The following is a 125,887-nucleotide window of genomic DNA, read 5'->3' on the forward strand; positions in this document are numbered from 1 at the left end:
CTTTTACAAGTAAGTGCCAAAATAGATTTTAAAAAAAGATCAGATACAAACAGCTCAACTCATTTCTGAAAAGATTGTTCTCAAATACAAAATATGCATCAGTTACCATGTTTTTATATGCATTTGGTTTGTTTTGAGATGTTTGACTGAACAGGTTTCTTTTTTGTTAACAGAAACCCAGAATCCAGTGAGGTAAAGCACCTCATAGAAACTCAGTAGCCTAAAATTTTGTCATAAAACATGACATTTTAATTCTTATAATTTTGCCCTATAATGTTCTGTGTTTTCATTTTAAGGGTTGACTTCCCAACATGGAGAAAACAACACATGTATCAGGGCTTCTCAAGACAGCAACCAGGCTCTGGTCTACAGCATTACAGGATTAACATCTTTGCTCATGTGTTCTCAGTTCCAGGATCAGCTGTCATGTGACTCTCACAAAGACATACTCAAGTCACAGCATACACACCACAGGGTGAATTCCCTTCAAAGAGGCGAGCATCTCTGCCTCACTCATTACTACTGTCTCAGAAGTGTCTGTATGGATCACCCGACATGAAGCTTTATTCTGAACTTTATTCTGAACTGGAATGTTATTTAAAAGCAGAATTCATACTGAAAATACAGCTGTTATACAGATGTAGCAGTCCTGTAGCACAAACAGGAGAGCATGGTGCTTGCAAGTTGCAACGCCACAGTCAGTGGATTGATTCCCAGGGAATACAAGAACTGACAAATGTGTAAATGTAAATACATTTATTTTTCAATACATTTGAACTATTCTTCAAATACAGCCTCTGTGTCTTTAATTCACGTTTGACATTTGGGTAAAAACTAACAAAAAAAAAGGGATATTTAAATTAGTTACATTTCCAGGTAACTTGTTGTCAAATAAATTCTAAAACTGCTTCCATGAAGTGACCATCACATTTACCTTTCAATAACGGTCTCATAAAAGGGTCATGAAGGAATTTGGTTGCAATGACCCACGTTCGGTATGAAATAACATCTATTGTTACAGGATGTATACTCCATCTAGTGTTCATGTTCAGCATTACATGTTTATATTGCCCCGGCTGGCGGGCGCCTGTTCTCCGGTGCTAACAACATGAATAGTCAAGTACACCAGCATTTCTGTGTCCTCGTTCTTGCTACATGGTGTCAGAAGTGGCTTAGCTATTAATTAAAGCGAGAAAATGACAGCCATTGGACAGTGCATCAGCACAATTACGGAGTGAGTGACTATTTCGTTTTTATTGTTTTCACTAGTTTAATACAGTATTACTGGCTAGCGCTACCAGCTAACTACCTAGCTTTAGCTCCGTGGCTCACTGACAACGATTGGTTTACGTTACAAGATGGCATTCAACCACACGATTCCCCCTCCCGGTCCAATGAAGCTCAGTGGAGACTGGAGCGCTAACTGGGACATTTTCAGGGCTGAATTTGAAGATTACAGTTTAGCGGTGGACCTGATAGCCGCATCCTCAGCAGTGCAAGCTGCCACTTTGAGGACGTTAATGGGGCCAGAATGTCGACATGTGTACAAGCACAACCTGAGATGTGACGAACATTCTGAATAAGTTAGAGGAGTACTTCAAACCGGCCAAGAATGTAATATATGAGCGATATGTTTTCGGCTGCTGCAAACAGGAGGATGGTGAGTCCATTGACAATTTTCTTACCCGCTTGAGGGAAAAGGCGGCGACCTGTGATTATGGGGTTCTCAGGGATGAGTTGATAAGAGACAAAGTAGTACTTGGCATTACTAATGAAGCCACACGTAGACGGCTGTTGAGAGAGAAAGGACTGACACTGACTACAGCCATAGAAATATGCAGAGCTGACGGACATGACACTGAGGTCCATGCATGGAGCATGAAAGGCCACATACGGACAGCGTTAATACAGCATTTAGACAGCCTTCAAAAAAATTTCCCCATGCTACAGGGAGGCAGCTGAAGAAAACCACCCCAGCCACAGACAGTGTCTCTGCATGCAGATACTGTGGTGTGCATCATGGGAGAGGGCGAGAGCAATGTCCTGCTTATGGAAAAGTGTGCAAAGCCTGTGGTATAGCTAACCATTTTGCTCGTGTTTGCATGAAAACCAGGGGATCAGAGGTATCTGCACACATTCACTCCATGGAAAATCCAGTGCTAGCCCAGGAAACAGATGGTAGTGGAGATGATCTCTTCTCAACTGAATGCATTGGGGCCGTAGGCGCCAGAGGAAAAAAGTGGTTTGCCGTTCTCCAACTGAATGGTGTTAAGCAAAAATGCCAGCAAGACTCAGGAGCCACGTGTGACGTTATGAGCCTGAAAGACAAGATACGGATCGCACCACGAGAGAAACTCATGCCAAGCAGCACCAAGCTCAAGCTCTACTCTGGTCAGCTAATGACCTCTATGGGTATGTTTGTTACAGAGTGTGTCGTGCGGGATCGCAGACACACCTTAGAGTTTGAGATAGTCGAAACCAGTCAGCAGCCCCTGCTTTCTGGGTCTACATGTGAGCGTCTTGGTCTTATGCAGTTCACCATCCCAGTAGACCTCAATGTGGTGGACAGTAGTATCCAGGCTGGGCCTTTGAAACGGGAGGCTCTCATCGAGAGGTATCAGGATGTCTTCACTGCGCCAGTAGAATCCGTTCCAGGGGTGGTGCACTTTCAGCTAAATGCAACGGTTCAGCCAGTCCAGAGTGCCCCCCGCAACGTACCGGTCGCCATGAGGGCAGCCGTGAAAGCTCAGCTTGAGAAATACGAAGCGGAGGGCCACATCACTTCGGTCGCGGAGCCGACGGACTGGATAAGCAATATGGTGATCATCAGGAAACCAGACAAGTTACGGATATGCATCGATCCAAAGCACCTCAACCAGGCTCTGCTGCGGTCACACTATATCATGCCAACTCTTGAAGACATACTATACAAGCTCCCCAAGGCTAGGGTCTTCACCCTGGTGGACGCAAGGGACGCCTTTCTCCAGTGCAGATTAGACGAAGCAAGCAGCTACATGACCACCTTTTGGACACCCTGGGGGCGCAAGCGCTGGTTAAAACTCCCCTTTGGCGTTTCAGTGGCCCCTGAAGTATACCAACAAAGCAGCACAAGCTCCTGCTGGGACTCAATGGAGTAGACCCCATTGCAGATGACATCCTCATCGTGGGCTGTGTGGATTCTGACGAAGAGGCTGGGCGTGACCATGATGCCAAGCTGCTGGCCCTCATGGACAGATGTAGGCAGATCAAACTAAGGCTCAGCATAAAGAAGCTCCAGTTTAAAGTGCCAGAGGTTCACTTTCACGGGCATATTTTATCGGCAAAGGGACTGAAAGCTGACCCGGAGAAAGTGAAGGCGGTCATAGACATGCCACTCCCGACGGATGTGAAGGCTGTGCAGCGGTTCGTTGGCTTTGTGACGTACCTGGCCAAGTTCCTACCACGCCTCTCAGAGGTCTGTGAGCCGCTGAGGAGGCTCATGGACAAGGATGCGGTGTGGCACTGGCTTCCAAAACATGATGCAGCAGTGAAGGAAGTGAAGCAGCTGGTGACTACAACACCTGTGCTGCGTTATTATGACGTGACAAAGGCAGTGACAATCCGGAGTGACTCTAGCCAGCATGGCCTGGGCTGCGTCCTGTTGCAGGAGGGACAACCTGTGGCATTTGCTTCGAGAGCTCTCACTCCAACAGAGCAAAATTATGCCCAGATTGAGAAGGAATGCCACAGCATTGTTTTCGCATGCCAACGCTTTCATCAGTATTTGTACGGGCGCAGCAATGTCACTGCAGAGACAGATCATAAGCCCCTCGTCGCCATTTTCAGTAAGCCACTGCTGAATGCCCCTAAGCGCCTACAGAGCATGTTGCTGTCCCTTCAGGGCTATAATCTCACAGTGGTCTACAAGCCCGGCCCAGAGATGTATGTGAGTGACACGCTTAGCAGAGCCACGGTGCCAGACACACACACAAACTCCGGCTTTGGTGGGCACACAGTCTGCAGTCTGGAAACAGAGCAGAGAGAGGTAGTGCACATCAACCAGTCTGACCATCTTAATGTCACAGACAAGAGACTCATACAAATCCGACAGCCCACGGACAAAGATGAGCAGCTCCGGGCGGTGAAGTCAGTGACACTGAGAGGCTGGCCGGACCTCAGAGAAGATGCTGAACTGGAGGTGAGAGAATATTGGGCCTACAAGGAGGAGCTCAGCGTTCAAAATGGAGTGCTGTTCAGAGGAGACAGGGTTGTTATTCCTAAAGCACTACGTACCGAGATGTTAGCAAGGGCACACTCAAGCCACATTGGGGGCGAGGCCTGTTACAGGCAAGCGCGCGACACGCTGTATTGGCCAGGGATGCGAGCTGACATCATTGACTTTGTCGGCAAATGCACAGTCTGCAATGAGTATGCCATTGAACAGCAGAAAGAGTCGATGATGTCCCACGAGCTGCCAACACGCCCATGGCAGATAGTTAGCATTGACTTGTTCCAACTGAATGGCAAAGACTTTCTCCTGATAGCTGATCATTACTCAGACTTCTGGGAGATTGACTTCCTCCCAGATCTCTCGGCAGACACCACAATCAAACGCTGCAAAGCACAGTTTGCTCGTCACGGACTGCCGGACCGGGTTATCTCTGACAACGGCCCTCAGTTTTCATCTTATCAGTTCAAGCAGTTTGCAGCAGAGTGGGAGTTTGAACACATTACCTCATCACCACATTATCCCAAGGCCAATGGCAAAGCTGAAGCCGCAATCAAGATAGCAAAGAACTTATGCAAAAAGGCACACCGTGAGGGCGAGGATGCCTGGAAAGCAATCAAATAATCAAATTAATTAAGTAATCAAATTACTTTAAAAAAAAAATTCTGTGAGCCACTGAGGAGGGTCATGGACAAGGATGCGGTGTGGCACTGGCTTCCAAAACATGATGCAGCAGTGAAGGAAGTGAAGCAGCTGGTAATTTGAAAAGTAATTTGTTGAACTGATTCGCTTCACTAAAAAGAACCGGTTCAAAAGAAAGATCGTTCGCGAACCGGACATCACTAATGTACCAGAGACAGAGCTCAGCGATTGCTAACAAAGTTATTTATAGTAACTACTGAGTTATGAGAGCGCTGCCAGCGTGAGTTTATTGTGTTTGTATCTGAGAGTTCTGAATAAACACGAGTCCCAGTCACACCGAGTCCGTCTTCATCATTATTACCATCTTTGTAACACATGCAATGAACCATTACAGCTGTCGAGATGAACAAGTTACGAGTAAGTGTTGATAATAGCATTATTTTTAGATTAGTTCCTATCATTATGAAAAGCGTCAGTGACGCGCATTGAGTACACAGCGCAAACAAAGACACAACAGCATTAATCGAATGTAATCCAGTTTATTGTGGGGATAGCTGCCTAGCCCGGATATGCTCACGCTTACCCCCCTTCTGCTTAATCTCGCGCCACGTTTGGTGCCTCCGCTGTCGGCCAGATGCAATACTGGGGGTCGGTGATGTTGAAGGCCGACCGGTCAGTGCAGCCCGAGCTTCGGCGTGTGTGAGGTTTATCTCTAAAGATGTGGCTCTGCTGATGTTGAGCAGAAACTCATGACTGTATGCACATTTTAGAACAGATAGACGCGACGAGGACGTACAAAAACACTGACTCACAAGAAAGAAAACACGAAAACACCGTTCTGTCTGGAGAGAGAGAAGCCGCAGCGTGTGCACGAATAATAAATAATTAGCTACACATCAGAAATCACTGATCACAGATCAGAAGGAACTGAAAAAAGACGTCTGTTTTCATTTGTACATCCAAACACTGAGAAACTGCCAGCGTTCACAAGCCATGATCTCTCTAGTGCTTGCATGGGCGTGCCAAATTCTCTGGGCGGAGGAAAGGGAGGAAACCGTTACTGCTTGGACGTCATAACAGGAGACTTCAGGATTGGCTCGTCTGGCCTGTCATTTTCTCAAAGGCAGAGAAAGACAGCCAGAACTCGGGTTTACACCGAGCAACATTTCTATCCACTTGGGGACAATATTCAGGCTAGGGGAACTCATATTAATGTTGAAAAACCTCATAAAATGAAAATTTCATGCCATGGGACCTTTAATACATAGACCCATATCCACATCCGGGATTCATTCTCGAAATTGTGATGACTGACAGTGATATTTATGTATCGAAATCAGGCTCATATAAATGTCAGGAAAACACGATTCCTGGCTGCATGTCAATATTCATGGATCACTGGATCTTTGCCAAGTTGTAAAGAACCCTATATCGAGTCCAACCTTTAGTTTAAACTGATAACTGTTTATTTTACTCGCAGTTTCCCCTATTAACTCCAGTCACGCAGCAGCTCTTCTGCCACTCAGTCCTGGCTGAGGGGGCGTTCCGGCGGGAAAGTGACATCGATGCACACCCTCTATATCAGGGGTCATCAACTATATTTGTCCAAGGGCCAGAATTTTTCTCTGCAGACACTGTAAAGGCCAGATACTCGTAATATAAAATAAAACTGAGGCCTTTTTATAGACAGGCCTCCAAATGACATTTTTCAACACGTTATAAAAAAATATCTGTGGGGTATTTTGTGCTGAAACTTCACAGACACATTTTGGGGACACCCAAGACCAATATGACATCTTGTAAAAAGGGGCATAATAGGTGCCCTTTAAGGTTGAACCACTGGAGTCACACAGACAATTTTAATGATGTCTTTATGATGTCAATTTTACAATTTTAATGATGTCTCCTTTCTGGACCCTTTTCTGGACAAATTTTCATTTGTGTTCTGAAGATGAACGGGTTTGGAAAAATATGAGCGGGAGTAATTAATGACATAACTTTCATTTTTGGGTGAACCATCCCTTTAAGAGACACCAAATTGAGTCCCCCCCCCCCCCCCTCCCCACACACACTTTTTATCATCTGAATGCCAAAAAAAATCATACTATAGTAAATTAAACTGTTGCTATTACATTTACATTACATTTATGCATTTAGCAGACGCTTTAATCCAAAGCAATTTACAACTGGGGAGTACAGGAAGCGATCTGTCATGAAGAGTCGAGTAAATGTAAAAACTGCCTGAAATACTAAGTCTGTGTATTGCTCAGTGCTAAAGTAGGGAGGGAAAAGGGGAAGAAAGAGGAAATTTTTTTTTTTTTTTTTTTTACAATTTTTATTTATTTATTTAATTTTTTTATACGTTTTTAGTTGTCTTTTGAATGTTGTCAATGATTCTGCGCTGGAACAATGTGAGCGGGAGTAATTGATGACAGAACTATAGGATTAATGTAAACATTAAAATCTTTTTTATGTATAAAATCATCAGCATAAGTTATTTTATGAGCAGTGTTAATTGCGTGTGACCTTTGGTTTGTTCTGTAATGTCACTAAAATGTTGCTGTAATAAATATAACACTGGTTCTGATAAACACGGCTCGTAAGCAGTGATAAGATATTGTTGGCAGTAGCATCATGGAAAAAGGGATATTGATTTTTTTTGTAACTGAGCAGTGCAGGGTGTGAATTCTTCATTGTTGTCATGTATCTTTACAGCCTGTTCAATTGCAGGACAAAGTCCAGCATAAAGGTCTTAAGATTTATGGCAATGGATGAGTGTTTATTATTAAGGAAGGAATAATGTTACTGTCATATTTGAAAAATAAACCCTGACAGGATGATCACTTCCCCAACATGATCTTGTATTATCCTATTTTGTTATTATGAGCTGTTTACTGTTCTGTTATTATTCTGTTATTATTAGGCCTACTCTGCCCACTTACTAATTAAAGCTGCTGTCCGTAACTTTTTTGTGTTCAAGATTTACCTAAATTATATAATGAGAATGTACAACATGAATCCATTTTCCAAAGCGTGTTTTTGTCTTACCCTGAATCATTGTGGTACACTTATAATAAGTGTTTATATCGGGACTATTTCAGACCGGTCTGGTAGGAAGCGCTGCGGAGGAGGACAGTTTCTGTGTGACTCGCCATAGACATAAACACAGAGAAGTAGCTCCGGCTGCAATGTTCTTCCGCACGACGCAAGCAGTTCTGTTTATTTACCGCTAGAGCGCCAAAAGTTACGGACTGCAGCTTTAATTAAATAAATTGATGCGAAATATTGATTTGAGTTTAAATTATTCCATTATGTGACAGGAATGAGTATGAGTTGATACAAGAGACAGTTCATAATGTTGTGATTGACCAATCAGAATCAAGTATTCCAGAGGGATCATAATAAACAAGAATAGCCCCGGGTGACTGAAACCTGTGCACGAGGAGGAATGGTAAAACAAGATCAAGTAAAAATCAATAAAGTCTACATATCTCAGATATCCTCGAAATTGTAACATGAAACTATTTCCGTAAAATCCCTCCCACCTCACTCCTCTTTATTGGCCTCTATGAAGCACCTTTGATACCATGTTTATGGCATACAATAAAGCACCGCTCAGACGGAGATATTACACGATGAATAATCATTCTCTTCACTGCCAGGCTTCATAACACAGGCGGCACCGACAGTGAATTATGGCAAAGCTGGATTTATTCTCGGTTTTATTTATTTTAGCTTGTCTGCATGTCCACAGTGTTAGGAGTGCTATTGGTAAGTCAAAATTCATAACCAGATGAAGTATCAATTTAAACCCAAACATTTGGATGTGAGGCCTAACTTTGATAAGTTAGCCTATAGTTAGTTCTAGCTATTGTCTATTGTTTAAAAGCATGTGCTTTACTGGACAAAAGTCTTCTAATGAAGTAAAATAATTTTCAGGATTTAATAGGGAACCGCTTTATTTAATAATATAAGTGACGTGATTTAAGTTTAAATGACAAGTAAATGACGATTTTTTCACTGTTTTCCAGTTGTATTCACACTGTTTTATCATTGGTTTTGTTGTTAGGTTTAGTAACTTGCCATTTTGTGACATTTGGTGTTAATTTTTACTCAAAATGACACATTCATACTCAAAATCGAATGCTCAGGTGCCACTTTTTGTTATTATTATGTAGGTATGGTGTCTACTTAGAAAAGTAAATAATAAAATAGATAATGTGTAAAGCAAACACTTTAAACATGTGGTTTAATTCGGTGTTATACACTGTAAATTCAGTTTACTTAAAAAAAAGTTTGGAAATTGCCTTATTTTTGCAAAGCAAACTTGAAGGCAAAACTGAAGCTAATTTAAAAATCAGCTAAAAGTAAAGAAAGCTAACAATAAATACATATCAAGTTAGTTTAATACCAATTCTAGTTAACATACTCTAGAATATTTACTAATCTATTTTACTTAAGATTTAATAGTACGATTTAGGGATGCAACAATACAGTTAGTCCACGGTTCAATGCATTCCTCGGTTTTTAACCACGGTTTTCGGTTCGGTTCGGTTCTGATGGCTTGTCACATCAATATTTTGTTATTCTATTCTGAAGCGACAGGAACAGCAAAAGGTTATGGAGAAAAAATACTATTTTTTAATTGCAAAACTCTTTCTTTATTTTACTTAAAAGAATTGAAAAAACTTACTTAAACTTAAAACTTTACTTAAAGAAAACCCTTGTACACATTCCTAGTGTATTGTATAATATAAAATATAAATATATATAAAGATTTACACTGGCAGCTCAGAGCTGTACAGCAGCATTTAAGTATGAAATTGAATGAATAAATGTAAAAATAAAACACTTCACAGACTTCACTATAAAATATACATTGATTCTTATTAAATCTACTGTATTAGTTTTTCAGTCAAGAGCAGTGAGTGATTTTCTCTTTGTCTTTTGTTGTTGTATTAACATTAAATGGATAGTTCACTCAAAAATGAGAAATGAATACAGGTTGGGAACAATATTAGAGTGAGTAAATAATGACATAATTTTAGAGGTGAATTGTCCCTTAAAAGAGTTAGTTCACCCAAAAATGAAAATTATGTAATTAATAACTCACCCTCATGTCGTTCGACACCTGTAAGACCTCCGTTCATATTCGGAACACAAATTAAGATATTTTTGTTGAAAGCTGATGGCTGAGAAAGGCTTCAGATAGGCCTCCATTGGCATTCAGTACATTTACACTCCCAAGACGCATAAAAGGCACTTAAAACGTCGTTACAAAGTTACAATCATTTTACGATGCGACGACAATAGTTTTTGTGAAAAAAAAAAATCAAAATAACACCTTTATCCAACTTGTTATTGTCTTCCGTGTGTGCCTCCACGACGCATGCGCGAGAATATGACGTAGATCCGGCGTTCGGACAGATGACCCAGAAGCGATTTGTTTACAATCAGAGGAAGGCGCGCGTGTCTAAGCTGTTGGATTCTACATTGATCGTGCTTTAGGTCTCAGCGTAGTTCTCAAAATGGGGTTAAAGTGTGCATTTCATGGATTCCCGAACGCTGGCACTACGTCATATTCTCGCGCATGCGTCGTGGAGGCACACACGGAAGACAATAACAAGTTGGATAAAGGTGTTATTTTGATTTTTTTTTTCGCACAAAAACTATTGTCGTCGCATCGTAAGATTATTGTAGAGCCACTGTGGTGAGATGGACTTTGTAACGACGTTTTAAGTGCCTTTTATGCGTCTTGGGAGTATAAATGAACTGAATGCCAATGGAGGCCTATCTGAAGCCTTTCTCAGCCATCAGATTTCAACTAAAATATCTTCATTTGTGTTCCGAATATGAACGGAGGTCTGACGGGTGTCGAACGACATGAGGGTGAGTAATTAATGACAGAATTTTCATATTTGGGTGAACTAACCCTTTAAGGGCCGCGTGTTCACTATAGGCTACGCTGCTTTCAATGTAAGACCTGCGTTCATCACAGACACGCGCCGATTTTACTTTCACTTTAGACATAACCGACTGTGTTTATGTAAACCTTGTGTGTATTTGACAGTATTAGCGAAGTAAGACGACTTAGTCCAGTAATCACGAGTTTGACAAGCGTTTAGTGCGCGCTAATGTTTAAACCGCGCACACGCCGGCAAGGCTTTAAAACGCATGCAAATAATGAACTTTGGTGATTGTGAATAACTATAGTGTTCCGTGAGTATAACTCTACCACTAACGTGTGATGTGAATGTATGTCGCGTTGTTCAGTATTTGGATGGAGGCAAATTATAGAATTTGTAGAAAAATACTTAATTAAATGCAAAACCGAAAAACCGCAATTCACATGCGCGTATTGAACCGTGAAGGCCGTACCGAACGGTTCAATATTATATTGAGAATTGTGGCATCCCTTGTAAGATTACTTGAGTAATTCCATTTAACTAACAGTGTTATATTATGTTCTGCAAACATCTTAAATACTGTTATTCTCAGCATAGTTTTAATCTGTCATTTTCAGTAATGGCAACTTAAAAAACTATGTGCAATTGGTTTCCACGTTTTCTTCAAGTAAAGTGAACGTATGTTTAGTAGTTCAACTAGCATTGAATGTACTTAACACTCAAGTAAGTAAGCTTAATTGCATCAAGTTTTTCTTACTTAAACCATTTAAGTTTTGTCAACTTAATTCTGTCTGTGATCTGACGAAGTGTACTCTCAGAATTCATTGCGGCATGAATAAACTAATTGCTTTGTTTTTACTATTTTTGGCTTTATTTTACTATTTTATTTGCGGTCTTTTGTCAGTATAACCCCAATAACGACAGCATTGTAAAATTGTATGGTCTTAAGTAAAAAAAAAAAAAAAAAAAACAACAACAAAAAAAACACGTTACCATTTTTGTGTTTTGATGCTGAATGTTGAAGTCTGTGTGTGACTCTAGCATGGTCAGTTGCAAGATATTGTCACAAATATAGAGTGATTATATCAACCCAATTAAAAATGTGTCATAAATGTTAGCATTAAAATGTTAAAAGAACATTATTTGACATGAAATATAGTTATGTTATATATCATACATTTATATGTGTGTGTGTGTGTGTATATATATATATATATATATATATATATATATATATATATATATATATATATATATATATATATATATATATATATATATATATATATATATATATATATATATATATATATATATATATATATATATATATATATATATATATATATATATATATATAAAATATTAATTACTTCTTTGAAATCAAATCACTGTGATTTCTTGTTGCATCGCTGCATAGGAAGAAAATTAAAATAATATAAATTAAGTTCCAAGTGGCCAACCAAATGGAACACTGATCACCATAATGGTGAGCAATTTTAGGAAATTAACATGAATTCATGAAGTCAACTTGTGACGTTCTCCCAAAATTTGCAGTTGTATTGTCAATAACATTCAAGATGAATAGAAAATGAGTGAATGCAAATAAGGAGAAAGATGACTGCAGAAGTGGAGGAAATTAGTGAAAAGTCTGTTAAGAATCGCCCCGCCTCAAAAACCTTTTATAGCGCCTATTTTTTATTTATTTATTTTGCTTTGGCAAAATGGTACTCAAACCAGTCAAGTATTGTTTATTGTTTTCTGGGTAACTAAGGCATAGCATGTAAATAAATTTAAAAAAATTCAGATTACTAAATACTAAAGTAAGTTCAACAAATTATTGGACATTAAGTAAAGTTAACTAAAAAGTCTTAATAAGAACAACGGTTGGTATTGCAAAGAAAACTTCAACTAAGTAGAAATTACTCAACCTTTTAATGGCCAAGTTAAAATTACTTATTTTCTTTGTTAATTTTGATTTATTTAGTTAAGTACAGTTTACTTAATTCCATATGCGATATTTACTTAAAAAAGCTGCGCGCAAAAATGTGAAAAGAGAAAATAACAGTTTTTCCAGTGCATGTCACCAGCTGTATGCTCATGTTTAAATTGTTATACATCTTGTTTTTACTGAATTGTATGATTTAGTGTATTTTGTGCTACCATGTTCAGGCTTTAAGCTGTTTGTTAAGTCCTAAAACCAATGACTTGTTGCTGTTTAAGGTAACTCACAGGTAAACTGTGCAACCGGCACCAATGAAAATGTAGGGAATATCCAGGAGGGATATGAAGGTGAGAAATGTCCACAATATTAATGTTTCTATATAATTTGTATTGAAACAGCTCATATAGGGTAAAATAATTGATATTTGATAAAAAAAAATATCTGTGGTCATTTTAAAATGCCATTGCTTGTGAATATTAAAGAGTAGCAATGCAAGAACTATACTGGCATTATCAAGCATTTATGTTTAGATAATGTGTCAGAATATGTATTTGATCTGGCCAACAGGAGATGTAGAGATTATCACTAATATCGGACCTGATGATCATCTGGTGTTGGAGTCACATCTCTTTCCCATCGGTGTGACATTCCTGGAGCTGGTTTACGCTAATGGAGACCCAAACGCTACTGTACGGACCATCAAACCACTGGACGCTGATGTGCTAAAGGAGGTTTGTCCACCCTCACAAAGAGAGAGAGAGAGAGAGAGAGAGAGAGAGAGAGAGAGAGAGAGAGAGAGAGAGAGAGAGAGAGAGAGAGAGAGAGAGAGAGAGAGAGAGAGAGAGAAGAAGTAGTATATATATCATTCCTTTTTCTCAATTTTTATACCAATACAATCAACAATATCAACTAGTTTAGGCTAAATCCGCAACCGCTACCCATTCTGATGTGGTTGGTAGTATTACTTTTTTTTTTTTTATCTCATAAAGAAATGAAGTGCCACATATGTCTCTTTTTGTGTTTTATTTCTTCTAGTCAGGAGGGAATTTGTTTTATTCACTCACTTGCTCAAACCCGTCGGTAAGTTTAAACAATAACATTATCAAATCATTCAATAAGACAAAGATTCAGCACATAAACCTTCACTATAAAGTCTTCATTGTGCTTTTCAGCTGAAAAACGTCAGGACATTAAACGTTCAGGATGTCAATGACAATCCTCCGATCTTCCAGAGTAAATCATACAGCACCACAGTGTCAGAGGTGTGTGTAATGTCTCGTCTTTATACAGCGGTCGTGTGTTTGGTCACTCAGAGACTCACATCTCTTTATAAACGTGTCTTTCATTCCAGACGCTGTCTGTGGGTTCAGATGTGCTCAGGGTGAAGGCTGAAGATGCAGATGTTTCTGCAGAAAACTACAAAATTACATATTCTATACTGGTAAGACATGAACAATTCTCATATATTTGATATAATATATAATGTATATCAGGCACTAGATGTAATTTAATTGTAAGTAAAATTTCCAATAGGGCTGTCAACCAATTAAAATAATCATACCCAATTTCATCTGTTTTTTTGTTTAAAGAGTTTTGATACATGCAGATCCTTTTAAAGGAAAGAAAACTAAAGAATACATATGATTATTCAGTAAGCACAACTTTCATTTGGATTACTCACTTCCACTCTATTAACAGCCTCCAGCACCAGATGATTTTGAAGTGAGAGATGACGGTAACATCAGGTTGAAACAACGTCTGAACTACAACGATGCTCCACAGTACATCTTCACCGTGCAAGCTAAAGTAAAGACAAACTCTCTGACATCCTACCAGTCCCACATGCATTTGACTTTGATCACTAAACATCAAACACAAAAATGAAATGTCATGCAACACAAAAGGAGATGTTTAGCAGAATGTCCAAGCTGCTTTTTTCCATACAATGAAAGTGGATGGGGACCAGGAACAAATTACACAATTTAAATTTTTAGATGAATTATAATTTGAAGGTAGATAGTGATGAAATATGTTTCTTTGCAGGATATAGGAGAATTCAATGACACCACAACAGTTACAATAATGGTTGAAGATTTTGACAATCTAAACCCTTATTTTGATCACAGCCTCTACCAGGCATCCATTGAGGAAAACCAGGTAAATGACATCATGATCAATGCTTTAAACGCATGTCTGATCAAACAAATGAAACCCTCCGTGTCTTTTCTGTCCATGCACAGGTAGGACAGTTTTCAAACATCACTCCCAAGGCCATAAAAGCTCAAGATGGCGACACGGGCATCAACGCGCCTGTAGTTTACAGCATAACAGCAGGTGCTGTTGACAAAAGATTTACAACACACTTACAGTACATGACATGCGTCCTAATCTAAATAACCTCCTCCAACTGTGTCCAAATATAGTTTCTCTGTAGATTTCTGAGAGCTAGAGGTGAAACGCATTTTTAAAATCCGATAATATGGAGGGAAATAAAAATTCCACCAAACAATAATCGAGCACTTTACACAGCGAATAAAACACTTCTATTTGAATAAATAAATGTACTCAAATTCTGCATTAAGTTTTTGATAATAACAAATCTTTTATCCACATTTCTGTTCCAGTCTTTCCAAACGAATATCAAAGCAACTTTGACATTGACCCAAACAGTGGAGTCATCTCTGTGAGAACGGCACTAGACAGAGAGTTAATCGACCAGATAAATGTTCACATACAGGTATCAGACCTTTCTTAAGACATTCATGAATCTGAAGGGTATTGTGTGTTTGCTTATATTCTCTGTTCATGATTTCTTTATAAATAGGCAACTCAGCAGGATGATGCCAGTAAGACGGCTAACGCTGTGGTGTCCGTCACCATTGAGGATGTGGACGACAACCCTCCGAAATTCGACCAGGATGAGTACAACGTATCTATTCTGGAAAATTCACCACAGGATCAGTTTGTCCTTCAGACAACAGTCACTGATCCAGACCTGGTACTGTTCCTCAAAACATCACTGTCTGTTTTTAAAGTAATGTAATTATTGTGAGATTCAGCCAAAAAAAGGGCATGAGAAAAGAACTTACTATGTGACTTTTTCTCTAGGGGGGATTTGTAGGCACATTCCGGATTATTCCAGAATCTGTACCTTTTTCCATTGGGCCTGATGGAGCAATTCTGGTGAAAAATTCTGCGGACCTAGACAGAGAAACCACAACCAGCTTCAGTTTTCAAGTAACAATAAGCCTCATTTTATCTTTAGATATCACTATGATTTTTCAGAAATGAAGAATTAGACTATGATCACATCTGCATAATAAGCACGACAATTTTCTCTCCAAAATCTAAAGGTTGAAGCACAAGAAAACCCTCCTTCCACCAACAAAGCAACAGTCGACGTCACCATCGTCCTGCTGGATGAGAATGATAACAGTCCACAGTTTACAACTACCAAGTATCAGGGCAAAGTTTTCGGCAATCAGACTATTGGAATGCAAGTTGTCAAGGTGATGAATCATTGTTTTGTTGAGTCATGTAATCGCTTTAAATTATGGAACCATTATGTCATTATAAGAGGACTACTATACCATAAACATTGGAATAAAGTTACTAACTAAACATACTGTACATATATATTTCATGTAAGGTTGAAGCAACAGATCTGGATGAAGGTCCAAATGCCGAAATCCGCTACTCCATTGAGTTTGGAAATGAGAACGGTTATTTCGGCATTAATGAGAATGATGGTGAGATCACGCTAGTTCAAACAATCCCACTGGAGGACAACAGAATCCTTGAGTTTTCACTCTATGTGACTGCAAAAGATGGTAAGTTATAATTTTATTGAGGCCCACCTATTTCACTCAGGAAACTCGTCTATAGATTTGGTCGGCGTCGTGTCATAGCTGGGGGTGTGGCGTGGGGGCGGAGTCGCCCTGGGGGAAAACAGCCCATTTCCCCACACTGGAAATGCATGGTGTTAACCCAATATAGCCTATATCACTTCTGCTGCTCGACAGAACAAGATATAGAAAAACTGAGCCGTATTGGGTCGGATTGTCCGTACAGGATCTGTGACTGGAAAAACGACCCAACGCAATGGCCAGAGGTGTCATTTTCTCGTCAAAATGCATGCTACACCCACAAATATTACTTGCCTACTTCATAAATCACCCAGTCTTTCAATTAATATGTTTATTCAGTGTTCCTGAATTTAATGTAGGCCTATGTATTACATACATTTAACGTTTTAAAATGATCATAAAACTTGTGCTATGAAATGTTTTTATGCCGTGTGCAATGCAAAGGGCGTTTGTTTATGTATTTGTTTGGGCTAGAATATAGACATGAAATGCTAATGTCAAGCGTTAATATACCGCAGTGCCACGTTTAACAAACATTAGTCAAAAGCCTAAAATCCAGTTATATGAGGAGCTGTTTGGCATCATTCACACTGGTTTAGATCAAGTTTAGACATCCATCAGTTTTCTGTTGTCTTGCATTCATGTAGCTTTATCTGTTTATTTACTCGTTTTTCTTGTTAGTACAGCCATGCACGAATGAATTAGTTTACAAAGAAAATTCGGAGTGGACATGTCAGTGTAATACTATCTCAAATGACTGGAAATAGCTACGTTTTTTGCTTTTTTGTAGCAACCGTCTTCATCAAAAGACAAAGTAGGCTATTATGACGTGTAATATTTGGGTGAGCATGCGTGAAAACTGCTTTAATGACAAGTTGACTGCTTTTTGACGCAGTTCGAGTCCCGTGACAAACTTATGACTATATTGGTGTTTTGTTAAACAAACCTTTGCCGTTGAAGTAATAAAATGTCTTATTTTTTCATTTGTACAATAATACATGATCTTCATGTAGTGCAAATGTTTAATTGTAATGGACGTATTGCACAGGCTTTCGGAATTGACGAACGGCTCCGTCTGTTATTCGGTGGTATAAAACTTCAGATTGTTTTTTTCACACAGCAACCTTTCAGCATTGCACCAAGCAAAAACCAAACGTAATCATTACAAAAAGTAAAGATAATGCATCTAACAAGGTCTAAACGTGTTCATTTGAATGGATTGTTTTCCCCCACGGCATACACGGATATGACGTTTTTGTTGGCCGACCAAGTCTACACATGGCTGATACATTACTGTTGGCTTAAAAACCTCTGCACTTCCTTTCATACAATTAGGGGGCGCTATAAGCAGATCAACTTCTGCAATGGTGGCTGTCCAGGCACCTGGAGATTCTCATCCTCAGTTCCTTCAGAAGACCTACCAGGGACAAGTAGAGGAGGATCAGTCAGGGGCAGACATTGTGAAGGTCCTTACAGCACAAATATTTTTCTTATATCTTCTATCCTGAGGGACGGTCCATGTAACTGATATACAATAATATGGTCTAAATAACAACCAGCTAACTAACAAATCTTTAGTTAAAGAAATAAAAAAACAATCTTGGTACACTTGGGTATCTGCTCAGTCTGAGGACACATGCAAAAATGGCAGATCCTGGCCACTTGGTGGCGCTAAAACAGGAAAAAACATGGAACAACGATTGTTCTGAAATTTTTTAGTTTTTGTCAAAGGGTATATGAGGACAGTCCCATATACAAAAATTTAAAAAAAGAAAATTCTGTCATTATTTACTCACCTTAATGCTGTTTCAAACCCATATTTGTTTTCTGTGGTATACAAAAGGAGAAATTTACAAGTGTTCAAGCTTTTTTGTTTTCCATACAACTGTCAATCTCCAAAAAGCACACCATAAAAAGACCCTCAAAGACGTGTTCGCTATATTCCAAGTCTTCTGAAGTTATTTGACAGCTTTGTGTAAGGAACACACTAAAATAATGAGTATGTACTAACAATCAGAAGGCTTGTTACACAGCATGCGTTCCTTTAAATGTTAATCATGTTTGAGTTCTCACATACAGTAACAATGACAGTGGAAATCTGGTAAACAGTCTAATCATGAACCAATGTGTACTCTCTCTCTCGTTCACAGGTGGACTTCCTGTCCATTAATCCCATTGTTCCTGTCATCTTAACAGTTGAGACCGAAGCTGACAAGTTCTCCATAAACCAGGATACAGGTGTTCTCTCGACCAAACTCAAACTAGACTTTGAGGAGAAGAGCAACTACACTGTGCAGCTGTCGATAACGGATGGAACTAACCGGGACGAGGCATCAGTCAAGGTTGAGGTGCTGGACATCAATGACAACAGTCCAGTGTTTGAAAATCCCCCTGCTAATTTCTCAGTACTAGAGGATCACACGGTGGGAGATGATATAACATCCGTTACAGCCACGGACGCGGATGCAGGGTTTAATGGAGAAGTGCGGTACACTCTCCTGGGAGGTGCTGGGAGGTTTAATGTTGACCAAGAAACTGGAGTGATAACTCTGGCAGCTCCCCTTGACAGGGAGACCCAAGATGAGTACCATTTAGTGATCACTGCCCAAGATCAGGGTCGCCCGTCACGTTCCACCACCACCAATCTGGACATCTCCGTGACTGACATTAACGACAATCCTCCCCTATTTTCCAAACAACAATATGAGAGCACAGTATCTGAGCATGCTGAAGTAGGGACAGCTGTGGTAGATGTCATGGCCACAGACAAAGATGATGGTGCAAATGCTGTCGTGACCTATCACATTGTCAAACAGGAGCCTTCTTCAACTCCATCCGTCTTTAACATTGATGCTGCGTCTGGTGCCATTATCCTTGCTGAAAAGCTGGATTATGGCAAAGTTAAGCGCTACACTTTAGAGGTGGAGGGACAAGATGGAGGAATCCCTGTTCTCACTGGCAGTGCTACTGTAACGGTGTGGGTGGAGGACGTTAACGATAAAGCTCCTGTCTTTAGTAAGGACCAGTACAACGTGTCTGTCTATGAAAACCTTGCCGGTGGAACTGCTCTGGTATCTTTGGAGGTTACAGATGCGGATGAGGTGAGAAGAAAAGCAGGCAAACTACACAAGACTTAAATGATCTTCACAATTAACCATGTAAGGCTTTGTCAAGCCAATATTCCACGTCTATTTTGATGTACTTACCTCTTCTAGTTTTCTGTCTGTTTAGGGAGGGTTCTCTAAAGGTCACTTTATCATGGATAGCGATACCTTCACTATCAACAGTCAAGGGGTAATATCACTCCGGAGCAACGCCAGCTTGGATAGAGAAACTCTAGACAATTACAATATAGAGGTACAAAGCAATCACGTTCATTTCTTTTACAAAATGTTCCGGATGACTATTCACTCTAAATGGGATGCTTCCTTTGTCTTTCTCAGGTAGTAGCTGTAGACCAGCCTGTCGATGGTTTAAACTCCACAGCTCAGGTCATCATCACCGTTCTGGACGTCAACGACAACAACCCACAATTCCTTCCTCTCCCAGAGACCATTGAGATTCAGGAAGGTGCGTACACACCCTCATCACCTGGAGAGGTGTGCCAAATCTTAGCCACAGACTCTGACATCGGAGAGAATGGACGTGTCACCATCACTACTTCCTCGCACAGCAATTTCTTCAGCTTCAGAGATGTGAGGACCTAGATCTAAAAACATGAAAATGTATTGTAAAATGTTAGATCTTTAAAAAAAAAAAAAATTATCCTTTCCTTTATTTTATCCCTATAGGATGGAACTCTACTAGCGATTGAGGAGCTGGATCGGGAGACACAGGATGTGTATGATGTGCTCATTGTTGCTATGGATCATGGGATGCCACAGGGAAATGTAATTTCCTTTTCTTTGTACAATTTGTGATGTGAATGTGTACTTCAATACAGTTTTGTGATTGTACTGATTGGTACATTCTTAATCACAACCTCAGATGGCATTGCCACAGTCCTTTCCCGGACTGCAGGTGCCTATTGCAAATATAGCAAAATGTTCTTAAAATGCAAGCTCCAATCTGATCATCAGGGTTTTCTTTGACGCACATACTAGCACGCAATCTAGAAAACATAGAACAGGGGTAGCCAACCCTGTCCCTCGAGAGCTACCTTCCTACAGACTTTAGCCAATCTTTGTCATGAAACATTTAGCTGTTGATTCCAAGTAATCATGAACATCTTAATTAGCTGGTCCAGGTATATTGGGGTTAGAGCTAAACTCTGCAGGATCTTAGCCCTTGACTTAGACAAACATTCGTTTGCTCTAAAGCAGGGGTAGCCAACCCTGAAGCGCTACTTTCCAGAGTTGAGCTCCAACCCTAAACCCACTTTACTAAACCAGCTTTCCAGGGTATTCAGGACTATTACAGATTACAGGCAGGTGTGTTAGAGCCGGGTTGGAATTGAACTCTAATGAAAGGTAGCTCTCCAGGATCAGGGTTTGGGCTGTCCAAGACGAAAGATGACCAATTGTGGTGATTTCTGTGGTTGAAGCTCCTAAATGGTGGTCCTACGTCGTACAGTGAGAGAGGTTCAAAGATGGCCACTGTTACGGTCTTGTGACCAAAGATAGCCTGTGATCATTTTCTGACAGCGTCAGAAGTTTAGCATTATCATCTCACAGTGTGTTTGATGCTACGACCTACGTCTACTGACTAGCCAATAAAAATGCATCATGAAATGACAACATGTATTGATCAACGCTAAAACTTAAAACTACTTACCTTAAAGCTCCATTTGCAAAATTGGCATCTCAAGCTGGGCTCTTTTCCCTAGTCATGACCATGTCTTTTTTCAGCTCACATTAACCACAGTTGTCAAAGTGCGATTCATCTTGCTCTATTTGTTTACCACTAGCGCATGCTAATGAGGTTTTATTCTTCTACGCTAACTTGCGTCATAGACTACTCTTCAATAGATGTCATCAGCATACAGTCTACATACATGTCAAGTTTATTAGATCCATATCAAAAACAGTCTGTAGCAGGCATAAGTAGGCTACTCTTAAAGATGTTGGACAGAGGATCCGACTTTCGATATTCAAAACTATAGATACACGATACTAGTACAATCCTTAAGTTAGATACTAGACATTGCAAATATGAAACTTTTGGTCTGTAAAACAAAAGGGGTCTTGGGTTCATTTTCTGCAGAACATCACCACGGTGAGGGTCAGTATCACAGATGTCAATGACAACGCTCCAGTTTTCAGCTCCGACACCTACAGCAAAAGCATTCTGGTTAAAGATGCTAAGGTTGGAGAAGTGCTGCTGACGCTTTCTGCCACAGATAGAGATGCCGGGAACAACTCGCTTATTAGCTACAGGTAAGCTTAAGACTGAGCTTCCATTTCTTCAGGATCAATAATATGAAGGTAAAACCATGAACACACTTGACTACATCACACCTTTAAGACAGATGCATGGATGTTGTGCTTCTGTAGTTTCTCTGAAGACTCCTCAATGGTTGCACTGGATGCGGAAACAGGAGACATCACTTTGACCTCTGACCTTAGCGAGGTCACAGAAGACACGCTGCTAAACCTTACTGCTACAGCGACAGATCACGGAACGCCACCAGAATCTGATGAAGGTTTGGGCTTGGTTTGCATAATGTGAGCAGTTAATTCCCCCTTCAGTATTAAAATCTGATTTGATGATTTCTTCTCTCTGTAGCCAAAGTCTTGATCCACTTCAAAATGGTCTCTCTCACTGAGAGTGTGGCTTTTGAAAGTTCCTCCTACAAATTCACAATAAAGGAGAATGAACCTGTGGCTTCAATAGTGGGCAAGGTCAAGGCATTAACAGGAAGTCCACTGGTTACGGTCAGCTATAGCATAAAGTCACATGAGGATGTCTTCTCTGTGGATGGTGAGGGAACCATAAAAGCTCTCAGACTGCTGGACAAGGAGGAAGAGGAGTGGTACATCCTCACAGTGGAGGCCATAGACTCCAGAGCTCCTCCAAACACTGCAGAGACAACGGTATTATTCTTGTTTTAATAAGGGAAGCTAGCTAAAATGAGTTGAGTAATTGACATTTTGAAGACAACACAAGACAATTGCCACCCTAGCACTTCTTGGAACTGAGAATGCACAAAAAGCTTTTGTAGTATTATGGGGGCAGTCGTGGCCTAATGGTTCGAGAGGTAACCCAAAGGTTGCGGGTTCAATTCTCAATACCGTCAGGAAATGGCTGGGGTGCCCTTTAAGGGCAAGGGACCTAACCCCCCAATCGCAAAAACGGCTGCCCACTGCGCAGGGGTGTGTGTTCACTACTCACTACTCCTAATGTGTGTGCACTAACTTGGATGAGTTAAATGCAGAGGACAAATTCAGAGTATGGGTTACCATATTTGGCCTTCACATGTCACTTTCACTTTTATTAATTGCATTCGAACACATTTCAGTGTAACTTTTGAAACTAAAAGTGTTTACATTCACATATTTGCATAGAATGTGTTTCTGGCCTAAGTCTTACTGTGCCAACACTTAAAGTCAATGTTTCTCTTCTTTAAAGAAAGCTGCCACAGGGCTCATTTATATTTTCATTTGACTTTCTTTCTCTCCCAATCTTCAGGTCAGCGTTCAGGTTGAGAACGTGAATGAGGCTCCTGTGTTTGACGCTGAAATGTATAAAGCGGAAATTTTCAGCATCTCTCCATACAAATTCCCTGTAGTGAAGGTCCAGGTAAGTGTGGCTGGGCAAAGACATCAGATATACATGCAATGGATGTAGTCAGATCTATTTATATATAGTGGTGTTTGCTAAGGTAAGCATCACCGTAGTTATTGCTGACAAATAGAGTTAGTCATTTTGAAAAACATTTGGGTTTAACCCTAGCATCATGGCAGTCTTCAGGTTGGTTTGACGTCTGAAATAGTATTAGCATCTAAGCTAATATCCATCTATTTTACCAAATGGAAATACACGACAAATCACAAAATTATGTATATTAGAAGTAATAGACTAGACAAATTGTTCATTGCAATTAATACAATTTATTTTTTGTAGTCGTGTAACTGAAATGTGGTTGTGTGTCCCTCAGGCGTCGGACCCTGATGTGGGCGAGAGCTCCGAACTGCAGTATTCCCTGCTGGAGTCCACAAATCTGCTGGATGTGGAGGCAAGCACTGGTCAGGTCTACGTACTGGATGCATCCCGATTCGGAGACAATCCGTCCACCTTTCGGGTTAAAGCCACTGATAAACATGGACTGTTCACGACTACAACAGTACAGGTGAGCAGAAACACAGAGAGAAGAAAGACTAAGACTGTTTCAGATTACCAATGGCATTACAATTGAGAACAGAGCACTAGAACAAAGCAGTCAATGCAAAGAAGAAAGATCAAAACAAGCTCTTGTGTTTGACGCCTACAGATTACCGTGAAAGAAAGTGCAAGTGACAATGTCGTGGTCATCTCCCTAAACCAGCCCGTGTTCACAGTGGAGAAGCAGATATCAGAGATTGAAGAGTGAGTAGGAGAATTGCCATTTCCCAGCCCACTTTGCATGGGGATAAAAGGGAAATTTAATCTCTATAGTTTGATTTAATGAGTTTTGAGAAAGGGGAGTAAGGGGAAATGTGTTTACCCAAATAGTTCATCCAAAAATGCACCTATTTTGTCCTTATTTACTCTAAACCTATTTTAAACCATGATGCTGATGATTTTCCACTCTAAGGCAAAAGGAACGTGTTTTTGTTTTGGTCAAAATTACCCTGCAGCTCCTTTCCATTGAACAGTTCACAGTGACCATGGGACTATCAAGCTCCAAAAAAAAGACCAAACCATTCGAAGTCTTTTAAAGCCAAAAGCCCTATTCGGACGGTAATTGTTCCTCACGTGGAAGTCTGTAAAAATACATTTGCATGCCACCTCAGTGATAAAACTTGTGCATTCGGATGGCGATTTGTTCACGATGGAGGAGCGAGTTTTGTGATCCTGCGCAACAGGATCACAAAACGCGCAGCATTTCAGTAATAAAGGTCCAGATCTTTAAAATGCATCCAAATTACAGCGAAGCGCAACCGTACTTAGGCCTGTCGCAATAATCAATATATCGCACAATATATATACATGACCTCAATAATTTTTGTGATGCAATATATCGGCCATTATGTTTACATGATAATGAATGTCACCAACATTTTACTCGATTGTGCCGTCATCTTGTATGTTTTGCGTGACGGAAGCGAAAGTGGTTCTCGGGCAGTTCCTTCAGACACAGAGCGGTTATCGACAGGTGAAAAAAGGCGCCATTTGAGGCGTTACAGTGTTTTCCTGACAACTACTGACAGTTTGGAAGAATAAGCCCAAATGGACTCGATTTCAAAGCCGCAATCCCCTGTTCCGTCAACGCAGAATGACGAGTGTTAAAGCCGTTTCACAAGGGAAAATGCTTAGTTACTATTTATTCAATTTATTTTATTTTTATTTAGGATAATATATTTTTTACCCTTAATTTTCATAATCTAAAGAATTAAAAAGTTGTCATTTGAAAGTGTGTAGGTCTACTTGCATTATTATGCTGTTATATTAGGATTATATATTCAGCGTCTTAAAATTACAATAATATCGTTTATCGCAATTATTTCTGGGACGATATATCGCGATACAAAAAGTAGTTATCGTGACAGGCCTAACCGTACGGTGCTCTGCAGTGGTCAAAAAGGATATAAACAGTGAATTCTGAAGTGATATATTCTTGAAAACTCAGAGATGTGGATTCGGACGGCAATTAAATTACCACACAACCTTGATGTTTGTCTCAAAACAGTAGTAAAGGGGCTATGGATTTTTACGCGGGTGATGGGAGAAAAACAGACATTCTGGATTCGGACGGCAATAAAATCACAGACTAGCCCGTAAATGATGAAAATACCATACGACCACACGAGATACAATTACTGTCCGAATAGGGCTTTAGATAGCAATAGAAAAAGACTTAAACTGTATTATTCACTCATAATCTCAAGAGCTGCTGCAACTGGGTCATTGAGTTGACCTTGAGAACCCATCATATTTGAATGAATCATTCTTTTGAGCTAAATTAATTTTAGCTTAACTTAGTATTCCATTGAAGGATATCTAGAGACCAGAACATTATAGAGACTTAGGGGTGGGATATTTTGACTTTGGTCAGTAAACAACCACTCAGAGTTCTTCTCAACAAACTTCTTGTGCCAGTTCCCAAATCAGACTGAACGATTCATTGGTACGTTTTTGTCTCAGTTCCATGAAGAAAGCTTTAGGCTGGACTGTGAAAATCCTCAGTGTGAGAGCTGAGAATGGGAATGAGATGCGCAGCGTTCTCAGAGACTCCACAGCCAAGACTTACGTCAGCTTCATCGCCATGGACTCCAGTGGCGCCATCATACAAGCCACGGAGGTCAAAGAGTAAGTTCAACTGATATCAGTTTATGGGTCAATGACAAATAAGGTTTTTAAGATAAAAAAAAATAATAATTTTAAGCAAAACAGTTTTAAAATGCCTTTTTATGTCCCAAAAATGTTGATTCATATTGGTTTTACAGCTTTTAAGACAGCATTCATTCATTATTAAACATTATTTCTGATTTTACCACCCAGAAAATGTCAGGTGGTGCGACCAAATGTTCATTTAAAATAATATAGATATACAATATACATATAAATCATTGTAGTGTCTAAAATGCATATCACATGGTAAATTCCCTTTCCATTTCTTTATGTATTGCGGGCATATTTTTGCCAATTTCCCATTCATTTCCTATGGGGGTCATTTTTGACCCGAAGATCCTGAGTGTGACTATTTTTTACGACCACTTAGACTTTTCAAATCCTGTCCCCAATTGTTTTGGGTGTTCATATATCAAGTACCAATAAAGTCACCAAGTTTCAGACCATTCCGATGAAGCTACGATTTTTACCATTTCTTATTTTTAAAAAATTCGGGTCAGAAATGACCGAAGAGCCCCAGAGGGTTAAGAATTTGACTAAGAAAATGAATCTTTTTATTGCAGTTTTGTTTTCTGCTTGTACGTTCGGATAGTCGCACCACCTGACATTTTTGGTCTTTCAAACACCACAAGTGCATTGAATTTCCAAAAAATGAAAAGGGTTTCTTATAAAGGAAATATTGTAGATCAATTTGATATATGGCATGTGTTTATTAAAATTCTTTTTAGGAAAATAAGGAATTCGGACACCAAAAATACATGTCATTGCCCCTTATAAGGAAATGTGCAATCTGCAATATATTCATAAAGAACTCGTGTTCTTCACATGAACATGATCTTCACACTTCTGCTTTTAAACCCTCTGGCCTGCATGCCGACTAGGTTTCCATTGTAGATCATTTACAGGACGTGATCATTGATAGATCATTGTGTCGACTCCCACAGGAAACTGCAGAGTAATCACAACGATTTAAAAGTGGAGCTGGAGAAGGTGTTTGGTCCCGGTTTGGATATCAAAGTGGAGGAAGGTTCAGGAATCTCTGGAGACTCTGGAGACTCCAGCACAGCAGTCGTCATCGCTCTCAGTGTTCTCCTGGCTCTGAGCATGGTGGGACTTATCGCTCTGTTGACTGTCCATCTCGTTAGGTGAGTTATTAGAAGGCATTTTGTCTTTGGATTTCAAACACACAATCTGGCTCACACTGAATAAACATAGTCCTGAAACAAAACAAAATCCACCCCATTTACGTAAACTCCTTCCCTGCCAATGACAAGATATTCCATTATTTATGATACAACGCTTCCACGAAAGTTTTTCCGGCAACCCATGTTTATGTTTTTACTGTTATATGGTAGGCAGATGCCGAGATGACCAAATGAAGATCTGCATAAACCAGAACAAGTTAATTACCCACAAGTTAGCTAACGTGATCATCAAACATTCAACAGCATATAAATCAAAACTGTCTAACGTTACAGAGAAAACCACAGACTGTGAAGCTTTGGTCGTGTTGATGGACTCGATCTACTCCATCTATGTTTTGATCATCGTTCCTAATCCGATCAGGACAAAGTCTTTGACAAAAACACATTATTATCCCTGCACGTTCCAATGTGGGCACACGTGCCATAGATTGCGATCCCTGAACTAGGTCTTATATACACCAATCAGGCATAACATTATGACCACTGACAGGTGAAGTGAATAACACTGATTATCACCTGTTGGTGGGTGGGATATATTAGGCAGCAAGTGAACATTTTGTACTCAAAGTTGATGTGTTAGAAGCAGGAAAAATGGGCAAGCGTAAGGATTTGAGCGAGTTTGACAAGAGCCAAATTGTGATGGCTAAACGACGGGTCAGAGCATCTCCAAAACTGCAGCTCTTGTGGGGTGTTCCCGGTCTGCAGTGGTCAGTCTCTATCAAAAGTGCTCCAAGGAAGGAACAGTGGAGAACCGGCGACAGGCTCATGGGCGGCCAAGGCTCATTGATGCACGTGTGGAGTGAAGGCTGGCCCGTGTGGTCTGATCAAACAGACGAGCTACTGGAGCTCAAATTGCTCAAGAAGTTAATGCTGGTTCTGATAGAAAGGTGTCAGAATACACAGAGCATCTCAGTTTGTTGTGTATGGGGCGGCACAGACCAGTCAGGCTGCCCATGCTGACCCCTGACCTCCGCCGAAAGAACTGCATCAGAACTGGAAGAAGGAAGAAGGTGGCCTGGTCTTATGAATCACGTTTTCTTTTACATCATGTGGATGTCCGGGTGTGTGTGTGTGGCTTACCTGGGGAACACATGGCACCAGGTGCACTATGGGAAGAAGGCAAGCCGGCGGAGGCAGTGATGCTCTGGGCAATGTTCTGCTGGGAAACCTTGGGTCCTGCCATCCATGTGGATGTTCCTTTGACACGTACCGCCTACCTTAGCATTGTTGCAGATAATGGAGCCAGATACCACAGCACACCTTCAGGGGTCTAGTGGAGTTCATGCCTCGACGGGTCAGGGCTGTTTTTGGCAGCAAAAGGGGGACAAACAAAATATTAGGTCATAATGTTATGCCTGATCGTTGTATATTAACCACTAATGAAACAGTTATTTAATCTTTGTTTTAGGCTGTTATAGGCAATGCAGCTTATATAAAATCTGTCCAATTCTTATTATTCCTTGGCTCAAGACAATTATACTGTGACGTCATTTTACGCCATGTCAATTTTCCCACCAAAAAAAAAACTTCGAACTCCTTCTAGACGATTTGTCATGAACATTTAACCAGATCAACTTCAGACCATGTTGGTAAAAAGTTATCAAAAGCTTTTTGATAAACCCAAACGTTCTCGAATAACGTACAAACAAATTTGATGAAGAGCGCGCCAAATTGGATGCGACGCTGTATCTCCGCAATGCTTGAGCATATTCAGACCAAACTTGGTACGTGTCATCACGAGTATGACCTGAGGCTGCATGCAGCGTTTTGGCACAGCGCCACCCACTTGTCCGAAGATATGAAAAATGGCTGTTTTTGCTTATAACTTCTGAATGGTTTGCCCAAAATTAAAACCGTCTCTTCTGATTCAGTGCGTCATGCCAAGTCGAATGATGCCCAGTTTTCCCATATTGACTTTTGTGGCCGTCGGCCATTCAAAATTTTGTCCTGAAATACTGTATTTTATGAACGCATTAATGTATCATTACGAAACTCTGCATGTGTCATTGGTACCATGCCCTGGACGTACTCAAAAAGTTTCAAGACAGCGGCACCTTGTGGTCAAAAGTGATAATGAAATTTCCAAAAATGCTAATTGTTCCTCTTTGTGCTTGGACCCGTAATTGCTGCTTGCAGCTTTATTTTGTCTAGTTGCTGTAACACTCAGAAATATCTCAAATTACAGAAGTAAAAATAAGTAATTGATTTTCAAAAGGACTAAATCTATTGAGAGTAAACTTTTTTAAAAGTGGAAAAATGGCTTAGTGATTATATATTATTTTTTGCTGCCTCAGGATGAAGAAAATAAAGGACACAGATTCTCAAAGAGAGAGCTTCGATATTGGCACACCCAAGAGGAGTATTGACAAAGGTTTTAACTTTTCCAGGTAAGTGCCAGTACATTGTTAAAGAGCAGATGCAGACAGTTGCTCTCATACTTGTTTAAAAAAATGTCCTCAAATACAAAGTGTGCTTTAGTTTTGTTCTGAGATGTTTGACTGAACGTGTTTCTTCTGTTGACAGCAGAACACAAGACGCCAGAGAGGTAAAGCACTCGATTCAGAATCAGATAAAGTTGAAATCGGACAATATTCAGTTTGTGGAATTGAAAAGCTTAAAAGTGTCAATTTGTCTGTTTTTCAGGTTAGGTTTAGTAACACAACAGATTCCGGCAAAGAGACAGATTTGAGAAACGGAAACAGCATCTCTGCCCTCTGAAAACACCTCGACGGATCAAAACCCCTCCATCCTTCTCAGGGTCAATTAAAATCCCATGATGCATTGTGACAAGACGGAGAGAAACGTCGATTATAAATATATTTATTTCAGTTAATGAAAAATATCGATTAAAATGTTCCATTGCCAACATTTTTGATATGTATTTTTGTTTGAGTACTCTAACATTAGCTTAGCATCGATGCTAACACCAGAGTCGAGTCTCCCGAGCACTTCTTGCGTTGCCGCCTGAGCAACGTTTCACTTCAGTCACTTTAAGTTTCCATTTGCGTTAGAGAACGCGAATGACTCACCTGGGTTTGGAAGAGCAAATAAACATCTTTTATATCGATTGTATTTCTTTTAAGTAATATGTACATTCAACTGCATTGTGTTTTGCCAAGTTTCAATGTTATCTTTCACAAGGACATCTTACAAATAACAGAAGGCGTTTGCACTTTAACCCTCCCAGCTATGATTGTGTATCAAAATTGTGTACTGCTTTTAATTTGTATCTTTTATTGTAAATATCCATCAAAATGATTAAACTTTTTAAAAATGTTTCTCAATCATTGTGTGTGTCCAATACACAACCCTCACACTTTAAACCTGCCCTGAAGATTTAGACTGTGTTCAGAATAGCATACTAGCACACAATTTTTGCAGTATGCAGTGCACAATATGATTTAGCAAGGCATACTCAATATCAAAATGTGCCCTATACAAACTTTTTAGATTAATCTGTTCTGAAAGACAAACACAAACATTTTCCCCCTGAATGCATACTATTATTTGAAATGTTTATACGCTACGGTTATAGGTTAATACAAAAAAATAATAGGAAGAATGCAGTGTAAACTATACAGTACGCTAATATTCTACTGTGAACACACCCATGTTAGTTACACACACGACAGAAAGAAAAAAATCATCCCACAACCTGCTTTTTGGACTCGGTTCATAATTAAATCATATTAAAATTTTATTAAGTTATATCCTATATTAAAATAAATGAAAACAGAAAGACTGAGAGAGAAATCAAATACAGAGAACGCAAGAATGACATCCAATAGATTATGGAATGTATTTCGGTAAATAAAATAGAGCTCCAACTGTTCCATCAAATGTGCAATATTCCGGCCACAAATGATCTGAGCCTGAAAAGAGCACCGTAAGTTTCTATATACACAACATAGGTATATATATATACAGTAGATTTATATATACAGTATACTGCGCTTGAATGGATATATACTGTATACATATACCTTACAGAAATATGTATATATATATATATATATATATATATATATATATATATATATATATATATATATATATATATATATATATATATATATATATATATATATATATATATATATATATATATATATATATATATATATATATATATATATATATATATATTTTAACCATCTCATTTACAAAGCCAGGCAACATCTAGAAGATTCTTTACAGAATCAAGGTTCTTGTGGTTCGTTCTTTCTTTTCAATATACAAAGTAAACATAGTTTTTGATATCCACCACAGAGAAAAAAAAAAACCACAGCAAGGCCTTTTCAGCCTCACGTCTGTAAGTACAAAACTGGCACAGAAGACAATCGTAATTATAATAATACACGTGAATAAAAACGCAAATTAAATTATGCACTGATGGGACTAAAACGTTGTAAACCTTTTCCCTGTTTCACTGCAGGCTCGAAAAACAAACCACTTCAAAACAAATATAAAAAAAACCAACAACTGCCCTTTGACGAAAATACGCTCCAGCTGATATCGTTCGTTTTCCGTTCTGTTCAATTAATGCGGAGCTCAGCTGATGAAGAGCCAGAGGGCGGGAAAAGAAAAAAAAAAGTTGACAAATCGGACTTCAATTACTCTTAAAAAGACAAAACTGAACAGCATGGGTGAACGAAAATGTTGAAATGTGAAAAAGGAGGGACGTGAAAGTAACGTCACAATGCCGAGGGGCGTGTCCCTCCTTTTCCGTTCGACAGTTTGGCAACCACAGCGATAGTGGCCTCGACTGTGCGTGACAGCATCTCCAGAGCATCCTGCGCGAGGGCGTGGCCACAGCCGCCTGACTCCGCCTCCTGGAGCGAGCAGCTCCGCCCCTCGCCAGCATCCGGCAGGCTGGACAGTAAAAGCACTGAGTCTGCGGAGGCGGAGGAAGTGGAGGGCACTTCCTCTCTTTCTGGCTCTGCCTCCTGCTCTTGCGGTTCCTTCCGCCCATCTTCCTCTTCCTCCTCCTCTCTTCCCGCTATCTGCGGTGGAGGTTCGTCCGCTCGGCCGAATGCTTCTGGAAGCGAGGAGGATGAAGATGAAGATGATGATGACGACGAAGACGAAGCGTCCATTTTCTTCTCCTCGAGGGATGCGCTGTCGGGAGAGGGCGGGTCGTTTTCCGTTCCCGGGTCGATGAGGGAGGAGTCTCGGGTTTCAGTGTCCGAAGTGCTGGTGGGCGTTAATGCTTCCCCGGGCTCCGCCTTTTGCTCCGAACAGGGAGCCAATGAGGAGGAGGAGGTAGAGGGAGGGCAAACGCTGCTGCTGCTGCCGCCACCGCCGCCGTCTCCCGGACGATCGTCAGCGCTGCTGCTCACCCTCCGCCGCTTCACTGGGGTCACGCCCTCCTCTTCCACTGAGAAATTCAATAAAGTCATGTCATCAACTGTACCCATTTAAAAATCACGCTTTTTTTATCATTCTATATATTCATATTTATTTATTTTTCACTTTTAGGAATGTTTTAATGTGCGATTAATGTTGTGACATCTTTGAGTACCTTGAAAAGAGCTTTATAAATAAAATCATATTAAATAAAATACTATTATTATGTACAAAAATACGGTTCTCGGTCATTTTAAATGACTGTTATTAATGTAAATTATTGTTTAAAATGTGCATGTGGTCATTGTTAAGATGTACAAGGAATGCTCCTTTTTTTTGTACCCCTAGCTGATGCTACCATTTTTATTAAAAATAAATCCATACATTTATTTATAGATAATATTATTTTTTAAATAAATAATACATTTTACATAAAATAATTCAAAGCCATGATAAACAATAAATGCATACTTCCTTTTGGTGCCCCTAGACGTTGCTACCATTTTATTCAATAATTAATAATAATAATAATAGTTGTTGTTATTATTGTGATTATTAGATTTCAAATAAAATAATTAAAAGCCATGATGTACAAGAAATACATACTTTTCAATGCATTTTTGTGCCATTTTATTCAAATTGTTTAAAAAAAAATTGAGTGGCTTTGAATAATTTGATTTAAAATATAATAATAATAATTTGTGCATGTTGAGACCTTTGGATTTGCGTTCCTTGGCCTCCATCTCTAATGTGGCGCGGTGCTGCAGACACAGTCTGCATTTGGACAGCAGCTCCTGTAGAGCCGGTCCTAGAGCCGGATCCAGCTGCTGAGGGGCGTAAACCGACAGCACCAGCAGCAGCGCACGCAGATCCTTCAACACACACACACACACACACAGAGAGAGAGAGGGATGAGTAAAGAGTCGTGGAGCGCTGGACCAGACGCGAGGAGGGAGCTGTACTGACTGCGTTCAGGAGGCTGCTGGTCTTGCTCATCTCTGCTCTCTGATTGGTCAGCTCCGGCTGCAGGCTGTGGTACTCGTTCAGTAGGTTGGTCACCAACACGTTGACGAGATTCGAGCAGCTCTGGCCTGATAACACCTGCACCTGCACCTAAACACACACAAATCAAGTTTCAAACTGCAGCAGGACAGGCTCAGGGTCAGAGAGCAAAGGAACAACTTTTGGAGGTTTAGTAAACAAGCGTAACTTTGGGTCCTTGTAATTATAAAAGGGCTTGAGCCTGTTCTTAACCCAGGGTTATGAAGCTCTGCAATGCTAACCCTGATGTTTATAAAAGCTAATTGAACTAAAGCCTAATCCTGGCTTAATCTAAACCCTGTCTGTGACACCAGGCCATAGTGTATCATCTCTATGTATGATAATGTAGTGATAATCGACAGCAATTATTTCATTTTGATACGAGAGACATGAAACTAGCACAGAACTGATCGATCAGAATCAAGTGTTCGAGAGAGGACCCATAACGAGAGTTGGTGTGTGTGCGGATTTACTTTATGTAAGAAGCAGGTGAGGAACGAGTAGGCGATGTTGTTGTTGAGGAAGTTTCTCTCGTCCATCAGGATGCATTTCATGTATTCTCCAAAGGCCGGATCCTCACACAGCAGCTTCACACACGACTGAGCCATCGTACACTGACAGAGAGAGAGACAGACAGAGACTTCAGGAAACACACACTTCTGAAGGGATGAGGCTGCTTTGTTCTAGTTGTGTCTGAAATATCTGCTGCTTGAAGACCCATCTCTAGTGTCCTCACATAAGGCATCTAGCTGAGGTGATATATAGATGCATATGAATAAAAACCAACATTTTTAATATTTAAAACTTGTGAGTTTTTAGGAATGCTTTCAATGTGTCATTAATGTTGTGTGTCTCATTTAAAGTGTGTTCGAGTATCTTGAAAAGAGCCTACATGTGCATATAAACATTATGTAGCAAAAATATTGTTTTCTGTAATTAGTGTAATGCACTTTTGGTAATTTGTAAGATGTATAATAAATGCATAATCCTTTTTTGTACTCCTAACTGAAAGGTGGATTCTGAAATCCACTACCGCTTCAATATATCCTTATTAAATTCATAATCAAAGCCTCAATCAATATTCATCCTCCTATATAATTATTATGATTTTAATGATTCTTTCCAGTTATGATTTTGCTTATATCAAGAGGACCAATGACTGTTTCTTCCTTTATAATTTCTAAAGTTTGTATTTGGTCTCAGTGTTGACTGAGGGTCTGTCCTGGTGGTGTGTGATGTTTCGCACGAACACTTTCAGTTTCCAGAGATTAAATATGGATTTGTCTTTCATTTTATTTTATATTGCCTTTTACTGAAACCCTAAAGAATTGTATGAATACAATTGTACTATTGTCGGGACCCCTGGCTGAGAGAAAGCACATGTTATCAGCATGTTTTGGTGAAGTGCTTTGTTGATATGTAGTTAAGACTCTAGGGAGCTTGTGTGTGTGTGCGTTGCATGACCTGTGCAGGCCCAATATTGAAGATGGACATTTTCTGCACACGACACCAGACCTGAAGACGCCTTTCTGCAACTTCCGAGGTCAACAATGATCTAATTCTAGTGATGGGGCGACAACTAGTCAACCTAGTTTAGTGATATGCTCTGCTATCTATCCTTGTGTGGAAATTTACTGCGACTGTGCATTTTCACTGTCCTTTTGTACGCCTAACAATAAATAAATAAATTAATTAATTAGAGATGAGATACCTGGGTGTGTGTCTGTATATACAGCTGTATATACTACTAGCCCTGTAAGAATTGCTAGAAATATTTGATGGTGTGCTTCAGACTTATCCCTTAATAAAACATGAACAAATACATACAGTGAACTACTGTATTTATTACAGTATTTTTATTATCTGACATGCATTTGACAGTAATATTATTCATTTTTCTTAAGCGAAAAATAACTTCAAATGCAGCCACAAATGAAAAAGGTTTTTACAATATAACTATAAAAAACAGTGCAACAAATAAATGTAGGAATATAAAAAAAATGATATATTAATCAGAAAATAATCTCTTTACAACCTTCTAGGCATAATTATTATTATTAGTAGAGACGTGTTATTATTACATAGAGACGTAGCTAAATCTACTCTAGGCTACAACAGTAGCTTAATATATTCTGTCCATTTCTTCACGTTAAAGCAAACTTTTATTTTGACAGGTATCCGTGAAGATCTTTGAGTGTCTGTGTTCATGATATGACAGTAAATTCTCATATGACAGTAAATTCTCATGAAGTGACGGTTTATGCGTTCTTGTCCTCATATAGTGACTGTAAAAACGCACGTAGAGGTAGAGAAACTGGGGGAGGACAAAGACAGCGAGCGAGTGTCATGATATCTAACTGTGTGTGCGTGGGCGCCCGCCATCCACACAGAAACGAAATACTGCTAAACAGCGGACATCCTGCTAACGCTTTTTCGCAGAAGAACTGTGCAGTGGTTAGGCAAAGCTAGCGGTCATAATAACTAGGTCTTGTTTAAGAAAATGGTATTGGATCGGTACATGGGTTCAATACTCGCCGATACTAATGCCAGAATTTGTTGTGGTATCGGTGATATTTCCGCAAATAAATAATTCAAAGCAATGACAGTGATTTTACCACATTTCAGGTTTCCCACATCCCATTATGCTTAACACCTCTTACCTGTGATAAAATCACTGTAACACACAACCTCTAGTGTCTAATTACATCAGCACTGTGTGTGTGTGTGTGTGAGAGAGCGATGAACGAGAAGGTTTTACCTGAAGAGATGCAAAAGGGTGAGGTGTAAAAAAGGTGAGAACATTGGGTGGATAGAGAAAACATTCTCAGAGGTCAGGATACTTTTTTTTATTGTATTTTTTATATAGATTTACTTTTCATGCTCATTTCTAGACACTATTATGTATCTTTGCATCTGCCTGAAAACTAATTCTAACCGGTAAGAGGTAAAAAAGTTTGTTTTATGTAGGGCAAAACCACCCTTTACACAAAACAAAAAAAGGATTCAATAGACGTGGGAGCTGAATACATAAACAAAACAAAAACAAGAAGACAACAACCAGATAAAATGTGACACTCAAATAACACCCAAAACTGAAAATCCCACTGGCTACAAATGCATCAATATGGGATACTTTGTACATCACCTCATAAGTTAAACCCTATTTCTTCTGACGTTTAGCCACCAGAATTTCAAGGGCACGCTTCCTTTGTTTTGCTGCATGTCTCAGCCTTGCCCGTTTTTTTCTGACGCATTTATTTTCATTTTTTATTTTCATTTATTTATTTATTTTATTACGCAAATCTCGTAAGTGACCTATTTTGATCTCAAAAAGGTGAGGAGTTTGCATCTATGTACCTGAGATTGAGCAAGTTCTGTCCAGAGTTTGGGAAAGAGAGCCAGGTGTAGAGGAAGTCCTTCATATGCGATCAACACACCTGCACACAGGAGAATAAACACCATCAGCACACACACACACACACACACACACACACAGTCACTCAGAGAGATTCAAGAGCCGAGAGAGAAGCGTTCTTACTCAGTTTCACCAGAGTCTCTGTGAACTTCTCACAGTTGATGGCGACTCGGCAGAGCAGGTGAATGAACTGATGATACGACAGGAAGTAGTCCAACAACATCCTGTCATACACCTCATCTTTACCCTACGGGAAACACAAAAACACACGCTATGAACAACTAAAGCTCGCCGTGTGCAGTGATCCAGCCGTTGGTCTCATACACACCTTACTGGTCTCCACCATGGAGGGCAGCAGGCACATGTTGAGCTCCGGTCTGGGGGGACGAATGTTGTTCTTTCCGCCCATCAGCTTGATATTCTCTCTACAGGGCAGATACGGCCCAAACGACACTATAAAACACACACAAACTGTGTTACACCACGTTTTTAATCATTTATTCATTGTTTTTAATGTCATGTCAGCAATACGGCTAAAGTCATACAATTAACAAAAAGCTATGGTATATAAGAAATGTAAGATTAATTTAAAAAGTAAGATTAATCAGCCGTAGTGGCTGCGGTTCTGCCCACTGAGTGGCAGCATTGGTTTCAGTGTGAATGCCGCAAAAGGCAATAATAAACAATGATTTGATCTGCTGTGAAGTGTAACAACACCAGGCTGTTGACGCCCTCTGCAGGCATCTGTTATAATACATGATGTACATAAGACGATTGTTTACATTATGGCGCTCTTCCACTGCATGGCTTGCTACAGCTCACTTAAACAGTACCACCTCGGTTAGGTTCCTAAAATGTCACGTGTAAACACTGCAGATCCCTGATAGGGCAGAGAGAATTGTCACTACTAGCGTCATTGGATTAGCGACAATAGACACTAAACCCGCTAGAAACAAACTTCTTTGTCTTGCAGTGAAAAACATCCACATGCCGAGAATCAAGAACACCATTCCGTCGATATGCTACTATACGATTATATGATTACTTGAAAATGAAAAATCATTGCCTCATTGTTATTTTATATATATATATATATACACATAGTGGTGGGCATAGATACATTTTTTTAATCTAGATTAATCTCACCGTAATCTTGGAATTAATCTAGATTAAAATGGCTCATTTGAATTCTGCCGAAGGCATTCAGAATATGTGTACTTGTAAGTGATCGTTTGTCTTTTTGTAGTTTGAATACTTCTGTCCCTTTAAGACCTGACGCGCACGCATGGATCCCAAACACTGTTCCTGTGAGCTGGTTACGACTGTGTTTACGTTAAAACTCACCAAGATGAGCATTGAGACATTTTTGAGTGTATTTGACCATTAATAAGCTGGAAAAAGGAGCTCATTTTTGCACTTGTATGTCAGAGGCGGCTTTATTACGGTATGTGTGTGTGCGCGCTTCAGATGCGAGCGCGAAATCTGCGGGAATTAGTAGAATTAACGTTATGTGCAATCCCGCGCGAAATTCAGACCAGTCACAGCAATACTAACAAAAATCCAGCAGAACACCCGTTCGCAATGTTCAGAGGATTAAACAGACTGAATGAGAGGAGGCGGGTGTGTTAACTCGCCGTCGGTCGGAGAGGAGAGGAGAGCGCAGCTGATATCAATACTGCAGAAAATGAGTATCGTATCGTTTCAGATATTTCAGTATCGATACATAGCGAAATATCTATATTTTTGACAACACTAGTAGACATACACACAGGTTCAAAGACTCGTTCTCTCGCCCCTACAGTGCAATTCGGCTAGGTGTACATATACATAAAATATCAAGGTGAAAGTGCTCCTAACCCAACTTTGAGAATAGATTAACGGCGATATTTTTTTATCACCCGATAAGAGTCTCACGTTAACGCAGCACGTTAACACCGATAACGGCCCACCACTAGTATATACATACACACATATATATATATATATATATATAAGTCATTTTAAAGGCTTAGGTCTTTGCTTAGGTCTATTTTTATTACCACAAAACAAAGAAACCGATTAATCGTCAAAATAATCAACGATTACTTGATTACCAAAATAATCATTAGTGACCGCCCTAAATTATACTACAAAACTGCATAGAGAATATTGCACAATTGGTAAGCAACGCATGTGAATCTGGAATTGCCTAAATGGAACCTAGTAAAAATAACTCGAACATACCTAGATCTGAAAGTACTGAAAAGCCTTTTTCTTATACTTGGATTTATTTAATGTAATGTATGCGCTCATGGCGAACGCCACATTCCATCTGCCACTTGTTATTAATATAAGAGTTTATAGCTATTCTAAGGTCAAAAGGTGGATTTGACATTCTGACATATTCAAGCTGCGAGCCTCCTTTGCAGCGATGTCTGTGTTCTCGTTTCCAGACAGACCCATATGAAGGTGGTGATGAGCTTTAGGCGGGACTCACTGGGGATGTTGCTGTGGTGGTAGGTGCAGTGGTTGTGCTGCAGGAAGGGCACGAGCGTGTGCAGGAAGTCATGAGGGCTCAAGAGCACCAGCTCCTTCAGCACATCTGAGGACGAACACACATGCTCAGATCACACTCGTCTGCTACTTGAGGTTAATCTCTAAAGCGGTGCGTTCATGTTGTGGATGTGGCGACTCACCCAGGCAGGCGTTACGCAGCTCTGGTGGGCTGTAAGAGTTCAGCAGCGTCAGCAGCTTATGAGCAAAATCAATCCTCTCCTGCCACTGGATCAAAGCCTGCTTCACATCTACACACAGACACAAACCGTCAGTTACTGACATCACATGTACAAGTGTGTTACGGGCAATCGAAACCTTTGAATTGCATGGTAAGGTGTATTATGGGTAATGAGTACTTCTGTATTGATGCTTCAGGTGCATTATAAGTAATGAGTACTTCACTATTGCTCGTTGAGGTGTATTATGGGTAATGAGTACATTTGTACTGTCCAGTTAGGTGTATTATGGGTAATTGAGTACTTTTGCTTTGCATGATAAAGTGCTTTATGATAACTGAGTACTTGCTGCGCATCTAGGTGTATTATGGGTAATTAAAGGGTTAGTTCACCCAAAAATGAAAATTCTGTCATTAATTACTTACCCTCATGTCGTTCGACACCCGTCAGACCTCCGTTCATCTTCAGAACACAAATGAAGATATTTTAGTTGAAATCTGATGGCTCTGAAAGGCCTCCATTGGCACAATGGCACGGTTCACTCTCAAGACCCTTAAAAGGTACTAAAGACGTCGTTACAAAGTCCATCTCACTACAGTGGTTCTAAAATAACTTTATGAATCGGCGACAATAGTTTTTGTGCGCAAAAAACCCTAAATAACGACTTATATAGTGATGACGATTTCAAAACAAGGCATCATGAAGCTTCAAAGCGTTATGAATCAGTGAGCCGAATCATGATTCGGATCGCGTGTCAAACCGCCAAACTGCTGAAATTTGGCGATTCAAACCGCTGAATCGACTCACTGATTCATAACGCTTCGAAGCTTCATGATGCCTTGTTTTGAAATCGTCATCACTGTGTAAGTCGTTATTTAGGGTTTTTTTGCGCACAAAAACTATTCTCGTCACTCCATAAAGTTATTGTAGAACCACTGTAGTGAGATGGACTTTGTAACGACGTCTTTAGTGCCTTTTAACGGTTTAGAGAGTGAACCGTGCCATTGTGCCAATGGAGGCCTTTCAGAGCCATCAGATTTCAACTAAAATATCTTCATTTCTGTTCCGAAGATGAACAGAGGTCTGACGGGTGTCGAACGACATGAGGGTAAGTAATTAATGACAGAATTTTCATTTTTGGATGAACTAACCCTTTAAGTACTTTTGTATTGCATAAGGTCAATTATGGTTAAAGGAATACTTTTCTAAATGCATGTTTAGCTGTATAATCAGTAAATGAGCACTTTTGTGTAGCTTAAGGTGCATTATGGGTAATTGCTTGTTTAGCTGCATTATGGGTAATGGGGTACTTTAGCGTTCAGGTGCATTATGGGTAATGATAGGTGTAAATGAGCACTTTTTGTATTGAATAAGATGCATTATGGGTAATCGAGTGCTTCTGTATTGCATGTTACAACGCATTTCGAGTAACAGAGTACTTTGGAGTTGTTTAAGGTGCATTAATTGTGGGTTATGTACTACCTTTACGTTGTAAGTAGGGTCGCGTTGCCTTTAAAACAGACAGGAAGATGGACAGCAGCTCCACCAGATCACCGGTCACGTGACACGCGGTGGCCTCATGGTACATCATGTGCAGGGTGTTGAAGGACTGCAGACAGAGAAATATTCAGTTGCACACGACAGTCCATTAAAATATGCAGATGAATGAAAAGAGTGACTGAAGAGAGCTTGAATACCTCAGTCATCAGGATGAGTCCTCTGTTGAAAACCACCAGCAGCCTGTCCTCATCGTTCTCCAGCAGGATACGGAAGGCACTGAGGGACACACAGAGTCTTAGTATGAACGGAAACACCTCGTCAAATATTCAGCGAGACTTTAAGGGGTGTGTGTGTACCTGATGAGAGTGGTCCAGCAGGAGCGTCCGTCCAGACAGCGCAGGTAACAGCTGATGGTGGTCTTCTTGAACTGCTTCACGTCCTCCAGCTCTTCCTCTCTCATATCAGGCCTCTGAGCCACAAACAACTGCATCAGGTTAAACAACTCCTCCACCGCCTGCAGAGAAACAACAAACATGGGGTTATTTGACAGAACCGAATTAACCTCAATAGCTGAAGACATCATATTCCTTCAGACAGACACATTTTCACCAAATTATGTAATTAAGTAATTACAATTATCATAATCATGAATGATTTCTGAAGGGTCATGTGACACTGAAGACTGGAGTAATGATGCTGAAAATACAGCTTTGATCACAGGAATCAATTACATTTTACAAGATATTCACATTTAAAATTGAAATATTATTTCAAAATATTACTGTATTTTTGGTTGAATAAATGCAGCCTTGGTGAGAAGAAGAGACGTTACCAATTGTTACTTTTGAACAATAGAGTAGGTACTGATAAACTTTCCCATAAATGAAAGAAAAATGCATGTTTGATCACATTTCTCATGTTATCTTTGGAAACCGCTGTACTCACCCCGGGGTACTGGCTGGCGTGGGGCGTGAGGTTTTTGAAGGCCCACTGTATGTTCTGGTGTGACGCCAGCTGGCGGGTGAAAGCGGGCGACTGCTCGCAGCACATGCGCAGGATGGCGTAGTATGCCGGCAGCATCCCGCGGTTGAACAGCACCACCTCCTGATCGTCGTGATCGGCCAGGATGTAGTTGAAGGCGATGTTTTTAGTGACCACAGGGTTTTGGACGATGAGGCGCACGTTCTCGCTGCAGTCCACGCAGACGTTATACCAGAAGGACAGAAGAGCCTGCTTGTTGTGATTAGTGGCGATGGCCGGCTCTGATAACTTGGGCTGTGAGATAGAGAGAAAGAGAGATATATAAGAGCTGGGCTGCACAACATATCGAAATGATTTTCAAATCGTACAGGATGTGATTTAAATTAAATATCCACATCATTATTTTTCTTTTTTTTAAATCATGTGCCTTTATAATCTTTAATCAAAATAACTTCCCGTCCCTCTCGCGTCATCTCTTCTCTGATGTTGTGTTTACTGGCGTGAGGGCGGGACAACCTGTCACTCACATGAGATCCACCAATAACAAACCACAACCATCCAATCAATTCCCCATGAACAAAATCAAGCCCCGCCCTACATTTGTTCTTGTTTGAGAAGCCGTTTCACTCAGATATCCGTCACAATAGGGAAGAAACTATCGCAACTTCCATTTCATCATATGAGCACCTAAAAAATTGCCTTCATCTGCATGTGAAGTACCTGGAAAAGGTTCCAGAGGTCCATGAAGTAGCTGGAGAACATGAGCTTCTCGGTTTTGGAGATGAGGCAGTAGGTCATGAAGCTGAAGTACTGCACCAGTTTGGTGGTCCCGTGCACGGGCACGTCCACGTAGAGTTTGGCCCGGCCCAGCAGGCCCAGTAGCAGGTTGTAGACCTGGTGCAGAACCACGGTGGTGTCGGGACTCAGCGGGAGGTCCCGCGTGGGGATGTGAAGGGAACGCGTGGAGCGGAACATCTGACGGAAGGAGTTGCTCGGGATGAGAGACACCAGCAGATACGCCGCCGCTGAGAGAGAAATGTATTGGACAAATCACAAAATAAATGTAAAAACTGACATTTTACCAGGAAAAATGAAGATGAGACTAGCTTTAAATGTGTACGTGCACACCTAAAATCTTTTTGTTTTTGTGCATTCATTTATATACGATTTTTTTATGTTTTTGAAAGAAGTCTCTTCTGCTCACAGAGGCTGCATATATTTGGTTAAAAACACAGTTAAAACAGCAATATCGTGAAATATTATTACAATATAAAATAACTGTTTAATGTACTGTAAAATGTAATGTATTCCTGTGATCAAAGCTGTATTTTCAGCATCATTACTCCAGTCTTCAGAGTCACATGATCCTTCAGAAATCATTCTGCTATGATGTTTTGATACTCAAGAAACAATTATAATTATTATCAATGTTGAAAACAGTTGTGCTGCTTCAGATTTGACTGGAGAAATGATGCTGAAAATTTCACAATATTACTGTTTTTGGTGAGCAGAAGAGACATTGGGCGTTTTTACACCTGAAAGTCCGCACCAAGGTCCGAACCGAAGTTCATGTTTTGATCAATTTTATACATTTATAAAATTAATAAAGAACTAAAGAACTTTACATGACACACTTGCGTCCACTCGTCATCATCTATGTGGGCGGCATCTGGACATTGATTGGTTTGTAAACGGACGTGCGTCTGACATCAGCGTCTTTGACAAGAATGAATGAACGGACGCATATCGTTGCCACTATTGAACAGTGCGCATTGCTTGACTATTCTCTTTTCGTTACGTTTAAAAGTGGACATTTCAAGCTTTATATATACACTTATTTCTCATGTTTGTGAGACGAGAAGCTGCTGAGCTTCGGTTTATTTGAGACGCTCAAGTTCATGTGCAAAGCATGTGATCGCTCCCGCGATTATTGTCTGCTATAGACTATTTGCTTCTTATTTATTAAATCCAGGCAATTATCTGTTTAAACGTCGATTAAAATTAAGATACAATTTATACAAAACAAAATTCACATTAAAGCAAAATCATTCAAAATTTCTTTCAAAATCATTTCTGACCTTCTGTCTTCTGACATATTGCGCATCTTTGCACTTTTCATAATCAATATAGCCGAGATGAAATTTAAAAATAACATTATAATATTTAAACATAAACAGGAACTTCCTTTAAATGGTCTGAAAGTACGAACCATACAGAAAATGCTAGAAACGAACCGAACCTTTGTTCAGTTTGATCCGGACAGAGACTACCTCTTTTTGTCGGACCAAATTTCGACTGCTTGGTCCGGACCGTGGTCCAGGGGAGGTTTCACACCTGCAATTTTGATTCGGACCAAAGTTCGAAAATCCGGACCAAACAAGGTAGGTGTGAAAGCGCCCTTAAACACTTAAAAGTGCAGTGTGTGCACCATTGTGTAGACTGTGTCTGTTCTTACACGTTCGGACACGAGGGTAGTTGTGCGCCAGCAGAAACCTCTCCACCCAGTTCTCCATGTTCTGCAGGACCCAGCTGTGAGCCAGCTTATTACGAGGAGTCTGGACGGCCAACCAGTCCAAACACTGAGACGGGTTATACTCGATCACCTGACGCAGACAAACAGGGATTAGACGCTCAGACGCAACATTGGAAGTTCTCCAAACACCCACAACTCATCACTGACACAAATATCTCATGGCTCATAGATAGCAGTGGAGAAGGGAAAGAAGGTATAGGAATGATGGGACTGTGTGGGCCGATGTACCTCCCAGATCCTCTGCAGGATGTAGGACGCAAACGAGGGCATTCCAGGGGGACCAGCAGCAAACTCCATCAGCATCGTCAGCAGCTTGAAGAACGGATTGGCTGCCTGTCAGACACACGAGACACAACGTTAGTTAGTGTGTGTAGCGATTAAATAATGAAACCATAACGGTTGTGAGATTAGATTTCACCTCTGGAGTCAGCTTAGCGATGGAGGTGAACAGCATTGACACGATCTACACCAACAGAAGAACACAGACCATCAGAACGTATGTTGCAGTTTGATATATTGTGTGCATGCTTGGCTACACTCGGAGGACAAAAACTGTCCCAGAAACTGTTCAAAAGTATGGGGTCATTCATTTCTTTCTTTTTGAAAGATCTTTTTATTCATCAAGGACCGATCATGAATGTTTCTTGAGCATCGGGACATCTTACATGTTCTGCCAGGCGGTTGTTGTATCTGCAGAGGCTGAATATGAGGTTGCAGGTCTGTCTGATGTTGATGCTGTCTCTGATGTGCTGGAACAGGAAGGGGAAACCTTTCCCTCCGGTCAGTGCGGCCATGTCACTCTGAGACAGAGTCAAGTGTCTGCAGACAGATGGAGACAAATGACTGGATATTAGACGATACGTTATTACTAAGACAAAGCCTCCTTTTTTCTACTGTATTACAGTAAAAACGACTGATGCAATGTTTTGCAACTCTGTTTAGTAGCGCTAATGGTACAGAAATTACACTTTTAACAGCTTCAATATAGGCTTAATTTTCTGTAAATGATTTCGGGGTGAAATACAACCCATTATGGGTGAAATGTGAGATGTTTTTGTGCACCTCTCAGATCTGGACTGCTCCACCAGCAGAGCTATGAGAGCGATCATCTTCTCCAGAGCGGCCGGCCGGTACTTCTCCTCCGCCAGCGAGAGGATGTCCTCCTCTTCATCCTCCTCCCCCTCCTCCTCCTCAGATAACACCTCCACCTGAGGCTGAGACGGAGAGATTGACGTTATTATTTGAGATCAGGAAACCTGTGAATCAGAGATGGACTACCCCTAATGAAACGGCACTCACATTTTCAGGTCCCTTAGTGCCCATGTAGAAATGCACCATAATAGAAATGGCTTGTAAAGACAAGAGGAACTGACTCTGTGAGGACAAAAAGAAGAAAGGAATTATGAAGAGAAGAAAATAAAGAATGCTTTAAAACTTGTAAAAATAAATACATAAAAATAAATAAAATAAGTAAAAATAAATTACAGCATTTAGTAAAATAAATACATTATAAAAGTAAAAAAGTAATATTAAATCAATTAAATAAGTAAAATAAAATAAAAAATGTAATTAAATAAAAAATATTTAATTGAAAAAGTTGAATACATAAAAATAAAACTTAAATTAAATAAGTAAAAACTGAATAAAAATAACAAAATATTATATATATATATATATATATATATATATATATATATATATATATATATATATATATATATATAGTAACATAAATAAATACAATATCATAAAATAAGTAAAAATATTAATAAAAATAAAATGTAAAAAGTGAAATAAAATAATAAAATAAGTAAAAATAAAGAAATTAAATAAAGAAATACTGTACATTATAATAACATTAAATAAGTAAAAACTGATTAAAAACAACATAGTAAATATTATAAATATATATAGTAAACATATAAATAAATACAATATTATAAAATAAGTAAAAATATTAATAAAAATAAAATTTAAAAAGTGAAATAAAATTTTAAAATAAGTAAAAATAAAGAAATGAAATAAAGAAATACTGTACATAAAAAAATAATTTTATAATTAAACATAAGTAAAATACATAAAATATAATAAAATAAGTAAAAATAAATAAATACAATTAAATAAGTAAAATAAAATAGTAAGTAAAAGTAAAAAATAACATTGTAGATATTATAAATAAATGATATATTATAAAATAAGTAAAAAATAAATTAAATTAAATGTAAAAACATGAATAACAATACAATTAAATAAGTGAAATAAAGAAATACATCAAAATAAAATAAGTAAAATAAATAAATAAATGAATGAAATAGAAATAATGTACATAAAAAAAATTTAAAAAATAAATAAAATGTAATAAAACTTTTTTTTTAAATTAAATAAAATAAGAAAAATACCTAAATAAATAAAAATAAGTGAAATAAAGAAATACATAAAAATATAAATAACTAAGTAAAATAAATACATAATAAAATAAGTAAAATAAAGAAATACATTGATGAACATTTATAAGTAAACATTTATAATGCATATAAATGAAGAATTAAAAAAATAAATACAGGAATGGCTACCTCCTCTTCTCCCATTTTGGCAAACTCGTACAGGAAGGCGAAGTACTCGGTCAGGTGTTTGCTGTGTGGCTTCACTCCGTGTTCCATGATTGACAGCAGTGTTTTGACGAAGCGCGTCACACAGGAGCGGCTGCCGATGTCCTCCACCGGCCCGTCCATGTCATCAGAGCTGTAGGCAGACCAAAACAACAACAAATGAGACAATATAACAGCCCATGTGGGTTTGAAACCATGAGGACGGGCTCCAGAGGAAGAGAGAGAGAGAGAGAGAGAGAGTGAGTTAAGGAGAAAGAGACACACCCGTCCTCCATGCCCGGCTGCAGGTACAGGTGAGCGTGGGCCGGTCTGAGGCGCTGGATCACATGGATGCACAACCTCTGGAACATCTGAAACATCACAGCAGTGTTCATTTCAATCAAACAAAACAAAGTCAAATTAAGTGTTTTTAACTGTAAACATGCTAAATGTTTTCTGTTAGGGGTAGTGTGTGTTTTTTTCTGTTAATATTATTATTAATAATAATAATAATTACATTTAAATAGCTAGGGAACGTGTGTAACGCCAAAGACTTTAGACTCCAGACATATTACTATGAAAAACAATATTCATGGAACAGTTCATGTCAGAATGTCATTTAAATGTGAGTACGGTTAGCAGTTTTTGAGATTTCAGGACTTCCCCATTCAAATAGATAGGACTCGGATGCCCAGAGGCGTTGCAAATATAGCCGCTGAGTGAACACACTTTCCTTTAAAGGGACTTTGGTAACGCTCACCTGTCGTACGATCTGATTGGGGCACTTGATGAGAATCTGCATGGGCCACCAGTTATCATCTGCCATCTGATCCAAAAACCACTGCACACACACACACACAGATGAGACACAAACACGCACAGCATGACACAAATCCATTGAACAGTGCTGGTTTCACCAATCCTCTCAAAAGTGAGTTTCCACAGCAGAAGATGCTGGGAAACAAGAAGATGGATGTTCTGTGTGTACAGGTTTGGCTATTCTAGTGAGGGCCACATTTCATCACTTAAATAGTGAAATATTATGACATTATGACAACTAGTGAGGACATTTTACTGGTTCTCACTAGTTAAAAAAAACGTATAAATTGGCCAATTACACTCTAGTGGTTTTGCCATGTGTATGTGATGGGTAGGTTTAGGGGTAGGGCTTGGGTTAGGCCACAAAAAATATAATTAACCTGATAAAAAAAGTCTATTAAGTGTGTGTGTGTGTGTGGAAAAAACATCACTCTTTGTAAACTTTGCTTGATGCGAGTGCTGCATTATGCTCGAACATGACCAGTCATTTTTGCCGTCATCACGTCATCGGAGTTGAAGCGACCAAGGACCATGTTGTCACTTAGGCTAGAGGTGTTGTAGGGTTATCTGACGCGTGAGATCCAAAACAAGACGCTTCCAGTCCAGTACTGCATTTATCCCCTTTATTTGTCAGTTCAAATGCTCAAACACATAGTAATCCTCATACCCACTCCTGACACGGTCAAAAATGGTTTGCTTCCCTAATTACACCTGCCCTCACTTCCTCTCTGGCTACCTATATACCCATTAAACCCACACTCCACCCGGTGTCTAACAGTGGAACTACAACAGACATTTGAATAGAGCATAATGGCTCTTACAGGAGCGCAGGTGAGACTCACTGAACAGCTCACTTGCCCTCTGTGTTTAAACTAAACTCATTTAAGCCTTGCCAATATAAACATTCAAAAGCCAGAAGACGCAAATGAGAACTCGCGCGCACTGAGAAGATGTGTGTGCACTTAGTACCGTACAGCGCGCAAATATTAGGTTCACTTTCAAGTCGTGCGCTTGAACGGACAAATTCACACAAAAATGATTGATCAACATGCCCGTCTTGATGAGTATCCTAGCAGACATAGTCTGTTATGCCTGTCATCATTTAGTCACGCTCGAGTTGTTCCAGACCTGTGTGAATTTCTTTCTTCTGCTGAACACAAAGGAAGATATTTGGAAGAATGTTTGTAACCAAGCAGATCTCGGCGCCCCATTTAATACCATAGTGGGGGAAAAATACTATGTTAGTCAATGGCTAACACTTCCTTTGTGTTCAGCCGAACACTGATAAAGGTGTGGAACAACTTGAGCGTGACTAAATGATCATTTTTGGGTGAACTATCCCTTTAAGTGAACTTGTACAGTCGAGAAAGACAATGTATGTGTAACAGTATCAGTATTTTGGATCTGTGCATTATGTCTTAAAGTGACTGCAGGCTAATATTCCTGCTGCTGTCTGTGTTTTAATGTTCATCAAACGACAAAAGACAAGGACATCAACTTTAATAAGGATTAATCTTTCATTTATACAGTCAAATAATCAACGTTATGTTATATTTGATTACTTTATTCAATTTCTGTGTCTGAAAACTGATACCTGAAAAACCTGGAAAGCACTGTTTATTGTATTAGTATCTTTGCTCTATTGTATGTGTTTGTGCTGTTGCCTGTAGTTTCATTATTTGTTCTTATTTTCTTTATTTTTATTTGACAGTTGCCCTAATTTTCCTGAACATAGCACATACCGAACCGTACCGAAACCACAACCCTAATACCATGATACAAACCAAACCGTGAGAATGTGTGTGTGTGTGCGCATATGTGTATAAATGTGTGTGTGTGTGCGAGTGTGTTACCTCGCAGGCAGCTTGATTGTTGTTAAACTGTTTGGTCAAGAGCTCGATCCACTGCAGCATTGTGGGCTGAGAGAAATGAGCACAAGATGAACTTACAACAAAAAACAACTTTCACACAGAAAACAGCATCGGGTCTGTCCTGTAAGCTACAACAGACATAGTAAACTACACTAAAGATGAGGGGAAAACAGAACAACGCCATCTCACCTTTTCTTTGGAGTGGATGAACGTCTCCAGAACAAACGATGTGCTGAGCTGTGAGAAGAGGAGAGGGGAAAATTACTCCAAACAGACGAGCCTCTCTATTGGACAATAACTCGAGAGGTTTTTCCTGAAAGTCTCGTATAGATGATCATGTTTCATCATCTGCTCTGATAAAGCTGTTCATGTGGACTCACCTTGGCCGTCATGAGCGACACGGATTTAGGATCCGGTAAAGTGCTGGGAATACTGCTGCACAGCTGCCACATGAAGCTACAGAGGGATAGCAAAAGAATTAGACAACAAAAGGAAACCAGAATGAGAGCACAGGTCGAGAAGAGAAGAGGTTTTGTTCTCTCACCCAAAGTATGTGTGTTCAAAGATGTTCTTGTCCTGGAGAAACTGCATGTTGTCGTGCCAGATCCACTGTGAGAGAGACAGAGAGATGAAGCGTCAGATAAATGCTCATCCTGACGGATGAGTGCAGTGAAGACTGAGGGTGATATACAGAAGTCTGTACCTCCAGAAGATCAGGAGAAATGTCAAAGTTAAAGTCCTTCCCATTCTCCTCCTCCACCTCCACTCTCTTATAGAACAGCATGTAGGCACTGTGGGTCTGACAGACAGACAAGCACACATTACTGTCTCCAAAGCATCACAAAATCTTGGGGGAAACTTATTATTTAAATAATAATAATTATTTATTTATGTATCAATAATTACAATAATAATAATTATTATTAAACAAACGTATTACAACAACAACAACAACCTATAATTATTACTTTAATAATTATAATTAATATAAACAATAATGCATAATTATATAAAATAATACAGAAACAATATATTTTAAATTATAATAGCTATAGTTAATATAAAATAAAATAAAAAAATTATAATAACAACAAACTTTAATATATAAAAATACTACTACTTTAATATATAAAACAATACAAAAATATATTTATTTTTTAATAATTATAATTAATATATATAACAATACAAATAATAATAATAATAATACTCTATTATTATTATTACTTTAATAGTTATAATTAAAATAAACAATAATTTATAAAGTAATAATAATATATAATGTATTATAATCACTAATTAATATATAAAATAATATATAAATAACATGTTATTATTTTAATAATTAGAATTAATATATAAAACAATAACAATATATTAAGATAATCAATAATTATATATATATATATTTAATACTATAAAACAGCAAAAACATTATTACTTTAATAATTAGAATATAAAAATAATGTATGATTAATTTATAAAACAATAATATAGATGTATTATTTAATGGTTTAATAATTAGAATTCATATATAAAATTATAATGCATTTAAATAATTACTAATTAATATATAAAATACTATATAAATAACAGCAAAAACATTTTATTACCGTACTTTAATAATTGGAATTTATATAAAAAATAAGGTATAATTAATATTTAAAACGATAATATATCGATGTATTATTTCATACTTTAATAATTAGAATTTATATAAAAAATAACAATAATGTATTATGATAATTACTAATTAATATGTAAAATACTATATAAATAACAGCAAAAACATTATTACTTTAATAATTAGAATTTATATAAAAAATAAGGTATAATTCATATTTAAAACAATAATATATAGATGTATTATTTCATACTTTAATAATTAGAATTAATATATAAAATAACAATAATGTATTATGAAAATTACTAATTAACATATATAATACTATATAAATAACAGCAAAAACATTTTATTACTTTAATAATTAGAATTTATATAAAAAATAAGGTATAATTAATATACAAAACAATAATATATAGAAGTATAATGTATTACTTTAATAATTATAACTAATATATAAAATAATAATAATGTAATATTATTGTTGTTATTATTATCATTATTAAACCAACCTTCTCAAAGGAGAAATCCATGAACTTGTCTGTGACAGAGTCGTATGTTTTTGTCTGAAATGAGGCAAGCATTTCTGAATTAAAACCACATTAACTCAATTTTATTATTTATATTACTTTATCCCAAAAGCATATGGGATGACTTGATCAGGAAGGAAAAATATCAAAATACATACGGTCATCTCTCCACCAAAACACTCTGAGGCCAGCTGGGCCGAATCAAACGGCTTCACCTCCGCGTCGTTAAACAGGTACCTACAGCAGGATATGACATCATCACTTCAAAATACATGACATCAAATGCCTCTAAAGATCAATTAGTGGTGTGTGAATAATCACCATTTGTTATTGCGATAAGCGTGTGGGTTGACAATGTCCCTGATGAAGCTGTAATAATGGCCGCCGTCTGCCGTGCCCGTGTGCACCGTCACACCGATGAGGTCGTACTCGTAACTCTCCGCCACTTTTGCATCACCATCATCACGGAAACCTGCAAACCAGATCATGATCAGCTGACGGAGAAGACAAACAGAACTTTAAATCTGTGTATTCCAGCAGAAACAATGGTACAACCTTCCTTCCGGTCTCCCTTGGCCATGAGGAAGTCCTCGGTGTACGGCGTCATGTCGAGCCGCAGCGGGAAAGAAAAGTGCGTGTTTACTTTTTCCTTCATCATGGTCACCATGTTGAACGTGTAGCGCATGGTGTTGAAGCTCAAGATCCGCGGGAGCTTCTTAAAACACGCCCTGAGGGGCAGAAAGAGATGAAACATTCAGGGACGGTCAAACAGAGAGATTTCAGCTCTCAGAGGAAGAACTGGGACAGGAAGGGGACTGTACCGTTTTTCGGCGCGCACTTTCTTCCCGCACTGAGAGCAGGTGTACATGTTATCCCCCTCCAGAGTGTCCTTAATGGTCACCTCATCCAGAGACTCCTGAAACACAGAGACACACATGATGGTGATGATGGTTGTTTCAGAAACTGACAATCGGGGGATTATAAAGGACCTGAAATTACTTTATCTGTGTGTCTCCCCTTGGCTTGTTACTGAAATAACCAACAGAATAATTACGTTCAATTTAAATTAATTAGTCACTTGACAGATGAAACTGGGTAAGACATTTTAAATAAATAAATAATTAAATAAATACTGTATATTATATTATATTTTTATTAGGGCTGGGCAAATTAACGCGTTAACGCTGGCGATTAATTTTTTCAGCTTAACGCATTAAAAATATTTAACGCAAATAACGCAGCGTCCGTTTTTATATTCATTTTTGCTTAGCGTTACATGATCACTGCACTCTTATTCATGTAAATGCTTCCAAGCGCGACAAGACACAAGAGAGCGCGCTGTATGCCAGTGTCCTGTCTGTGTGTGTGTGTGTGTGTGTGTGTGGATGCGTCTCATGTCAGCTAATCAAGGGACACTGACACACACACACACACACACACACACAGTCGACGCATAGATAGACTCGCGTCAGTTTCCTGCTCACATCGAGTTCTCTTTTGCTCTTGAACAAACAATAACACAGAGGATTTTGAGTATTCTCATATTAGAGTCTTAAATTAGTTAAATAACGTCTTAAATGAACTTAAAGAGTTGTGAGGAAATGAGATGCGCGGGACAGCGCGTGAGATCCGCGGCTGTTCTTAAAGTGACAGGAGCAGTGATGATGCCTGTCATTAATGTTCATCAAAGAACAATGGGAACAGAGAAAATTGTAGCTTTAAGGATGATTCATCTATATTTCATTTATTATTTATGCAGTTAAGGAAGGTTTGATAACTTTTACGTTTCTGTATACAGGGTTCCTACACAATTTTCATTTCAAAATTCCATACTTTTCCAGACTTCCCTACAGATTTTTTCCGACCATATTAAAATTCAACTGCTAACAAGTATGTTACATTCTAAAGATTTAGTATTGGCGTTTTTGCCTTTGATTAGGATAGGAAAGTAGCAAGACAGGAAGTAAGGAGGGAGAGAGAGGGGGGCGGGATTGGGAAAAGTCCATGAGGCAGGACTTGAACTCGGGTCTCCCAAAGCACAACAGCACTACATGGCGACACACTTACCCACAATGCTATCGGCGCCGACAAGTCTGTTACACTCTGAGTCAAAACCTCAGGCTATCATGTTAAATTTGTAAATTGTAGCTACTGTTGCTTGTACAAGTCAATTTAACACCAAACCCAGTCAAGTTCAAAGCTCTAAATCAGTGCAATGTTATTCATATTTGTAATTTTGTACATTTAAATTAGAGATGCAACGATTGATCGGAATTGGCAGATTTTCAGCATGATCGGCCGATCAGTCTCGGGTGTCTCCGATTTTGAGTCGATCCGTCTACATGCGGCTGTGAGCACGAGCGCGGCCGCGACGTTGATGTCATGAACAAACGAAATGACTTGAAAAAAGATTTGTTCATTTTGCTGAACGAGATTCAAAGATCCGAGTCAGTAAATTGATCCGAACTTCCCACTACTATTTTGGCCTAGCATATGGCTTACAATTGCCGCCTCCCCCATGTTGGAGATGTCAAATGATTTGACATAAAGTTTGCAAATAGCTTTCTTTGTAAATTTTAAATCTTTGGCTAACTAGGATCGGCAAGCCAGCCCTCGGAAAACGTGCATTTTCCCATTTTGTTTGCCATGAAGTCCACACTCAAATGTAAAAATCAAGCACAACGTTCCAGGTATTTTTAGTCAAGCAGTTTGAGGTGGGGGCGTTGTGATGGCAACTGCCGCCTAACAACCTAACAACCAATCACTGCAGACCTAAACTCCAGCAGATCAAGTGTAAAAATGATCGGCAGCGCTGGCAGACTGATCCAAACACCATGAAAAAAAAAACAATTGTATATATTATATACATTTAGAAATTCTTAATTTTATTTTTCGAAACCGAAATAGGGACAATAGTCTGGAAACATAAATATTTTTCCATACTCTGATTTATTTTTTCCATACTTTTCCAGACCTGGAAATTACTCAAATCAAATTCCATACTTTTCCAAACCCCGTAGGAACCCTGTGTATATATATAACAGGGAAGGCCATGGGTAAATATAACATTTATTATTTTGGGCTTATGTAAAGATTGTTTTAAGTTCACTTAAGTTAAAAGTTGTTTTTTAAAGCCTAATAAATGTTGAAATTGGGAGCTTTCAGTTATACTGTAATGTAACGTCATTAATGTTTCATAGAGACTTTAGTATCAGTGATACTGGCCTTCATTCATAAAAAATGACAACACAACACATATTTAAAATATGCTGTCTTTAAATTGTTTATACATTAATTTGGAGAGTAACTGAAATTATTACAATATCAAAATATTAAAAACTTAAAATATTAAAAACTTGCGATTAATTACAGAAAAAAATGCGATTAATTCGTAAAAAAAAATTTAATCGATGCCCAGCACTAATTTTTATATATATATATATATATATATATAAAATAAACGTATTTTACATTTTTTAAGCAATTTTTTGAGAAAATGCAGAATTTACCGTCATTCCCTGCACTTACATCGTTCAACCCAGCATATTTCATGCTATAAAAATAATGTTTTCATCTTTCTAACATGAAGTGGCAACTTTATTTTCTTGTTGACAACAATATTCAAATAGAAATACGTTTCTTTTATAGCCTTTTCCATGGTTTTTATTGTTATACACTTATTTTCTCATCAAGCTCAATAGTTCAACTCTGTTATGGGCGACAAAATCATAAGAATTAATTTTTATACATAAAATATTGTTCTTTGCACAGAGTACAAGACCTCTGACTGTAAATAAAGTAGTGCGGTTAAACGAAAATTGCTAGTTAAGGTTGTTATTAGCCTTTTCCCCACTGACCTTCAACCCTTTAATAACCAATACAGAAACTGAAAATATTTTTCTTTAAAATTACAATGTATGATTTATTATAGACACAACAAAACTGAGAAATGTCAGTAATCAAATATTAAATATATAAATATCAAGCTTGCTGTGGTGAGGTCGAGATGATGTAGTGCTTTAAGGTTAGTAACTACAAATAACTATTGGTCCTTAAGCAAACATCACATATTGATAATCGGAGGAAACATTTTAAACATCAGCCATTGAAAAATCCATATTTGTTCTTATCTGAAAAGTAGTGAAGCCTTTAAAGTCTGTTTTAATGACCTGTGTGTGTGTGTGTGTGTGTGTGTGTGTGTGTGTGTGTGTGTGTGTGTGTGTGTGTGTGTGTGTGTGTGTGTGTGTGTGTGTGTGTGTGTGTGTGTGTGTGTGTGTGTGTGTGTGTGTGTGTGTGTGTGTGTGTGTATGAGAAACACTCACATAGATGTTCTTCATATCGGCCACCTGGCATCTCACTGTGTAAAACTCCTCAGCCGTCTGACTCACATGATCACAGTCCTACACACACACACACATCAAGAGTTTAATTCAAATGTGCATATACAAACTCAGTCACACACACATATATCCAATGAAAGCGCTTATCCATGACCTCTCTTTTTCAGAAAAGACACATACATATAAGAGTTCAAACAGCTCAATCTTACCAGTGAAACCACATTGTTGGTGATGACGCCTCCAAACAGTGTTTTGACTGTATTTTTCTGAAACGACACACACACAGCTATTAGATCTCTGCGTTAATTAATTAAACATACTCAAAACGGTCCTTAAAGATGCCATGAAATCAAAATGGACAATCCTTGTTTTTTTAATCAAATATTGCAGCATTTATTATAAATAATTTATCCGTGCACATCATCTTTTTTTTAATTCATGTGCACTCATATTCTTTGATCAAAATGATGACGTTTACTGGCGTGAGGGCGGGGCAACCTGTCACTCACATGAGATCCACCAATAGCAAACCACAACCATCCAATCAATTCCCCATGAACAAAATCAAGCCCCGCCCTACATTTGTTCTTGTTCGAGAAGCCGTTTCACTCGGATATCCGTCACAATAGGGAACAAAAGTCTCTCTCAACTTCCGTTTCATGCCGACTTTAAACAAACACACACAAGATGACAAGACAGATGTCGTACCAGGTCCTGAGACATCTCCTCGATCTTGGTGATGAGGTCCGTGAAGAACTCGGTCATGTCTTTCTGCTCTCCTGTGTTCAGAGGCTGTTTGTCCATCGTGTAGGTCTTACAGAAGGGACGAGGGTTGTACGCTTTCCTCTCGCTCTCCTGCACGTGCAGAAACAGTGAAGTGACATCATATCTACAGGTCAGGAGATCAGACTAGATCATGTAATAATAAGAGTGTCACGTACCATGAGATAAGTGAACATCTTCTGCAGCTCCAGCAATGTGGTCTTATGCTTAATGTCCTCCGAATACTGTAAATAAACAGACACAAACACACAAGCATCACTACAAGGCACAAACATCTTAAGCTAAAATATGGGTTATTAATATGCGTGTTATTAAACAACAGCCCACCGGAGAACGTACATTTAAATAATTTGAATGGTGGTAGAATCATGACCTCATGCATTACCGCTTTTATATCACCGCAGCAATATGATAAGACACCAATGTTCAATAATCAAAGCTAATAATACATAACATATCAAAGGAACAGGTCATTTGCATAATTATGGTCAGTTTATGGATGCAATTGATGCAAGGTCACGTTTCATAATTCGATAGACTCACTTTAGCAGTGAAGACGGCCTGTCTGGCCTCTGGGATCATGTAGAGCTGTTGGATGGTGGAGGCCAGGTAACACGTGGCGCCCAGGTTAGTCAATCCCACAAAACGACACTCGGCTCTGACATCATCATGGGGCCAGTAATCCCACTTATAAGGAGCGTGAGACGCTAAAACAGCAAAAAAAACACACACATTCATTTTCATATCGTTCATAAATTAACTTGCTCAAAACAATGAGGCTTTCTATTAAATATCATTTCATTAATTGAAATAAAGCTGAAATACATCCAAGTCTCCATCAAAGTAGTTTAAAGCAGTATAAAGTACAATGTAAATTTCCTAGCGTTTCATGTCAACTTCCTGCATGTTTTGTATAAGTATAAGACCCTAAATAACTAGGGCTGTAATCTCCCAGTCGATTAGTCGATTATTGGTCGATACGTTCTGGCTCGACCAAAATTTTGATTGGTCGATTTTTTGCAGCGTTCATTTAATTAGTTTTTGCCGCGTTCATTTCATCAGGTGGAAAGCACTAATTGCTAATGGGGGTGTTTTGAGAGCACCCCTGTTTCACAGGTAACAGTCTGTCTTCAGAACACCCCCATTGTTTTCACTTCTTTTGGATTACCCCAACCAACTGGCGAAGAGAAGTCTCTCGCGGGTCCTTTGTTTTTCATTCCCCGCTGGCTCAAACGCACGCCCATAGCGGTCAACTTGAGGAACGCCCATCAACATACACATGAGGGGAAGCGTCACAACACCGCGCTAAGTGGATCTGTACTGTCAGTTTTGCCGCGTTCATTTCATCAGTTTTGCCGCGTTCATTTCATCAGTTTTGCCGCGCCGCGTTCATTTCATCAAGTGGAAAGCACTAATTGCTAATGGGGGTGTTTTCAGAGTAACAGTCTGTCTTCAGAACACCCCCATTGTTTTCACTTTTGGATTAGCCCAACCCACTGCAGAAGAGAGACAGATTGAAGAAGGCTAGTTTTCTGTAACTTATATTATTTATTTAATTGTGAGAGCGTTTTTTCTGCTTTTGATCTGGCTTGTTTAATAAATATTCATTTTTTATTAAAGTGGACGTGCCTTTTGTGTTTAAGAGTAAAAGCTTTATGTCTATTAAGAGTAAAGCTTTAGTCTATTCGTGTCTCAGCCGCGAAGCTGAGCTCAGCTGATCCTATGTTCGAGCTGCACAGAGCGGCTGAAATTATAGTGTATGTCAGTTATTATAATACATATGACAAAAACAATTGTCTAAATTATGTTGCATATTCCTCAAAAGTTCTTGTGATGATATCTAGTTGACAATAGTACTATATTTTCGGAAGTCATAGGCTATGATATTGCGCAGGTGCACGTGATGCAACGCTGTCAGAGCCGACAGACTCGTGTGTCAGACTCATTTCAGTGCAAAATAATCAGCTCAAAAACTATTTAATTTACTGCAAATAGCCTACTAGTTTTTTATGTTTATTTATTATTCATTTATGCAGACAACAAGGCTACCAAGTACTGCGCACAGTGCGCAGCTTATTCATTTAACTTTTTTTTTCCTAACGTCATTTTTAGTCGATTTTTAGTCGAAAATTTCAGGACTTCAGTCGACTAAGATTTTCTTTGGTTGATTACAGCCCTATAAATAACATAGTAAAACCTCTTAAAACAAGAAAAATATTGTATTAGTTGTCTCTAATGTTGTCTAATACATTGCTAGCTATCTGTGTGATTTGTATATGAACAATTCTGAAATGCAAAACTTGGACACAGTCACCTCTGATAACAAATCACTCTAAATTGTAATGTAGACGCATGCATTTTCTGTAAAGCTGCTTTGAAATGATCTGAATTGTGAAAAGCGCTATACAAATAAATGTGAATTGAATTAAATCGTCTAAATCTAAATAAGAGATCACTTCATTTAAAACAACACAGGTCAATGAGAGAAAGCTCACCCTGCATGTGCTGCGACATGACCCAGTTGTGCAGCAGCCTGTAGTTCTCCACCGAACCCTTGACCACCTCCACCAGCAGGTCGTAGGCGGCGGCGCGGGCCGCGGGACTCTTGCATTTGGGCTGCTGTCGGTCCTTCAGGCTGGGCAGCAGGAACAGCAGGTCATACGTGTCCCTGAGGAACTCCTGACCCTCCCGCGAGAACTTAAACGGAGGCTTGTGCTTCAGGACGCTGGTGGCCAGACGCAGGAGACCCGTCAGACCGTCGTCCTCGATCGCCCCGTCCTGCTGGTCCAAAATCTCACGACTGCAAGTGGAAAAACAACCACAAGATCGTTTTTGCTTAATTACTATTAATTCAGTTTGATTTTAAGGAGTCCTAGCCTAAAGCTAACAGTAAAATGTCACTCTTGTCTTACTAATAGCATTTGTTTGCTTGAGGTTGTGCTCTAGAGGGGTAAATTATGTGTTTAGACCGAAACTAATCCGGTAATGGAAGCAGAAGGAGCGTGTTTGACCTGCGGATGCAGTCGGCGAGGTGTCGGGCCAGGGCGTCCAGGTCCAGCAGGGTGGTCTGACTGGCGTCTTTCACGTGGATGTTGTCGATGAGTTTACAGAGCAGCCAGAAGTATTCCTTACAGCCGGTGCGAAACATGGCCTCCTCTTCAAAATCCTCCACCTGCACCGAAACACACACACACTCAATTAAAGGAATAGAGCACCCAAAAATTTGTCTCTAGAGTTGGTACCCGTGTTATCATTAACTAAATCTTAAACCCTATTCGCACGGGATTAGTATTATCTGGGGACCTCTGGTGATTTGTAATAATTGCAGAGAATGTCTGTGATCCTAATCCCGTGCGAATCGGCCATGTCTGTAATATGTAAAGTAAAATTCCCCCGCAAATTACCTACCATATTTCGCCAAACACAGAGGTCCTGTGATAATAGTCCTGTGCGAATCGGCATCTCTGTGATTTGGCCGGGATTAGGCGGATCATATATCATTTTTGCAAGGTTTTTGTTTCCTGTGCGCATTTCTATCTTTCACGAAGAATGGAGCTAGGCTGCATATAATGCGCACCGTTAGGAATTCCCATGCGGCAGCGCGGATTATACTTTCACTTTAGAATGAGCACCAATTTGGGAGTAAATTGCTTGAATGCGTTTAATATTATTCTTAATGAAAAACACAAAAACAGAACAGTACAATGACAACTCGCTTAAATGGGCACTTTTACATTTAGCTTTGAAACTGAATCTTCCGCCGTATATTGTTATTATTGCTCGGTTCAGTTTTTAATTGTAGCGTCTGTTCTCTTATTGAACTAAATTATTTTTATTACTATAAAACAATAAAAATGATATCGATACAACTGTTTATACATACAGCTATATCTATAACAAAAAAACATCCGATCATTGATCATATCCGGGAGATAAGTCAGTAAATTCGAGTAAAATCACAGGCTTGCTTATCCCGTGCGAATGCTACGCAAAATTCAGATGTGGGGGAATAATTTCTAAATCACACGAGGTCCCCAGATAATACTAATCCCGTGCGAATAGGGCTTTAGGGTACATTTACACAACAACAAAGTACTCAAAACGTTTATCCTTTGCATTTTTGAAAAATTTGAAAAACAGACAACAATGAATGTAGTCAAAACGATCCCTGTTCACATGGATCCACGAAAACGACTAAAAACACCGTCATCTTCTGGCCTGTTATGAATATTGCAATGTCACTTAATGCCACCGTTTTCAAAAATTCACGTTTTGGTAGTTTACACAGAGACGATTTTTCATTCCATGGCGGAAACAAACTTCCAAAGAAAACTTCAACTAAACAAAAATTAGCCACAAAAATGTGTTGCAAGTTGAAGTACTAATTTAAACAAAAAAACTAAAACTATTTAGAAATATATATTTAAAATAATAATAATAATTAAAGCTGCAAGCAGCGATGAAAGGGCCCTTGCACCCGGGACCACCACCACCACCTGGTGGCATCAGGAAAACAGCGAATAGTGGGCGACATGCATTTAAGCGGGTAAATATAGAAGAAAAATGGCAAAGTCACTTCAATGTGCCACACATTTGTCAGGCAGCCACGGACACGCCCTTCAGGGAAAACTCAAGATCTTCGCAATGTAACATCGCAAAGGCCTTTAGAGTAGACTGACCAAATATGATGATGATTTGTTTACATCTCTAGGCGTAGTTGATTAAAGTACAACGTCTGGAAAATGGCAAAATTTGCAACAATTTTGAAAAAAAAATTCTAAATATCGCACTTCCTGTTGGTTTTCAGATTTCGTACCAGTAAACTTTTTTGTAGGTATTGGGCTGTTACATGTGTCTACCGAATTTCATACCTGTACGTGAAACGTAGCGGGAGGGGCACTTCGTTGAAATTTTGTAGGAGGCGTTATTGAGCCATTCTGCCACGCCTAATTCTGAATCCCATAACAGACTTAAATTTTGCCACTTCTGACTTGTGTGCAAAGTTTTGTGAGTTTCGAACGTGTTTAGGCCCCCAAAAATGTGATTAATTTGGGAGAAAAATAATAATAGGCGGAGCAATTCCAATAGGGTCCTCACACCATCGGTGCTCGGGCCCTTATAACAAAAGCACATAATAAAATGACCATAAATTAAATTAAAATGAAAAAGCGTGTGTGTTTGTGTGTGTGTACTGACTCTGAGGGGTTTGAGCGCCTGTGCGTCTGGCAGGAACTTGAGCAGTGTGGACGCGGCGAGCAGCAGGAAGGATCTATTGATGGATTCTCCGCCCTCCAGACCCGACAGAGACAGCTTATACAGACCACTGCACGCCTCCTGACGCACCGCCGTCTGCAGACACACAACACGCCTCTGTTAGCACAGCAGCTTTCCTGGAGCTCACACAGCAGAGCATAACGAACGCAAAGGTCATGGGTTCGACTCCCAGGGAATGCATGAACTCAGAAATCATGTTTACCTTGAATGCAATGTAAGTTGCTTTAGTCTATCAAATGCAGAAACAATAGCATTCATCAAATGGCATTCACAACGTGTTTAACTTTCGTATTATGATAACACATTATTTTAAGGGATGTATCAAAACTTGCTTTCTTTGACTGCGCTGAAAAGCTATGATTTGATTGGTTAAATGTAATTGTTCCCCACCCACATGACCTTAACCCTCTAGGGCTCTTCGGTCCTTTCTGAACCAAATTTTTTAAAATATATTTTTTTTAAATCGTAGCTTCATCGGAATGGTACGAAACTTGGTGACTGTATTGGTACTTGGTATATGACCACACAAAAAAATTGGAGACAGGATTTGAAAAGTCTAAGTGGTCGTACAAAAAATAGTCACACTCAGTGTCTTCGGGTCAAAAATGACCCCCATAGGAAATGAATGGGAAATTGGCAAAATATAAATGAAAATATAGAGGTTTTTGTTGTGCGTACAATCTACAAATCAGCCATGATGCAGAAAAAAAGCACACAACAGTGAATATACATTATATATATATATATGAATTTTCTATTAATTCAATGGGTAAAAATGGATCATAATTATTGCATAATTATTAATTATTATCATAAAATTCTCTCAAAACACAAAAAAAGAAAGAAAAAATATTATTGAACAAAAATACATTTAATTGATTTTACTAAAAAAAAATAATAATACATTTCAGGGGTCGGTTCACTTTTGGCCCGAAGGTCTTGAGTGTGACTGGAAAACGAAGAACCTCAGAGGGTTAATTACAACAGTAGACGAGGAGATGATTACAATCATCGTTACAATCGTTGGTTTACCTCGGGTATGAGCAGCGTGAGCTTCTTGAGCCAGTCGTGAAGGTGTTCGCTGTCAGCCAGGCTGGACTTCACCAGAGAACAGCAGTGCGCCCAGCTCACCATCAGCCACATGGAGTAATGAGTCACTGCATAAACACATCGCCAGCAATGAGCAATGAGCAGAGAAATTTACCAACATACAAAGATATACAACCAATGATGTGCTTACCCTCGTGTCTGGATCTGTGATCTGATTGGGCCTTAAGAACCCTGCAGGACAATCAGAAGACAGAAGTTAAAAAACAGACAAGAAATACACACATTATATAATTGAAATATATAATTCAAAATACAATATTTTACACAGTTTCATTTTTAAGCTTAGAGTATCAGTTTGTTAGCCTAGCAAAATGCCAATGTTAATCTCAATTTGAGTATGCGGTTCACCTGTGTGCCAGATTGTCGTATGTGTAGGCCACGTTGATGAGCCGCTGGATGAGGTTGGTGCCTTGAACAAGACTAAGAAAAACCTGACAGAGTAGGACAACATCCCAAAATTAGTGCCAGCAAAAACACACCCATACACCGAGAAAAGAGGATTTAGAAGCAGGTTCGCACCTCTGTAAGACGAGGTATATGCAGGCCCTTCCCATGATCTCCGGTGGTTTTGCGGGACTTCCCCGGCCACGCCCTCTTTCTCTGAGTGTCCGTGAGACCAGACCAGGCAAAAACATCATGGTAAGCCAGATCCAGATCGGCCGGATCCACCGCAAACTGACAAATGAGTTTCAGCAGACACGCAAGACAGTCCAACAACCACTAGAGAGAAGAGAAGAAAGATGATGTTCACAGCTGTACATTCACTGGCAGAGCTGGGTAAATCTCACAAAGAAAATGTCCTGGCCATATTTCACCTCAAAGTCGTATGAAAAGACGAAAAAAAAAGGCTTTTTTTGATATGAGCAAATGGTATACCGATAAGATTTTACACATCTCTAAAGGGGTGATTTAAAATCAACTTTCCCTTGAGCCTTTGGTATACAAAAATTAATCGTGATATAAGAATATCCTGTAAGATTCAGAGCTGAAAACGTCCTTGTTAGTCAAAGAAAAGCTTTTATAGACACCAGGCCCAGAAAACGAGAGATCTCAGATTATGTCAACCACTGACGTCATAGGATGCAGAAGCGCCGCCTCAAGCCCCGCCCACCGACTCGTGGAGCTAAACGGGTCGCGCTACCGAGCAATAAACATGCCGGTTCCAGCTCACGTGTGTAAGACATTGCGTTTGTTCACTTCATTTCACCGCAGAATCTATTGTAAACAAGACACAGGTCGAGACTGGATTTGCAGACATATTGAGATTAAAACACAATGCTGTGCTTCTATATTGGATCCGACAGGAACGGTGCAACACACTTATGTGAGTAAAACATGTTTTTGTGTGTGTTAGCATTGCATTGTTACAGATGGTTTGATATCGATTGATTACACACCTTAGCACGCGGTCACAGGCTGGAGAAGCTGTTATTGGTTCATTCGTGATCAGACTCGGACTTGTAACGCCAGTGCTCGCAAAGCCTAAAGTCCCGGGGCTATGTGCTTTTCAGACGGGCTATAGTGAAATAACATTCCTTTCTTGCGCACGTGTGTGTGTGTGTGTGTACGGTTCGCGGTTATATTCACTGATGATCGGGTGAAATGATTCCAATCAATCGCGGGTGGATGAGAGATGAATCATTGTGTTTGATAAAGATATTTTTCGAGCCTTGTGAACGTTTCTCCAGACGCTTTCAAAACAACCCCCACATGTACTGAGGGAGCTGAAGCTCATTAAATATGCAAATCTAATCCAATCCTAGGCGTGGGAGTTTACTTCCAAGTCTTCGGTGTAGCACGGCCATCAAAACCGAGCGTTTTTCAGGGAGCCTCAAAACCAGGGCAGAAAATAGCCTATTACTTATTCATTATGATGTTTCTGAGTGTACAAACCACGCAAACGTCATAAGTTGACCTCAGAAAACAGTATAATTTTTTTTTTAAAAGCCAGTTCATGACACCTTTAAAAAAATTATGCATATTACCCCGAGAAGCTCAAATTTTTGTAATGGAAAAATAAATAATTTCTCATTTTTAGAAAAAAACTAAAACCAAACGCTTTTGATATAAGAAATATGGCCAGTAACATTTTATAAATTATCTTCAGGACAATTATGCACATCTACTTTTCGTAACTCTTATCTTTATAATGCAAAAATAAACACATTTAAAAATAATTTTTGGATTTTTAGAGAAAAAAAAACACATTTCTGAATATGATATGAGCACTTCTCCTTGAAGAACTCTTTTTGTAATGCCAAAATAAATTACATAATAATTAAATAAATATATATTCTCATTATTATGTATTCAAAACTATCCTGGATATGTGATTTGTTTTAATTAAATTAATACAAATTCAAGCATTATCTATATTTAAATTGTATGATTACAAAACAAAATCATATCACAATACATATTTGTTTTGCATCACAGTATAATTTTTCATTTTATAGTAATGAGAATTTTCATTTAAAATCATATCATAATGCCAAAAAACTTTAAATAAAATAAAATCATGCTTCATTTTTGTATAGCTCCCTTTAGCCACAGACATGTTCTTGACACTCACCACCGTCCAGGACTCTTGTTCTTTCGGCTCTAAAATTGCACTGTTAAAAATGTCCAGCAGAAGCTGAAGGCCTCCAGACGACACAAACTGCAAGAGAGACACGGGAGGAGTGTGTCATTCAGAGACATCCGTCCAGCTCAAGCACACACACCGCACAGATTCATAAATCAGAGCACAAGGACTGGAATATACAGGTGTAATCATTTTACCAAAACCTCTACATTTGAAGTTCAACTGAGTGTCTATTTCACAAGTCAAACACCAATAACAACAGATCATTTTTAGAGAAAGTGCGAGAAGAGACCTTGCAGCTCCAGGTGTTCTTGCTGTTCTCAATCTGTTCCTCACTGGAGTCGTCAGAGTCTGGATACAGATCACTGTAACTGCCCTGAAATACACACAAACACCAGCACATGACAATCTTTCATTTCCAGACCTGCGTGTGTGAAGGAGATGGTCTGTGTGATTCCGCATGCGTACCGTGGACTCGCGGTGAATCCTGCGGTTGGGTTTGCCGAGGGCTTCTATGATTTCTAAAGCGTAAAGCAGCTTATGGGGGCTCTTGATCCTCAGCAGATCCTTCCAGCACAAACCGTCAGATCCCTAAAGTCACAACGAGCACAAATCAACTTTCATGCAGTGCACGTTCAAGAAGAAATCTCTTAAGGCAAGACACTACACGCTTTAACCCTCTGGGGTTCTTCGGGTCAAAAATTACCCGAAGCGTTTTATAAAAAAATGTAAAAAAATCGTAGCTAAATCGGAATGGTCCGAAACTTGGTGACTTTATTGGTACTTGGTATATGAACACCCAAAAAATTGGGGACAGGATTTGAAAAGTATAAGTGGTCTTAAAAAAAATAGTCACACTCAGGACCTTCGGGTCAAAAATGACCCCCATAGGAAATGAATGGGAAATCAAAAATATGAAAATACAGAGTTTTTTTGTGCATACAATCTACAAATCAGCCAGGATGTAGAAAAAAAGGACTCAACAGTGAAGGGGTGAATCCCTAAAACATCAAGAGTGCAAAACAGACAAAAACACTCACACACACACAAAAACACAAATAGCTTTTGGAATGGCACGCGTTAATTTGTGTGTGCGTGTGTTTTTGTGTGTTTAAGTGTGTGTGAGTTTTTTTTGTCTGTTTTGAGATTCAGCCCTTCACTGTTGAGTCCTTTTTTTCTGCATCCTGGCTGATTTGTAGATTGTATGCACAAAAAAAAACTCTGTATTTTCATATTTTTGCCGATTTGCCATTCATTTCCTATGGGGGTCATTTTTGACCTGAAGGTCCTGAGTGTTACTTTTTTTTTTTTACGACCACTTATACTTTTCAAATCCTGTCCCCAATTTTTGTGGGTGTTCAAATACCAAGTACCAATAAAGTCAACAAGTTTCGGACCATTCCAAAAAATTTTTATAAAACGCAAGATCCACTATAGTGGTAAAAATGTGCTATTGCGTGATAAAAATGCTCAATGTGTCCTCCAGATGGCCCCGATCTCATTTAAAAAATTGCTTTCATGAGGCCTAGGCTTGACTCTAAAATGAAATACAGCTTTAATAAAAAATGTAATATATATATCATATATAAAAAATATGGAAAAATGGGTCATAATTATTGCATAAATATTAATTATAAATCATAAAATTATCTCAAAACACCAAGGGCCCTATTTTAACGATCTGAAACGCAAGTGTCAAAGCGTGAAGCGCAAGTAACTTTGTGGGCGGGTCTCGGCGCTGTTGCTATTTTCCCGGCGGGATAAATGGCTCTTGCGCCCGGCGCAAATCTAAAATGGGTTGGTCTGAAGTAGCTTCATTATTCATAGGTGTGGTTTGGGCGTAACGTGAATAAACCAATCCGAGCGTCATCCAACATTCCCTTTAAAAGCAGGTGCGCAAGTTCCATTAAGGATTGCTATTATTATGGCGTATTTACCAGGCGCACGCCAGGAGCGGTTCACAGCCGAGGAGACTGATGTGCTTGTAAGAGCAGTGAAAGACAGAGAAATGAAGTTGTAATGTTGTACATTATGGTAAAGGTGATTTCACAGTCTTTTTTTTTTTTCAGTCTTTCAGTTTTTTCAGTTTTTCAGTCGATTTTTTTTCCTGGTTCTTGACGGACAAACCAATTTGTCAGATGTCCTTATATACATATATGTCTTGCCACTATTGGGCAAACAGGTCTTATCCTTAATTATTACAATTAGCCTGAATCATTTGTAAGCTAGATTTATGCCTATTTTTTCACATCTTCGTGGCACACCACAATGATTTCCGTCATCTCATGTGTTAATATTTTTTTAGTGTAACAATTTATGATTTGCAAAAATAGCTGTTGCATCTGTGTAGATTACATGAGCAAAGTGTATGCGCGTTGTGCACGCTATACATTATGGTCAAGCATGCGCCCTTAAAATAGCATAATGAACAACGCGCAACGCGCCACTGACTTTAGACTAGGTTTTTTCTGGTCAGTGGCGCAATTGTTTAATGGAACAGCAAAATAGCACCAGGGATTGTTTGCGCCGGAACACGCCTCCTTTTTTGCGCTGAACCGCCCAGGGAGCGCAAGTTCATTCACTAGTTTAGCGACGTGCTTCTGTGGAGGGAAAAGCGCGCTTTGCGCGGGTGCAAAATAGGAATGACACATGCGTCGGTGTACAAAGTCAATTGCGCTGGGTGCAAGATAGGGCCCCAAAAAAGAAAAGAAAAAATATTATTGAACAAAAATATATTTCATTGATTTTACTCAAATCTTTTTTTTTATCTTAATCTTAATCCCGCCCTCTGGGTCATTTTTGACCCGAAGGCCCTGAGTGTGACCAATAAATGAAGAACCCCAGAGGGTTAAAAAAATAAAAAACGTACAATTTTGCGGTCAGAAGTGACTGAACAGCTCTAAGGGGTTAAATCAATGTGTCATATGACTGACCGTGTCATCGGAGATGTTCTGGAAGGCCTGGAGCATGCTGGGACACGTGGGCAGCAGCATGAGCAGCTCCCACACACGGCGAGAGAGATTCTCCGCGTGCAGGTGCAGCTCCTCGCAGCGAACGCTCTGCAGGGGGAAACACACCGGATTGGATGCTGGTTGAACTCAGTCTGGACGGGGTCAGAGGTGTGGAGCCGGACGTTACCTCAGTGCTGTGCTGGGGTCTGTCAGGGCCGGGCGGTTTGAAGCAGGCCAGCATCTCCAGCAGGTCGAAGAGGGTGGTGAGGTGGGGCTCCTGCAGGAGCAGAAGCATGGGAATGTGCTCCTTCTGAGGGGGCGGCAGACACGAGGCCGGCAGCTGGACACCCTCGCCCTTCCTCTCCCTCCGCGGAGCGCCCAGGGACACGAACACCATCTGACGGCACACAGAACAGGCTCTGTGTTTGATGTTGGAGTGCTGTGGGTGTGTGTGTGTGTGTGTGTGTGTGGATCTGATGCCGGTACCTGCATGTCCTTGAAGCCGAGCTCATGAAGAGTCTTCTCATCATAGTCGGTGGTCAGCTCGTGTCCGGATGAGATCATGCGCACCGGACCCATCAGACCACCTGCACAGAAACACACACACACACACACACACACAGACACAGACACAGACACAGACACAGACACAGACACAGACACAGACACAGACACAGACACAGACACAGACACAGACACAGACACAGACACAGACACAGACACAGACACAGACACAGACACAGACACAGACACAGACACAGACACAGACACAGACACAGACACACAGACACAGACACAGACACAGACACAGACACAGACACAGACACAGACACAGACACAGACACAGACACAGACACAGACACAGACACAGACACACACACACACACACACACACACACACACACACACACACACACACACACACACACACACACACACACACACGGTGAATCTGACTGCAGAGTGTTTCCATATGAACAATCATTTGTACTTGTAAATTGAGAGATTTAAGTTCAACTTTATATATGATTGATTACTGTATATGTTACGTATTTATTATGAATATATATTTTTCTTTTTGACTGACTCTTAAAAAAATGGATGGATAGTACAATAGATAGAACAATAGAAAGATAGATAGAACGGTAGAACAATAGAAAGATAGAGCACAAAAGATAGATAGAACGATAGATAGATGACGATTGAATGATAGATTGATAGATAGAACGATAGATAGAATGATAGATAGAATGATAGATAGAACGATAGATTGATAGATAGATAGAACGATAGATAGATAGATAGAACGATAGATAGAATGATAGATAGAACGATAGATAACGATAGAACGATGGATAGAATGATAGAACAATAGAAAGACAGAGAGAACAAAAGAACGAACGAACGATAGATAGAAAGAACGAACGATAGATAGATAAACAAAAGAAAGAACAATAGTTAGAACAATAGATAGATAGAACAATAGATAGATAGATAGAACAATAGATAGATAGATAGAACAATAGATAGATAGATAGATAGATAGAACAATAGATAGATAGATAGAACAATAGATAGATAGATAGATAGATAGATAGATAGAACGATAGATAGATAGAACGATAGATAGATAGATAGATAGAACAATAGAACGATAGAACGATAGATAGATAGAACGATAGAACGATAGAACGATAGAACGATAGAACGATAGAACGATAGATAGATAGATAGATAGATAGATAGATAGATAGATAGATAGATAGATAGAACGATAGATAGAACGATAGATAGAACGATAGATAGAACGATAGATAGATAGAACGATAGATAGATAGAACGATAGATAGATAGAACGATAGATAGATAGATAGATAGATAGATAGATAGATAGATAGATAGATAGATAGAACATACAGACAGACAGACAGACAGACAGACAGACAGACAGACAGACAGACAGACAGACAGACAGACAGACAGACAGACAGACAGACAGACAGACAGACAGACAGACAGACAGACAGACAGACAGACAGACAGACAGACAGATAGATAGATAGATAGATAGATAGATAGATAGATAGATAGATAGATAGATAGATAGATAGATAGATAGAACAGACAGACAGACAGACAGACAGACAGACAGACAGACAGACAGACAGACAGACAGACAGACAGACAGACAGACAGACAGAACAGACAGACAGACAGACAGACAGACAGACAGACAGACAGACAGACAGACAGACAGACAGACAGACAGACAGACAGACAGACAGACAGACAGACAGACAGACAGATAGATAGATAGATAGATAGATAGATAGATAGATAGATAGATAGATAGATAGATAGATAGATAGATAGATAGATAGATAGATAGATAGATAGAGCACCTGGGAAGTCCTGCTGCCGGCTGGTCTGGCCGAACTCCTGCAGCTGTGCCTGTTGGCTGAGCTGATCCTTCTGAAGGTTCTCATACCAGTGAGTGACCTCTGCCCTCAGATCAGCCACCTGATCGCTGGGGTACATCTCGATGGTCATCTACACACACACACACACACACAACATGAGCATGAGCAAGAGAGGAGGAAATGCTGCTTGTTTATGAAGAAAGCGTGATTAAACTCAGCTTGACGTCTGAGCAAACAATAGTGATGAAGATGATGATGAAGGTCCACCTTGTCGGGCAGTCCGGCCGGCTGACACACGATTCTGAGCGGGAGAGACTGTTTATCACTGAGAGCTTTCAGATGACTGCTGATGCCCGTGCCCTCGATCTGCCACTGCCGCAGGTGATACGCAAACCTGAACACACACACACACACACACACACACACACACACACACACACACACACACACACACACAGACTCAATGAGTGTTTACAAGTGTAAATGCCATGACTTACTCAATGTGCACATGAGTGTTTACATTTTGATATCAAACCTGGTGAATTTCTCATGTAGTGAGGAAATGTGTGTGTGTGAGTGTGTGTGTGTGTGTGTGTGTGTGTGTGTACCTGCGTCTGAAGGCCTCCAGGTGTGTTTTGAGCAGCAGCAGTCCTCTCTCGATGATGGTGAGGCTGGAGTGGGCGTCTTTCTCCAGGTTAGCAGACGCCATCATCAGGCTCTCCATACACTTACTGATGAACTCCTGCTCCTTCTCCAGACCCGTTTTACCTGCGGTTACACACACTCATAAATACATCACATTACACACACACACACACACACACACACGCACAATACACAACCATCATAAACTCCACTGGGACAGACTGCACATTTAACCTGTGGCATCTATCCATCCATTTATCCACCTATTTATCCATCCATCCATCCATCCATCCATCCATCCATTTATCTATCTATCTATTTATACATCCATCCATCCATTTATCTATCTATTTATCCATCCATCAGATTTTCTATTCATTCATTCTCTCTTTCATCCATTTATCATCCATCCATCTATTTATTTATCCCTCTATCCATCAATCAATCCATTTCATTTCTATTCATCCATCTATTTATCCATCAATCCATCCATCCATCTGATTTTCATTCATTCATTCATCATCCATCTATCTATTCATCCATCCATCAATCCGTCCATCGATCAATCCATCTGCCTTTCTATTCATCCATCTATTTATCCATCAATCAATCAATCCATCTGATTTTCTATTCATTCATCCATCTATCTATTCATCCATCCATCAATCAATCCATCTGCCTTTCTATCCATGTATCCATCCATCCATTTAACATCCATCCATTTATCATCCATCCATCCACCCATAAGCCTTTCTATCCATCATCCATCTGATTTTCTATTAATTCATTCAATCATCCATCCATCCATTCATTTAACATCCATCCATACATCCATTTATCATCCATCCATCCATCCATCCATCCTTCTGCCTTTCTATTCATCCATCTATTTATCCATCAATCCATCCATCTGCCTTTCTATTCATCCATCCATCCATTTATCATCCATCTGATTTTCTATTCATTCATCCATCCATTTAACATCCATCCATCCATCCGATTTTCTATTCATTCATTAATTCATCCATCCATACATTTCATCCATCTATCAATTCATTTATCCATCCATCGATCAATCCATCTGCCTTTCTATTCATCCATCCAACCATCCATTTATCATCCATCCGATTTTCTATTAATTCATCCATACATCCATTTATCATCCATCCATCCTCCTTTCTATCCATCTTCCATCCATCCATCCATCCATTTATCATCCATCCGATTTTCTATTCATTCATCCATACATCCCTTTCTATTCATCCATCTATTTATCCATCAATCTATCCATCCGATTTTCTATTCATTCATTCATCCATCCATCCATTTATCATCCATCGATCGATCAATCAATCAATCTGCCTTTCTATTCATCCATCCAACCATCCATTTATCATGCTTCCGATTTTCTATTAATCCATCCATCCATTTATCCATCAATCCATCCGCTTTTCTATTCATCGATCCCTCGATCCGATTTTCTATTCATTCATCCATCCATACATTTATCATCCATCCATCCATCCATCCATGTATCCATCTGCCTTTCTATTCATTCATCCATCCATACATTTATCATCCATCCATCCATCCATGTATCCATCTGCCTTTCTATTCATTCATCCATCCATACATTTATCATCCATCCATCCATCCATGTATCCATCTGCCTTTCTATTCATTCATCCATCCATCCATCTGCTTTTCTATTCCTCCATCCATCCATCCATCCATCCATCTATCCATCCATCCATCACTGTAGTAAAACATTTGAGAACAGTAATGTTTCTTCCTGCATTTATTCTCAATCTGAGAGGTTCTAAATCTGTAAACATTTAATAGTTATGAATTATACAATACATGTAAGAGTTTGCAGTTAACTGACCGCTGATGTAATAGGAGTTGATGTACTGGATCGCAGCTCGGCTGATGTCTGCGGACTGAGCCCTCAATGCGATTCCCCACAGCTGATCCATACCACACAACTACAGAGAGAGAGAGAGAGAGAGAGAGAGAGAGAGAGAGAGAGAGTTCAGAAAGAACATATCCAGACAAACCAGACAGATTTCGAGATTCGCTGCATCAAACCTCGCAGTTGGAGCTGCTGTCATAAGCGCTGGTGGCCAGACGAGCCAGATTACACAGATGCTGAAACAAATTAAGACCCGTCATGCTGATCGTCTCCGGCTTCAGCTGAGGCATCTGAGAGAGAGAGAGAGACGTTGAGGATCAGGTGATGAAAGATTCATTCTCATGGCACATACTGTACACAAGTTGGGCTTTAACTATACCTTCTCCAGGAAGAGATGTTTATACGTCTCCATGCCCATCGCGTGCTGGTCTTTACTGCGGACCTGGTTTAGGAACCAGTGCAAGGCGTCGTCGTAACACTCAGAGTCCTCCACTAAACAGTGCCACAGGATGTCCACCTGCTCCAGACTCAACCCTGACACACACACACAGAGGATATTCATATCGTTACAAAGCAATTCTCACATGCACACAGGCGCCGATTTGTGTGAGAGACTCACTGAAGTGGTCAGGTGATCCGAGCGTTGAGAACACACAGGTGAGGAACTGCAGACGCACCTGCACCTCCGCACTGTGACTGTACCTGAGACACATGGGATTGATGTTTAAACTCACTATACACACACTTCAGACAAAAGAAAGACATGAATACTTTGACCCAGACTTACAGAGCGAATTTGTGGCGCTGCTCTCTCACGTCCTGGATATAGTGTAACAGATCATCGAAGAAGAGCTTCATCATGTGCAGCTCCTTCTCCGCCCACCTGCAGCGCGCACACACACACACACACACACACACACACACACACACACACACACACACACACACACACACACACACACACACACACACACACACACACACACACACACACACACACACACACACACACACACACACACACACACACACACACACACACACACACACACACACACACACACACACACACACACACACACACACACACACACACACACACACACACACACACACAGGGAAAGTAAGAACATTTACTTATCCAAAAACATCTATAAACTAATACAAGTTTCAAGCTATCAAGCTAATTCTGAATTGAAAAAACATTACAAGCGGATGGGCGGAGTTCTTACATGGTTATCCAATGGGTGTCATAGCTGGAGCCGAACTGCTGGAATGTTCCAAAGAGCTTCGGCAGCAAACGCAAGGACACCACCACCGACCTGATGAACACACACACACAGAAACAAAATGGTCAAATATCTCCCGCAGGACCTGAGAGAAGCCCAAAGCTCTTTCACATCAGTGCTGGCCTCACCGGTGGTTGGCGAGGTTCTCCAGACAGCCCTCGATGAAGCGCATGCGGATCTGACGGTCAGTGAACCAGCAGACCAGAGAGCACAACAGCTTCTCCGCCTCGTTGATCAAGCCCTCCGATAGGTGGATCTAGTCACAGTCACAACATGAGAATCGCAATCGACATTGGACATGCTTCAAATAGTCTGCTGTGAAGTAAACTTACCGCGTTATCGTCCTGGACCAGGTCCCACAGAAGAGTGTTTCCGTTCTTGCACACGTTGTCCAGGTTGATGTCAGTCACGGCATGGGTGGAGTACTGGTGTTTGTGCACCGACGGACCTGGAGCGGACATTTAGAACAGGAAAATATAAACATCCTGGACTAACAACACTAAAATTATCATGTGACTTTCGTATGAAATCATATTTCAAGTAGGCGCAGATAAAATTCTCTCACTGTCTCACTACTTTATTTATAATGTTGAAAAAGTTCTAATTTTACAGAGCCTATATTTTGATGGAAAAATACCTTAAAGGGATAGTTCACCCAAAAATGAAAATTAGCCCATGATTTACTCACCCTCAAGCCATCCTGATGTATATGACATTATGTATATGAGTTATAGTAAAAATATCCTGGCTCTTCCAAGCTTTATAATGGCAGTGAATGGTTGTCGTTTTTGAAGTCCATAAAAGTGCATCTATCCATCATAAAAGTGCATCTATCCATCATAAAAGTGCATCTATCCATCATAAAAGTGCATCTATCCATCATAAAAGTGCATCTATCCATCATTAAAGTGCATCTATCCATCATTAAAGTGCATCTATCCATTATAAAAGTGCATCTATCCATCATTAAAGTGCATCTATCCATCATAAAAGTGCATCTATCCATCATTAAAGTGCATCTATCCATCATAAAAGTGCATCTATCCATCATTAAAGTGCATCTATCCATCATAAAAGTGCATCTATCCATCATTAAAGTGCATCTATCCATCATAAAAGTGCATCTATCCATCATTAAAGTGCATCTATCCATCATAAAAGTGCATCTATCCATCATAAAAGTGCATCTATCCATCATAAAAGTGCATCTATCCATCATAAAAGTGCATCTATCCATCATTAAAGTGCATCTATCCATCATAAAAGTGCATCTATCCATCATTAAAGTGCATCTATCCATCATAAAAGTGCATCTATCCATCATAAAAGTGCATCTATACATCATAAAAGTGCATCTATCCATCATAAAAGTGCATCTATCCATCATTAAAGTGCATCTATCCATCATAAAAGTGCATCTATCCATCATTAAAGTGCATCTATCCATCATAAAAGTGCATCTATCCATCATTAAAGTGCATCTATCCATCATAAAAGTGCATCTATCCATCATTAAAGTGCATCTATCCATCATTAAAGTGCATCTATCCATCATAAAAGTGCATCTATCCATCATATAACTGCTCCACACGGCTCCAGGGGGTTAATAAAGGCCTTCTGAAGCGAAGTGGCGTGTTTGTGTAAGAAAAATATCTATATTTAAAACTTTATAGACTAACATACCTAGCTTCCGGCGGTCAGCGGTACGCAAGTCGACTTGCGCTAAGAGTAACCCTTGACCCTTAAACACATGACGCATGCTTATTGACGAACGCAGAAGCACAGAGGATAGAGCTAAACAAAACACTGGTCATGAATTAGAGTCTAAAACGAGGATTTTTAAAGATAAATGGAGGATTTCGATATAAGAGAAAAGGGGCTTGAGTTTTTTACTCAGCTCTATCCACGAGAGGTGTCAAAGCGTGATGCTCCTGTACATCGTGTCAGGGGTTACTCTTTTAGCACAAGTCGACTGGCGCACCGCTGACCGCCAGAAGTTAGTTATTTTAGTCTATAAAGTTTTAAATATGGATATTTTTCTTCCACAAACACACCACTTCTCTTCAGGAGGCCTTTATTAACCCCCCGGAGCCGTGTTGAGCAGTTACATGATGGATAGGTGCACTTTTATGGACTTCAAAAACGACCCTACAAGTCACTGCCATTATAAAGCTTGGAAAAGCCAGGACTTTTTTAATATAACTCTGATTGTGTTTGTCTGAAAGAAGAATGTCATACACACCTAGGATGACTTGAGGGTGAGTAAATCATGGGCTAATTTAAATTTTTGGAATTAAATTCTTTTGTAGTTCTTGTTAAGCATATGCTGCGTTTTCTTATGCATGTTATAAGCGACCCAAACAGCGATTTTTCAGAGATGGAGTTTGTGTGGTGCAGCATTTAGTGCAAAGCAAGCCGCTTCGAGACACTGAAATCACGCTTGTGTGTAAGTGAACACAGTGCAGAGGAGTGTATGTACCTTGCACCAGGTGCTCGTGGTATATGGAGGCCAGGTTGGGCAGGTGTTGCTGCAGGTGAGAGCTGAGCTCAGCGTGAGAGTTGATCTGGACTAGCTCTTCCTCACAGCCGGACTCTTCTCCGTCAAAATCCGCCATGTTCTTCTCGGATTTGGCGCTGACTTGGGAACTGCTGCAGCTTACGTCATCGGCGCTCAGCATGTCCTCCACCATGTGACTGCGGCGAGAGAGAGAGTTTATTACCTGAAGACATTGAAATGCTCCCACCAAAACCACGTTTTGTCCTGTTCCCACCCACAAATGTCTGTAGGAAGAGGTCTACGCTGATTTTTTTTTTTGTCCCAGTCCGGGTTAGATTCCATGGACCAGTTGCATAAACTAAGCCATTATGTTAAGACAGTGTCTTACGATCTAGTATGAGCCACTTGCAGTTAGGCAAGAGGCATTCAGTCTTACTTTTCGCATCAAATTAGGCCAGTCTATGTTTTTATGTAACTGATTAAAAAAAATTATGAACAGTCTTAAAGAAAAAAATTTATGTCTAACTTGTAAGACTAGTCTTAACGGTTTATGCACCCGGCCCCATCTCGTTCCAGTGTCTATACTAGGGTATTTCTTCCTGACAGACTTGTACTGTGCTAGCCTGGATGCCACAACATTTGAGATTGGGAAGTTCGGTCTGGACTTGATCCGTTGTGGAGCAACTGGAACCAGAGCTGTTCGGACCAATCAAATTGCCAGGGCGGGCTTTATACGATGATCAACAGTAACGTCATCATCACGTCACCAAAGAGCGCTTGGGTTGAATCACAGCCTAATGGAGCAGTATCAGAGTCATATTCTGACTAGAATCTGAGTATGACGACATCAGGCTAGTGCTGTGCTGTTATTAGTAGATGATATTATGTGGGAGCACGAGTCATTTTTTCCTCCTGCTTCCCGCGCACATATCAGTGTCTTCCCTGCCGCACACAGCAATTAAAAACTTGTCCCGCGCCACACAGAGATCCCACGGTCATGCCACAGGACTACAGACCTCTACTCTGCGTCAAAATCAAGTGAGCCCTTTACCTAGACAGCAATTTAAGTCAACTTTCTTAGTGTGTAATGTTACTGTTTGAGCATGAAAAAGGTCTGCAAAGTTAGAAAGCACAAAGTCACTCCAGCGGGAGTTATTCTCTACATCAGTGCGCACTGTTTCTGAACCCTGAACTTGAGTTTGGTTTTGTGAACGAACATGTCGCAATATCCCTCATTTAATTAATTCTTGCCCTAGACATACAGCCTAGTTGAGTTGCATTAGTAGTTCCCAAACACACTCGAAACAACACACTGGTCCAGCCGACCAATCTGAGAACATTGCGCTTTTTGGAAGGATAGAGACAGGAACTAAACAGAGCATTACTGACAGACTGGGAAGAGACAAGCTGCAACAACGGAGAATATGTGAAAAACAATGATTTTTGTACATTCAAGCATGAAAACCTATTCTAGTAGAGCCCAAAAACAAAATCAGGACTGAAAAAGTGCACAATAGGTCCCCTGTAAGATCGCAATCCCAAAATGCACAGTTGTAGACAGTACGGGAGCTCAACGACACATTTGAAAGGTAGCCTCACCCATCATGGTGGTGGTGGTGATGGTGGTGATGGTGGTGATGATGGTGATGCTGAGGGCTGATGAAACGCCTGCAGTTGAAGAACTCGTTGCCCATGGCCTCCGTCAGGAAGTCCGCCGGTCGAGGCATACAAGCTGGCTCCTGGGATGCCCCGTGTGAGGTGTCCATCTCTGGGCCGCCCTGCTGTGGTTGCTGGGGATCCTGGGAATGTGAGGAGGGATCAGCCTGCTCTCCCGACGTTCCTTCCAGGCACACTGATGAAGAAGAGCAGGGATCAAGGATCCTAAGGGAGGAAGACGAGGCAACCATGGCAGCGGCTGATTCTGGGGTGAAAGGGTTTGATTTGGTTTTGGAAAGTCCGGAGACAGGAATGCCAGGCGGGATGCCGGGCCGCTCAGGAGGACCCTGGACCTCTCCGAGCGCTTCGCCGGCTTTGCGTTTGCGCATCTCTGACGTAGAAGGCTCTCTGGTGTCTCGGGTTTCTTTCTGCGGACTGCCCTCGGACGTGACGCCAGGTCTGTCGTCTTCATCGTCCTCATCATCCTCATCGTCATCCTCGTCGTCGTCCTCCTCTTCTTCCTCCTCCTCTTCCTCCTCCTTCAGGGCCTCACTGTCAGCCATGTCGTCGGAGTGCAACTCGCTGCCTGGGCTGCCTGCTGATTGGCTGGCTCGGCTGGATCCAGCCTCATTGCTTGACGCCTCGCTGCGGCCGCTGCTGCTGCCCTCCTCGCCGCTGTTGGCCGTCTCGTCCGAGCTGCCCTGAAGAGACTCCTGCGGAACAGCAGAAAACACCTCAATTAAGCTCAATGACACTTGTTTTCATGTACTAATTTGGAATATGCGCAAACGTTACCTCTGTGTCCGACAGCCTCTGCTGCCCTCGTTTTCCGCTGCTCATGATTGGCTCGTCCATCTCCATGTCACTTCCTCCACTGTGATGAGTGTCGCTGTTGTCACTGCTCTCTGGGCTTCCTGCAGGAGAACCTGGGGGACAATATTGTAAACTGACATGTTTGCTCTTTGGTCTGTTTTTAAGACACTTTTCACTTGGCAAATGTTAAATTATTTTGATAGACCCTTGCTTTGGTCTAATTGCATGTTTTTCAGTGTGCGGACAATTTTGGCTATTTAGTTGACAACTTTTTTGTTCTACGCACCTGAGAACGGACTGGTTATTCCTTTTTTTTTTAAACGCACACAATATCCTTTTTGTTAACTTCTTAACCCGCAGCGGATCGTGGGTTGGGTGGGGGGGTTGACGTGAGTGGGCGTGGTTGTACTTTTATCTACTTTCGTTTTATAAAAAATATTCAATCAACTATCACAAACTATGCATCATTTTAAAGCTAAAACACTCAAGATTCATGTTCTGAACTTGTTTTTGCGATAAATACACCAGAGAGGAAAGGGTTAAATGAAATGCAGAAACACTCGCTATTTAAACATGGATATAATAAACTCCTGTCGTTCAGATCGGACGAAACCAAGAAACACTCGCATACATGTCAGTGTAAGGGTCCACTCTTCAAAATGCATCCCATTTTTTAATCCAAAACAACGAAAAAATAGAAAGAAAAAAAAATCCTCCTTTGTTTGCATGAGCGTTTTGAGTTGGAGTAGGGATGGCTCGATACCACAATTTTGTCTTCGGTACGGTACCACAATCTAATACCGAAGTACCGATATTAAATCGATACCATACAGGGTCTGAATTTTGATGCGGGTATTGTGCATAATTTTGCTCACTCTCGCAAGTTTTGGGTTTATGAAGCGGGAAATTACCGCAAATGTTTATTATTAAATTAATCAACAAAGATTGTCACATCAATCAGTCATTTGGAAACTTTTTTGTAAGTAATTTCAGCATTACTGCGCGTCTCCATTGCTTCTGGCTTGAAAAGACATCGCACCTGCACTATAAAAGCAATCTGCGCGCTCAGATTCAACACTTTCGCTTCCGTTGCGGGACAACTGACTGAAATCACTGCCCACGTCTTTTTAAACCTCGCCAATTTGAACATGCAAGCGATTTTATAGCATTTCGTAATACATATGGGATGAGAGCTCTTTGAGAGAGAGAGGTTTCTTTGCGCTCATGCCAACAACAAACACACACACACACACACACACACAAGCCTTTAGAGCTCGCGCATTCCAAATTAAGTTGTTTTTCCTCAGTCAAATACACACAAAATTATGTCAAAAATGTCAATCTTTAGTGAGTAGTTACATAAACACAGTTGGTTATGTCTTTCGCGGATGTAAATAGTGCAATAGTATGTGTGCAAATATTATGAGGTCTAAACGTCACTGGTTGAAACGAACGCTGGAGATTTCTTTATATTTAAACGATACGATCTTATGTATGTGTGTTAATCAGTTTTGAAAGAAAAATGTCTAAATTAGATCGTTAGAATTATGCACTCACCTGTCGATCTCTTAATGTCTTACAAGTCAGGAATTAAGTGGCAGATGCTTGGCAAGGTTTGATGGTTCTTCAGCAGTTTTATAAGCAAAGTAATTCCAAATTTCACGTCTACTGAGTTTTGTGCGTGTTGAGTGAGATTCAACTGCTGTATTCATCTTGTTCTGTTGCCACATTTGCCGGTTTCGCGTCAGTTTGGGTAGCGCGCTGCCACCTAGCGGCGAACTTCGGAACAGCAGCATATACCGAAATGAGCAAAATCATGATATCGTACCGTTTGAAATAAAATATATACCGGTATTTTTGCAGTACCGGTATACCGCGCATCCCTAAGTTGGAGTAATCGATCATGTCCATTTAAATATTGATTCTAATCCGTTTCTGGTGATATCCCCTGCAAGATTAGTCTCTTCCAGTATCATTAAGCACTCCCTCGTCTCTCTCCTTCAATCACAAGCTTTCTGATGAGTCATCAAATACAGGAAGCGCATTACTGGCTCGCGAGCTGTCAATCATTGCACCCCTGGTTTTAGTTGGATAAAGGCAGTCAATGCCTAGCCAATGCCTTGCCAGCAAAGTTTTGATGGATGGACATAGTAACCAATCAAAAGGCGTCATCTTGCACAATTTTTTGTCAACAAAAACTAATAGTGCTTACGTCTTCATTCACACACCGGCAGGTGCTTCTCAGTTTGCGCAGACACCGGATATGAGCGCGCAGAATCTATGACAGTCTGTTTTTATCAACTAAATTAGTTTTTTACACTTTGTAAATTCTGTAAATAGTTGCTTTAGTTTTTCAGTAACTGTATATCCATTATAAATAGCAGTTTGTTGCAGATTTATTAGAATGAAAAACTCCTCTTTACAATTGGCCTTTTTGAAAGGACACCTAGACTTTTCTTGACATAAAAGCTTACAGAAGCTACATTACTGAGAGTATCATCCTCAGATTTGAATCAAAACATGATCAGACATTCAGATTTATATTTAGGTTATTTTCAGGCTCTTAACATTAAAATCTCATATATATTTTTTTCCATAAGTGAATTTCAATTCACATGTATATTTGACCTTGTTTTACTCTGTTCCTGTACTACTTATTTCTCTGTTCCTATACTCCTTATTCTACGAGTTATTATGCCTCTTGGGTAACAACATTTCAAGTGTCTAGTTTAAAATAAGACTAGATTTATGAATGTAGACCATAGGGTTTAAGAGCTGCAGACATTTTTATAGTTTTCAGAAAATTCTCTAAAATAGGGGCAGCGGGATAAGAGGTTAAACTGACATTTGAACCAGAAACTCTTTACACTGAGATTCTTATCTGAGCCACAGTGGCTAAATAAATAAATGAAAAAATAAATAAATGAATGAATGCATGAATGAATGAATGAATGAAGAAATGTTAACATTAATATTATCTTATAATATGAATAATATGAATAATATTTATTCAAAATAAATAAATAAACAAATAAATAGTTAACATTATCTTAGTCATAGAGGCAAAATAAATAAATCAAATGTTAACATTATCTTAGCCATAGAGGCAAAATAAATAAATCAAATATTAACAGTATCTTAGCCATTGTAAATAAATAAATACATTTCACATCATATTGACCATAGTGGCAAAATACATAAATAAATACATCTTAACATTATCTTAGCCATAGTGACTAAATAAATTTAACCAGAAACGCATACAGAGATGCTTATTTGAGCCAGTTGAAAAATAAAGAAAGTATCTTTGCCACAATGGCTAAGATAATAACATGTTATGTATTTACATTATTATTATTTTTTTATAGCATTTTAACCTGAAACTCTTTGCACTGAAATGCTTATATGAGCCACAGTGGCAGAATAAATAAAATGGACAACAAACTGGAGTCAATAATATATCAAAAATGTACCCTATTTATATACTTAAAGGGGCTATATGCAACTTTTTCCCCAAAATAAACGTAACAATAGCCTTTTTATTTTACCATTTATGACTCAAACATCTCCTGATGAGCATACTGACACCTTGTCCGCTCACAGTGGGTGCACCTATAAGCCTGTATCCTATTTTTCCTATTTTCTGGCGGGTAGGTTTTTCCCGCGCTGTCTGCGGATGTGACGTCACCACCGCTGCGAGAGCGAGCAGAAAATAAGAGCAGTTCTGTTTTTTGGCCACAGGTGTCAGTCGCGAGTTTAAATTTCAGAAAAACGCATATAGCCCCTTTAATATGCCCTTCTGGTTGATTTACTGGTGCACAATACTCCACAAAAAAAACTAACTATTTTCACATTACAGAAGTAAAATAACTTGTGCAGGTCATTTTATGTTTGACTTCAATTGCCATTTTTGCTATCGGCGGATTCTGACTAAAACTTAATACAATATGAAGAGTCTAATTCAGTATATTGTGAACAGAATTCACATTTAGCATTCGTCAACACCAGCTTCATCAATCTTAAACCTTTGGCACGAACACCAAAAAGCAGAAGTCACACACCTTTCTTGTTGCCCATGGGAATGTTGGTGTTGAGCAGGGAGGCGAAGGAGCTCTGTTTGGACAGCTGAGTTTTGGCTGCCAGGGCGTTATTCCACAAGGCCTTGATCAACATGGACGCCAAATACAGCGTCTGCACACAGAGAAACAACTCATTTAGGACAGCTAGGTAAAAATACATTTATTTCAGGAGCTCAAACGAGTGTGGTTATGTTAATTGCAAATCATCCAGCTGAGCGTATGACTAAACCGCCTCTGTGTATGTCTCTCATGTGCGGTACCTGTTCGGTGTGCGCGCTGGGGTGTAACCCTGACACCAGGCTGAGCACGTGCCGCAGAGGAACAGGGTCCAGGTTCTTTATGAGCGAGGGGAACAGGTCATGGATGTAGCGACTGCAGTGTTTCAGCTGGAGAAAACAGAGACACAGAAGCCTGGTCAACACTGTCATACGGGCAAATAAATGACACAAAGGCAGACGAGAGAAAGAGTGCATGTGTGTTCTTGTTCTCATGTACTTGTATCAAGAGGGCAGAATTTCTGATTTCGTCTCACTATTAGCTAGTTGCTTATTAGCATGCATATTACTAGGATATTGACTGTTTATTAGTACTTATTTATAAAAACACATACTAATGCCTTATTCTACATAATCCAACCCAATATCTAAACTTAACAGCTACGTTACTAACTATTAATAAGCAGTAATTAGGGGATTATTGAGGCAAAGGTCATAGTTAACTCTTAGAATTGGACCTTAATCTAAAGTGTGACCTAAAATATTGCAAAACCTCTTCAAAATGACAATAATAGCGTCAGCTCTAAAGGAGAGCGTCTATTACTCAGTACAGTATACAGGGTTATTTTAGTATTTATATACCATTATAGCGCTTAATATTTTGAATTGATTGTTTATATTGTCCGTTTTTTTACGTTTTAGTCATTTTATTATGTTTGTCGTTTTAATTTAATTTCTATTTAGCTTTCATGGTCACACTTTATAATAAGTATACAGTAATAAAGTACTTACAAATCCTTTGCAAACTATTATAGTTATTATACTGTAGTCTCTATATATTAATAGGCCATACAAGTGAGTTCTTCAATCATTGTTACTGTAATAAACCAAATTATTATTGTTTAACAAGCTGATTAGTTACCCCTTTTATGGACTTGAAAGGACCATAAATATTCGCCTGCTGATTTTGGCTCTTACCTGCCCTGTCTCTCTTTCTTCTGGAACTATTGGGAAAGTGACCCCTGATATGAAGCTAAAGCAGGGCTCCAGACTAACTTTTTTGACTAGGAGCACAGTGGCCCCCAACTGAAAATTTTAGGGGCACAACCAGAAATTTTATGGGCGCACACCGTAAATCAACATGCTAACCAAATCTACAAATATCCACTGTATTACTAATAGGGATGGGTATCGTTAAGGTTTTAATGGTATTACTACTCTTACCGATACTGCTTATCGGTCCGGTACTTTAACAGTATTCTTACCGGTTCTTTTTATTATACTTTATTTATTTTTTTTTATAAAAAAAAAACATAATTAAGAACATAATTAACATGGCTTCATAATCTGAAAAGTAAAATATCTATAGCAAAAGAAACCGCAAAGTTTGAACAAAATATAAAACATTTATATTTTAAACATATAACATTTAAACTATTTGTAAATGGACCAGTGTGCAGGCATTCGGAAGGTCTGCTAACATTAATATTACAGTAAAGAACAAACCTACAAAGAAATCTAATAAAGTAATGAAATGTAAAATAACACTGCATAGTTTTCACTGTACAAATTGATAGATTAATGCTTATAAAAGCTAAAGTTATTAATTCAAGAGATGTGAATATTTTCTATTTGCCTTTAGTTCGATTCGAATGAATGGCTCAATGGTCAGCAGGTTTATTAGACGCTGCCCCTTTAAGACCGAATGCAGAACTAATAATATCATATTCTCCTATTTCTCCAAACTATTTACGCCCATTTAAGATATAAACTGTTAAAGTAACTACTCTCCAATCCGGTCATTTTGACACCGGCTATTTGTTGTTTATTTGATGGTTTAGGCGCGCACACGAAGCCTAAAATATTAAGTGCAAGTCGGTCCATTTCGCAGCACACACACATAAGCCGCCTTGAAGTTGGAAACAGCGTCTCTTGCGCGGATTATTGTGCATTTAATAGCTCTTTATTATCAAACACACCCCGCAGTTTAGCAACAGTAGAGACTGCAGTTTACAACAATCACTGATTCTGAAGTTAAGTTTAGGTTTAGGGAGAAATGACAGCGCAAGGCTGTGAAGGGAAGTCGCGCTCGACGGAACACGGCTATAGGAATAGTTTTACCTCATTCCATCTTTTAATAATTCTTGGAAGCCAAAATCGAAAATAAAATTAGATTAATTTCACAGCACATCCCTAAAGTTTAAGCAGACTAAACTTTTGTTTAGTTCTTGGCCATCGTCACTCATTAAGCTGACTGTGGTGTTGTGTAGCTGTAGCTCCACGTGAGAGCTTGTTCGCTTTCTCTCTCTTCTGGATTGCGAATGGCAAAATGCATCACGGACAAATGGTTTAATATTATCTCATATAGAAACGGCTGGCAAAGATAGAATTTGCCAGACATAACGTCTATCAATTATAATTAGTAAGTGTATTTTCTTAATTTCTCCAGTACCGACAGCAGGCAAATTTACTGGTCGCACATGTGCGACTGGATGTAAAATTCAGTCGCACACTCTCAAATTTTAGTCGCAAAATGCGACCATTTGGTCGCACTCTGGAGCCCTGTAAAGGCATATGAAAAACATAATTGTATGTGATACCCCTTGTGACCTGACTGTTCTGTTCTGTTCTTTTGCATGCGTTCCACTAAAAGAAATAAAAAATAGTTAAAAAAGTAAAAAAAAAAAGTTTAGAACATAATATGCAACATTTACAAAAAGAAACATTCAGTTATTATATCAAATATAAAAGTTATTTTGCATTTTTTTTTAGTTATATTGCCGTTCGGAAGTCAATTACAAATTATTATTATTATTAAATAACATTTTGAAAATAACGAATGATAATTTATTATTATTAATTTATTATATATACATTAGGGCTGTTGATTTAATGCGCTAATTCAATTAACTAGTAACGGGGGAAAATAACATGTTCGAATTATTAACCCCAGACCTACGTAGTTCATCTTCCATTTCACAGAAATGATTGATGACGAACATGAAGCAGGGCAACAACTCACTGGGTGATGAATAGGGTTGGGTAGCGTTTACATTTTAACCGGTACCGGTACCTAAAATTCGGTACCAGTACCCAACGGTACCTTTATTCGGTACTTTTAGGATGTTTACATAAATAACTGTAAAGAACCTGTAAGTCATTTATAGAAGTGTTATTGACATTACGCCAGAGCTGCCCTGGTCTCTGTCTGCCATTGTCTGTGATGTTTGATTACTGTAATATTTACTAGTAAATAGTAGGCTACTAGCTACTTAATTTAATTCATAAAAAAAAACCATATTATTATTTTTTCTTTTTAATTTCATTTCTATGAAAAGATTTTCCACAAACTATGTCTTATGTATTTTCTGGTAATCAAATGAAGATTTGAAAAATTGTAATTTATTAAAAAAAAAAATTTAAATTAAGTTTTGATAATTTATTATTATTACATTAGTGTTAGTATTATTATTAAATTGAGAGGTTATTATATTTGTCAAGTTAGCCAAACTTTTATTTTGACGGGTTGCCGTGAATTTGAGTTTCTGTGTGTTTATGATATGACGGTAGTTTTTCTCAAATTAAACGGTAAAATGCTCATGAAGTGACTCAGTGGCTCTGGAGATGATGCTCGTGCGTTCATGTCCTCATATGAGAGGCAGAGATCGAAACATGCGACCGTCACACACGATTCTGAGTGAGTGTGTGTGTGTGAGGTAAACCCATAGACTGTAAACCGCGCGTTTACGCATTCATTCGCACAGAGATGCGCAGGATTCGTATTTAAATAGTCTTTTTGCGGTTTAATATTCACGGACACTAGTCTATAATCACAATATGCGTTCTCATGTACCGAAATTTGGTACCGATTGATTTAATGTGAATCGGTACTCGGTAGGTAGTGCCGACGTAATTCGGTCGGTGCCCTTAAAAGTACAGAGTTCGGTACCCAACCCTAGTGATGAAGCCTAAAGAACGCAGTTAAAATTCAAGATATCAGGGCAAAAATGCCCCTGTATGGGTTTATTTCACGATGCAATATCACATGAGTAAGGCACGCAACATCACACAAGTGCTGTTTTTGTCCCAAATAGCATGGCCCCTATCATACACCAAGGCCGTAACCATGTCTTGAACATTGGGGGGGGGGGGGGGCAAGTATAAAGAAACGGAACAGTGAACTAAGTTCTAGGTTTAATAATCATTTTGGGACGATTTGCAAATAATATTTGCATTCATTTGCGTCAAATATATCGTTAGACTCGAGATTTTTCCCGTTAGTGAATACATACATAGATCCGCTGTTAACATTTGAACCCCTTAGTGGTCTGGTGGTAGAGTTTTTGTAAACCGTGTCAAAGGTTACAGGTTCAAATCCGCCCTCAAATAGTTTTTTCTTCTTCATTAAAATCAAAGATGTTCAATGATTGTATATTAAGAGCAGGGATACATTTGTGTGCATTTTGTTTTCTGATTTCACTAGATAGAATCCCCGTTAAGAGTCCCCATAATGGCATTAAGCGATAGACTGACACGCTTGTCTGTGTGAAGACTGTGCACGAGCCAAAAGAGAACGTAAACCCCGCCTACTTTGATTTGATTGGCCATCTCAATCATTTTGACATTGACGAGCGCTGTTAGACCACTGATGCAAACCAGACTAAAATGTAACTTTTAAACCTTTTTGTCATCCTAACATACAGAGGGCGGCGTGCAGGAGAGCAGTGCAAGAATTTAAAATATTGGGGGGGAGCAATTTGGCCTTTTCTAATTATGGGGGGGGCTTGTCAATGTCTATGGTGGTTACAGCCCTGTCATACACCTGTCGCAAGTGTTTTTTGCTAGTTTCAGCCCTACGCAGTTATCATTTTCACATCCAGAGCCACTTTGTTTAAATAGAAACTTGCTATTATGAGGAACTGAAAACGGCTGCGCCATTGACCAACAAAACCTGGTCTAAAGTCAATATCGCAGTTTTTTTTGTTATTTAAAGGGCACGTTAGCAATATGAGCCTATAGGCGGGTGAACAATGCACATACACGTTTAAAAAGGCCCATTGGGACTTGTATTTTGAAAGTTGTGACTGAGAGACTTGCTCTGGCAATCAGCCAATGTCAGAGCGCACTGTCTGAGCAGCAGACACTTTGCTCCGCCCATCTCCAGCAGGTGGCATTGATTAATGCTAGTGAATAGCTCAGCATGGCATGAGTGTTTCAAACAGACTCTGTGCTTGCTTCACCTTTGATGTGTGCGTATATAGTATGAAGTAAGTTGATTTATGTACTTACTATGAAGTTTATGTTAACTGTTTGATGACCTGAGTTTATTATGTTTGGTTGATATCCCTTGTTTAAATGATACTTTCCATTGAAGTAATGATTCATTTGTGCTCATGTATTCACATGATGGTGCTTTAAGTGTTTCTGTTACCTCTCAATACATTTATCCGATGACCCAGTCAGTTGTGATTGGTGTAGTCTGTGCAGATATTCTCGGAAACGGAACGCCCATCAAAGTCTTATAGTGACAGTAATTTGTTAATATGTGTCAGGAGTTATGAATATGAAAACCGTGTCGGTACCGTTTGATTGTAATATGAGCCTCAGCTGATCTCATTCATAAAAAAACTCCTCTATTCTCCTCACGAAGACTCGCGACAAATCAACATCCCTCAGGGCTTTTAGTTCAAAAGTGTGCAGATGAGGAGACATATTGATAGATTCTCATATGTCTGTGTCAAATTTCTAAACAGAGGAGTATTTTTTATTCAATACTTCCTCAAAATGCGCAGATATAGCCTAATCATGAGCGATTGAGTCTCTTATGTGTTGTTTTCAATTCATCCTGGCAGCCGGAGGGCGCTCTGTGCACATGTAGTCCATATATGGTACAGACAGACGAAGAAGATACCATGTGCCATAATAGAAGTCCATAATAAAAGCTTCCTGAGATCGCCAAACATACATTTGAAGACTAATAAACACACAATCGCGACGATGTATGGTTTGTCTTCAAGCCACTTAGTCTTCAAATGCTCATCCTTGGGCAGATGAAAAAAGTTTGCTTTTGAGTCGCACTTCAGAACACAGCGTCTCGTCGCCATGATGTTTTCTAGTTTTCACTGGCGTCTCGTCGCCATGATGTTTTCTAGTTTTCACTGGCGTCTCGTCGCCATGATGTTTTCTAGTTTTCACTGGTGTCTCGTCGCCATGATGTTTTCTAGTTTTCACTGGCGTCTTGGAGCGCAATAAGTGGGCGTATCGTATTCAAATAACTTGACAAGTTGACGTCATCTAGTCAGATAAAAAGCTTCGGTCTTCTAACGATTCTTAAAAATGACTCCGAGTCGACTCTTACTTTTGAAAGAAAATAACTATATATACGGTGCACTGTCATATTTCAAACTATGCAGGATGTTTTTGTTCACTTAGATCTATGTTACACACTACATGAAAGGTAAATTTCAAAATTCCATGATAGGTGCTCTTTAACAGTTTTCTATATACACTCTGCTTATTACACACACAGGGACGCTCAGCAGCACACAAACATTTTTAAATATTAAAAATAAAAGGTCAGTCTTTCCGCTCGCAAATTCCGCCATGTAAATAGTGCATCCTCCATGGCGCGTGCACAACTAGCTTTTAAAGGGAATGGGAGATGAGACATTGGTTTATTGCGCGTTATACCCAAAACACACCCATGACTCATTAAGAGAATAGGTACAACCCTTCTGGACCACGTGCCTGGCGCGCCAACCATTTTTTCCATCGTTAAACTAGCAGAAGTGGATTCGGACACGCCCCAAGTGCACCTGCGCCATGAGCTGCAGACCATGCGCTCAGATCAATAAAATAGGGCCATATGAGTGCAAATGTGCAAATAAATAAAAAGTTAATATTTTGTTATATTTTAGACAGGATATTGTCTGCTTTTGCACAATTTTGCCAACAAAAATATTATCTATAAAGCCAGAGGAGAAATGTTGTGTGTCTTCGAGCACCACACAGCGCTGTTTCGTTTCTGAATGAATCCACGTTGTGAACGAATCAGTCGATTGAACCTATGATTCAGTGACCCATTCATAAAGAGAGCCATTTACTTCATTCCTGAATGAATCAGCCGCTTGAACGAGTCGAATGAATGAAGGACTCAATGACTTACTCATTTAGACTTTTATCGCCTCCTACTGCCCGTTTTAATGTCTTATTTTTTAGAGTATAATTTCTTTTTTTTCACCCAAAAATTAAAGTTCTGTCATCGTTTACTTACCCTCATGAAGCCTAAAAGTTTATGAGTAACAAATTCTATGTTGAATCAAATAAAATATTTATATCTAAAGCTACTTTTTGTAAATGTCTATTTGGTGCTTTTCTCATTTAACACAATAATAACATTAAATGATCTTTTGGGGCTAATTTCTCCTCTAAATTTGATGTGTGATGAATTAGATTAAACATTTTAAAAGCTTGACAGCCCTAATAATAAACCGTTCAGTTTTCATTCATAACAATGGAAATGGAAGAACAAATGGAGCACAATGCATTGTGGGATAAAGTGCGAATATAGTTAGTCATCCAGGTAATGTACATTTTGTGCACAATATACATCATGCAGAAATAGTAGTGTGTGTGTGTGTGTGTGTGTGTGTGTGTGTGTGTGTGTGTGCACCTGAGCAGCGGCCCATATACAGTCCACATGCTGAGTGCTCAGCCTGCCCTCGGCTGCCAGGAAGTTCAGGATCACTTGGCACTGTTTAATGATCTACGGCAAAAACAATACAAGCACACTCAGAAATAATAAACCTTTAGTCAGCGATAACAGAGAACTAAATGGTCAACCAAAGGAATATCACAAAACCAAACTACACGGATAAATATGAGAGGTGTTTAGCCGTGCAAAACTCACCTCAATGTGCAAATTTGGTCCAAATATGTGCTCCACAACATTGTTGTTGATGAGCCAGTCAGCGAGTTCCTTTGCTATCGACCTGAGAGATGAAACAAAGATGTCAATAGACGTCCAGCTTGAATGAGCTACTAATACCAGCGGACTCGTCACACTCACGTCTCAGTGTCAGAGACCAGGGACTCGTTATTACAGACGTCATTGAAGGTGTGCAGCTGATTCTACAGGAACACAAGCACAGATCGATGAGCACAGACTGCACACAATGGAGAAAGAGCTCGTGTTTTTGAGCCTCTCGTACCGTGATCTGACTCAGTCCGGCCAGTCTCATGGTGAGCGTTGGACTCATGAAGTACTTGAAGGCCAGATCCAAACTCTCTCTGTCGAAACACAGCGCGCTGTCCAACGGCTCCTTCACCGTGCTCCACATCAGATCGGCCATGTTACGCGCCGCGCTCTGACGCAACTCCTGATCCGACAGCTTGCACAGATACCTACACACAGAGAGAGAGAGAGAGAGAGAGATTCACATCTAACCAGATGCTTCGGCTGAGATTCTATACGTGTCAGGCACATATACACAACTCATCACATCCTCCTTCAAAACGACAGGTTTACAGCTCAAACAACACAACACTTTATATTAGCACTTATGAGCTTCACATTTCTGTTCTAACCCCTCTGGAATAACTTGCCCCATAGACGTCCATTATAAGAGCATTGCTGTAATTGACATTTTGATGTTGTTTTTTTAAACTTGTATTAAACCTGAAATATTATTTTAAGGATCTGTATCAAAAAATATCAGGACCCAGCTATTTTATTTCATATGCCATCATTTTCCCAACCGAATGTGTCTGAATTTATAGGGCTACATTATAGTTTTATAATGTAATGGAATACATATTAGCTGTATGATTTTCAGTCTTTTGCAAAAAAAAATGGCAGAAAATAAGTACTTTCAATTAAAAAAATATATATATATATTATATTAATACAAAATTTAATTATACATAGATGTGCAGATTTGAATATAATTTAATATATAATAAATATAATATAATATAATAAATATAATATAATACATATAATAAATATAATATTATATATAATAAATATAATAGTAATGTTGAGGTGGGAGTACTTTTCTAGGTGGATGAATGTAGTATAATATAATATATGATATAATATAATAAATATAATATAATATAATATAATATAATATAATATAATATAATATAATATAATATAATATAATATAATATAATATAATATAATATAATTTAATATAATTTAATATAATATATATAATAAATATAATAGTAATGTTGAGGTGGGAGTACTTTTCTAGGTGGATGAATATAATAATATAATATATGATATAATATAATTAATATATAATATAATATATAATAATTTTGGGAATATAATAATATAATATATGATATAATATAATTAATATATAATATAATATATAATAATTTTGGGAATATAATAATATAATATATGATATAATATAATTAATATATAATATAATATATAATAATTTTGGTTTGATAGTATTTTTCTAGGTGGATGAATATAATTAATATATAATACAATATAATATAAAAAAAAATACCATCAACCCAAAATTATTATATATTAATTATATTCATCCACCTAGAAAAATACTATCAAACCAAAATTATTATATGGTGTACAGATTTAATATAATTAATATAATTAATATATATATATATATATAAAATAGTAATGTTGAGGTGGGACTACTTTTCTAGGTGGATGAATATAATATATGATATAATATAATAATTTTGGGTTGATGGTATTTTTCTAGGTGGATGAATATTATATGGCGTACAGATTTAATATAATATAATATATATTATAATATAAATATATAATAGTAATGTTGAGGTGGGACTACTTTTCTAGGTGGATGAATATAATTAATATAATTAATATAAATATAATATAATATAATATAATTAATATAATATAATATAATATAATATAATATAATATAATATAATATAATATAATATAAAATAATATAATATAATTAATATAATTAATAATATAATATAATTAATATAATATAATATAATATAATTTAATATAATATAATATAATATAATATAATATAATATAATTAATATAATATAATATAATATAATATAATATAATATAATATAATATAATATAATATAATATAATATAATTAATATAATATAATATAATATAATATAATATAATATAATATAATATAATATAATATATAATTAATAATATAATATAATTAATATAATATAATATAATTAATATAATATAATATAATATAATATAATATAATATAATATAATATAATATAATATAATATAATATAATATAATATAATATAATATATAATATAATATAATATAATATAATATAATAAATATAATAGTAATGTTGAGGTGGGAGTACTTTTCTAGGTGGATGAATATAATAATATAATATATGATATAATATAATTAATATATAATATAATATATAATAATTTTGGTTTGATAGTATTTTTCTAGGTGGATGAATATAATTAATATATAATACAATATAATATAAATATTCATCCACCTAGAAAAATACCATCAACCCAAAATTATTATATATTAATTATATTCATCCACCTAGAAAAATACTATCAAACCAAAATTATTATATGGTATACAGATTTAATATAATTAATATATATAAAATAGTAATGTTGAGGTGGGACTACTTTTCTAGGTGGATGAATATAATATATGATATAATATAATAATTTTGGGTTGATGGTATTTTTCTAGGTGGATGAATATTATATGGCGTACAGATTTAATATAATATAATATATATTATAATATAAATATATAATAGTAATGTTGAGGTGGGACTACTTTTCTAGGTGGATGAATATAATTAATATAATTAATATAAATATAATATAATATAATATAATATAATTAATATAATATAATATAATATAATATAATATAATATAATATAATATAATATAATATAAAATAATATAATATAATTAATATAATTAATAATATAATATAATTAATATAATATAATATAATATAATTTAATATAATATAATATAATATAATATAATATAATATAATTAATATAATATAATATAAAATAATATAATTAATATAATATAAAATAATATAATTAATATAATCTATAATATAATTAATATAATTAATATAATATAATATAATATCATTAATATAATATAATATAATATAATATAATATAATATAATATAATATAATATAATATAATATAATATAATATAATATAATATAATATAATATAATATAATATAATATAATATAATATAATATAATATCTCACTGTTGAGCCCTGCATGCTCTATCAGAAAAAAAACTCCAAGAAAAACGTCATATTTGCATCTGAACCCTCTCTCTCTGTGCTGCTCTAATCCGGTCTGGCTCGAGTCACATGACCGGCGCTCTCTCAGCTCCCCTGCCAGCCGTCTGGCTCCCCCCAAGGTCATGTGAGGAGAGCCGTGGCGACTGTTGCTATGGTGAGGGATGCTCTTCCTAGCAACTCAACCGAGAGCAGATTCCTGGCGGGCGGCAGCGCTCTTTCTAAGAGTTCTTCGACTCTGCTCTGTCTGTGTCTCGCTCGTCTTTGAGTGAGTCCGTCAGGACTGATTAGATGAAATGGAGATATTTCTGCACACATTTTGCACTTTTGGACCGGTTTAGAAATGCGTTCTTACCTGATAACATAAGTGCGAAAAGGGATGATGTGCTGCATCACAGCGGGAATGTGCAACCATATTCTGATCTGTACACACAGAAGAAATCACCTCTGATTGGTTACAGCTCAAACATGTCAGATGTCTGTGGTTTGATTGGGCGGCGCAGAGGTTGGACTCACGTTAGAGACGATGGTGATGAAGGCATGTGCGATGGGGAAGGGGAGAGTATCAGGAGCGCCGAACTCAAAGCAGTCCTTCATCAGAGAGAGGCCGTGCTTCCCGCAGAACATACACACGTATCGCAGCAGGTGCAGAGGAACCTCCACGTCCTGAATCACACACACACACACACACGCGTCAGACTGTCATAACATCACTTAAAACACTTCATCAGTGAGCTTTAAAATAAAAATATTCAAATCACTTCAGAATCAATTCTCGAATGCAAAGATTTTACAAATTATTTGCACAAAAATGTATTTAGCTCGTAGTTCATGAATAAGGACCAAAGATCCTGTCAATTGTTCTTATGACTAAACATATATTACTAAATAACATATTCAATAAAGAAAACATGACCAGACGTGACCTATAACTATTAATAAATAATGTAATTAATCACAATAAATACTATAATAATTAATCACAATAATATAATTATTATAATACACTATATGTATGAAAACCAGACATGACCTATTACCTATTAAAATTATAATAATAACAATGTAATCAATTATTAATATAACATAATATAATATATAACCATTACCTATTAAAAGTATAATATAATTATTATTAATAACAATGTAATCAATTATGAATAATATAATATAATATAATATATAACCTATTAAAATTATAATATAATTATTATTAATAACAATGTAATAAATTATGAATAATATAATATAATAATTATTAATAACAATGTAATCAATTATGAATAATCTAATCTAATATATAACCTATTACATATTAAAATTATAATATAATTATTATTAATAACAACGTAATCAATTATCAATAATATAATATAATTATTATTAATAACAATGTAATTATTAATAATATAATATATAACCATTACCTATTCAAATTAAATATAATTAGTATTAATAACAATGTAATCAATTATGAAGAATATAATATAATTATTATTAATAACAATGTAATCAATTAATAATCTAATATAATTATTATGAATAACAATGTAATCAATTATTAATATTATAGTATAATTATTATTAATAACAATGTAATCAATTATTAATAATCTAATATAATATATAACCTATTACCTATTAAAATTATAATATAATTATTATTAATAACAATGTAATCAATTATTAATAATATAATATAATATAATTATTATTAATAACAATGTAATCAATTAATAATATAATATAATTATTATGAATAACATTGTAATCATTTATTAATAATATAATATTATATAACCTATTAAAATTACAATATAATTATTATTAATAACAATGTAATCAATTATTAATAATATTATAATTATTATTAATAACAATGTAATCAATTAATAATATAATATAATTATTATGAATAACAATTTAATCAACTATTAATAATATAATATACTATATAACCTATTCAAATTATAATATAATTATTATTAATAACAATGTAATCAATTATTAATATAATAATAAATTATTATAATATGAATGAAAACCAGACGTGACCTATTACCTATTAAAATGATAACATAATTATTAATATCAATGTAATTAATCTATTATTTACAATATAATATGTAAAAATGTAATGTTTAATAATAATGAACACAATCTGCATCATGAATGGTGTAATTTGTGTGCACATATTTATTATTAAATATTTATTTATTAAAAATGATTGTTTATTAAATATTTAACATTACACAAACTCATTGATTGTCAAAATGTTCGCAGGCAGCACCATTTACAGACGCACAGACATGACGAAATGATTCTCATTTATGTCTTCAACGGATCTACAGAAAGCATCCTTATAAAGAGTTTGAGTGATGAATAGTTTGGATTTAATTACTACAACCTGTGATGATTCATGGGAGTGGATGAATCACGCTAGCCAACATCTAAACAAAGAACATCCCGTACTTTCACACACAAGACACACCTCAGAGTCCGTTAAGTCTAGTGTTGCAGCGTCCACTCAGCATCTATTGAGCTCATGAATTATCTCGAAACGGTGTAATCAAGCCCATCACCATGCGAGAGTGTGTGTGTGTGTGTGTGTGTGTGTGTGTGAGAGAGTGTGAGAGAGTGTGTGAGAGTGTGTGAGTGCGAATGAGAGCAAAGACTTACATTCATATCACAGAAAGAGCCGAGGATATTGCTCTCTTGTGCCGAGATATCCTGAGGGCAAAAACAACAAGCGGATATTAAAAAAACAGAAAAGAAAACAGCATTCCAAATAAAACCAGTAGTGAGCAACTACAAAAACCACAGAAAACAACTTCATTCTGTCTTGGGAATGTGCGTTGAGGTTATTCAGTTCATCCAAATCATTCCGGAATAATGAAGCACTAACTTGAAGAGCATAAGATGGCATATAATGTGTATAATGCTTGTGTTGTGTGTGTATATTAACTCTTTTGAGCCAGACAGAAGGTTGAAAAAGTAAAAATGACATTAAAAACCTCCATTGCGATTTTTTTTCTGATAAACTATAAATGGCCACAAATACCTGGTACTGACAACACTAGCTATGTTTCCATCCAAAGTTGTGAATGTAACTTATGCGCAAAATATCACATAAAACATTCGCAAATAAAGCACCGTTTCCATCCAGAGAGTCGAAGACTTCCTGATAGACTACCGCTAAAAGAGCACTAAGAAACATAGGAGAAGCCACCATATAGAATAATTTTCATATATAATAAACTCATGCGTCTCAATAAACTTGCTGTGTTGCTCTCAGAGGCAGATGCTGCTGTCGTGTGTAAGACAGTTCTAGGAGGGAAATATACCGGGCATCTTTGACAACACACTTCTGAATGACCAAAACAGCATTTCAGATGCTTTGCAAACAAGACACTTATGCTGTTACATCGCCAAAGTCACATGATGTTTTTTTATTCACATCGAGGAATTTATTCCATCGTAGTTAATGCGCATGTTTTCGTATCGGATAGAACATTTATCCGACTCAAACGAGCGTGTACGTTTTTTTATTGTTCATTTTTGTAATTTATGCGCATCTTGCCGATTCCAGTCAGCATTTTTTTGATGCGATATCCCAAAATGCGCATTAAAATAGGTGGATGGAAACAGAGCTATTGATGGATCAGGAAAAAGGCAGACTTAAGACATAATTTGTCTTTTTAAAATGTGCTGTAAATACATATCTGCATCAATCGCACTACAATTGGCCTTGACATTCGGAAAGACAAAAGTGTCTTTAATCCTTCACATATTCAATTTGTACACTTGAGCTACAGGATTCATCAATCATCAGTTTGTTCAACTACAGAAAAACCTGATTATAAATGCACACGCAAATGTACTTTGAACTTAAATTCAGTAATATCTACAGAAAAATTCCAAATTTGGGAATTGGTTATGGCATATTTTCGAGCGGTACCTTGATGACTAAAGCGACCGTGATAAGAATCAAATTAAGCAAATGTTCTATGATTTATTTTGTAAATGCATGGACTAGATTGTCATCCGTATCGGTGTTCTCTTTTCTTTCCTTTTTTTGTAATGTTTCATCAAATGTCATATCTTCCAGTGAAACGACAGACCTGTCTCTGCTGACGTATGATTTCTCCCATCATTTATTCCACTTAAACCACGTCCCTCCACAATCAGCTGCAAGCTCACATTCACTTGAGTGCAACGCCCACATCTCAACATCCAATCGACAACAGACGCTTTTCAGCAATCTGATGTTCCTTCTGCTTCATTGCAACTTTAAAGTCAGCATGAAATCAAAATGGATCCTAATTACTTTGTTACTTTATTATATTTATTTATATACTTTTATTACTAGTCTAGTGGTAAACTATTCTAGCCTGACGTCGTCATACTCAGATTCTAGTCTGAGTATGAGTCTGATCTGCTCCATTGGGCTGTGATTATGGGGTGTTTCAACCGCACCGGGAAAGAAAATGCCTCTGCATTCAATTGGACAGACCTACAACCAATCAGAGCGACGGAGTAAGTGACGCATGTTGAGCGACGCACAGTTGTCAACAGAACTCAACTACACGCGCGCTGGAAGACGAGTGGAAACGATCTTTGCCGGTGTTGTATAAAGAAGTTAAGGATACAGAGAGTACTTTAGCCTGACATCGTCATACTCAGATTCAAACGAATTCAACCCAAGCGCTCTTTGGTGACGTGATGACGTTACTGTTGATCATCTGCCCATCATCGTATAAAGCCCGCCCTGGGAATTTGATTGGTCCGAACAGCTCTGGTTCCAGGATAGTTGCTCCACAACGGATCAAGTCCAGACCGAACTTCCCAATCTCAAATGTTGTGGGCGGGGCTAAGTTGGGCTGGCATCCAGGCTAGCACAATTAGTCCGGTCAAGTTAATTCTCAATAAAACTGCACAATTCTGGATGAATTGAGAATCACGTTTCAAAAATCTCTTGAATGAATGATTCAATGACTCGCTCATAAAGAATTCACTTGTTTCAAGTTTTTGGACAAATCTCTTGAATGAATGAATCAATGACAAATTCACTTTTTAACACTCAATTGTCGCCACCTACTGGCGTAAAAATGTAATTGATACAATCATTATTTGTAGTGCCTAGTTACTTTCAACAGATGATTTGCTCTGTTTTGTTTTGTCAAAGGTTTAATAGAACCGGCAAATCATTGTCATTTATAGATTAGATTGAGTGGGTGTTTGAATCGAGATCGGTTTAACAATTAAGGCCTTTGCACACAGAGTCCGATATTCGCATGCGAAATTTTCGCACGTCAAAAAATACATTCGACCTCACGTTATGTCAGTCACGCTTGCACACTGCCTCCGAAACTTTAGTCCGATTTTCTGCGTTTTTCGCATCCGTTTTTCCCATCTACAGTGCTGATGCCCAACCTAAAACTGCTGGCAATGGTGGTGAATGAATCGCCAGTGCTCAGATACCTACAATTATATATAGCCTACAAATATTATTGTATCAAAAATACTACTACTATTATTATATCACAGCTATAATTATAGCACACCAAGTCCCTGTAAACCGTGTGTGTGTGTGTGTGTGTGTGTGTGTGTGTGTGTGTGTGTGTGTGTGTGTGTGTGTGTGTGTGTGTGTGTGTGTGTGTGTGTGTGTGTGTGTGTGTGTGTGTGTGTGTGTGTGTGTGTGTGTGTGTGTGTGTGTGTGTGTGTGTGTGTGTGTGTGCGTGCGTCCCTAGGATCAATTGATTCACGGAAATGGGTGGTCTTCTTTTTAATATATGGCTCCGGTATCGCTAGCAAAGCCTCAAACTGAGTCACTGACATTCTAAAGTAAACTTTGGATCGGTCTGGATAATCCCGCAGCTCCTTGATAAGAGGAACTCTCCTTCCTCTCTACGCGATCGCAGGAGTGGATGATGGACCCATTATTTCCTCTTTCTTTTTCTCTTTTTAACCCTTTAACTGTCACCCCCCTTTTTGAGAATACACATGAAAATGCACTATCCAAACTTAAAGGGCTGTAATTCAAGAATGCTTTGGAATATAGACCAAAGTTTGGTCTCGTTTTAAAGACGACATTCTGCAGATTATTGCTGAAGTGAAAGCAACTCAAAATATGAAAGTATGAAATAGTTATGGAAGTTTAAATTTACTGTAAATGAAAAATACTGTACTAAATATTTTTTATTTCATATAAAATATATATTTTACAAAAAAGAATTTACTCTAAAATTACTATAAAATCAAAGCCATATGTCTAACCAATTTGTGTTCCAAATTTGAAGTTGATATCACAAAAATTGAAGTCCCCATGAGATTTTGTTTAGGGTGCTGTACCAAAAATAGCCACCGGGTGTCATTCAAATTCCATTTATTGTTTTTTTGATGCATTTTCCTGTAAATTTCTGTCCAAATATTACTTCCATCACAAAACAGTCACCAAATATGGACCCTTGAGACTCAGACCTTTCCGACAATATGCGTTTTGTCAAGATTGGAAAAGATTTTGAATATAAAGTAGTTAAAATAATTGTTGTAATATGAAACATGACAGCGCCCACTAGGGGAGGAGCCCACTAGAATAATTTAGAGTAACATTTCCATGGCAACACAATGTCCGATTTCAAAACGGTTTTCACAGGATGAATTTTGAGTTTGTAAGCTTTCAAATGATACCTAATTTGTGATAAGAAGAGAGAGGACAAAAAAATCATCCTCACTACTTGAAGACGGCATTTTGTATTGTTTTGCGTTTTTTTTCTTAACGCATTCATTAATACGCATCGGACTCAAATTTCAGTGTGCAAAGGCCTTTAATCTCCCAGCTCCACACACAATCTGAAAATGTGCTTCCCCTCTGGAATGGCCTTCCTTCTCTGATGACGTCAGTTTAACGGTTCGGATAAGAACATCCCCTCCAACTTCTGAAAGCAAATGGAACGCCTACATTCTAGATCCAATCAATCACCAGAGGGTAAAAACAAGCCACGGCCCTTATTTTGCTCATTCAATATTCCTTTTTACTCAGAAAATACAAGGATCTATTGACAGAAATGCAATATAATATACATAACTATGTTTTCAGTGGAGTATAAAGATCTTACATAATGAACCGTTGTGTTTTTATTACCTTACAATGAGCCATTTCTATCTCCTTATACCGCGGGTCTCCTTACAGTGGAGTCGCCATTTTACGCCGTCATGTTTCTACAGTAGCCCTGAACGGACAAACTTCTCTATAGAGCGCTAGTCACTCTCTGCTGTCTCAGACGATGACATCTTTGTCCTGTGTTGGCCACCGTAGCTTCTCTATGTGCTTCAAAAAGGAGGGGTGGGGCAGTTGCAATTCGCAACCTCACCACTAGAAAATTTACACTGTGCACCTTTAAATGCCTCAGGAAAACACAGACTGCTGTATATATAAGCATGCATTACCTCTATAGTGGGGTGTGTGTTGTGTTTGTAGGCCGTGTACAGGGGGAACTGGATCTGGAAGATCTTGGCAGCACACAGCAGCAGTTTCTCCTGGTCTTCCGTGCTCCAGGATGCAAACAGGTCCAGGCTGCTCTCGTTCCCGCTCTCGCTGGCCGCTGGCTCGCTGAGCCTGGGCTGGAGGTCCGGTTTGACCCCCTGCTTTTGGTTCTTTTGCTGATCACCATCCTCTGCTCCAATGTCCTCATCAGCAGAGTCCCGTTCCACATTCAGAGGCTCGTCCTCATTGGGCGAAGGCTGTGGCTGGGCGGAGCCCCATTCAGACTCCACCCCCTCAGTCCTATTGTTGCCATGGCCACTGCGTAGGCGGTCCCGAAGGTTGGTTACTTGGGCGATGACCAAGTTAATGAGGGCATAAACCAGTTGGCTGAACACCTCGAGGTGCTTGTATTCTTTAAAACAGCACAGACACTGCCTGCAAACGAACAGAGAGAATCAACCGTCATCATTCAAGTTCCACCTTCTTATGTGCTATGAAATATTTCGGCTAATTTAAAGGCGCTTTTGGCTGCCAAGAAGATAGACTCAGCATTGTTTAACCCATGTGACTATGGTTTTAATCCACTCCATAGATTCCTTCCAAAACCAGCAGAGAAAGGCCCTGTCCCAAATGGCACACTTCATGTGCAACTTCAAGTCCTCAAATCCGTAGGGTGTCCTATTTGTCATTTTAGGTTTCCAATATGCACCCTCAATGTCCTGCACTGAAGACTAGTATTACCTGACAGACAAAGCAGCATTACGTAAGAGCACAAGGACTTACGGTTCCATTTGGGACAGGGCCAAAGTTTGCATCGGAGCGTGCTCATTTAGTGTGCTCAACACACTGAACTACAGCAGGTCAAAGGGCAAACGACACAGATCATAAATGCATCCATGGCCCTGTCCCAAATGGCACCCGAAACCCTCACGGTTTTTCTCTGAGTCCGCACTTTAACGACGGAACGCCGCTTTGACCGCCGGGAAGAAGTCCGCTGTGTAACCAGCACCAGTGCTCGGCAGAAGTGTGCATCGAGGGCGCATATCGACCTCAAAGGGGGCGCTCGCGAGCACCCTTCTGAGACATAAAATGACAAATGGGACACCCTACGGTCTCGTGGACTTAACGGACACGCGCACACGCGGCAGCCATTGTAAGTCCACAAGACCGAAAGTGCACATGAAGTGTGCCATTTGGGACAGGGCCTCAGAATAAACAGCCATGATGACAAAGACATGATGCAGGATGGAGTAAAAAAACATGAATCTGTGCGTGAATCGGAATTAAAATGAATGAATAGATTAAGATATTGTCTCAAACTGATGGTGTTCACAATGATGGCGCTTCAGAACATAGTGAGCATCAATGCTACCTAGTTTTCACAGGTGCACTATTGTATTAAGGGAGCAAACGTCTCATACCCCTTTTCCACCAAGGCTGTGCTGGTGCTGGTTCGGAGCCAGAGCCTAGTTTCAAATCAGATATCTGTCTCTCCACACCCAAAGCTCCAGCTCCCAACCAGGAAAAGTGCTTCTTAAGTAGCACCAAAACATTGCTGGGCTAGAAGTAAGAACCGCTGGGCTTACCGTGACCAACAAGACAAACCCAAACAAACTTGCGACCGCCATTTTTTAAATAGCAGCTAATGGAGCTAATAGCTGCTCGATTGTAATCTCCGTCTATACAATTTACTGCACAAATGCATTGGATTCGTTGTGTTTTGATGCCGATGTAGGATCGTAAAGCCATGAGCATCAATAGTAACGCAACGTTCGCCATTGTTGATGGAAGGCTTGTTCGAGATGCATCGGCGCTGAGCAGACCGATTGGCGTATGACACCAAAGTACAGTGAGAGCAAACCATACGCTATACGATCGGTCTGCGTAGGGCAGATGCACCTCGAACAAGCCTGGTGTGTTTGTGTTTCCCACTGCCTCGCTAGAGTTGCTGAGAGAGAGGAGACGTATACAGTGACGTGAGACCTGGCTCTGTGGCAGCACTCTAGCCCGTGGAAAGGCAAACCGGTTCTTAGAAGGCTCATCAGTCGAACCAACTCCGAACCGGTACCAGCACTTGCTCTGAACTAGCACCCGGTTCATGCTGGTGGAAAAGGGGTATCAGTGCCCTGGAAGATTGCAATTGAGACAGCCTTTAAAATGGCTAACTCTATAACTCATGGCTAATGAACTAGGGAGCTGATTGAGACGCACCCAGTGAGTGAACAAGAGAATGAATGAATGAGCAAATTAGAGAGCAAATCAGTGAATCGGTTAGTGAATGAGAACAAATGATGCCAGTGAGGGAATCAATGGACGGATCAGTGAATGAAAGTAGGAATATTGATTTGAGTGAATGAATGTGTGAGAGATTGAAGTGTATGAATGAATGCAGGGCTGCACAAAACTTTATTTATTTTTTTCCAATAAATTGAGATTAAAAATGAAAAAAGTGCAGGTTTGTACAGCTGCACAATTTTATTATTGTTACTAAATAAAAATATAAAAATCACTAAATAAAAACAAAATAAGAAATACTATTATTTTAGTATTTCACCATATAACAAAAATGGTGTATTTAAAAAACCTTGAATGCAATAGAGGTAACAACATCTTCATATAAGGCTAAATATATATAAAGTGCAAAAGAAATGAATGTGCGAATGAAGGAAGTGAATGTGTGAGTGAACGAGTGCTGACCTCTGTGTCCATGTGCTGATGTAAGTGAAGACTCTTAAGGCATGTTCCTTCTTCAGCTGCAGGCCGTCTGAGCTGTCTGCATCCGAGACTGACACACACACACACACACACACACACACACAGAGAGAGAAAGAGAGGAAAACCGTTAAAGAAGTGGCCTGGGACTGTCTGAGATCAGATCAGTGTTAGAGATACACAGCAAAAAAAGCACAAACACTAAAACACAACTTACACACTTAGGTCTATTACGCTAAACTCACTTTTACAAGGTGTTTGGATATAAATGTGTGTTGGCAGTGAGCGTACACAACCAGCCTATAATGGTAAAAAAATCCACCCACTCCTTTTTTTAATCCCCATAAAACCTCAACAGTCTCAGAGAACAAGCCGTTTTCATTTTCTGAGCAATGTGACGTCACTTCGTACAGGCTCCGCCAACGACTGCATAAACTAAACTATACCTGTTCTACACTGTAAAACATATATCCGTAAACTCATCCTGGCAGCTTAGTAACCAGATATTATCCAGTAATTTTACAGACATTTCCGTTAACCCTAAAACACAACGCAATGATGTTCAAAATTCACAAAGTAAATACACCTGTAAAAAAATAAATACAGAATATTCAGTTAAATTAATACAGTACATTGTGAGTATTTTAGAGTGTATCTCCATGCAGAATATATATTCTCCGGCTTAGTAGGCATCTTACAACAGTTCCCACACGAGCACCTGTACAGCGATGTATAGATTATTATGATGTAACCTGCTAATCGATGGCTTGAAGATAGTTAACTGAACATCCACTACATAAATTCAGCAATTAACCATTCAGAAACGTCCTGTTGCATTCTACATGTCACTTCTTGCGTGTCTCCATCATTGTCCGACTCCATTTCGAACATATAAGGCAGAACACTGAGTTTCGGACATTTTCAGTGCGTGAGATTGCCTGTATGCCGGAGCATGAGATCTGGAAGCTCCACCCTCTTCTTGAAAGGGGCTCAGCTCATTTGCATTTAAAGGGAAAAACACAAAAAAAATCATGTTTTTGCTCACCCCTAAAAAGTGGCAATTTTAAGTAAGGAATAATTGACTCCTGGCTGTTGAATTATTAGAAAAATAATTTTCTATTATCTCCGCATTATTTTTCGAATAATTCAACAGCCCGGAGTCAATTATTCCGCTTATACTACGGTTACCACACCTCAAGACATTGATCCGATTATATATTTAAAGGGATTCGTCCGGTTTTTGTTCTTAAATCGCTATTGTGAGTAGGACTATGTCTTCCGTGTCTCATCCAACGGCTCTTTTGCTAGTTCCGAAACGTCATTTTAAAGCTGTTAAAGGTCCCATGGCATGAAATTTTCATTTTATGAGGTATTTCAACATTAATATGAGTTCCCCTAGCCTGAATATTGTCCCCAAGTGGATAGAAATGTTGATCGGTGTAAACCCGAGTTCTGGCTGTCTTTCTCTGCCTTTGAGAAAATGACAGGCCAGACGAGCCAATCCTGAAGTCTCCTGGTTTGACGTCCAAGCAGGAACGGTTTCCTCCCTTTCCTCCACCCAGAGAATCTGGCACGCCCATGCAAACACTATATTATTGTCCTCGGCTTGTGAACGAGTGAACGCTGGCAGTTTCTCAGTGTTTGGATGTACAAATGAAAACAGACGTCTTTTTTCAGTTCCTTCTGATCTGTGATCAGTGATTTCTGATGTGTAGCTAATTATTTATTATTCGTGCACACGCTGCGGCTTCTCTCTCTCCCGACAGAACGGTGTTTTCGTGTTTTCTATCTTGTGAGTCAGTGTTTTTGTACGTCCTCGTCGCGTCTATCTGTTCTAAAATGTGCATACAGTCGGGAGTTTCTGCTCAACATCGGCAGAGCCCCTATTTTTTTACAGTCTATGGCAGAGCCACATCTTTAGAGATAAACCTCACGCATGCCGAAGCTCGGCCTTCAACATCCCCAACCCCCAGTACTGCATCTGGCCCACAGCGGAGGCACCAAACGCGGCGTGAGATTAAGCAGACGGGGGGTAAGCGTGAGCATATCTGGGCTAGGCTAGCCAGCTTTCCCCACAATAAACTGGATTACATTGGATTACTGCTGTTGTGTCTTTGTTTGCGCTGTGTAAGTTACTCAATGCGCATCACTGACGCTTTTCATATGATAGGAACATATCTAGAAATAATGCTTTAATCAAACTTACTAACTCGTTCATCTCGCTGTAATGGTACATTGCATGTGTTAAAAAGTTGGTAGAATAATGATGAAGACGGACTCGGCGTGACTGGGACTCGTGTTTATTCAGAACTCTCAGATACAAACACAATAAACTCGTGCTGACAGACAGCGCTCTCACAACTCAGTAGTTACTATAAATAACGTTGTTAGCAATCGCTCCGTCTCCGTGATGTCCGGTTCCCGACCGAATCATTCTTTTGAATCGGTTCTTTTTAGTGAACCGAACCAGTTCACCAAATCGGACTGAATCGTTCTAAACGGTTCGCGTCTCGAGTCAGCGCTGATCCATAATTTACTAAAGTTACTAACTTTCTGACATGAGTGACAGTCCCTCCGACTAGAAATAAACTAATCTGAAGTATATTCTAGTAACTACAACAGTTCACCCTGAACTGAGACATGCTGAGAGAACTGATGAGAAGTGAACTCGGGTCCATCCGTCTCTCTGGCAGCAGCTCGTGCGTCGTAGACCTCGTTAAACCACGCCCCCTCCGCTCATTTCAAATGCAAAGATGTCAGCCAATCACAACAGTGGGCGTTTTTACTGAAGTCTCACAGCAGACACGCCTCTTGAAACAGGGCATTCAGCCACAGGGCAAACATCAGTATAGAAAAAATGTCTTGTATTTCTAAATTATGACATTTTATGATGTAAAAATCACACTAACAATATAAGTACACCTCAGGAAACACTATAAAATAATAGAAAAATGCCATGCCATGGGACCTTTAATGGAGGCTTGAGCCACTGATAGCAGACTAATGCAGTTATTAATGCAGCGAGTTATTAGAGAGAGAGAGAGAGAGAGAGAGAGAGAGAGAGAGAGAGAGAGAGAGAGAGAGAGAGAGAGAGAGAGAGAGAGGAGAGAGAGAGAGAGAGAGAGAGAGAGAGAGAGTAATGTGCGTTTCTTACATAATTAAACGTAATTTTGTGGAAATAAAACATGGAAATAATTTGTCCTTTTTATCTTATTGTTTACTATATTTATTTGATTGGTCAGTGTCGTTGTGGGTTTTGGTGATTTGCTGTTGTAGGCTGTGAAGACATTTGAAAAAACTGAAATCATTTGGCGCAGTGATATGGAACTGTAATGCGGTCAGAGAGCTGCCTGGAACTACGTTTGCTGTGCGTTTCCCAGAAAATAATTGCACACCTCAGAACGTTCATCAGCCAGTCAGATTCAAGCATTCAACGGCCCCGTAGTATAACATGCTATAAAAATGATCTGTGGGGTATTATGAGCTAAAACTTCACATACACACTCTGGGGACATCAGAGACTTATTCGTCTAGCATTATAGGTCCCCATTAAAGGTCCAATATGTAGGATTTTTCCAGTAAAATATCCAAACACCACAAGGCCAGTGTTATATATTTTGTTCAGTTGAGTACTTACAATATCCCAAATGTTTCCAGCTATTTGTAAAGCGTGAGAAAATTGTGAGAAAATTTTAACCAAGGAACCGGGACGTGTGAGGGAGTCGCCTGTCAATGGCATCCTATCTGCGTTACCCTCGGTTTCCGCTTTTACTCCCGTAGAAACCATGGCAACAGACGTGGACAATTGCGTAACGTCTAGCGGCCGCTGTTGTTGTGTCATTCAAACATTATGGACCATGGCAAGCAGACTTTGGAACAAAATGAGAAATCAAAAGAGGACCAGTATCGAGATGGCGAGAGCTTCGCAACACACTTCGACTTGAAGAGATGCCGTTCTTTCATGTGCTTCATTAGACAGGTGAGCAAATGTACATAAAACGAGTCAATGTAATGTAGCTCAACACGACGAAATATTAAAGTATCATCATGATGTAGCTACTGCTAGTCTCATACAGCCAACAAACTAACACAGAATAACATTATAACTCTCAACACACTCAAATGCAGTTTAGATAGTGTAGACCAAGTCAAACAGCATTGCGTTACCTCATGATTTTAATTCGTCAAATAAACGGACCTGTATGAGTACTGTATTCAGCACTTGCGGGTAGTTCGGTAGAATTAAAGGGTTAGTTCTCCCAAAAATGAAAATTCTGTCATTAATTACTCACCCTCATGTCGTTCGACACCCGTCAGACCTCCGTTCATCTTCGGAACACAAATGAAGATATTTTAGTGTAAATCTGATGTCTCTGAAAGGCCTCCATTGGCTCAATGGTACTCTACACTGTCAAGACCCTTAAAAGGTACTAAAGACGTCGTTACAAAGTCCATCTCACTACAGTGGGTCTACAATAACTTTATGAATCGGCGACAATAGTTTTTGTGCGCAAAAAAACCCTAAATAACGACTTATATAGTGATGACGATTTCAAAACAAGGCATCATGAAGCTTCGAAGCGTTATGAATCAGTGAGTCGATTCAGCGGTTTGAATCGCCAAATTTCAGCAGTTTGGCGTTTGACACGCGATCCGAATCATGAATCGGCTCACTCATTCATAACGCTTCGAAGCTTCATGAGGCCGTGTTTTGAAATCGTCATTACTATATAAGTCGTTATTTAGGGTTTTTTTGCGCACAAAAACTATTGTCGCCGATTCATAAAGTTATTTTAGAACCACTGTAGTGAGATGGACTTTGTAACTTTAGTCTTTAGTGCCTTTTAAGGGTCTTGAGAGTGTAAAGTGCCATTGTGCCAATGGAGGCCTTTCAGAGCCATCAGATTTACACTAAAATATCTTAATTTGTGTTCTGAATATGAACGGAGGTCTGACGGGTGTCGAACGACATGAGGGGAAGTAATTAATGACAGAATTTTCATTTTTGGGTGAACTAACCCTTTAAATGTCACCCCGGCACTCGCGTGTGGCGCTGATGTCTGTCTCTTATTAGTAATCGTGGCCTCCTTCATACCACAGTCATGTTAAAAAACATGCATTCACTCATCCATAAACATTATTATATCCATCGGTATGACAACAAGTCCAATGATTCCACGCTCATTCACTGACATCAATCTACGCCTTTGTTGTTGTTTTAAAGAGGTTAGCGAAAAAAAAACATATTGTAGCTTTAATACTTTATGTTAGAGGTTATTCAAATCATTAAGTAAGAGCAATAGTGAAAAAAAACACAAAAAAACTAAACAAAGGAAAACCAGTGAAACTGGCAGATAACAGTCAAGACAGAATGACAGTACACTATAAAAATGATCGTAATTTTAATGTTAAAGACTGTAAAAAACGGTTAAATGGTTAACTTTCCATTCCCTAAAAAGAACATTTCATGTCACTTACAGTACAATACTGTTACATGTACAATTTTTGGAAGTAAAAGGGTTTTTTACTAATTATATACAGTGGAAAAAACGAAATTAACTAATGAGTGACATTTGATGGTTTTTCATTGAAAGAACTTTAAGGTGTTTGTCAGTAATTATAATATTTCAGTAAATTAAATATAAATTTTTACCGTAAATGTAACACTTAAAGCGATTAAGTTCTGGCACCCACAGCTGCCTTCATCGCAAATTTAACACCAAGAGTGATCATTACAGCCGATCACATGACATTTGGATTTGCAGTACCTTAACATCTATTTAGGTGCCCTGTCCCACACACACACAAAGCACAATTAATTGTTTCTACGGCGATGAGGGAGTAGCTGGACTTGGCAATGCTACCTTTGGGGTAGTAAAGTTCACTCGAGCAGCTGGTTAGCCTTGACCTACATGAGATTTTATTCCTTTCTTTCTTGCTTTCTGTAAAACGGCTTTCCTGTTTTGTTTTTTTCTTTTCTCTGCCGCTTCCACGCAGCTCTACAGTAACAATTCAGGGCATTGTGTTGACGGCCGGCTGAGAAACAGTTTGACGGCGCTGTGATATGAGGATCCGTTATCAAAGCCATTATTCTGAAAGCTCAAAAGCACAGAAAAAAAAGAAAGAAAAACAGCACACAGACTGCCTGAATGAATGACATTATTTGGTGCTTTTCAGTGGGAAAACAGCCTGACCTCATTGACTTATAGGAATAATTCACACAAAAATGAATGTTTTGTTCTGTAGAACATAAAAAGAAGATATTTTGAAGAATGTTTGAACTGCTCTTTTCCATACTGCTCAGAAAATGCACCATAAAAGTGTTTGGAGTCAATTCCTTCTTGTCTTGTAAACTATTGAAATGAAAGAGCTAACCCACCCAAAAACGAAAATTATCCCATCATTCCCTCACCCTCAAGTCATCCTAGGTGTATATGACATTCTTCTTTCAGACGAACACAATCAGAGTTATATTAAAAAATATCATTGCTCTTCCAAGCTTTATAATGGCAGTGAATGGGGGTCGAGATTTTATAGCCCAAAAAAGCGCATCCATCCATCATAAAAGTACTTCACACGACTCTAGTGGGTTAATAACTAGGGATGCACCGGTTGACCGGCCAAAAACCGGAACCGGCCGGTTTTTGCTTCTAGCGCGCGATCGGCAACCGGCCGGTTTCTTTGTATTTTTCTGCCGATTTATCCGGAAGTGCGCCCGCATGCACATACGCCTATATTGCAATCATTCGCGAACATGTCACTTGTGTGTTACAAACGGAACCTGGAGAACTGAGGGAAGAGACGAGATGCTGAAGGGAATGAAGAGCCGCTTTCCTGCGCGAGCTGAAGTTGCGCGAGCTTACCTCTCCGCCAGCACAAGCGCAGATAGGGAGCGTTTGTTCAGCTCAGCTTCTCACGTGTTGGATCGGATGAGAACGAAACAGACTAACTTGTGACAAAGCTGAAATACTTCTTTTTGTAGCCTAAAGAAGAACATACATGCACTTTAGAAATGAAATACTATCAGTTCTGTAGCCTATAGGATGATCATTTATATTTGGTAACACTTTAGAATAATGGTCATTAGTTAACATTAGTTACCTACATTAGTTAACATTAACTAATAATGAACTGCACTTATAAAGCGTTTATTAATCTTTGTTAATGTTAATTTCAACATTTACTAATGAGAGATAACTGCATTATTAAAATCTTGTTAACATTAGTTAATGCAGTGTTAACTAACATGAACAAACCATGAACAGCTGGATTTATATTAACTAACATAAACAAAGATGAACAAATACAGTAACAAATGCACTGCTCATAGTTAGTTCATGTTAGTTAATACATTAACTAATGTTAACTAATGACCATTATTCTAAAGTGTTACCTTTTATTTTACCTTAAAATTACATTGACTTAATTTGATTTAAAAAGCACCTGCTGTAGCATCTTAGTTTTTTTCGTTGCACTAAACATTATTTGATTTAACATTTTGGAACAATTATATACTTTGGTTTTATTTAATTTCACTGGTAAAGACTTTTTTTCTTTACACTGAATTTAAAAACAAATGCTGATTTAAGTAACATCTTTGTTTGGATTGCAGAATATGCAGTTGTTGCCTTTAATTTCACCTTTCAGCCTTTAATTTCCAATTCAATTTCTTGTTAATTTCAGATTGCGGACTTGTTTTCATTAGCCAAAAGCCAATTTAGCCTGTTAAATACCAAATAAGCATTACTTTATTGTGTAAAAAAAAAAATCGGAAATCGGTATCGGAATCGGCCAGTTTTCTTGAAAAAAATCGGTATCGGAATCGGCCATGTAAAATCATGATCGGTGCATCACTATTAATAACGGAATATGTTTTTGTAAGAATAACATTATGTATAGCTTTATAAACTATAATAACTTGGTAACGGCCGTCAGAGGATATAGCAAAACACTGGTCATGAATAGAAGTCTAAAACGGGGATTTGTAAAGAGAAATGTGGGAGGAGCTTGAGTTTGTTGCCCAGCCCTTTTAGTTTGTACAGCGAGAGGCGTATATACACACACACATGTATACGTTGGGTCAGAGGTCACTCTCCCACCGGAACAAGAGTCATGTGGAGCACTTTTATGATGGAAAATCTCAACCCCCAGTCACTGCCATTATAAAGCTGGGAAGAGCCAGGACATTTTTAATATAACTGTGTGTTCGTCTGAAAGAAGAATGTCATATACACCTAGGATGGCTTGAGGATGAGTAAATCATGGGGAAATTTTCATTTTTTGGGTGAACTATACCTTTAAGCTAATTTGAATATGCAAAACAAGATACAAGAGCTTGGATAGAGAGGGAAGATTTTCAGGAAATTACCACTTAAATTTTGTCTGTTCCTCACACAAAACATTGACTTCAGATGATTTATGAATACAGCTTAAGGCCATGAACACTCACCTAAAGGATTATTAGGAACACATACTAATACTTTGTTTGACCCCCTTTCGCCTTCAGAACTGCCTTAATTCTACGTGGCATTGATTCATCAAGGTGCTGAAAGCATTCTTTAGAAATGTTGGCCCATATTGATAGGAGAGCATCTTGCAGTTGATGGAGATTTGTGGGATGCACATCCAGGGCATGAAGCTCCCGTTCCACCACATCCCAAAGATGCTCTATTGGGTTGAGATCTGGTGACTGTGGGGGCCATTTTAGTTCAGTGAACTCATTGTCATGTTCAAGAAACCAATTTGAAATGATTGGAGCTTTGTGACATGGTGCATTATCCTGCTGGAAGTAGCCATCAGAGGATGGGGACATGCTGGTCATAAAGGGATGGACATGGTCAATGCTCAGGTAGGCCGTGGCATTTAAACGATGCCCAATTGGCACTAAGGGGCCTAAAGTGTGCCAAGAAAACATCCCCCACACCATTACACCACCACCACCAGCCTGCACAGTGGTAACAAGGCATGATGGATCCATGTTCTCATTCTGTTTACGCCAAACTCTGACTCTACCATCTGAATGTCTCAACAGAAAACGAGACTCATCAGACCAGGCAACCTTTTTCCAGTCTTCAACTGTCCAATTTTGGTGAGCTCGTGCAAATTGTAGCCTCTTTTTCCTATTTGTAGTGGAGATGAGTGGTACCCGGTGGGGTCTTCTGCTGTTGTAGCCCATCCGCCTCGAGGTTGTGCGTGTTGTGGCTTCACAAATGCTTTGCTGCATACCTCGGTTGTAACGAGTGGTTATTTCAGTCAAAGTTGCTCTTCTATCAGCTTGAATCACTAGATGTGAGATGGTGGTCCAGTGGGTTAAACCATGGAACTGACACACAGAAGGTTGCTGGTTCGATCCCAGCGGTCACCACCAGTGTGTCCTTGAGCAAGGCACTTTACTCCATGTTGCTCCAGGGGGATTGTCCCAGTAATAAGGTCCCTGTAAGTCGCTTTGGATAAAAGCGTCTGCCAAATGCATAAATGTAAATGTAAATGTTGAATCAGTCGGCCCATTCTCCTCTGACCTCTAGCATCAACAAGGCATTTTCGCCCACAGGACTGCCGCATACTGGATGTTTTTCCCTTTTCACACCATTCTTTGTAAACCCTAGAAATGGTTGTGTGTGAAAATCCCAGTAACTGAGCAGATTGTGAAATACTCAGACCGGCCAGTCTGGCACCAACAACCATGCCACGCTCAAAATTGCTTAAATCTCTTTTCTTTCCCATTCTGACATTCAGTTTGGAGTTCAGGAGATTGTCTTGACCAGGACCACACCCCTAAATGCACTGAAGCAACTGCCATGTGATTGGTTGATTAGATAATTGCATTAATGAGAAATTGAACAGGTGATCCTACTTCCTAATAATCCTTTAGGTGAGTGTGTATATATATATATATAGTGTAGACTCATTTGATGGTGAATTTTTTGGTCGTTTTTGAATATTCTTAGGTCAGGTTGAAATCCTCGTAAATCAACGTTTTACGGGTTTGGAACGTCATGAGTGTGTGTAAATAACGACAGATCTTTTTTATATAGAAGAACTATTCCTTTAAAAAATATAAAGCGTTGCGATTCATATCTTTTTATAATGTCTGGCACAACTGGTTTAGTGACTGTCTGGCTGCTTCTGACCTTTCAGAAAATGTGAAATTACAGAGTATGCATAAACAGATGTCTACTGACAAATACAGGGAGTGCACGCGCGCACACACACACACACACACACACACACACACATACACACATACACACACACAGGGAGACACACACACACACGGAGACACACACAAACAGGCGCACACACACACAGAGACGCGCACACACAGAGACACACACACACAGAGACACACACACACACACACACACACACACACACACACACAGACACACACACAGACACACACACACAGAGACACACAGACACAAAGAGAGACACAGAGAAACACACACAGACACAAACAGGCACACGCGCACACACAAACAGGCGCACACACACACACACACACACACAAACAGGTGCGCACACACAGAAACACACACACACACACACACACACAGAGACACACACACAGACACAAGCAGGCGCACACACAGATGCACAAACTAGGGGTGCACCGATCCGACTTTTTCAGTCCCGATACCGATACCGATGCCTGGGCTTTGTGTATCTGTCGATACCCGATACCGATCCGATATATTGTTGAATTAATAATAAACTGTATATCTTCCACCTTATACCTTCCTTGAAGAGACTAAAGGCACCAGACTTTACTAACTAAACATAACTAAGACAAAATAACAGATGTATGTAAGGTGTTGAATTCTTATTTATTTAAAAAACAATTGTGCATTCAAATCTAAAATAGAATGTAATCTAACTTCTTTAAATAAATAAAATGTAGCAGTGGAAACAAAAAACAGTCAAACATACAATAGTAATCTGACAGTTACCAAACATTTTTTACACTACAGATAATTGTTTTGGTATATAATCATATCAATATTAAAAAGTAGCATTACAAATTAACAAATAGTCTAATTTTCTACCATATGCAATTTAATAAAAATTTTCAGCTAGCTAATAACAACTTTGTTCTGGTTTCACCTCACTCCAGATTAAATGATTGTAGGCTAGGCCTTTTTATTTTACTACACATTGTCAACAGAAATAAGATGAAATACTGTTGATAATTAAAAATAATTCTTACTACCCACTCTTGCTTAATTGGGTAAGCACACTTGTGTTCTCATTTCAGTTGCGTTCTGAGTAAATTAATAAACTGAGTTCATGAGTTCAGTGTTGGACAGATCAGTTGTTCTGGCCAGTCGTTAAAATGATTCGGTTCAAAGGAGTCATTAGGTCACGAATCGGACATTAGCAGACGCGTTGTGTGCGAATCCCGTCTGTTAGAACATCGCGAAAGATGTCAACACACAGAAAACACTTCATAACTGGATATAATTTGTCTCCCGCTTATTGAAAGTATGCTTTATGTCAGCTGGTCAGAGAAGAGTCAATGTTTTTTGAGCGCAATTCACACCCAGTGATAATTCAAGGCCAAAATTGTCCGAATGTGTCACGTGCAACATGGTTTCGGTCTTCCGAGCTTTTGATTTGGATTAATATGTGAAATATGAGAGCGAACACTGATTATTTTGAAGACCCAGAGAGCGCGCGCGGGGGAGGAGCTCTCAGATCGGTCTCTCTGTCACTCAGTCACAAGCGCAGCATCTGTTCTACATCACTCGTAAATCACAATAACTCATCAAATTAGGCTTTGGCCGTCAAAAACATCTCAATGCAGGAAAGACCCTGACTTTGCAGTAATACCCTCGAAACAGCGACGAACTAGTTGGCGTGGCAAGCGTGAAATATCTCCTCCACACAGCCGACTCTCTGGCTCGCTCCCTTCTAACATGCGACACACGTGAAGCTGACGAATGACGTAGGTTCTGCTGCGACGGAAAAAAACACCTGGATCGGCTTGTGGATCTGTTAATTTTTCCGATCCCCGATCCAGCTATTTTGTCAGTATCGCGGCCGATATCCGATCCTAATATCGGATCGGTGCACCCCTAGCACAAACACACACAAACAAACAGGTGCACACACACACACACAAACAGACACACACAGAAACATACACAAACACAGACAGACAAACACACACAGACAGAAACAGACACACACAAACACAGAGACACACAGACAAACACACACAGACAGAAACAGACACCAGACACACACACACACACACAGATACAAACACACAGAAACATAGACAAACAAACGGAAACATATATATATATACACACACAGACAGACAGACTCACACACACACACACACAAACAGACAGACACAGTCACAGGGACACAAACACACACACAGACGCACACACACACACACAGAGAAGACTGCATTTACGCTGGAAAGCATCTCTCCTGAACACAAACACACAGCAGACTTTCAGATTAACACAGTCAAACTGGCCCACCCAAATAAAGGGTGTGTTTCTGTTGTCTATCTACACACAGCACTGCGTTCGAGGGGTCAAATGTTAAGCTGCACATGCACATATGGGCTGCCACTCACTCTGAGGGAGATACAGACCCCAGACATGCCTGAAGGCCAAACACACACACACACACACGATAACTCACTAATACACTATCAGATCATTCTCAAACCGCAGCAGTGCTGATGTTTAACATTATATTCGTGTACACGTTTGATACTTTAATCATCACAAACGGACGAAGATTAAACAGATCACATGACCACACCAGAAAATCTCACAGCAATTTAGGCAACCGTCTCTCTATAGAGGCGAGGTGTGCATCAGAACTGCACAAAAATCACACAGGAATTCATCCCGGAATCATGACATCCATCTCAATACTTCAGCAATACTGCTGCAATATGACAATCTGACACTTCAGTGAGTGACGGCCGCCACACAACACCTGAGAGACTCAATCGGGTGGTATGTTTTTGGATATGTTACTATGGTGATGCCATGGATTTCACATTTTGGTTACGGTATCGCGACACCATGTTTTTTGCACATATGATAATATGGTGTTTTTACATTATCATGCGAATTTAACTGTTGTTGTTGTTTTTTTTGGAGTACTATTGGTACATCATTGTGGAAATTATTATTATATTATAAATCAAGGTACCATCTGACCTCATAACTACACCACCAGAGTACCATGGTTTTTATTTTATTTACCATGGTAATGTCATGTTTTTGGCATGTATTTTAATAATTTCACTGATTTATCCTGCAAATACATTATTAATCTTGCAGTGCAATGGTTTATGCCAAAAAGTACCATCTGACACCATAACTATACCAACAGAATACCATGTTTCTTTATTTACCATGGTAATGTCATGTTTTTTGGCATTTATTATAATAATTTCACTGATTTATCCTGCAAATACCAAAGTTATCTTGCAGTGCAATGGTATATGCCAAAAAGTATCATCTGACATAACTACACAAACTGAGTATCATGTTTTTTTATTTTATTTACCATGGTAATGTCCTGTTTTTTGACATGTATTTTAATAATTTCACTGATTTATCCTGCAAATATCATGTAATCTTGCAGTGCAAGGGTATATGCCAAAAAGTACCATCTGACACCATAACTATACCAACAGAATACCATGGTTTTTTTTATTTACCATGGTAATGTCATGTTTTTTGGCATTTATTATAATAATTTCACTGATTTATCATGCAAATATCATGTAATCTTGCAGTGCAATGGTATATATACCAAAAAGTACCATCTTACATCATAGATACACCAACAGAATGCCATGTTTTTTAATTTACCATGGTAATGTCATGTTTTTTGACATGTATTTTAATAATTTCACTGATTTATCCTGCAAATATCATGTAATCTTGCAGTGCAATGGTATATGCCAAAAAGTACCATCTGACTTCAGAACTATACAGAGTACCATGTTTGTTTATTTTATTATCCATGGTAAAGACATGATTTTTGGCATGTTTCATTGTAATTTCACTGATTTATCCTGCAAATATCATGTAATCTTGCAGTGCAATGGTATATGCCAAAAAGTACCATCTGACATCACAGCTATACCAACAGAATACACTGTTTTTTTGGAATTACCATGGTAATGTCGTGATTTCTTCATCATTTTTCATAGTATTTATTCAAATTGCCATGCCAATACCATGGTAAACCTTCAATACAATAGTATATTTCAAAGAACGATGGTATAAGCATCTCTGCACAGCAGCTACAGCACCAGTCACTGTTTTTACACACCAAGACATCAGTTCTGAAGGAAAGAAACTAAAGCGCATTAATCCACCTCACACTCTCTCCATCCAACAAAGCAGCACACAAACACAAATACTGACTGATTCCTGTCCGGCAGCCATCAGCGGGCCAAAGACGGCAAAAACACTCGCATCACGGCTGTCAGATCACTTTATCCAGCATAAATCACTCGATCAAGCAGAATTACAGTGCGGTTCGGATTGTGTTAGGTGATCAGATGTTGATCTGTGTGCATTTTGAAGGATGACAATGTCAAAAACACTTCTGCTAATGCTAATGCTAATGTCAGTTCAACTTCCCATCAGCCCCCCAAACATATGAAAACAAACAGATGTTCAACACGCACACTTATAAATGTTTTGTGGTGCTTTCGTTTACGATAAACAGCTGATTTTGTAGCTAATCTTGATTGGCGATTTAATGCTGAGAGGATGAGGCTAACACGTTCTGATAGCATTGTATTCATAAAAGCAGATCTCAAAATCGAGCAAAACACAAATAATGACAACCAAAAGGAGCTTGAGCGCTCTTTTAAATGCACGTGTTGGCAAACGATTGGAAGATAAAATGCTGAACATGAAAATCTGCGCTAATGTGAGGCAGTGAGACGCATGCTCGAACAGTCATGCTAACAACTTGCTGCAAACAACTACAAAAACACAACAAACATTGAAAAAAATGCATTGACTTACTCTCATTGAGCACCTCCAGCAGCTCGGCGCAGTTCTCACACATGGTTCATAAAGGCGGAAAGTGTATTCAGACCATTGGAGAAATAAAATGTTGCCTGTTTTTCTCTCTGTCTTTTTAAGGGGGTGTTTAAGGCCCGACGAAATGCTTGATGAGGGCTCGTTATTATGAGACAACACAACCAGGGAGGTTTGGGCTCATTCAAGCGGGGTTGTTAGCCGAAATGTCGAGGGTGAAGACAGTAAATGTGAGGCACTAAAGGAGCGGAGAGTCAGTCTCCGAGCAGAGCGTTACTGTGCAGACTAGCACATACGGCAGCCATGAGAAACTGAGACTGGAGTTACACTTCGGTTGTTTCCGCGGGGGCCCTCGGAGATGTTCGAGTCTTTCCGGGAATGTTCGCGGTCGCTCGGAAGCAGGCGGCTAACGTTGTGCGAGAAGTCGGCTGTTTCCGCCGAGTCATCTCGCAGCGCGTTCGGCGGTTTTCGGAAAACTAGCAAAGAGAAAGGGAGGGGCGACCGTTTGTTACACATCGGCTGTTTTCGTCGGCTCCGCCTGCTTCCGGCCTTTCTTCGGAAATCTCGCGAGAAACGCAGTCGAGCACGTGTACGTGTGATGTTATAATGTTGGTATATCTACTACTACTGTTCACGGTCACAGTGTTTTGTGTAATTAATTGATTTTATAACAGTTAAGGGTCATATATTAGACAATACAATTATCTTCATTCTCTTGCAATGCAATGGGGCACTACATATAAAAAGTTTGGGGTCAGTGATATTTTTTAAAGTCCCTCTGTAGTCAATCATTTTATCCGTTAAAGGCACAATATTTTAGATTTGTGTATTAAAATAGCCAAAAAACACTAGAACAATGTTATATATTTTGTTGACTTGTGTACATTATCCCAAATGTTTCCAATAATGTCTAAATCCAGAGAAATAAGCCATTTTAACCAGGACACGGACCGTGTCTGTGCGTCGCCTATCAATGACATCATCCCGTGTTTCCCTCGATTTACGGTTTTACTTTGTAGAAACTATGGAAACACCAAAGATGCTATATTATGTGTTTATTAGACAGGTGAGCAACTGTTTGTATCATTCATGGACAGAAAACGAATAATTGTTATACAGCTCAACACATTTTGTCTTATTGTTTAAATCAGTTTTTTTATTTATTTACCGCGAGTGCCATGTTTTACCATCCTAATATCCATCTAGCTCACTGCAGTGTGAACAAGTGTCTCATAGCAGCTGCTGAGGGAACACAGAGTAGCATTGTAACACACTCAAATGTGTGTAATATGATAAAACAGCGCTGTTATCCCAAAAACTTTCGACCGACCGCCTTCCGTGGAAAAGTGTTGAATGTTGAAAGTGAAACTCAAGATGCGTGTGTGACGTCAGGACGAGCGGACCTGGTCGCGTTAGTCTTTCGATCGGCAGGGGAACTTTCAACAATTTTTCCATAGATTGAACAGGGAAGGCGGTCGGCCGAAAGTTTACTTTATAAAGTTTTAAATATGGATATTTTTCTTACACAAATGTATCGATTCGCTTCAGAAGGCCTTTATTAACAGCCCCAGAGCCGCGTGGAGCAGTTATTTGACGGACAGATGCACTTTTTATGGACTTCAAAAACAGAGCAACTATGAATCAAATTCTAATGTTTGGATTAGCCTGGACTTGTGTAATATAACTCCGAATTTATTCGTCTGAAAGAAGAATGTCATATACACCTAGGATGACTTGAGGGTGAGTAAATTATGGGCAAATTTTCATTTTTGGGTGAACTACCCCTTTAAAACTCATCTTTGATTACCAAAATGACATTTTTCCCTTTGAAAAAAATCCTTCATGCCTTAAAATAGCTTGAATGTAACTCTACCCTTGTGTAACCCCTCCTGTTCGAACCGTCCAGTCCAAGTAGGACTCGGACGCTCTAACAAGGATAAAGGCTGCAACCACTAGCGCCAGACACTAGAGCATCTCTTGAGATCAGAGGAGTGAGGTTTACTCACACAGCAACTACTAGCTGGCCTGTTACACTCACCCCCCTAAACCTCACTCCCATCCGGGTCACGGCACCAATGTAACCCCTCCTGTTCGAACCACCCCGCACCAAGCGGCACTCGAACCCGGGACCGCCGGCATGAGAGTCGGACGCTCTAACAAGGAGGTTAAAGGCTGCAACCCCTAGCGTCAGTCAGTAGGAGGGAGGTTTACTCGCACAGCGACTACTAGCTGGCCTCCGCTACGCTTGCCTCATTTAGTATACGCGGTGCTATGAATATGCAAATGAGCCCCGCCTCCACTCTCGTTGACGTGATTGGTTACAAGGTAGCTTGTGACGTCAAACACCAGCGATTTCAAACCACGGCTGAATCCAGAATCGCCCCCTATACCCTTAAATAGGGCACTATTTGTAGTTGTGTCTGAAACCATAGTGGACGTTATTGAGTGCACTCATTCAATCCCACATTGCACTGCAGTAACGAGTGTATAGACCAGGGGTGTCCAATCCTGCTCCTGGAGGGCCACTGTCCTGCAGAGTTTAGCTTCAACCCCAATTAAACACACCTGAACCAGCTAATCAAGGTCTTACTAGGCATACTAGAAACTTCCAGACGGGTGTTGAGGCAAGTAAGAGCTAAACTCTGCAGGACAGTGGCCCTCCAGGACCGACTTTGGACAGCCCTGGTATAGACGATGAACCCACAATGGCTGTCCAAATTCTCTCACTTGTTTACATTCACTCCTTCAAGTGAACTGTATTAGTGGACTAACGTAGGGAACAGTGAATGAGGGTTAAGGGGGCGATTTCAGATTCAGCCCACGCTTTTGAGACGGTCTTTGGTTCGCTGCAGCTTTAAATATATTGTTTTTTGTTACATTTGCACATGGTTTGTCTGAAAGCATGTTAAAATAATAACATATAAACATTAAAAACTAGATTTTTACAACAGGGGGTCTTGTTTTCTTCAGCAATCACGCATTAAATAGATCAAAAGTGAGAATGAAGACATTTATAATGTAACAAAAATGTCTATTTCAAATAAATGCTGTTCTTCTAAAATTTATGTTCATCAATGAATCCAGTAAAAAAAAAGTCTCTTTCTACAAAAATAGCAGAACTGCTTTTAACATTGATGATCAAATGTTTTTTGAGCATCAAATCCTCATATTAGAATGATTTCTGAAAGATCATGTGACAGTGAAGCCTGGAGTAATGATAAATTACATTTAAAATAATAGAAAGCAATCATTTTAAATTGTAATATTTCAACGTTGCTGTTTTTAAAATACATAATCAAATAACTGCAGCCTTGCTGAGCAAGACACCATTTCAAACCCTGAAAAAAAGCTTAACAGACCACTCACACACACACACACACACACAAACAGCAGTGTGCATTACACAGATACATGTTTTGATAAATCCTAAGCATTTAGTTTTCCACTGGTTTTGGGAATAGGAAGTTTCTTCACAAAACAGCTTGATCCCATTAATTATCGATGAGAGACTCTAGTAAAGCAGCATTACAGTCCCAAGAGCCAAATGAAAAACACACTCACACACACAATGCTTTGTAAAAATAACCAACTTTATGTTTCCATAGTACTAATGCACAGCTTTACAAATAGGATGATATGAACAACCCCTCATAATGACATCCCTATGCAAAAAAAAAAACCTCCACAAGTCTGTAGCATGAAAAGGACTTCTGTCTTTCCCATACGTCGCAATCAAATGGAAAATATATTTATATATATATAAACACGCTCAACCCCCCCCAATAAAGAACGCAGGAACAGCATCAGGGCTGATCCCAAACCGTCACATTCACTTGCTGTGGTACACAAGCCACAACGACACGTCCCTGTGAGCAAACCTCTCTTCCTGCACAGCAACTGTCCGTCTTCATCGGCCTGTCATACTGTATATTACATATTCACAATTAGATGAGGCTGAGAAAACATTAAAATGATTAGTCATGTGCTTCGAAATAAGAAAGCAAACATGCCAAACAGAAAAATGGATGCATATACAGTGAATCGATATACAGGAGATAGACAGCAACAGTTTCCTTTATATAAAATGTTCCGTTATGTAAAACCAAGGATTTCGGGACAAGTGGGAGGAGCCAGGAAACTAATAACAAACATGTCTTTAATTTACATATTGGCATGGATGGGGGTCGACAAACAACCAACATCTGGATTCATTTTCCTATTTGTCCTTATTTGACTGCCACCTCTCTATACACACGCACACATTTGACAGAGGCGCTCAGAGCCCCTGAACGAGTGTGAAATCTTCATGAGTGTGAAACTGCACAGGATCTCATTCACACATTTCCTCCGGGAGCTCGTGAGGATTGAGGATTCCTGGGACAGACATCTGGAGCTTGTGTTTCTCCTCCTGAGCCTGACGCAGAGCCGCTTCCCTCTCCTCCAGAAAGAGATCTGTGGAGTCCTCGCCTGCAAACTCCTGCAAACACACAGAGAGAGAGAGAGAGAGTGAGGTGAGGTGTGTGTGTGTG

The 125,887-nt window shown here is 38.9% G+C and overlaps 2 protein-coding genes across 3 annotated transcripts in view; both read right to left on the bottom strand.

Annotated features, from left to right (window-relative positions):
• Nucleotides 1–31,386: 31,386 nt before the first annotated feature.
• On the bottom strand, nucleotides 31,387–121,645 carry usp34 (ubiquitin specific peptidase 34). 2 transcript variants are annotated; one of them, XM_079812741.1, is made up of 77 exons: nucleotides 121,344–121,645; nucleotides 106,306–106,393; nucleotides 103,572–104,043; nucleotides 98,802–98,852; nucleotides 96,639–96,788; nucleotides 96,478–96,545; nucleotides 92,998–93,190; nucleotides 92,856–92,917; nucleotides 92,697–92,778; nucleotides 92,460–92,552; nucleotides 84,833–84,958; nucleotides 84,555–84,684; nucleotides 80,476–80,606; nucleotides 79,624–80,393; nucleotides 78,007–78,221; nucleotides 75,860–75,975; nucleotides 75,656–75,783; nucleotides 75,471–75,560; nucleotides 75,026–75,121; nucleotides 74,858–74,940; nucleotides 74,618–74,772; nucleotides 74,415–74,528; nucleotides 74,212–74,311; nucleotides 72,290–72,449; nucleotides 71,949–72,075; nucleotides 71,664–71,811; nucleotides 69,748–69,848; nucleotides 69,449–69,658; nucleotides 69,244–69,369; nucleotides 66,779–66,901; nucleotides 66,603–66,686; nucleotides 66,299–66,385; nucleotides 64,246–64,446; nucleotides 64,075–64,157; nucleotides 63,857–63,897; nucleotides 63,649–63,773; nucleotides 62,539–62,691; nucleotides 60,354–60,514; nucleotides 59,838–60,142; nucleotides 57,886–58,049; nucleotides 57,501–57,566; nucleotides 57,268–57,414; nucleotides 56,769–56,825; nucleotides 56,542–56,619; nucleotides 53,041–53,135; nucleotides 52,775–52,947; nucleotides 52,541–52,691; nucleotides 52,378–52,456; nucleotides 52,202–52,255; nucleotides 50,769–50,864; nucleotides 50,610–50,674; nucleotides 50,446–50,521; nucleotides 50,255–50,302; nucleotides 50,048–50,113; nucleotides 48,136–48,216; nucleotides 47,661–47,746; nucleotides 47,361–47,529; nucleotides 46,087–46,161; nucleotides 45,850–46,001; nucleotides 45,453–45,606; nucleotides 45,206–45,250; nucleotides 45,016–45,120; nucleotides 44,710–44,857; nucleotides 42,975–43,279; nucleotides 42,219–42,548; nucleotides 41,630–41,787; nucleotides 41,471–41,549; nucleotides 41,256–41,382; nucleotides 39,738–39,845; nucleotides 39,539–39,643; nucleotides 37,391–37,515; nucleotides 37,186–37,309; nucleotides 37,005–37,084; nucleotides 34,121–34,261; nucleotides 33,573–33,719; nucleotides 33,322–33,478; nucleotides 31,387–32,637 (listed from the first exon to the last, which is right to left on the bottom strand). In XM_079812741.1, exons 1-77 carry the CDS (start codon nucleotides 121,384–121,386, stop codon nucleotides 31,955–31,957), a joined length of 10,890 nt encoding a protein of 3,629 aa, XP_079668867.1. In that variant the 5' UTR covers nucleotides 121,387–121,645; the 3' UTR covers nucleotides 31,387–31,954. The 2 variants fall into 2 exon arrangements, with proteins under 2 accessions (XP_079668867.1, XP_079668866.1); XM_079812740.1 differs by having other exon boundaries at nucleotides 47,349–47,529.
• Nucleotides 121,646–124,929: 3,284 nt separating this feature from the next.
• Nucleotides 124,930–125,887, bottom strand: part of xpo1a (exportin 1 a) — a 28,798-nt gene continuing 27,840 nt past the window's right edge. Inside the window, exon 24 of the mRNA XM_079812747.1 lies at nucleotides 124,930–125,835. Within this exon, the coding sequence (XP_079668873.1) occupies nucleotides 125,689–125,835 (147 nt within the window). The 3' untranslated portion in view covers nucleotides 124,930–125,688. The remainder of the gene's footprint in view (nucleotides 125,836–125,887) is intronic.

The sequence above is a fragment of the Gobio gobio genome (genome assembly GCF_949357685.1).
Source record: "Gobio gobio genome assembly, chromosome: 3".
NCBI classification, from domain to species: Eukaryota; Metazoa; Chordata; class Actinopteri; order Cypriniformes; family Gobionidae; genus Gobio; species Gobio gobio.

Excerpts from the sequence above, each read along its gene's own strand:
- usp34 (XM_079812740.1), bottom strand. The coding sequence starts at position 121,386 with ATGTGTGAGAACTGCGCCGAGCTGCTGGAGGTGCTCAATGAGA. Across the intron at positions 92,918-92,997 it reads CCGGACTGAGTCAGATCACG|AATCAGCTGCACACCTTCAA; the intron begins GTACGAGAGGCT and ends GTGTTCCTGTAG. Across the intron at positions 75,976-78,006 it reads CCACGAGCACCTGGTGCAAG|GTCCGTCGGTGCACAAACAC; the intron begins GTACATACACTC and ends TGTCCGCTCCAG.